Genomic DNA, 144,179 nt, shown 5'->3' with positions numbered 1-144,179 from the left:
TTTGTATTTGCTGGCCTTTATATTTCTAATTGTTGGAAATCAAAAATGACAACGTGGCAAGCAGGGATTTGAAGAATATAGGCCCTGCTCCCAGTGGGTGAGCTGTTAGCTGGTCTCTCACCCCCCTAAGCAGAACGGACCTCACTGTCATTCTCTGACAGTAGCAGGTGTTCTTCAGTATTCTCAGACAGGGCACTGAAGGTAGGAAATAAGAGGAATCTCCATTGGGTTTTTTCCTTCTGCCCTTCAAAGGTTACCTAAGTCCTAGATCCTATTTCTTTTGAGGCAAGCCCCAAACAGCTAATTCTCCCTATTGAAGCACCTGAGCCTTGAGTAACGCCCTGTCCTGTGAGTAAAGCAGCACTGTCTTTGCAGTCTCCAGACTGCCCATGCAGCTGCAGGGAATTTGCCTATCATTATCCCCAGGAAGATGCATACAATCTGGAAGTATATTCATACAGGCCACTGGATCTGTCTGGGAAAGGATTCAAGGATGACTATTCCCTGCAATCCCAGAATAGAAACAACATTTTATAAGAGCAAGTCACTTTGTGAAGAAGATTAAAAAAAAAAAAAAATAGACGGAAGGCCAGTTCACATACAATGTACTGCCGAGAGATAGCGGACCAACCATGGCGCATGCTCTCCATGGCAGGGAGGTAGACGAACTGGGATGGAACAGGCCTGATTATTTTTAAAACTTTGCTTTTCCAGCACAAAAATCACTGGCTACAGGAGGTGGTCCTGAGAGGAGCAGAAGCCTGTGGGAAGTCATAGTGAGCAAAAGAAACTGCAGTGGCCATGTAGCCCAAACCAGAGGCAAAGGGACCATGCGACAACAGTGGGATCACAGACCACACCTGCAAAGGCCATGCAGCAGATTCCTGCCCTATAACCTAATCAACTATAGAAAGACTTCCCGCTAATCGGGGGCGAAAACTGAAGGTCCTCATTAGCAGGCACAGGCAGTAGACTTCAACTCTGAAACTCTGCCCTTCTTTTTGTCTTCCTGAGAGGGTGTCACACTAAGTCTAAATACAGACTCACGTTGCAGTGTGATACCCAGTTGTATGAAAATAAAGGAGCTGGAAATGGGTTGACAAGAATGTTTTCCAGGAAAGAGGCCATTCTGGGCTTCTGAGAAATCACTCATGCGCAAGGAAGTCAGGACCACGAGGGGTGTGTCTACCCACTGAGACGGTGAGACTGATCTAATGGGAGCTCACCAAGGCCAGCTGGACTGGGAGTGATGGAGCATGTAATCAAACTGGACTCTCTGAATGTGGCTGACAATGAAGGTTGACTGAGAAGCCAAGGACAATGGCACTAGGTTTTGATTCTACTGCATGGACAGACTTTGTGGGAGCCTGGTTTGTTTGGATACTCACCTTTATAGACCTGGATGGAGTGGGGAGGACTTTGGACTTCCCGTGGGGCAGGGAACCCTGAGTACTCTTAGGACTAGAGAGGAAGGGGGAGGGGGGAGGGGGAGGGAAAAGGGAGGCGGGGAGGAGGTAGAAATTTTTAATAAATAAATAAATAAATAAATAAATAAATAAATATGTGTTCTAACTAAGAACTAGCCCAAAGGTCTGTAATGTCACTTGTGACTGTTTACTATAAAAACTAAGAGAAATCCAGGCTGCCTCAGAAGTCTGCAGGTAGGATCACGCCAGCGTGTATAGATTTGAGACAATAGGAAAGCACAAAGTTGAGCTGAGGAGATGGTCCTAGGTTGGTGCAGGGCTCGCCTTGCCAGTATGAGGAATTGAGTTTGATCCCCAGCATCCATGTAAGAAGAAAGCTGTGGGAACTTGTGACTCTAGCGCTGAAGAGGTGGAGGCGAGCAGGTCAATCTAGCCTTCTTAACTAACTCCAGGACAGCAAGAGACTCCACTCCAAAGAACAGTGGGTGGTACTTAAAGAACAGCCCCAAAAGTTGTCCTCTATCATCCACACATGCGTGTGCGTGTACACACACACACACACACACACACACACACAGTCACACACCTCAAAAGCACTCCCACATCTCTTCCCACTGTTCAAAAACAACTGCTCACATTCCAGGGGCTGTCATATCTCAGGATTCAAAGACAGAAAAGGTCAGGGGTCATCTTTCTTGCTTTTCATGACTAATGTGACCATCTCCCAGAAACTGCCTGAACCACCTTCGAGCGACAGAAACCATGCAGTAGGTTCAATATAGGACATTTGACAAGGTAGATAGTAACTATAATAAAAAAATATAGTCATAAGATACGGGTAAAGAACCCAGATTTTGTTGAAAAGGTTTTTGGGTTGTTTTTTGGGTACTAGACAGCAAAACTTTGTAAAGCTTAAGCTGACCTGTGCTGATTTGGAGTTTATGGAAAACACTAGCCCAAGTCCTGCTGATCCAGTACCAGGCAAAGGCCTTCAGGTGTATGGGAGGTCAGAAGCTGCTGCCAGAGCTGCTCCATGCAGCCCCGCAACCACCACCACCACATCCTTTACCTCACAGGCAGCTATGTTTAGATCAGTCAGATCACCACCAGACGAAGGCTGCAAAGTCAAAGGCAGATTGTGTCCTGGGTCTGTGGCTCAGAAAGTTCCACCTCCTGCCTCCAAGCCACAGAGCAGCTCCTCGGTTCTGGCTGCCACGGGAAGAAGCCTCTGCCTCTTTCTCCTCCTCCAGCAATGACTTTCTAGTGCCCTCTGCTGAGGAACTTTAACATAGGTCTCTCTGTCAAGAATTGTTTAGAGGAAACACTGTGTTGATCTTAGAGCCTTTGAAGAGCCAACAGAGATCAAGATGAATCTCTCTCATCTACCATAGGCTCAAAGTGCATGATATATGCATGCTCACAATAATAACAAGTGTATCCTAGGTATACACCTAAAGGAATATGGCAGCATACTGCTGAGTTGTCAACACATCCATGATTATAGCTACACTATTTGTAATAACCAGGGCATGTATCCCAGCCTCGATTTCTATGCATTAGCAAATAATGAAACTGAGGTACATATACACACAGTGCCGTTTTATTCAGCCAGGAAAAGCAATGAAGTGCTACCTGCAGTTAAATGGATGGAAAGAGAGAAACTGACAGACACCACTCTCAGAAACACACGGACATTTTCTCAGTCCTGAAGACAGTACCTACTTGCCTGTCTTGGATACATGTATCTTTATCTCCTCATCCCTGTTTGTTCACAGGATAGATGCACATTTGCCCCCCACACACATATACACTCGAAATAATACTGTATCCCCTGTGAAAATTGTATAATATATATATATATATATATATATATATATATATATATATATATATATATGTACAGCAGTATATTTAATAGTAAGTGTAGCAAGAAGCCACTAGGGTCTGTTGTAGGTTTTCAAGATTTTTTTTTAGGTATAAAACAGCAGTAAACACTCCCCACAACAAGTAAGGATGTTCAGGGTCGCAAATGTTATTTTGAAAACCATGCCTGTTTAATGTGAGACATTTGAAGACATTCTTTGGTGAATAGAGCTTTCTGGCCTACATAAAGAGTAAGAGTTTATAAACTAGACTTTGTGTTCTTTATACAATTTCATTTTTAAAATATTTTAATTTCATGTAAGGTATCTTTCACTTAGACAAAGTCAACCTTATATTTAAAAACTCCAAGTTGCTTTTCCTGCTAAAGACTTATCTCCTGCCAACTTAGTCAGTAGCCACCCCTAGAACATGATGCTTCTCCTGCTGGGAGCCATTCATTCCGAGGATGCCACAAGAGTGCACCGCTGAGAGTCATATTTCTAGGTAACATGTAGCAAAGCTTTGGGAGCGGTCCAGTGCTCCTTCCTTCAGGGTTGATGTGGGGTAATATTGCTGAGGAATGTTTGAAAGCTGCCAGTGCCTTCCTGAACCATACAACACCTACAGTGTGCAGAGCTTGCAGGGGTCCTGCCCGCCTCGGAGAGAGAGGGCTACCTTGCAATAGGTTTGGCTGTGAATATTGAGCTGGCCATGTGTGAAACTGCAAAACTCAGTGATAAAGTTGTATCTGGATGTGAGATGCAATCCTCAGACCTCCTGTAGCACAGTCAAAACGTATAGCAAGCTCAACTTGAAATGGAACTCAGAGACTTGATATACTGGAGCACATTAGAGATGTTAAACACATTCTAAAACTGACTGGAACTCAGTCTATCAATTGTCCTGCAATGGGAGAAGGTGAGGGCAAGACCTAGGCTAGGAAAGAAAAGAGAAGTTTAGTGCTCATCCCTCTGAACAATGACACCCTTGCCTCAAGTGTGCACACTTTCTCCGTTGTCTCTCGCCTGGAAAGTGACTCCAGCCCCATTCTTTCTCTTTCCTTTCACTCAAATACCCTACTCAATATATCCACTTTCAACCAAATGATGGGAAGACTCTAAAACCATGTGTGTGCTTGTGTGAGAGAAAGAGAGAAGAGAGCAGTTAAAAACACAAGGCACCCTGGAGCCCAAGCGCCGTGAGTGGGCATGCTGCGTTAGTCGTACAACCTTGACAACTTTATTTAGTTACATTATGCTTCAATTTCTTTCCTGGAAAAGCAAGTAAAATAATCATACCAACCTGTTCTGGTTAAATTTCACAAAATGCATGAAACCTTTGTAGTTTAAGGACTGGAACATAGTAAGTGTACATGACGTCAAAATACAACAGTTTTCAAAATTGGGATGCAGATTAATATTGTTTTAATGATAGAAACTACTTTTAAAAGGCCCCAAATTTGAAAAAAAGCAAAGAGGGGTATACAGGAGAATTTGGAAGAAGGAAAGAGAAGGGAGATACATTTTAATTATATTACACTCTCTAAAATTAAAAACTTTTAATAATTTGAGTGTAAATAATTGATGAATATAAAAATCTTTACTAATTTTGACTGGTAAGTCAAATAAACAAATAAGTAATTGAAACGCTGAATTGTATATTAAGCAAATTTTATTTTGTAGAGTCATGCATTGGATAGCAACAATTTCTTGACCAACATATGCAAATGGTTCTATAGGATGATAGTGGAGCTGCCAACTGCTTCTCCTGGGGCTTCGATACTCACAGCAGACATAACACAGCCTGTGTCCTGTGTCGGAGCAGATGGTCACCTGCACCTCTCCATGTGGTTACCCAGGCCTTCCCCAGAGCATGACCTTCTCCATTCTTAGATGTGTTGCCCAATGATTCAGACTCCAGGAGGCAATTCCAAGCAGACCAGATGGAAGCCAAAGGACTTTTATGGTTTATTCTCAGAAACGGCAAGCATCACTTCTGTCACATTCTATTGATTGCCAAGTCACTGAGTCCATCCCAGAATCGATGGAGAGCAACAGAAAGCCACATCTCAGTGGAAGAAGTGGAAAACAATTTGGGTCCCTTTAATCCACCTCCAAAATCAGCAAGGTGACTTTAGATACCTTCCAAGCTACTGCCCTTGGCAGTCAACCTTCTTCCAAGAGTGGTCTACCCAAACTGTCTCTATATGCTCCTTGATAATCTTTCATCTTGATTTGGCCTCATTTGTGCATTAAAATTCTTCTTGAAAATGATGATGATGATGATGATGATGATGATGATGATGATGATGATGATGATGGACGACTAGTAGTAATTAGATACTTCTATGCTAGAAAATGTGGTGGGAAATGCAGCACGTTTTTCCTCCTCCCTAAGAGTTCATTGAAGGAGTTGAATATCCCTGTAAGAACCTCTTCTGCTTAAGTCTCACACCAGATTTCCTGTCTCCCTGGAAGTTTCTTCATGACCTTCTTCACATCCTTTCTTGTTTCTACCCATGTACATCATTCCCAGTCCCACACCCACGTAAATTTTACTTCTGCCTTAACAAGTCCACACATGCAGTATCTTTATTTCTGCTGCTACTCAGCTAGTCAAAGCCAGAAAGGTACCTGATTTCCTGATGAGGCATTTCACTTGCTCACCAATGCACACTGCCATTCAGATCTATGTTTCAAAGCACACCCTTGTGGTTTGAAGGAGAACTATCCTTCACAGGCTCATGTATTTTAACTTTCTGCTTGGAGTGTTTATGGAACCTTCAGGAAATACACCCTTGATGGAGGGAAAGTGTCACCAAAGATGGGCTGAGAGTTTAGGGTCCTCTTTCTCTCTCCCCCACCCTCTCTCACACACATGCCCTCCCTCTCCCCTCCCCCCATGTCCCCTATCCCACTTCTTGCATGCAGGCGAATGAAAATGTGACCAGACAGTTTTCTATTTCTGCTGTCATTCCAAGCCATCACTGACATAAGGGACTCTTTTCCTCTGGAAACATAAACCACAATCAAGTGTTCTTCCTTAGAGAGCTTCTGGTTATGGTATTATAGCACAACAGGAGAAGAGTAAATAACATAACTCTGAATGACAATTGACAATTTTAGAAGAGTAAATGCTAAGATAGTGATCTCCCCCTTGTTCTTAAAATAGCATTTGAGTCCTACAAATCTGCCCTCCACCCCACAGCCCTTTCTCCTTCATTGCTTTACTCTAAATTCCTCAACTTACCCTGCTCACTCCACTTCAGAACATCCACCCTACTTAGGTAGGATTCATTCTCTCAACACAAAATCCTCTCCTGACCAATTCACTCCCCACCACTTCTCTGAAGGACTGCCACATACATCTAAGCCTAAACGGTATGTTCTAATAGCTGCCACAGAAAATTATCTTTCTTCCTAAAATACAAGACTCATTGCAATGGTGAATATATTTCTTTCTAATTTAAATGTTATCTCCAGAACAATATAAGTTGGATGCAGACAAGGGCACTACAAAACAATCTGTTTTTAGAACTGCACTAATAACTTTATCTCTAGAGACAGATGGCCTGGTGTGTATTCTGATCTAGAACTAGCTATAACCTGGAAAATTATTTCATTCCTAATCTTCAATCCTCTTATCATAAAATATTTTCTACTACTTGTTCTGTTATCACTATTACCTCAGCATAGTGTCTGGAACATAGGTGATGCTCAATAAGAATTTAATGATTGAATAACTGATATTTCTACATACTATCCCATAATTTATAAACATATATGCTGGATGTATTTTTAAAGGTACAATAGTATGTATGTTAGGAAACTTTTAAAAGTTTTTGTTTTATATGAGGTAAACATTTAATTTGTCTCAATGTCTGTACTATTTCAAAACATTAGTTATTTTGAACATTTCAATGATGGTTAACTCTAATATGCCCTACTTGAGTTTTTAAATCACAATTTAAAACATTCTGATGAGCAAAATTTAAACACTTTTAATAATTATTAAATTTTAATATAATTAAATGTTATATAATATAAAATTTTTATATATATAATTATAATTATGTATAAATCTATAATGGGCTGGAAAGAAGATTCAGTAGTTACAAGGGCCTACTACTCCTTCAGGGGAAAGTAAAGTTCCCAGTACCCACAGTAGGTGGCTCACAACCACCTGTAAGTCCAGCTCCAGGGTATCAGAATTCCTCTGCTGGTCACCGTAGGTGTGTGTGTGTGTGTGTGTGTGTGTGAGAGAGAGAGAGAGAGAGAGAGAGAGAGAGAGAGAGACAGAGACAGAGACAGAGAGACAGAGAGACAGACAGAGAGACAGAGAGAGACAGAGAGAGACAGAGAGAGAGACAGAGAGAGAAAGAGAGAGACAGAGAGAGAGACAGAGAGAGAGACAGAGAGAGAGAGACAGAGAGAGAGACAGAGAGAGAGAGAGAGAGAGAGAGAGAGAGAGAGAGAGAGAGAGAGAGAACCAAAAGGTAAGTGTTATCTCTTTGGTAATAAAGAGAGAAAAGAAAGGCTTTTTCTCCTCTTGCCATAATTAGTGTTGCTAACTGGTTATATGATTTGAGTTGGGCTTTAAGACTAGAGACAAGGATTCATAAATTATGATTAGGCTGATATTGTAGGAACAAGGATATAAGTGTTAAAATTTAAAATCATAGGAGGCTTTGAAAGTCAGCTTACAGGTAGAACATTTCCCTATCAGAAACATAGAAAAGAAAGAAGGAAGGAAGGAAGGAAGGAAGGAAGGAAGGAAGGAAGGAAGGAAGGAAGGAAGGAAAAGTGTTGACCAAGGTCTCTGTCCCATTAGGTCCCACATTCATTCAATCACACACACAAAAAACAAATACACAGAAGTCTATATTAATTTTAAACTGTTTGGCCTAGTAGCTCAGGTTTCTTACTAATTAATTTTTACATCTTACATTAACTCATTATTCTTGTCTGTGTTAGCCACATGGCTTGGTACCTTTTTAGGCGAGGCAGTCACATCTTGCGTCCTCTGCATCTGGGTGACAACTGCAGGCTGAGCTTTCCTCTTCCCAGAATTCTCCTGTTCTTATTGCCCTGCCTCTACTTCCTGCCTGGTTGCCCATCCTACACTTCCTGCCTGGCTACTGGTCAATCAACATTTTATTAAACAAGTACAAGAAACAAATCTTTACAGGGTTTAACCATTGTCCTGAAGTAGAAAAGTAAGGAAGAAAGGAACTGATGCTTATATAATATTCCTTAGCAATAGTAAATTTAATATCATTAAAATTTTGTTCTATAAGACAGTTAAATGTAATGAGCACTATTATTATCTAAATTAATGCTAATCTAATAATCCATAACTTTCTGACTTTTTTTTAGGTACGTTTGCCCCCTTGTTGCAGCAATAAATGTTTCATGAGAAAATAGAAATGTGAATTTGCTATTTCAGTCCAATATCTTCCAGTCAATTATTCAACCATTGTTAAGCAATGGGAAAGACAGCATCGTAGTTGGGGCTAAATTCAGAAACATTTTTGCTCATTTTCTTTTAATAATTCAATATTGCATTTTCTCTCATACTGGAGCAAACATTAAATTTCCAAAAAATGTATTCTTGGAATCAAATCGTTATTTGTTTATTTGAATGTTTCTTATATGGAATTTCATTCAATTACAGTGGCTTTTTTACCTAACTAACCATAGTATTCTCTAACTCTTTTGCAACAAAAGAGGAACTATGAGAGGTTTTTAATAACTTTCATTGGAACATGATGCACACTGGGGAAGTGCTATATAAATAAATTTTGCTAATGAAATCTTAGAAAATGCCCAGCACTTTTATTAAAAGATGTTTTATTAAAAAATCAACATGTTCTAGTTCATTGTTTTTCTCTTAAACTGCACAGCCTCATAGCAACCCAGAGTTTTATTATTATATTTCTCCCTGAAAAGATCTCAGAATAACAAATAATTTTATCTTACTACAATGTTAGCCAAAATCTGTATAATTTATCAACATCATGAGAATAGCTGTATAAATTATTGGTAAATTCATTTTCTTCATATTTATCAAAAGTGTCTCCATGCTCATTTTTCAAATTATGATCTTACATTCTGAAGGTTCAGACACAAGAGGGTCCTGAGTTCAAGGCCAGCATGAACTACATAGCGAGACGCTGCGGGAAAACAACCAAAACTTTCACAGTGAAATTTATTCTAGATCATTAAAGGATATGTTAACTTTTATTTAATCAGGACATTGTGGTTTTACAGGTAGAGTTTGTATGATTTAGAGAATGAGGAGACAGCTTACTAGATAAAGCACACAACTTCCGATTTCCAGAACCCACAGAAAGCTGGATAAAGTAGCAGACTCGTGAATGAGATGTAAGGGAGACAGAGAGGAAAAAACCCAAAGGTTGAATGATATATTCAGTGATGAATAGGAGAATTGGAAACAAAAAAGGTGGAAGGTAAAGACCTGTACCTGAGTTATTCTCTGACCTCCACACCTGGGGCATGCATACTCACATCCATACACAGAAACATACAAAACCAAAACATACACACACGTTTTAAAGGTTTGTGTGCTTTTATGCTGCCATTTGTGTTTTAGAATCAAATCTCAATGGGGTAACAGATTTCACACACTCCCAGTAGAAAGAACAATTCCTTTCTGGCTTTATTACCACATTACACTGTACTCAAGAGCTGTACAGGAGACACAAATTCTAAACCTTTAACCCCAACACTCTGTTTCATCCCCAAAGACTGTGAATATGATGTCACTGCTGCAGTGAGGCTCTGCCACATGGGCCAGTTTACCTGATGATGGGGATATATTGCCCAGGTAAACTTGACTGCCCAGAGAGTCCTGCGAAGCAGATAGCCTCCCAGCAGATGGCAGAAGATGTCCGGGAGACTCCCTCCCTGAGGACTCAATGACTGTGACTGTTTAGAGGATGAAGCATCAATGCAGAATACAGACGAGCTTCTGGCTATAAGGCCAACTACTAAAGGCCAAAAAACAAATGGCTGCCTGTCTATGACAAGTGCAAGGAACTACATTCTGCCAAAACTGGGAATCGTTGAGCGTAGTCCAGCTGCTGGTGGGAACAGTCAGCCAAGGTCTTGCAACAGTTTTTGGAGATCCTGAGCAGACAGCCCAGCTATGCTGTCCCAGACCTCTGACTTTCAGAAATATGAGACTTTGTAAAATGGATTTTAAGTGCTAATTTGTGTTTATTTATGAGCCAGGAATGGAAATCTAAGACAACAGAGAGCATTCCTAGTACCCATGAAGTCAATACACTAACAGATCTCAGACAGTTACTGGTGACCAGACACTGGAGTGCAAACCCCCTGGCATGCAATGTGCCTCTTATCAAAACCATGGGTGCTGCAAATCATCTTTTAAGCTTCATTATTTCTAACAAACACTGTTACAATATGTGAAAAAAATATACCTTTTCATTTTGTTTTAAGATTTGTGTTTTGCTGTTGTTTGTTGCTGGTGTGTTTGTGTGTGTGTGTGTGTATGTCCATATTGTATGGACACCTGAGGAAACCAATTTTTTGAGACAGGTTCCCAGAAAGCACGGACTGAGCCAACTTACTGTGTACCTGAGGATGACCTTGAACTTTGGATTCTCTGAGTGCTGGGACTATAAATATGGAACACCACACACAACTTTTGTAGTGTCAAGGACTAAACCCCGACTCAGTGCATCCTAGACAAGCAATCTACCACCTGAAAGGGAGTGGGAGACAGAGAAAGAGAGTTTTAAAATACCCATCACTGTTTTCTAATAAGTAAATAATTTGCCAATAGTATATCTGAAGGTTGAAGCAATGTTCTTTGAAGTTACTAGGTTTTGAAATAGGTTCATTTCCAGCCCGGACTCATACTTAGAATCACTGTTAAAATCTGATAACAGTGCTTGTCGGTAGCAGCATACATTCTTCTTCTAAAATGCACCATTATCATCCAATATGTTATTTGCAATTGCCTACATACGCCCACCACTCATCTGCTTTAGGTTTTCTCTCCCTCCTCCTGGATCCCACTGTAACTCACAAAAACACTGATTTCTCAAAATTCCATCAACCACAAATTAACCAGCCATTTTCCCATTTCCTTGTGATTATCCACACCTAAAGGCTTCTCTAACAATCCTAACATTTCTTTTTAACCTTTTACTAACAAACTTGTATATTAAAGTGGGTTAATAAATAATTCTTTATACAAATGACTTATTGGCATAATTGAAAGAAATTTTAAAAGGGCTTAAAGCTAGGCATGGTAACACATAGCCATGGTCCGAGCACTTGGCAAGCAGAGCAAGAAGATTGTAATTTTGAGGCCAGTCCTTGATACTGAGGGAGTTCCAGGCTAGCCTGAGCTACATGGAGAGACCCTGTCTCAAAGACAGAAAAACAAGCAAATGCTTTAATATGGCAGATGAATAGAGGAATAATTATTTTACTTAAAAACATTTTTCACCAGATGGTGGTGGCCTTTAATCCCAGGACCCAGAAAGCAGAGGCAGGTGAATCTCTATGAGTTTAAGGCAGCCTGTTCTACAGACATAGTCACAAGACAGCCAGAGCTACACAAAGAAGCTCTGCCTCCAAAAACAAAAACAAAAAAAAAATTCATGCAATATATTTTGACCGTGCTTTTTCATCCCTCACCCCCACTCCTCTCAGGTCCCCACACCTACACCTCCCACTCACACAACTCTATGTTCTTTCTCTCAGAGGGAGACATTTTAAAAGAAATTCCATGCTGAGTGACTCGAAAGACAAAAAGGCCAATAAGCAACAATAGTGAAAAATAATAATACAAAAAATGAATATGAAAAGAAATGAGTTTATTTTGATTATACTGAGGTGTTTATTTAAGCACAAAAAGGAAGGACATGAAAGGCTTTGGAAGGTAACCTCATGTCACAACTTCACACAATCCTCATCTCTCCAGTACTGTGGATTCGTCAACCCTTTATTGTGAAGTAAATTTGTTATTTTTTGCACCTTAAAACTTGTTTTCATTCGTATATAATATGGCTCTTCCTAACGCAAGCGTAAGCTTACTCTCCTCTCTATGAAGCCCTCCATTATGTTTCTCGTAGTAATTCAGGGAGTAAAAGCTACTTTAGGGAATATTCTTCCAAGCTTTATAGCTGGTTTACTATTATGACCAAGCAAGGAAATTTCACTTCCAAGAGTAACCACAAAGCCAGCTACTTTCCTCTGTAAACTATTGTTCCAACATAGTTCAGCCTGAAATTTTCCAGCTGTGCTGAGGGCTTCTCCCAGACACATGGAAACTATTTCTTGGGGCTTATTTTTAATTATAGCCTTTTACTCTCCTTTGGTTCTTCGGATATTTCTTCTCCCAAGGTTACACGATGCTCTAGAGACATAACATTTGTGACACCACCGCTGCATGATGGTCTACAATGATGAACATCACAGGATACATGGAAGCCTTACCGCAGAATGTGGGTTTGGTTTTTGTAGTTTATTCGAAAGGATGTCCACACTACCAGCAATGTATGTGCTTTGAACTCATCGCATGGTATTCATCCGGTTAGATGTCTACAAATACCACACAGCTAGGATCCCACAAAATGTCATGCTAAGCAAGATCCACACCCTTAATAATGGGAGGGGAAAGAGGTATCACACAGCTTGTAGCAGGAAGCCCGACTAAAGAATATTGTGTAACTTGACCGTCTTGAGAGGTGACCTCCTAGTGACCAAGGCATCTTCCTGGAAAATGCTTTTGAGTAAACTTTCCAACAAAAGTCATGTTCGTTTCTCAGAAATGGACAAAAAAGAAAGCAGAATGCCTGGTGAAGGTAGATGTAAATGCTCTAAACTGAATTCTGAGACAGTCATGCTGGATACATTCATAATTCTGCCTCAAATTATTAGACTCTCAAAAGTCTGACATAGTAAAAAGTAAATCCAGAATGTATGTATCCAAAAAGAGGTTTAAAAGACTTAAAACAAAATCCATGCAGCCAGCACAAAGGGCCTACCACCTTTCTTAGCTACGATTCCTAAGCTGACCAAGATGAGCAGAGCAGCTAGCCTGCTCCAGACACCATAGAAAAGGGTTCTCACATGCCTTTTGGTCTCATCTACTTGTAGGCTTTTTAGTCAAAAAGAATCCACTCTCTGCTACCAGAATAATTTTTTCTTCAAATTGTGAAGAAAAGATGAAGACCTGGGAAAATGGCTCAATAGGTACAGAATTTCCAAGAGAATGTGAGGACTGGAGTTTGAATCCCCAGAACCTAAAAAAGCCAGGTGAAATAGCCTGAATCTGAAATCCCAGGGCTCCCATGATGATACAGAAGGCAAAAACTGGATTGCAAAGGTCACCTAGCCCTGCACAGGAATCTGTAGACAACAAAAGACAGGCCTTGTCTCAATCAAGGTGTAAGATGAGGATCAACACCTGACTGCCATTGGGCAGGAGCAACTCCCTCACATGGGAATGCACTCACAGGTACACACACAGAGGGAAAAAAGGTGCAGTGGAGATGGTTGATAGTGTATAAAGTTAATTAACTTCAATATTACATATATAAAAAAGCTAATATAGCTACTGTTTTGCAAGCATGAATCTGAGCTCAGTGATGGGAAATGATTCTTAGGTGAGGGTTGGGTATGGCATGAACAAAGATGTTTTGTTTTACTTAGTATGTGTTTTAATTCTCGTGAGCACAAGTCTTTGACTAAGCCAAAAGGTCATGAAAAATTTATCATATTATTACCACAGCTTGTGCTTTAAAATTATTCTAACCAGGCCTACAGATCATAATGAGAGACTCTCAAGAAGTCCTTCCAGAAGCAACGGCAGCTACATCACTGAGGAAGCCTTAGAAACACACTGCCTTAAACCCCAGCCAGTTCGATGACTCAGTCTCAGGGGTGGGCCTTGGCAATCTGTTTCCCCAAAACTCCAGGCAATTCTAATACACCTTGAAGTGTGACGTCCAACACAGTCCTCCCTAGCATGTGTACTACCTGTATAACCTTTTAAACTTGCATGTACTTCACACACACACACACACACACACACACACACACATCTGTGTGATTATCACTTGCAAAAAAGAAGAAGAAGAAGAAGAAGAAGAAGAAGAAGAAGAAGAAGAAGAAGAAGAAGAAGAAGAAGAAGAAGAAGAAAGCCAAAGGTGACATTACTATGGAATTAGTGCGCTGGGTACTCTTTGTCAACTTGACACAAACTCAAGCCACTAAGGAAGAAGGAGCCTCAACAGTGGAATTACCTCCATCCGACTGGCCTTTAAGCATGTCTGTGAGGCATTTTCTTGATTGCTTATTAACTGGAGAGGCACTAGCCCACTGAGACTGGTACCATTCCTGGGGAGGGGGGCCCGGATTGTATAAGAAAGGTAGTTGAGTAAGCTAATAATTGGTGTTCTATGACGTCTGCTGCAGTTTCTGCCTCCAGGTTTCTCCCTTACATTCCTGCCCTTGCTTCCTTCAGGGATGGATTGTGCCCTGGGAGTTGTAAGATGAAATAACCCTTTCCTCCTTGGGTGGCTTTTGGTCAGTGTTTTTCACAGCATCGGAGAGGAAAACTGAGACAATTGGGAATTGAGTTGTTCAGCAAGGAACTTCATTTTTTCTTTTCATGTTTGGTCAACTTAAAGATAGATTGTGCTAGACTTTCTCATCTGGGGATGATTTTATCCTTAGGGCATTTGAAACCGTCTAGAACATTCTTAATTAGCACAAGTAGAACATCAAAAGCTAAGAAAACTGATAAATATTATACAGTGTGACTAAAAGCTGTGCTTTGCCCAGGTGGATCAGAGAATGGGATTTTCACCTGTTGGCCATTGACAGCAGGATATTTAAGCCTCCAAGGTGCTATTAAAGGGGGCTTTTTGGTACCAGTGATGGAAGGTCTGTGTGTCGGTCTGTCTCTGAGTGAGTATTCTCAACCTCCAGCCCCTTTCCCGAAGCTCGCGAACTGGGGTCTAGCGCATAGAGCACAGACCGGGGCAGCTGTCCACGCCAAATAAATATTTTAAAAAAATAATTCCTGAATGTCTAAACTCTTCACTAAAACACACAGCAATCTGATTCAGTTGAGTAAATATCCACTGTGATATCAGTTAATATGTAAGGCTTTTCAGACTGTATGGTCTCCAAATACCAAGCATGGTAGCTAAAGCCTGTAATCCAAATGCTCAGGAGGCTGAGGTTGGAGGCCAGCCAGAGATTTACGCTCACCTTGGGCTACCTAGTGAGTTCCATGAAAGCCTGGGCCACGGAGTGAAACTGCGTCACAAATGACAAGGAAACAAAACACATGGCCTCTGGTCCACATGCAGCTCTGGACTGTTGAATCACAAGGGCAGCACAGTCTGTGAGTGAGCATCCACGAAGTTCAGTCAAATGGTATTTACAAAACTTCACAGCCAGTGGAATTGAGCCTGTGGATCACAGTTTGAGCATCTCTGGAAAAGTTTAAAAGCAGCCTAGCAAGATGGCTCAGTCAGCAAAGGCACTTGCAGCTACTACATATGGTGACCTGGGATTGATCCCTTGGAGATACACAAACACACACACACACACACACACACACACACACACTGACTGAATGAGTGAATGAATAAATGAATGAAATTTTGAAATGTGTGTAAAAATATATCATTAGGATCTATGGTAGCCAGAGAAGGTGTTACAGTGGAAGAAACCGTTAAGCTGAGGCTTGAGTGATGTAGGAGAACACACAAACCATAGTAGAGAACTTTCCCTCATCTCACTTATTGCTTGATTCTTATAGCAACCCTGTGACATTCAAAGGACAATAACAGAATCTGTTTGGAAGATAAGACTGGATTAAAGTGACAGGACAAGACAGTGATACTTGCCATAAAGGTACTAGAAAACGCACTTTAGAACGTGAAATTTAAGCTCATAAATGCTTTGAATGTTGGAGACCAGCTTCAGCAAAAATACCACTTCCCAGGGTAGGGGGATGGGGATTAGAAAGGTTAGTAAAGAGAGTGAGACGTGAGTGAACATAATAAAACGGAAAACATAGGCCAGTACTGTGAGGGAGCTCCAGGGAATACTGAAATCGCCCGCATTTAATTCCATTTGCTTAAACACCCTAACAGCAATAGGTAAGAATAAGATTTTTTTTTTAAAAAAATTGCATTAATCTGATACCATTAAATGAACAGACCAGTTGAAACTGCAGGTTACATTTTTAGTTAAACATTCTGTTGCTAGAACAAGATGAGTAACACTCACACTCTAGACCAAAACATTCTGTAGGCAAACCACTCCCTGGGTAGAATCCATAGTTATCTTCGTAAGGGAGTAGGAACTTAGGATCTCAGACTTTTGAGGTAGAAATAGGTACACTTCTCTATACCTGAAATGTACGAGGTCTGGATATTAGCCACACCTGTTAACAATAACCTTGAGAGAACAGAACTCTCTGCTCTAAATCTAGGTGGGACATTTGCTTGAGGTAGAAACAGACAATATCCTTGAAGGAATAGAAGTTCCAACTCTCTAATCTTTGGTCAGGGCAGAATGGCAACAACTTTGAGTAAGCTGAAACTCTTGGACCTTCAGACAAAGAGGAAATTGGCTCGCAGTTTTGGGCCTCCACATATTGCTCCCTTTTATTAATTTTAATAATTTGTCCTGCAACAGGACAAATGATTGTGTCTGCTTCGGGTGAGCATTTTTCCATTTTCCAGACTTATCCATCTTTGGTATATGCATTCTAATCATACATGCCCATGTCTTAAGCATGGCATTTTAGGTAAAGAAATGTCCTATTGCTTGTTATGATTCAGAATACAACAGAAGGAACTCAAAAGAAATTGTAATATGTGGGGTATAACAAACATTCTAGCTCTATATTCACTCTTAGCCTAATCTCAAAGGGACTATGGCTGATGTGTGCCTTGCCGGGTCTGTATCCCAGTTCCCAATATCCAGAGAAACTGTAGCGATTGAAATATATATTTTGCTTCTGAAAATCTTGATCTCTTACGAGTATTGATCATCAGCTAAAGCTATTTCATGCCAAGTCTGGCAGCCAGGTTCCATCTCAGATCCTTTGGTGGAAGGAGAGAACCGATTTCCACAAGTTGTTCTCTGACCATCACATGCCTCCTGTAGCTCAGGTATTTGTGTACACAGGAATAGTACTTTAAAGAGGAATAAGAATCACAGAAGAGAATCAGCACCTCTCTAGACAGATAATAGATAGACAGACAGACAGAGAGAGAGATATAGAGACAGATACAGTGGTAGATATTGATATGGATATATCTCTCCCTCCTTCTTTCTTTTCCTCTATTTGGATCAAGTGAGGACACAGTACAGTTATCTATCCATCTGAAAACTAGAATGTAAGTTTCCTCTGAGCCAGCCCTGTCAGCTCTGTGATCTTGTGATTCCACGCTACAGAGATGTTGAAAAGTAAGCCTTTTGTTTAATAAACTCCATCTGTGGGATTTTATTGTGGTATCCAAAGTAAACTAGTGCCCTGAATATTCTATAGAGTATGCAGATAAGTCTGTCCTTTCTATTGGGGGTACAGTAGTCCTAGAGAATGTCTTCATTTACCCATCAGAAATAGCTTTAATGCTATATGTAAAAAAGGGGTCACAATTATTTTCTAGTGTCAACTGCCTGCCTGAAAAAGTAGAGAATTGGTTAAAGGAATATAACAAAAATCTATCACTCAACAATAAGAAATTTGCAAGATTTAACATGTAATAAGTAATTAATGGACATGTTAAAACAGTAAAATATAAATTTTAATCCCAAATCCATCAATCATTATAGAGTAATGAATGACAAAGGAGGTCTAAAAGACAAAGACTTTAAAAGAGCTATGAAAATATAAATAGATTTAGAATATAAAATAAAATATAAATACAATGATGAGATGAAATATATAAAAACACAAATAAGACTCTTGGAAATAGAAAATACATTATCTATAAATTAAAATTCACTGGGAGAATAGACTAAGGTCTTGGTAAGGAAGAATGAAAAGTAGACTGAAAGATACAGAAATAAAAACCACCAAAACAAACCACAAGGGAAACAATGATACAACAGTGTCAAGCAGCCTAAAGTGTGTGTTATTGGCTCTGTCTCAGATAAAATAAAAGGTGAAGGTAGAATGTGGAAGGAAACTAATTATAAAGATAACAGCAGACATTTTCCAAATTTGATAAAAAGTGATAAAGCCAAGCTGCTTAGTAAAGGAAAGAAAGGAGAAAGCAAGCAAAGGGAAGGAGGTAGGGTAGGGGAAAGGAAGGCAGGAAGGGAAGGAGAAAGTGAGGAAGGTGGAGAAGGAGCAAGAGGGGGAGGGAAACTCAGCCCTTTAATCTGCTCATCGTTTAAGCAAACACCAATGCATGCATTATGTTTTAAGTATGTGGTTATGTGTGGAGTGGAGCATGTCTCTAATACTGCCAGTGAGGCTGGAAAACAACACCAGCATGTTTTAAGCTTGACTGGGGAGGGGGAACATGTCTATGGCACTGTCAGTGAGGCTGGAAGACAGCACCAGTACCCACTGGACTTGGACTTGCCAGTAGTTGTGATACCTGACATAAGTAATGGGCACTGAACTCAGGTCCTCTGCAAGAACAATACGTGCTCTTATCCACTGAACCATCTCTCCAGCCTCCAATGCACTTATTTCTATAACCTTTCTACTATCTCTTCTGAGACATGATTGCATCTAATGGAGTCAATTTGAAGAATTAACTCTTTTGTATCCCCCATTCAGTATCTATCAGAACCTGATCTGCACCATTCTGTCTTTCCTCTTTAGAATTCAGGTCTATTACTGATGAATATGAGTATAGTTAGTTAATTTTTTAAATATAGGTGGTTTTCATCATCTTCAGTCACATCACCACAAAACAGTCCCTTTCTAGGACATGATGTGTGGTAAGGAAGATGCTGGCACTTCCAGAGCATGGCAAACAGGATGGCAAATAGTCTACAGAGTGCAGAAGCTTCTAGGTTGAGAAAGACCCAAGATATGCCACTGTGAGATATTAGGTTTAACTTAAAGAGCCTACATTGCTTCCAATTGCATATTAAATATGATATTTGATTAAAGAGTATTAGAAAAATATAATTCAACATCCTAATTTTTAAGAAATAAAAAATCACCTTCAACTATTACTTACATAAATTCATTATTGAATAAAGAATTATGTTAGAGGTGCGTGCAGTGGCACACACATGCCTTTAATTTCAGCAGTCAGGAGACAGAGGAAGGTGGATCTCTGTAAGTTCAAGACCAGCCTGGTCTGAAAGCAAGTTCCAGGACAGCCAGGACTGTTACACACAGAAACCTTGTCTCAAAAAAACCAAATGTGTGTTTGTTTGTGTGTGTGTGTGTGTGTGTGTGTGTGTGTGTGTGTGTTGAGATACACAGATTTGCTTTTATTAGTATTTGTGTGTTGGTGAGTAACTGTGGATGCCCTAAGTTCATTTTTAAGTTATTTAAAAAAAAAGTGAGTGTTTGAGAACAAAGGTATTTAATCTGATTTAAATATTATACAATGTATATGTATGTAACTTTTTATATTATCTCATCAATAGCTATACATTTTTCTTTTATCAGAAAAAATAAATTTTTGCATTTTCGAAAAGTTATTAGAACAACTTCTCTCTATATAAACTATATAAGCAATGGCAGCATCATTTCGCACAGTTTTTAGACTTTTTTATTGGTATTTATTGAGCTCTACATTTTTCTCTGCTCCCTTCCCTACCTTTCCCCTCCCCTTGAAACATCCCTCACAATTTACTCAGAAGATCTTGTCTTTTTCTACTTCCCATGTAGATTAGATTTATGTATGTCTCTCTTGGTGTCCTCTTTGTTGTCTTAGTTCTCTTGGATTGTGATTTGTAGGCTGGTTTTCTTTGCTTTATGTTTAAATCTTGTCATGTCCAGAGGACAGTGTTTGATTCTGTTCCTCCCTTACTTCTGATTCTTACAATCCGCACCTCTTCAATTGTCCCTGAGCCTTAGTGAGAGGTGTCATATAGATATGCCATCTGTGGTATCCCTAGATAGATCCACAGACACCTATTCTGTACAATTTAAGGAGCTGTGAAGTTCTTCATTGATCAGCATGAATTGCCCAACAAAACATTGTCTGAGAGCTACTCTAATCTATGGGTAGAAAGATCCAAATACAAGAGTAATTTGTTTTCTTCTTCCTCTTCCTTTTCTTCCTCTTCCTCTTCCATAGTTTCATTTTTCTTTCCAGAAGAACAAAACACCATTGTGCATGAGTACTGTGCTTTCATTATCCATTCTAGATTGTTTCCATGTCCCGGTCGCTAGCACTTCTCCCTGCTCTTGGCTTTACCACCTTCCCTTATCACTCAGAAGTTTCTGAAGTGCTGTTTTCCCTTTGTGGGAAACTCTTCAGCTGCCTTGCTTGCTATCCTCCTCTTCCTTCCTGTTTCCCCTTTTGAATCAGCTTATACTATTTCATATCTTCATGTAACTATGTATTTTCTAAGTAGGTAGTGTGCCTGCATGTGCATATATGCATAATACGTGTGCACTGCCTGCAAAAGCCAGAAGAAGAAATCAGGCCCCTTTGTACTGGAATTACAGATGCTATGAACCATGGTGTGGGTTTTGGGAATCAAACCCAGGTCTTCTGCAAGAGCACCCAGTGTTCTTAACCACGGAGCCATCTCTCAAGTCCCTAACAATGTGTTTCTAATGTCACGTAGGCAAACATCACGTCTGTTTGTCTCTGCATATGCAGGTGCTGTAACTGTGCACTGTGGACCGGAAGCAGGATTTGCACGGTAACTCTATTGGCTACTTACAAGGAGTACTGTTTACTAGGAGTGCGGTTTTATTCTCCAGCAAAGCCCAGGTACTGGGCTGATATTTGTCCTTATTTTAAATGCTGCATGATTCTTCAAATAGTGCTATACATTGAAATTGACTTATTTAGCTTTACTTGGGATGCTAGTTGCTACGTGGAGAATCAGTTAAAAAGCATTATGTTACGTTTAACATTTAGACGTAACATATACAATAAAAATCTAACGACCCTACCAAAGAAAGTGAGTTGACCTTATGCCAGGAAATGAAAATACTAGGTTATGATAAGATATTATAAAATGGGAAGGGAAATGAGTGCAGACCCAGAAAATCCAGGTTCATATGTGAACTCCAGCTTCCGTCCTCGGCAATAGGAATCTATGTCACAACATCGCCACCTTGTGGCCAGCTTCAGAATCGATTCGGCTCTCGTGTTTACACACGCTTTTCAGGTCTGTAAGTGCAATGCTTTGAAGCATTTACTTAATTCAGAAGAGAAGTAAAGCGAATAATCTTTTGAAAACTCAAAATTTTGTTAGATCCTTTAAACATCATGACTCAATACAGCATTGGAAATCTGTTGCTTTCCTTTTTAATGGTTCTCAATTCTTTCATTTCACACATATCCAAAATGTTATAAAAATCACATAATTATTAAGAAGAATAACAAAAAGTCAAAAGGGGACTGAATTACCTTTCTCTTCTCCAATTATACCTGTAGATTCTTTTAGTAATCATTATCCCCTTCCTCAGAAGTTTATCTTTCCTTCTATAATCTGAAATGCACACCCAAGTTATGCTTAAATGTAAGGAATAATGTGTATGTGTGCATGCACATGTGTGTACAATTATGTGTGTGTGTGTGTGCACATGCATGCACATGCAGGTGTGTAGCAGAGGTATGTATGTTTATATGTGATGTTGAAGATCAAGCCCAGGACCTTGTTAGACAAACATCTATGACTAAGGTATCGCCTCAACCCCTGACAATTATTGATATTAAAAACTCCTCATTGAATAGTCGGTCACATTACCATTCAAGGAAGAAAGTGCATTTTATTCATCAAAAGCCTCTCAATACTGACAAGTTCCTATGTTACAATCTGCAGATAGCACAGGGAAGGTATTGCCAGGCATGAGCCTCCAGGAGGGCAAGGACAGTGTGGTCCCCTGATGATTCTTCTGTCACTTCCTAATGTAGTTTCCCATCTGTCCAATGGCAACCCAATAGTATGTAGAATGACTGAAATGGGTTATCTATTTACATTTATTGTGTGTGTGTGTGTGTGTGTGTGTGTGTGTGTGTGTGTGTAGTAACATACTATGTGTTAATATGTCATATGAAGTATATAGTCTTCATTTTTCTGGCTTTATAATTCTGTAGGGGTCAAATGACAGATTTTTCTCTAATGCCTCTTCCAGATGGGAGATTGCAGGAGCTGATGCAGTCTACTTTTTATAGGGTGGTGGCATAGATCTTACCAGATGGCAGTGTATCTCTTATAGGGTGGTAAACGCCTTATAGGGTGATAGTTTTATGTAAGGCTCTTGGGTGGACCCTCAAATCATAATGAAATAAAAAGTGCAAAACCAGTACATTGTTTACCAGCATGGCAGATACAAGCCATGCATTTTGGAGGCAGAGGCAGGACTCTCTGGTATTCTAGCCCAACCTGAGTTACAGAGTGAGATGAGTGTGTGTGTGTGTGTGGCGGGGGGGGGGGGGTTGGCTTTCTATTATTTTGTATGTGGTTGCTACATACGGAATTCAGGGACTTTTTTTTTTTAAACAGAACTACTTTAAAGGGACAGCAGCCATGGGTTTTAAGAAAGAGAAAAGGCACCATGCACACGTTCTTGATAAAGAACTTCAGTACACCAAATGCCCAACTAATCTGGTTATTTGAGGGACCGGCTTTGTCATGTGCTTGATAGGCTGGTAACTACAGTTAGAGAGAAAGGCAAATTAATTCCATAAGTTCAAAAGAAGCAGCTGTCGGTAAACACAGCAGTCATTTCTATCAGTAAACTCACTGGAACAAGTCACTCTGGAAACTTCGGGGACTCTGAGGATGCCTCTGTTGATGAAGAGCAAATGAAGCTAAACTGTTTCACTACGCTTCGTTTCTCCTGGAACTATTTTGAGAAACTTTGGTTGGCAAATACCCAGGGTCTGAGAACGCCCCTCAAAGAATGACAAATAGGAAGGGAAGTTTAAAACTCTCAGCAGACTGTAACGAAATGTCACAATTAATTAAAATAGCGCTTAAACATGCATTTGTTTAAAACTAATTTACAAGCATACGTCATTATGGGTTTAACTAAAGCACTGCATGCTTGGATGTTCTAGTCAAACATTTTCAGTAGCCACAGTGGTGTATGAGTCGTCAGAGCCAGTTCTAAAGCCTCATAGTGCTTCAGAGTGAGGGGCTGGCCATCTCCTTAGTACCTTTCTTAGAACTGGCTGTACAACACTCTCTTTCAGCACTCCAAACATAGCCAGTCCAGAAGATTCATTGCTCACTAATATCTTTTATACTTGTGAGCTTGTTGTTGTTGTTGTTGGTTTTAGGTGGAGTCCTAACTGCATGGTTTTAGGAATCATCAATGAGGTTTATGGATCTCGGGAGACTGCTTGGTATCTCTGTAGGGAGTATGTCAAGTTCAGTGTGCCTCCAACTATATTCTTTATCTTCCTTGACAAGCATTTCGCACTGATATTGATTTCTCATATGCCATAAAACCTTAAACCTTGAAATTTCCCATCCCTCTTATAAACCTGCCACTGTTCTGCTCAGTTATACTCTGATCCTTCTCATTCTTACCTCAGCACCATCCTTTCCTGCCTAAATTTCCTTTCCCACTTCTTATGCCACTGTCCCAGAAACAGGGGCTCTGCCATCATCTCTTGTACAAAATACTGAAGTCATTTCCTAAGAACACCTCACATATGAGAGCTGTCAGCTCTCTATCAAGGTCCCACTTATTCTGTGCCAATATTATATCTTTTTAATAAAACAATTTGGGAGCATATCCGTTGTAAATGTGATAAGTTTCATAAAGATGTGTCCTACATGTGTATGTCTGTACACGTTCATATGTATGCAGGAGCACATGTATGCCCGTGTGTGTTCTTACGTGTGGACACTAAGGTTAACATTAGGTGTCCTTAACGTTTTCATCACATTGTTTGACTAAATCTGGGGCTAATAATTCAGCTAGACTGGAACTGTACAGCAGTTTCCCCTGAGACTGGAACATTCCACTTTGCTCACTAAGACAGTTTGCAACTCTCTCTGTTCAAGTGTTTCTGGGTGAGATTAGAAACTAAGTCTGTGGACCTCAGGTGATGGGCAGCCCTCCTGAGAGCAGGTGGGCACTCTGGGACCTGCTGGGCACCTGAATAGATTGAAAAACAGAGGGAGGAGGAATCTCCTCTTGTCCACTGCTCACCTTTAGAGCTGATGTCCTCTTTATTCTGCCCTCAGACTAAGTTACAGAACTGGCTCTCCTAGGTCTCATATGTGCCGGTGGCAGACCAAGAGGATCTCTGCACAGCAGTGTCATTTAATTTCTCCTAAGAAATTGTCCAGTCGTTCAGTTTCTCTGGAGACCTTTGACTTAAATCATGACTACGGTGCAACAGCAATTTCTGTCTTATTTTTTTAGAGTGGCTTAATAATCAGTAAGATCTCTTCAAATTTTATGCTGTATAATTACATGATGAAATGCACTATTTATATTAAATAGTTTAAAACATTTCAATGGCAAAGGTAAATTGTCGCTGAAATCACAAGTAGACTACAAACAAATACCTATTTGTGGTCCACATAAAGTATGAGTAGCACCATTAACCTACAAAATCTACTTATATATTATAATTGTATTAGAAATACAGTTTTAAGTTCTGAAGCCAAGTCTGAATGCAATCACAATAATCACACGGAGGATTCTCTGTACTACTAATCATCTGCCATTTAAAAGATGCATTAAGTAGTCCTACATTACAAACCATTGAAAGGTCCACCCCATACTGATGTAGCGTAACAAAATCCATAACTGGAATACTTGACCACATTACTAAATTATAATCTTGACATTCAAGCATATGGTCCCTTTGTAGCTGACACTAGCCTTGAACTTCTGATCCTTCTCACTGGTAGCCCCTTTGAAGAAAAGACCAAGAAGACTTTCCATGAAGCACAGAAGACTTCTTGACCTGGGGCAATGGTTGGATGCTCTGTCTCCTTCTAACACCAATTAATTAGAAATGGTACCCAGAAAACAAAGTCTTCATATTCAGTAATATGTGTTCTCTCTCCCTTCCTCTCTCTCTCTCTCTCTCTCTCTCTCTCTCTCTCTCTCTCTCTCTCTTTCTCTCTCTCTCTCCAACAGTGTGAAGATATCACTACAAGAATAAAAGTCAGAAGAGGTATTTGTATTTCAAACAAGTATTTGCAACCATAAACATTTATATGTCCTAAAACTTCCCTGCCCCACACCTATCTTCTCTAGTTATAATGTTATTCATATTTAAATTATTAGCAGCAAGGTTATTTTTGGTGTGGAAAAATCCTGGTTGTCCTTTTTGCATAACATAAAATGGCATTACAGAACTGCATTTCAGCAACATCTTCACTGTCACCAGCAACATATTTATGTGGAGGGACTGAGGCAAGGCCAGAGAAGAGTCATCAGAAAAGGGAAGTGCTACTGCAGGAGAGTGCTTGCTTGCCCGATTGCCTGAGAGTTTAGTTTCAATATTTAACAGGAGAAAGGGGATAGGGTGGAGCAGAGAGGGTAGGGGGGGAACTAGACACATATGGATAGAAAATGAATTGCCATTCAGTAATCCTTCCCCGTGCATCCCACAGGAATCCTTTGACTTCTACTTAGTGGTGATTAAAATACCCTTTCTAAGCCACAAGATCACCTATTAACTTTCACTGTGGGCATCACATGGGTCCTCCTTCCCAGTTTTCCTTTTGTAGTTGCCCCACACGGCTCCTCCCTCTTCTGTCCCAGAATGGAAGATTCATCACAACCATAGTTAACCCTTATCATGAACCTACCATTCAAAACAGACTGGGGTGGGGGAGTTGAGGTGAGTAGCAAGTAAAGACTTCTGCTGCCAGGTCTGAGGACCCAGGTTTGATCCCGGATACCATATTGGAAGGAGAGAAATCACTTATAAAAATCACTTATAAAAGTTGTTCTCTCTCTCTCTCTCTCTCTCTCTCTCTCTCTCTCTCTCACACACACACACACACACACACACACACACACACACATTATTAATTTTAAAACCATTAATAAAACAGAACTTGAGGTGTCTTGTGTTTTCTTTTGTGGTACGATGTTGGGGTTGAACCATGGGCCTTGCTATACCAGCAGCTCCTCTGCAGCTAAGTGGCAACCTGCTGAGACAGGACTTCAGAAACCATTACAGTCTTCAGGGAACTTTCAGGAATATGTATTTTCCCATTGGTTGACCACTAGGAAGCCAATCCTTTATCATGGACACAAAACACTCAGAGAACGCTCTTGGCCACAAGATGTCAGTAAATTTCCACATTCTACTGTAAAATGTTGCCAGAGGGGATCTTCCTTACAAAAGATCCTGAGAGGTATCAGGTTTTGAGCAAGCAAAGTAGAAAGGGCTTTTGTTCTTAATAATAAATTTTTAAAATGTGACCAACAAAGAAGGGATGCAAATGCAAAGGAGAAGCCGTTTGCAATATCATTTTGTGCTATCTGGACCTTTGCAAATTGCTTTCCAAGAAAATGAAGTCTAGTCATGTTTAAATGAGATTAAAATTAATAATTTAAAGTTTATACTTGAAAGTAGAAGAACTATAATTTTTATCAAAATCCTCAGAAAACGAATAACATATGAGTATGGATAAATTCATCAATTGTAGCCAATTTACTTTAGATAATAAAACATATTTGCTCATTCAAAAATGACTATGAAAGCTCTAATTGTTTTAGTCAATCTTTAAACTTACCTGAATATTTAGTCTTTAATTTTACCTATTGCTTAGTTCATTTATATTCATCTTAAATATTCATACTATATAATATGCATCCTGAAAAGCTATTTATTGGCATGATAAACTTCTTTGTGAAATTTAAATGTTTACAAATTAAAATGAGTAAAAATAACTGGAGTGTCTCCAAGTTTGAAATTGATAGCATATGCTGTATTATTTCCGTTAGATCTCATTGTGCTAACAGTACTTATTATTTCACTCTTTAGAACTTTTTTTAAAAGCACATTTGCGTGCATCTTAGTATTTATAAAACCATCAATAACTCTGGCACCTGGAGGCATAAATTAAAAGTAAACATACTATTTTGTTTGGATTCCTTTTAAAAGACAAGGTTGAAATAATGTGAGTGTCTATACATTTATCACAAAACTCCTGCTGTGAACTAGTTCAGAACACTTGCTTTATGATGCATCTCCCATAGATCCTCACTGATGCTATCAACAAGCCAATTGCAGATACTGGTAGATTTCTCTGTAAATACTTCTGCATGAAAACTATCAAAATAATTTCCTGGGGACAGTAGCCATATGTAGCTATTGCCCTAAATTCTTCAGAAGCAAAACAAATTCAACTCAACATAAGTGAATCTATGAGGAAAAAATTAATTAGTCTAATTGAATCAGAGACTGCCAAATGACTACTAACTGGGGACTGGGTGATCAGAAACTGCCAAACCTTCTGCAATTAGGAAATTTACCAACCAGAAAAGTCCCAACTAATTTTTCTAGTGACTTTAAAACTCCTAATATAGTTTAACCAGCCAAATATCAGATTTCATTCATACTTCTGTTTTCTTTTTGAGCCTTTTCAGTGGACTCCAAGCCATTTGTATAGTTAGTGCTCCCAGATCCACAGATCTGTGGCCCCAACTAAGTACTTTAAATTCTATGCTGTCCAACATCATCTCTTTCATAATTAACTAGAATTCAACACTCATGTAAAATTTATAGATGCTACTTTGTTAATCATTTTTCCATAACTATGACAAAATATATGATACAACTAACTTGGGGAAATGTTGCAGTTTCAGAAGTTAAAGTCACCATTTGGATCCCTAGTGCACTAGACATCGGTGAGGCAGAGCATTTATGATGGGAAGTAAATGACAAACCAAAGCTATCACACTGTGGACAGGGAAGAGAGAATTCATTTTTATAACAAAATCTTTCTTCTGAAACCCACTGAGAATCCATGTGAATCCATACATGGATTAGCCCATTCGTGAGATCAAAGCCTTCTGAGGCCTGAACTCTGGTCATTTTTTCATAGTAGATATTTCGAGATATTGACGATCTAAGCCATAATATTCTGCCCCAGTTTAAAAATGCAAGACACATTCAGTCCATTTCCAAGTGTTCTCATTGACTTAAAATTTCCAGTATTGATCAAATTTCTGAAAGGAAAGACTGGGCAAACTTTTCTTCCTTTATTGTTTTTAACTTAAAAAGTATTGCATTTTATTATAATATCTTCATACATGTATGTCATTTCACTATGTTCTGATTTAACCTTCTCCAATCCCCCATATTCTGAAACAATATAAATTAAGTAGTCTCTACCTCCCACTAAGTACTTTTCTCTCCTGTCATTTGCAATCCATTTATCTCCCTTCATCTTTTATTCCCCTTCATCTTTCCTCCAGATCTTGAGATTTCTTCCCCATCTCAAGGTCCCCTTTCTGCTGTTATGATATATAAACACAGTGAAGAATATGAATAAAGATAAAAATTAAATACAAATTGTGTATATGAGAGAAATTTTGGTATTTGTCTTCCTGAATACAGCTTACTTCACTTGACGTAATGATCTCCAGTTGCATCTATTTTCCTGCAAATGTCATGCATGATTTAACTTTTCTTTATGGCTGCATAACACTCCATTGTGTGTCTGTATACATGCTTTTTTCATCCATTTATCTGTTGATCAATATCAAAGCCTATTTTGTTTCCTTGGTACTGTGAATAATGCAGAAATAAACATAGATAGGTAATATATCTGTGGTATGATGACTTGGAGTTTTTTGGGGTATTTATACCTAGGAGTAGAGTAACTTGGTCATGTAGTCATTATATTTTTAGTATTTTGAGGAACCTACACACTGACTTCCCTAGTGACTTTACAAGTTTCCATCCCATAGTAACGTATGAGTTCCTCTTTCCTATTTGTTAGAGCAACTTAACTTAACTCTTAACTGTGGAAATGTATAAAATAAAATTTAAAAAAAAAGAGGTGGAGAAAAGGTTCAGAGGTTAAGAATACTGGCTGTTGTTTCAGAAGTCCTGAGATCAATTCCCAGCAATCAACCACATGGTGGCTCACAACCACCTACAAAGAGATCTGGTGTCCTCTTCTGGCCATGCAGGCAGAACACTGTTTACATAACAAATAAATAAATTTAAGATAAAATAAAACAATGCATTCAAGATATAATGGCACTGGATAAACATCTCTGTTGGTGGAGCCAGTTTGTTCGTTTCCAGCTGCTTAGATCTAAAATAACCACACAGAAACTATATTAATTTCGATACTCTTTGACCAATAACTTAAGCATATTTCTAGCTAGCTCTTCTATCCTAAACTAACCCATCTTCATTAATCTGTGCATCACCACAAGGTTGTGGACTACAGGCAAAGCTTCGGCCGGCTACAGCAGAAGTATCTGTCTCCTGTAGCAGCCACATGGCTTCTCACTGACTCTACCTACTGTCTCTCTACATCTCTGTTTGGATTTCCTGCCTGGATTTACACTGTTAGGCCATTGGCTGAAAGCAGATTCTTTATTCAATAACCAATAAAAGCAACACATATATAGAAGGACTTCCCACATCATCTCCCCTTTTCTGTCTAAATAAAAAGAAAGGTTTCAACTTTAACATAGTAAAATTACATATAACAAAACAGGTATCAAGCAAGAATCACAGTTAAAAAGTTTATATCTACTTTATGTTTTATCCATAACTAAGGAAAACTGTAACTATTAACGTGGGAGTCCCCATCTGTGTGTTGTGATTACCATTAATGAATAAAGAAACTGCTTTATAACTATAGCAAGTCAGAACTTCGGAAGGCAGTGAAAACTAAGCTGAATGCTTGGAGGAAGAAGGGTAGATCAGAGAGAAGCCATGGAGCTGACAGAGATACATGGCAATATACAGATTAATTGAAATGGGTTAAATTAATATAAGAATTAGTCAGGAAGAAGTTAGAGCTAATGGGCCAAGCAGTGATTTAATTTATACAGTTTCTGTATGATTATTTTGGTCAAAGTAGCCAGGAATCAACAAGCGGCTCTTGTCTTCCACTGCAACAAACTATAGCTATCTATTCTTCAACTCCATCAAAGACCCCAGAAGGATGTATTACCTAATTAAATAGGAAGTGTATTATAAGCTACATCCAAAACTCTAGAATAGACAGAGGCATCTCACTGCCTAGACAATCACCCAAAGTTCTTCTGTAACATTGCAGTCACCCATCTTCAGCCTGTTGGCCAGTAGTATTCAGCAGATCATTCCATAAAGCTGAAAATTTGAAAGACAGTTCTACCTATATTGGCAGTTTGTCACTCACTTTCTTCTGTCCTGCAGAATGTCAGGCAGACTCTTTCATGAAGCAGAAACCCCAAAGGACTGTCTCACCTTATTTAGGCAGCGTCAACAGTCATTTTTCTGTAGGTCCTGCAAGTCCAGTCAAGGAGTTTAGGCAACAGCAGTTTCTTGCACAAATGGCTAACAAATTCCATGAGGAGTCACTTCAATGCCCATCTTCCTCTTGAAGTGCATTGGTGCTTCCAGGAGCAGATGTGTCTCACTGTCATGAAAAGTCATAAGTACTTAAAACATTTTAATTGTCATATTGTGAAGGTCTCTGAAAGATTTGAAGAATACCTATCTAACTGAAATATATCTAGAAACTCTAATACGACTACAAGCTTGACTATTATAGATGATTATTAACCTATATTTCTTAACTATACATTATATTTTTAAATGAGCTGCACAAATATAATACTGTAATCAAGAGCAGAATATATATATATATAGATAGATCTTAAATTTGCATCAATAAACAAAGATCCATACCAATGCAAATTTCTATAGCATATTCCACTTTAAATGTAAACAAACATCTATAAGCAATATTTGGGAATTTAGGCATAGTTCTCTTTAAACTGTTTCTTGTTTTTTGTTGTGCAAAGTAATTTTGGGGGATGTTCATGGTGACCTTTTGGGGGTATTGGTCCATCAACCACATTAGTCTGGAAGGAATCCACAAGTTTTTATCATTTGTGAAAAGAAAAGAAGAACCTCTCTTCCAGAACAAAAAAAAATCCTTAGACCCAAATTTTGAAATCAAGATACATTTAAAACATTTATGTTGGTTTAGCTTACAAGCCTATACAATGAAATATCTCTTTGTATTTAGCTCCTTCACAGTCAAAACATTTAAAGAAAGCACAATAATATACATAATCCAGACTCTCCGTGCACATTCCATCTTTATGTGTCTTATCTTTTTTATTTTTTAATCTATGACTATCTGTACTCTGCCTCTTTAAAGACTTTGTTTCATTTTTAGCTATTTATTTTCATTTATAACTGTCTAAACTTTTTTACTTTCTCTCTTCAGCCTATACACATTTTTTAAACACATTGTGACACATTTAGAGGTTTATTTTTATTTCAATCTGTCTTATGGCATATTTATAATTATTTTCTTTTTATTATTATTTTATTTTATAACTTTGAAAAATATGAATCCAAATTCTCACTCCCTTCCCTCTTCCCACTCCCTCCACAAACCCTCCTGTCCCACCACCTTCCAATCCTAAGAGAGGACAAGGAACCTTGCCCTGTTGAAAGTCCAAAGCCCTCCCTACTACATCAGGTTGAGCAAGGTATATATCCAAAGAGAGTAGGATCCCAAAGGTCAGTACAAGCAGTAGAGACAAATCCCAGTGCCACTGTCAGTGGCCCTCAGTCTGCCCCTACTGTCAACCACATTCAGAGGGAATAGTTTGATCCCATGCTCATTCACTCCCAATCCAGTTGGAGATGGTGAGCTCCCATTAGCTCAGGCATCCTGTCTCAGTGAGTGAACCCTTCATGGTCTTCACTTTCTTGCTCATACTCTCACTCCTTTCACTCTTCAACTGGACCTTGGGAGCTCAGTTCCAGTATTCCGATGTTGGTCTCTGCCTCTGTTTCCATCTGTTATTGGACGAAGCTTCTATGGTGATATTTAAGATAGTCATCAGTCTGACTACAAGGCACAGCCAGTTCAGGCACCCTCACTTCTATTGCTTAGGGTCTTATCTGGGGGTCATCCTTGTGGATTCCAGGGAATTTTTATAGAGACAGGTTTCTTGCTAATCCCATAATGGCTCCCTCAATCAAGATATCTCTTTCCTTGGTGTCATATTTGTCCTTCCTTCATCTCAACTCTCCCATTCCCTCAAGTTCTCCTCAATCCTCCCCTTCTCCTCTTCATTCTACCCCCCTCACCCATGCTCCCAAACTTTGTCAGGCAATCTTATCTGTTTCTAATTTCAAGTTGGGTCTATATATGTTTTTCTTTGGGTTCACCTTATTACTTGGCTTCTCTAGGATCATGAACTATTGGTTCAATGTCCTTTGTTTATGGTTAGTATCCACTTATGAAAGAGTACATACCATATTCATTTTGGGGGAGCCTGGCTTATCTCACTCAGGAAAGTGTTTTCTAATTCCATCCATTTGCATGCAAAATTCAAGATATCATTGTTTTTTACTGCTGAGTAGTACTAATGTGTAAATGTGCCACATTTTCTTTATTCATTCTTCAGTTGAGGGAAATCTAGGTTGTTTCCAGGTTCTAGCTATTACAAGTAATGCTGCTATGAACATAGTTGAACAAATGCTTTTGTAGTATAATTGCACATCTTTGGAGTATATTCCCAAGAGTAGTATTGCTGTATCCTGAGGTAGGTTGATTCCCAATTTTCTGAGAAACAGTCATACTGATTTCCAAAACGTTTGCACAAGTTTGCATTCCCACCAGCAATGGATAAGTGTTCTTCTTACTCTACATCCTCTTCAGCATAAGCTATCATTAGTGTTTTTTATCTTAGCTATTCTGACAGGTATAAGATGGTATCTCAGAGTTGTTTTGATTTGCATTTTCCTGATAGCTAAGAAAGTAGAAAATGTCCCTAAGTATCTTTTGGTCGTTTGAAATTCTTCTGTTAAGAATTCTCTGTTTAGTCCAGTACATCATTTTTTAATTGGGTTATTGAGAATTTTAATGTCTAATTTCTTGAGTTCTTATATATTTTGGACATCAATCCTTTGTCTGATGTGGGGTTGGTAAAAACCCATTCAGTGGGCTGTCTTTTTGTCTTATTGACTGTTTCCTTTACTTTACAGAAGCTTCTCAGTTTCAAGAGGTCCCATTTATTTATTAATGCACTTATTGTCTGTGCTACTGGGGTTATATTTAGGACGTGGTCTCCTGTGCCCATGCATTGAAGGTTATTTCCCATTTTCTCTTCTATAAGATTCAGTATGGTCATATTTATATTGAGGTCTTTAATCCATTTGGACTTGAGTTTTGTGCATGGTGATAGATATGGATCTATTTTCATTCTTCTACAGGATGATATCCAGTTATGCCAGCACCATTTGTTGAAGATGCTTTCTTTTCTTTCCATTGTATAATTTTAGCTTCTTTGTCAAAAATCAGGTGTTCAAAGGTGTGTGGATTAACATCCAAATCTTCACTTCAAATCCATTGATCAACATCTCTGTTTTTATGCCAATACCAAGCTGTTTTTATTCCTGTAGCTCTGTAGTAGAGCTTGATGTCAGGGATAGAAATGCCACTGGAAGTTCCTTTATTGTATAGGATTCTTTTGGCTATCTTGGGCTTTTTGTTTTTCTATATGAAATTGATTTTTGTTCTTTTAAGGTTTGTGAATAATTGTGTTGGGATTTTGATGGGGATTGCATTGAATCTATAGATTGCTTTTGGTAGTATTGCCATTTTTACTTTGTTGATCCTTCCTATCTAAGAACATGGAAGATCTTTACATTTTCTGTTATCTTCTTCAATTTCTTTCTTCAAACACTTAAAGTTCTTATCAAATAAGTCTTTCACTTCCTTTGTTAGTGTTACCCCCAAGATATTTTATGTTATTTGTGGCTATTGTGAAAAATGATGTTTCTCTGATTTCCCTCTCAGCTTCTTTAACCTTTGTGTATAGTATGGCTACTGACTTTTTTGAGTTGATCTTGTATCCTGCCACATCACTGAAGGTATTTATCAGCTACCAGAGTTCTCTGGTAGAGTTGTTGGGGTCACTTATGTACACTATCATATCATCTGCAAATAACAAAAGTTTGACTTCTTTCTTTCCAACTTGAATCCTTTTTATCTCCTTATGTTGTCTTATTACTATTGCTAAATCTTCAAGAACTATGTTGAAGAGATATGGAGAGATTGAACAGCCTTATCTTATTCCTGATTTTAGTGGGATCACTTTGAGTTTCTCTCCATTTAATTTGATTTTAGCTATTGGCTTGATGTATATTGCTTTTTATTATATTTAGATATGATCCTTGTATCCCTAATCTCTCCAAGACATTTATTATGAAAAATAATTTTCATAATATTGTGAATTTATGTGTTCATAAATAGTGTTGAATTTTGTCAAATGCTTTTCAGCATCTAATGAAATGATCATATGGTTTTATTCTTTCAGTTTATTTATGTAATAGATTACATTGATAGATTTTCATATATTGAACCAGCCCTGCATTTCTAGGATGAAGCCTACTTGATTTTGATGGATAATTTTTTGATGTGTTATTGGATTCGATTTGCCAGTATTTTATTGAGAATTTTTTAATCCATGTTCATGAGAGAGATTGGTTTATAATTCTCTTTCTTGGTTGAGTTTTTGTGCGGTTTTGGTATCAGGGTAACTGAAGACTCAGAAAAAAAAGTTTGGCAATGTCACTTCTGTTTCCATTATGTGGAATACTTTGAGGAATATACGTATTTATTGTCTGAGGTTTTTGTCCTGCCTGGTTTCTGTCCTCCCACCAGGTGCCACAGCCATTTAGACCCAAAGAAATCACACAGAGGTCTATATTAATGATAAACTGATTGGCTCATTAGCTCAGGCTTCTTATTAACTCTTATAACTTATATTAACCCATTATTCTAGTATATGTTAGGCACATGGCTCGGTACCTTTTTCAGCGGGGCAGGTCACATCTTACTTTTTCTGTATTTTTCTGTGTCTGGGCAGGACTGGGGAGGAATGGGCTTCCTCCTTCCCAGAATTCTCCTGTTCTCATTGCCCTCTTCTACTTCCTGTCTAGTTGTCCAGCCTATATTTCCTGCCTGACTACTGGCCAATTATCATTTATTTAAAACATAATTGACAGAATATAGACAATTGTCCTGCACCAGGTATTAGCTCTTCTTGAAAGTTCTGGTCAAATTCTGCACTAAAACCATCTGGCCCTGGGCTTTTTTTTTTGGTTGGGACGTTTTTTATGAAAGCTTATAGGTTTATTTAAACTGCTCACCTGGCCTTGACGTAATTTTTGTATATGGTATCTATCTAAAAATTGTCCATTTCTTTTAAATTTTCCAATTTTGTGGAGTACAGGTTTTTGTTGTAAGACCTAATGATTCTCTGAATTTCCTCAGTATCTGTTGTTATGTCCCCCCTTTTCATTTCTGATTTTGTTACTTTAGATGTACTCTCTCTGCCTTTTGATTACTTTGGATAAGGATTTGTCAATGTTGTTGATCTTCTCAAAGAACCAGCTCTTTGTTTCATTGATTCTTTGTATTGTTTTCTGTGTTTCTATTTTGTCGATTTAAACCCTCAATTTGATTATTTCCTATCTTCTACTCCTCCTGGGTGAGTCTTCTTCTTTTTTTCTAGAGCTTTCATGTGTGCTGTTAAGTATCCAATATGTGCTTTCTCCGTTTTCTTTATGTGGGCACTAAGTGCTATGATCTTTCCGCTTAGCACTGCTTTCATTGTGTCCCATAGGTTTGGATATGTTGTGCCTTCATTTTCATTGAATTCAAGGAAGACTTTAATTTCTTTATTTCTTCCTTGACCCAGGGATGGTTTAGTAGTTGATTGTTCAGCTTCCTTGGGTTTGTAGGCTTTCTGGGAGTAGTATTGTTCTAACTTAATCCATGGTGATCCAATAAGACACAGGGGATTACTCCAATTTTTTTGTATCTGTGGATGTTTGATTTGTTACCAAGTATGTGATCAATTTTAGGGAAGGTGCCATGATGTGCTGAAAAGAAGGTATATTCTTTTGTGTTTGGGTGGAATGTTCTATAGATGTCTCTTAAGTCCATTTGATTCATTACATATGTTAGTTCTTTTATTTCTCTGTTAAGTTTCTCTCTGGTCTGGTTGACCTGTGCATTGGTGAGAGAGAAGTGCTGAAATCTCCTACTATTAGAGCATGGGATTTGATGTGTGATTTAAGTTTTAGTAATATTTCTTTTACATATGTGGGTGCTCTTATATTCGGAGCATAGATATTCAGTATTGAGTCTTCATCTTGATGAATTGTTCCTGTTATGAGTATAAAGTGTCCTCTATCTCTTTTGATGGATTTTAGTTTGAAATCAATTTTGTTAGATATTAGGATAGCCACACATTCTTGTTTCTTAGGTCCATTTGATTGGAATACCTTTTCCCAACCCTTTACTCTGAGGTAGTGTCTGTCTTTGAGGTTGAGGTGTGTTTCTTGTAAAGCAGAAGGCTGGATCCTGTTTTCGTATCCATTCTCTTAGCCTGTGTTTTTTTATAGGTGAATTGAGTCCATTGATATTAAGTGATATTAATGACCAGTGGTTGTTAACTCCGGTTATTTTACAGTAGTAGTGTTTGTGTGTTTCCCTTCTTTGGGTTATGCTGATGGGGGGTTATCAGGTGTTTGTGTTATTGTGGGTGTAGTTAGTTAGCTTCCTGGGGCTGAGGTTTTCCTTCTACTATTTTCTGTAATGCTGGGTTTGTGGATACGTATTGTTTAAATCTGTTTTTGTCATGGAATATCTTGTTTTTTCCACTGATGGCGAATAAAAGCTTTCCTGGATATAGTAGTCTGGGCTTGCATCCATGGTCTTTTAGTGTCTTCAGCATATCTGTCCAGGACTTCCTGGCTTTATTGGTTTCCATTGAGAAGTCAGGTGTATTTCTGATAGATTTAACTTTATATGTTACTTGACCTTTTTCCTTCGCAGCTCTTAATATTCTTTCTTTGTTCTGTATGTTTTGTTTTGATTATTATATGACAAGAGATTTTTTTTTAATCCAGTCTATTTGGTGTTCTGTAATATTCTTGTACCTTCACAGGGATATCCTTATTTATGTTGGGAAAGTTTTCTATAATTTTGTTGAATATATTTTCTGTGCCTTTGAGCTGGAGTTCATCTTCTTCTACTCCTATTATTCTTTGGTTTGGGCTTTTCATGGTGTCCCAGATTTCCTCAATGTTTTGTGTTAAGAATTTGTTGGATTTAATGTTTTCTTTGACCAATGAATCTATTTCCTTGAAAGTATCTTCAGTGCCTGAGATTCTTTCTTCTATCTCTTGTACTCTGTTGGTTATACTTGTCTCTGTAGTTCCTGTTCATTTACCCAGATTCCATATTCAGAGTTCCCTTAGTTTGTGTTTTCTTTATTACCTCTATTCAGCCTTCAAGTCTTGAATTGTTTCCTTCACCTGTTTGATTGCTTTTTCTTGGTTTTCTTGGGTTTCTTTGAGGTATTTATTAATTTCTCCCAACTTTTTGTTTGTCTTCTCTTCTATTTCTTTAACAGAGTTTTTCACTTCCTTTTTAAAGATCTCCATCTGTGGTAGCTATATAGCTTCTCCCTGACTCCACCTCCTCTCTCTTTACATCCCTGTTTGGATGTCCTGCCTGGTTTTACTCTGTTAAGTCACTGGCCAAAAGCAGCTTCTTATTCATTAACCAATAAAAGTAACACACATATAAAAGGACTTCCCACATCACATCTCCATTCTCAGAGGGATAAATATTGGAATAGATTAGACCCAAACCCAGGAGAGCAAATCCTGTCCTGTACTTCATTCAGGTCACACCAGAGTATGACTGTTTAAAGAAGACTCAAGCAACATTTTTGTGCATACTTGTGCTCCTGAGTCTTAATTTGTATCTGGCCTTTATTGATCTGGGAGGGCTTGACTCCAGCTATGGATCTGGAATGTTGGGAGCCACCTGGAGGCACAGGTAGTCCTGCAGTTTGGAGGTAGCCACGTGGGGCTGAGCAACCCTGCCTGCACCCTTGCCTGCACATGCTCAGACCAGCAGAATGGCATTAACCAATCAGGACAGCGTTCAAGCTGCTCCACCGTTTAAAAGCAGATGCCTCGGGACCCTACTTCCTCTCTCTAAGCTTTCTCTCGTCCCTGCTCTATCTTCCCTTCCCCCAATTTTCCTCAAGGGAATGCTCCAAATAAAGATGTGACCAGAGAAGGAATTCTCGTTTTTGGTGGCGTTCATTCCTGCGGGACAGGATGGCCCCCCGCAACTGGTGCTCGAAACTCCGGGACGCTGAGGGACCCTGACAACTACGCCGGGGGACCCTGAGAAAGCCCGGGAGAAAAAGCCAAGATCAGACACCAGCACAGAGAGCCTTGAATTTCAGAACTCTGAGAACATGGAGCGGTGAGTGACGTCGGTTAAAATCCCCAGAAAGGGGAGGAAAAGAAATGTAAAAAGGAATTTCAAAGGATAGGCCTAAATAGAAAAAGAAAATACAAAAAAAAATCAAAGTTAAGGTATCTGAAAGAAGGTACAGAAAGCAACGGGGAAGAAAAATCCCTTAAGTTCAGTGCAGGTGGAGCTGAGAAAAAGCGAGGTTTACGGTTGGGAGATCCGCGGCTTCCTCCGTGCGTACTCGCTGATAGAGACTGGAGGCAACAGTCTCGTAGGGAGGCAAACTTGATCACTGCCTTCCCTGTTCTTAAAGAGCCACAGAGCTTTTGGAGGTGATTTTCGCCTAATTTTGATAAGAGAGCTCAGTCTCTGGCTCTCACGTACAAAAAACTTTAATTTTTTGACTGAGAAAGACAAGCTGCTTGATCGTGCTGAGAGTGCTGGCGGCAGCCGGCCCGCCTTTGAGCGGTAATGCCTGATTAAAAACACGGAAGTGGGCCAGGCACGGTGGTGCACACCTGTAATCCCAGCTACTCAGGAGGGAGACGCAAAATTGCACTCTCCAGTGCTAGCTCGTTCGGGAGGCATGGCCATGCTAACCAGTTGCTGGCGGGAAATTTGCTGGAGTCCTCAGAGGCTTGCGAATAGCCAGGTCGCGGGCAGGCTAAAGTCCGTGTGTCATCAGAGGCTATATGTCCCGGCCTTCTGGCGGGGCTATGGTTTTTGGAGGACTTTTTCAGCACCTGAGCGGACTCGCCTGACTGAGGCGGAAGCTGCGTGGTGAGCAGCGGCGCCATAGAAAGCAGAGAGGAGCTGAATCGGCTCTGCGGAAAAACTGTGTTTCCATAGCAACATGGGCGAGCGGGGAGGTGAGTTCCCAGAGAACGGGGCTCTGCGCGCGGGCGGACCGGGCAGGAGAAGCCCCTCCACGGGTGGGCGGATGCCCCCCCTCGCCGGAGCTTGGAAAAGGCTCACAGCCGGCGGTGCGAGTTCATTGCCTGAGGTGAAACGGCGAGCCCGCGCACGGCCCGGGGCGGAGCCATGCCTTTGGGCCATGCGGAGCGCGCCATTATGGGCTTCAGAGGCGGAGCTGTGGCAGCCGCCGCTGTCCGCTGCTGCCGCCCTCAGTCAAGGTCGCCAAGAATTCAGTCAGATAAAAACATTTGTCGCCAAAAATTCAGTCAGATAAAAACATTTATCCCCCCAAACATCGCCCCTTTGTCAGCAGGAAGTAGCCAGATGATCGACGTCCATTCTCCCTCAAAGAACTGGTCCTAATTATCATAATAAAGGCGCGTCAACCTGGTTATCATTACCTATTGCCCCTGGCAACGGATGAAATAAACAATGTTACCTAGAGGTTTTTCCATCTAAATAGGGGAGCTGGAGAGATGGCTCAGCGGTTAAGGGCATTGCCTGCTCTTCCAAAGGTTATGAGTTCAATTCCCAATGACAACTGCTTTGGTTTTTAAACAATAGAGGGGGACTACACTACCAGTGACAGCTTCCCCCAGAGAAAGGATTTCTCTTGCATTCTATACATTTAATTTTTAATTCAAAATTTTGCTGGTACAGGCAAACAAGATTTGCTTTTTGAAGCAGAGACCTACAGATCTCTAAGTTCAAAACCAGCCTACTTCCAGTACTGATTGTGCTGAATTTTTACACTGAGAGTTTTTAATACTCTTAAATGTTAATTTGGGAGGAGAGTTTTGTTTATGTTTTTCTAGGAATGCTGACATACATCTGGATGCCAGCGAGACCGACCAGAGAGATAAAGAAGACGACCCAGTGGATGCTGAGTGTCCTGCTGTGGAAGATTCGTGCGGAGGCAGCAGAGATGACCTTCTGGGCGGTGCCAAGAGCAGCTGTTTCACACCATCGACTTGAGCAACACCCTGTGCAACCTCTTATCTCTTACTCTATTTTGCCTTTTCCTTCCTTAGGAATGGGTGGGAGCAGAGATATCCTTGGCATGCTGCGTCTAGGTGGGGACCAGATTGGAAAATAGTTTTGCCTTATTGCTCTTAAAGACAATAATTAGGGGGAGATGTTGGGAGCCACCTGGAGGCACAGGTAGTCCTGCAGTTTGGAGGTAGCCACGTGGGGCTGAGCAACCCTGCCTGCACCCTTGCCTGCACATGCTCAGACCAGCAGAATGGCATTAACCAATCAGGACAGCGTTCAAGCTGCTCCACCGTTTAAAAGCAGATGCCTCGGGACCCTACTTCCTCTCTCTAAGCTTTCTCTCGTCCCTGCTCTATCTTCCCTTCCCCCAATTTTCCTCAAGGGAATGCTCCAAATAAAGATGTGACCAGAGAAGGAATTCTCGTTTTTGGTGGCGTTCATTCCTGCGGGACAGGATGGCCCCCCGCACTGGAAGATAGTAAAAATGGAAGATATAGACTTTGAAAGAATGACAGATTCGATTTGATAACTGACTCATTGGAGGATGTTAGCATTTCCTTAGGCAATGTGGCATTAATCTTTCAGACAACAGTAGAAATGGCTCATCAACAACAAGGGAGAGGCTAGTGCACTGAGCTGCCACTAGAGGTAAAACCATTACCTATACTGTCATAAGAGATTTATCAGGTGTGCTGGGGAAAGACAGTGTATTATAATTTCCTCATACCCATAAATAGCAAAAGTAGTGATAATAAAATATAGATAAAATATCCTGAACCTGGAACCTCTGTGGGTCCAAGCATGAGTCTGGGACCTCTGAGGGGGTAAGCCTGAACCAGGTCCTCTGCAGTATTGGGTGCACCTGAGCCTGGAAACTCTGAGGCAGGAGACTGGAGCAAGAAACCTTTGCAGGTCGAACTCCAAGCCAGGGACTTCTGCAGGAGGGGATCCAGACCAGGATTTACAGAAACAGGTCAAAGCCAATAACCTAGGCCAAAGTAGACCTGAGGAAAGGAACTCCACCTTGGGCAACAAATTACACAGGAGTAGGACTGAACCAGCTACCTAGGACAGAGAGGGCCTGAGGAAGTAATCTCCACCAGGAACAGAAGCCAGGATCAAATCCAGTCCAGGGAGCAAACCCAATCCTGGGACACTGGCAGATCAAGACTGAGCCAGCAACCTGACTCAGAATCAGTGATCTCCACCTGAACAGGAGTGAGGATGAACCAGCTACCTAGGACAGAGAAGGCCTGAGGAAGCAAGCTCCACCGGGAGCAGAAGCCAGGAACAAATCCAGTCCTGGGAGCCAAGCCAGTCCTAGGACGCTGGTGGATCAGGACTGAGCAAGCGACCAGATCCAGAGTCAAAGATCTCCACCGAACAGGTCCAACTCCAAGCCAAGGACTTCTGCAGACCAGATCAGGATTTACAAAAACAGGACAAAGCTGGCAACCTAAACCAAAGTAGACCTGAGATAGCAAACTCCAAGGAAGCAGAGCTCCACAGAAGCACTGAACTATCTCCAGGAACACAGAGTAACCAACAGGGTAACTAGAACTGTGGCATTGACTGTACAATGAGGAACAATCATCTGAGCTTTGGATTCACTGGCACCTAGAAGATTATTCAACAGAATCTCAGCCAGCCCCAACCACACCTATTAGAGGAAAAGATGAATAGAAAAGATAAGAAAAAACATAACATCCCTCGCAGTACTGATTTCGTCTTTCATGTTCCTCCTCCTTCCGCTCCCCCTCCGGACCTCGGGGGGGCTCAATCCATTGCTCCAATGTGGGCCTCCGACTGCATAGCCGTCCTTCGCCAGAGGAAGGATCTATGGTGATAAGCAAAATATACATCAGTATGGTCATGGGCCACGGCCGATTCAGGCACCCTCTCCTCTGTCCAGAGAGCACTGATACAAGGGAACGGATCTGATGAGAATTTACCAGGGCCAGTCGGACTGGGACTGAACGAGGACGTGATCTAGCCAGATTCTCGGAATTTGGCCGGATTCTCTGACTGTGGCTGGCCCGGGGTCTTTCTGAAAAGCCATTGGCAATGTCACTGGGACCTGTTTCCTCTGCATATGCTGGATTTTGGGGATCCAGTCTGTTTGGACGCTCGCCTTCCTGGACCTGGAGGGAAGGGGAGGGAGCTGGAGCTTCCCACAGGGCAGGAAACCCTGACTGCCCTGGGGGACGGAGGGGAAGGAGGGGGGGAGTGGGGGGAGTAGGAGGGTGTTGGGAGGGGGGGCGGAAATGGAAACTTTTATAATTTAATAAAATTTACTAAAAAAAAAAAAAAAAAAAAAAAAAAAAACATAACACAACACCAGTAAAACCTAAAGACCCTACAACAGTAAGACCTGAACAACTAAATAGGGATGAAGCAGAAGAAAATTACCTAAAAAAAATAATTTCAAGGAAATGAAACTCTTGCAGAGAAAATGAGAATTGAAACTCTTAAAGAGTAAATGAGAAATTCCCTTAAAGAAATGGAGAAAGGGACAGAAAAAATTGGAAGACATCAACAAATCAGTTAAAAAAAAAAACCCAAGAAAAAGAAATCAAACATATGAAAGAAATTATTCAGGACTTGAAAACTGAAATAGACACAATAAAGAAAACACAAGATGAGGCAATTATAGAAAGAGAAATCATGAGAAAATGATCAGAAACTACAAATGCAAGGATGAACAGCAGAATACAAGAGATAAAAGAGAGAAATCTCAAGCGCTGAAGATACAATAGAGAAAATAGATTCATCAGTTAAAGAAAGCATTAAATCTAACAAAAGCTTAACCCAAAATATCCAGGAAATATGGGACACCATGAAAAGGCAAAATCTGAGAATAATAAGTATAAGACAAGGAGAAGTTCAACTCAAAAGCACAGAACATATATTTAACAAAATCATAGAAGAAAACTTTCCCAATCTAAAGAAAGATTTGCCTATGAAGATACAAGAAGCTTACAGAACACCAAATAGATTGGATCCAAAAAAAGTTCTATTGCCACATAATAATCAAAACACTAAACATACAGAGAAAAGAAAAAATATTAAGAGCTGCAAAGGAAAAAGGCCAAGTAACATATAAAGGTAGACCGATCAGAACTACACCTGACTTCTCATTGGAGGCAATGAAAGCCAGAAGGTTGTGGTCAAGCATTATTCAGACATTAAGAGACCACGGATGCCAGCCCAGACTAATGTACACAGAAAAACTTTCAATCACCATAGAAGGACAAAACAAGATATTCCATGACAAAACTATATTTCACCAATACCTAGCCACAAACCCAGCACAAAATACTAGAAGGAAAACTCCAACCCAAAGAAGTTGGCTACACCAACAAAAACACAGACAATTGATGGTCTCATAGCAGCAAATCCTAAAGAAGGGAAAAGCACACAAACATCATCAATAATAAAAACTAAATTAACAGGAGATAGGAATCACTGGTCATTGTTATCCCTTAATGTAAATGGACTCAACTCACCTATAAAAAGGCACAGGCTAACAGATTGGATATGAAAACAGAATCCATTCTTTTGCATACAAGAAACACATCTCAACCTCAAAGACAGACATCGTCTCAGAGTAAAGGGTTTTGGAAATGTTTTCAAATAAAATGGACCAAAGAAATAAGCAGGTGTAGCTATCCTAATCTTTAACAAAAAAGACTTCAAGCTAAAAATCAGTCAAAAGAGACAAAGAAGATCATTTCATATTTGTCACAGGAAAAATCCATCAAGAGGAAATCTCAATACTGAACATCTATGCCCCAAATACAAGGACATTCTCATATGTAAAAGAAACACTTCTAAAGCTTAAATCATACATTAAACCCCACACACTAATAGTGGGAGAGTTCAACACTCCAATCTCACCACTGGACAGTTCAGTCAGAAAAAAATGACCAGATAAATAAGAGAACTAACAGATGTTATGACTCAAATAGACTTAACAGACATCTATAAAATATTCCATCTGAATAGAAAAGAATATACCTTCTTCTCAGCACCTCATGGAACCTTCTCAAAAATTGACCCCATACTCAGTAACAAAACAAACCTCATCAAATATAAAAAAAATTGGAATAACCCAATGTACCTTATCAGATCACCATGGTTTCAAACTAGAAGTCAACAACAATAGTAATTCCAGAAAACCCACAAACACATGGAAATGAAACTATACTCAGCTGAAATATCAATGGGACAAAGAAGAAATAAAGGGAGAAATTAAAGACTTCCTAAAATTCAATTAAAATGACCACACAACATACCCAAATTTATGGGACACAATGAAATCAAAAAGCAGTGTTAAGAGGAAAGTTCATAGCACCAAACGCCTACATAAAGAAGCTGGAAAAATCCCACACTATTGAATTAACAGAATATTTGAAAACTGTAGAACAAAAAGAAGCAAACTCACTTAAGAGAACTAGACAGCAGGAATAATGAAATTGAGGGCTGGAATCAACAAAATAGAAACAAAGAAAACAATACAATGAATCAATGAGACAAAGAGTTGGTTTTTTTGAGAAAATCAACAAAACCGACAAACCTTTATCCAAACTAAAGACAGAGAGAGAATATCAAAATTAAAAAAAATCAGAAATGAAAGGGGGACATAACAACAAACATGAAGGAAATACAGAGAATCATCAGGTCATATTTCAAAAACTTGTATTCCACAATATTTGAAAACTTAAAGGAAATAGATAACTTTCTGGATAAATATCACTTATGAAAATTAAATCAAGACCAGATAAGCAAATTAAATAGACCTATAACTGCTGAAGAAATAGAAACAGTCATCAGGTCTCCCAAACAAACAAACAAACAAACAAAGTCCAGGACCAGATGGTTTCAGCTCAGAATTGTACAAGACTTTCAAAGAAGAACTAATACCAATACTCCTCAAATTATTCCACCCAATAGAAACAGAAGGAACATTGGCAAATTGTTTTTATGAGGCTACAATTACCCTGATACACAAATCATAGAAGACATTACTAAGAAAGAGAATTACAAACCAATCTTACTCATGAACACTGATGCAAAAATACTAAATAAAATACTGGCAAATCGAATCTAAAAACACATCAGAACCATCATCCACCATGATCAAGTCCGCTTCATCTGAGAGATGCAGAGATGGTATAACATACAAAAATCTTTCAACATAATCCACCATATAAACAAACTGAAGAATAAAAACCACATGATCATCTCATTAGATGCTGAAAAAGCTTTCAACAAAATATAATATCCCTTCATGATAAAGATCTTAGAGAGAGAAAAGATACAAGGAACATACCTAAACATAATAAAGGCAATATAAAGCAAGCCAACAGCCAACATCAAACTAAATGGAGAGAAACTCAAAGGAATCCCACAAAAAAATCAGGAACAAAACAAGGTTGTCCACTCTCTCCATATCTATTCAATATAGTTGTTGAGGTTCTAGCTAGAGCAATAAGACAACAAAAGAAGATCAAGAGGATACAAAATGGAAAAGAAGAAGTCAAACTCTCAGTATTTGCTGATGATACGATAATTTACATAAGCGATCCCAAAAATTCTACCAAGGAACATCTACAACTCATAATCACTTTCAGTGTTGTAGCAGGATACCAGATTAACTCAAAAAAAAAATCAGTAGCCCTTCTGTACACAGATGATAAAAGGGCTGGGAATGAAATCAAAGATACAACATCCTTCACAGTAGCCACAAATAGCATAAAATATCTCTGTGTAACTCTAACCAAACAAGTAAAAGATTTGTATGATAAGAACTTTAAATCTTTGAAGAAAAAACTTGAAAAAGATGCCACAAAGTGGAAAGATCTCCCATGCTCTTGGGTTGGCAGAATTAATATAGTAAAAAATGCAATTTTACCAAAAGCAATCTACAGATTCAATGCAATGCCCATCAAAATCCCAGCAAAATTCTTCATAGACCTCAAAAGAACAATACTCAACTTCATATGGAAAAGGAAAAAAAAAACCAGGATAGCCAAAACAATCCTGTACAATAAAGTAACTTCTGGAGGCATCACAAGCCCTGACTTCAAACTCTACTACAGAGCTACAGTACTGAAAACAGCCTGGTATTGGCATAAGAAGAAACATGAGGACCAATGCAACTGAATCGAAGACCTGGATATTAATCCATACTCCTTTGAACACCTGATTTTTGACAAAGAATCAAAAATATCAAATGGAAAAAAGAAAGCATATTTAACAAATGGTGCTGGTATAACTGGATATTAACATGTAGAAGAATGACCCATATCTATCACCATGCATAAAACTCAAATCCAAATGGATCAAAGACTTCAACATAAAGCCAGCCACACCGAATCTTACAGAAGAGAAATTAGGAAGTACACTTAAATGCATTGGCAAAGGAGACCACTTCCTAAATATAACCCCAGTAGAACAGAGAGAGAAACAATTAATAAATGGGACCTCCTGAAACTGAAAAGCCTCTGTAAAGCAAAGGACACAGTCAACAAGACAAAATGACAACTTACAGAATGGGAAAAGTTCTTCACTAACCCCATATCAGACAGAGGTCTGATCTCCAAAATATACAAAGAATTCAAGAAATTGGTCACCAAAAGAACAAATAAGCTGGGGCTGGAGAGATGGCTCAGAGGCTAAGAGCACTGATTGTTCTTCCAGAGGTCCTGAGTTCAATTCCCAGCAACCACATGGTGGCTCACAACCATCTGTAATGAAATCTGGTGCCCTCTTCTGGCCTGCAGGCATACATGCAGACAGAACACTGTAAACAAAATAAATAAATCTTAAAAAAAAAAGAACAAATAAGGCAATAAAGAAAATGTAGTACAGACCTAAACAGAAAACTCTCAACAGAGGAATCTAAAATGGCTGAAAGACATGTAAGGAAATGTTCAACAACTTTAGTCATCAGAGAAATGCAAATCAAAACAACTCTGAGATTCTGAAATCTTATACCTGTAAGAATGACCAAGATCAAAAACACTGATGACAACTTATACTGGAAAGGTTGTGGGGAAAAGGGAACACTCCTGCATTGCTGGTGGGAGAGCAAGCTGGTACAATTCCTTTGGATGTCAGTGGGGCGATTTCTCAGAAAATTAGGAAACAACCTTCCTCAAGACCCAGCAATGCCACTTTGGGGTATATATCCAAAGGATGCTCAATGGTCCCACAAGGACATGTGCTCAACTATGTGCATAGCAGCTTTGTTTGTCACAGCCAAAACTTAAAAATAACCTAAATGCCCCTCAACCAAAGAATGAATAAGGAAATGTGGTATATTTACACATTGGAGTACTACACAGCAGAAAAAAATAACATCTTGAATTTTGCAGGAAAATGGAGTTAGAAAACATCATTTTGAGTGAGATAACCCAGACACAGAAAGACAATTATCACATGTATTCACTCATAGGTGGTTTTAAAACATAAAGCAAAGAAAACCAGCCTACAATCCCAGAGAACTTAGATAACAATGAGGACTTACATAGATCTAATCTACTTGGGAAGTAGAAAAAGACAAGATCTCCTGAGTAAATTGGGAGCATAAGGACCTTGGGGGAGGACTGAAGAGGGGAGGGGAGAAGCAGGAAGAGGAGCAGAGAAAAATGTAGAGCTCAATAAAAAATATCTATAATCTATTTTTAGGGAATATGAGCATAATTTTCTAGGCTACTTCCAGATGCTTAGGTGTACTATAATCTTATGGGACCTAAAGAAAATTTAGGATTATGGTCAAGTCCTGACAAGAATAATCTGTGAGGCTTGATCTTCTAAACTATAAACTTTCTTGTTCAATAATCTTGTCACCTAAGTATAGGAAAAGAAACAAATCTGCCCACGAATGATCTCAGATGGGCTTGCAATCTGCCTTTCAGTCAACTCCAGAAAGAAAGGCTTTCATCGCAGCCACAGTATTTGGATGTGGTTTGAGCTAAGACCCACTCACCAGTTTCTGCAGTACGCAAAACACCAAGATGATGGTGAAGAGATAAGCAGTTCTGTAGAACTGAACCATCTGTACAGTGACATGACTTCACAATCTTAAAATAAGTAGCCCTTCAAGGCAATGCTTTGTGCCATATATGCAAGGTACCTAATAGTACATAAAAATCCTTCACTAAACAGACTATCTCAGAGAAAGGTTTTCTGATCCCAAACCCTCATGTGAACCCCTTCTCTCTATAAACAGGCTGTGTGGGACAGGAAAGTGTGACTTCCTTCCCATTCTTTTCTCCAGCATTATACCATAATTCAAGAAATCCAAATTTCCATCTATTTCCTTCAACAACGAGCCACCATGCTGACCTTACATATTCAGTTAGCAGTTTTCAGAAAGGACGTGTTGGCTAGTTTGTCTCTAGTGTCTTTACTTACCTGCTACTTTCAAGGTTGCTCAACTTTGCATTACGACATCACAGAAAATGGCATGGTCTAAGCATGATGGGCTACTTCAGTCTACACCAAACTTATTTCCTAGAATAGTCATTTTCTATATTTCTGGGTTTTCAGAGAAAAGTAGAACAGGAAATTAAGGCCTTTTTATTCATACATGTAATACACTACACAAATAATGTTTCATGTCATGAATTTTGTTTGAAAATTGAGTAACTTCAAAAACACAAGTAAGGACTGCTGTTTCACAGTCACTAAGTTTATTTTTATGTGTATGAATGCTTGTCTGCATGTATGTCTGTGTACCACATGCATGCCTTGTGCCCATGGAGACCATCAAATTCCCCCCAAACTAGGATAGATGGTGTGAATTATCACAAAAATAAAGTCTCAGTCACGAGAAAAGCGAGAACTCTAATGTTGAGTCACATTTAGCCTCAGCAATTTTCTTGCTGACAAAACATTTCCAATAGTTTCTGTTTCTCTCATATTTGAACTGTGTAAGCTTCTAGCAAGCACCTTATGATTTACTAAAATTTCTAACTGTTGTTTCATCTATATGGCATGGTGAACAAAGTATTATCTACCACAGGAAACAATTGTCTAATGAAATTCACTTACCAAAGTCAATATGCTTTAAACAAAATGTTACTGGAGGATGGGGAAGAATGATGTGAAATGTTGTCATCTAGACGTGACATGGCCAGTTTGCTCATGAACTCACTGCAGCTATGGCTGCCTGCACAAGATCAAGCCAACAAGATCAGTCAACATTTCAACAAACACTGCTAGCTGGACTATGACTTATAAAAACGGGGAGTAGAAGACATGGTGGGGGAAGGATATATATTGGGATTGTTTGGGGGGAGGCATAGCAGAGGAGCTTAGGGGAGGAGAGTTGGGGTAGACATCATGAAGATCCTTTGTTTACACATATGAAATTGCCAAAAAGATTCTATTAAAGAAAACGAAATGACAATATGAATTTCTGGTGACATAATATAGCCATTTGACATGTTTTATACTTTGAATCAATAATAAAAGAATTTCAGGCTGAATAATCATTTCAGATGGTAATCAATGTCCTCCTTTGCTTCAGTTGATTGAAAACACTTACTTAGGATCTCTGGCATGGCACACACATGGTTTTTCTGAATTCACACAATCTTTCCACCACTTACAGCATGCCACTTACAGGAATAAGTTACACAATGCAATGCTCCCAGCGTACATATGAATCTAGAGCAGTGGAAAAGAGACACTTCCGTGTATTGCTTTCACACTTCAAAAGATTCTAGATCAAACCAACAGAAGTAATTTCCTGCAACTGTTTTGCATTTGGTTTCTGTCAAACCACTTTGCACTTTTCTTGATTAAAAACACAGAAATATAAGCATATGCAAAAGCATGAAAAAAAGCTTAGCAAAACACTTTCAGCATTTACAATTAGAGAACATTTTACATATATATATATATATATATACATATATATTGTTTATAGACTGATGGAGGAGGGTCATCTGTCTATGTGTTACTTTCATTGGCTAATAAAGAGACTGTCTTGGCTTTTGATAGGGCAGGATTTAGATAGATGAAGCAGACTGAACAGAATGTTGGGAGAAAGAAGCAGAGTCAGGAGGAGTAAGAGAGCTGCCTATCATGAAGCCGCCAGGTCAGACATGCCGAATCTTTCCCGGTAAGCCACGACCTTGTGGTGACATATAGATTATTAGAAATGGGTTGAATCAATATGTGAGAGCTAGCCAATAAGAGGCTACAGATAACGGGCCAGGCAATGTTTAAAAGAATACAGTTTCCGTGTAATTATTTCGGGTAAAGCTAGCCAGACAGGCCGCCATTCCTTCAACAATAGACTTAATACATTTTTGTTAAATGTTAAAGACAACACTTTTTTTTGGTTCTAGTATAAAGCTTTTTATATTTTCTGGGTATTAGCCACCGCAAATAAAAATTCAAACACTATTTGGGCACAGACCTTTAGTCCCAGCTTGGGAGGTAGAGGTATATAGATCTGTGAGTTGAGGCCCCAGGCCATCCTGGTCTACAGAGCAAGTTCCAGGACAGCCAGAGCTACACAGGGAAACCTGGTCCTGGAAAATAACAACAAAACAAACAAACAGAAAAAGCCCAAATCAAAATAACAGCAACAATCATGTATACTCTGTAGGTACCCAGGTCTTTTTCCCTTTTGTTCCTGGTGATTTGCAGGGCCATTTGATCTCTGGCTCCCTGGTTTTTCTGCTTAGAAAGAACTTGGCTCTCTTTTGTTATGGTTATTCCACCTGTAAACAAGGTTCCAGCCGCGGGCCCTATACGCCTGCCACGCCTGCCTCCTGCAGCTGCTTCGGGTCTCAGGCACCTGGGGTGCTGGGCACCTGTCATCTTCTTCCACTGCTCCTGATGGGAGGGGGCCGTGCCCTTTTGCCCCCTTGCCCACTACTATATATACCCGACTTGAGTTTAATAAAGTTGCCATTTACTCCTTGGTGAATGAGCAGGCCTCTTGTGTCTTTGTGTTTCAACCCTTAGGACAATTGTCCATTCTCGTGGACTCCGTTCGGGAAAGCGCGCGCCTGAATCGGGTGTGGGAATTCACAGAAAAGTGCCGGGACAACAATACTCTTAATCACATTTAAGAGTATACATGATTTTTTTTTAAGATCTATTTTTATTTTTTACCTGTATGAGTTTTGCCTACATATATGCATACCATGTACATAGGCCAGAATATGGTATCAGAGCCCCTGGAACTATAGTTCCAGATGTTTGTGAGCTGCCATGTGGGTGCTGGGAATTGAATACAGGTCCTATGCAACAACAGGTGATGTTCTTCCGCCTCTGCACAAATGTGCTTCAAGAACCAATTCTGTTTTCTATAAATATAACTTGTGAGATGAGTATTGTTATATAACTTTTTTAAATCTTTTTTTTTTTCAAGATAGGGTCTCACTATGTAGATCTGGCTGTCCTGAAACTCACCATGTAGACCAGGCTAGCCTTGAACTCAGAGATCCATCCACCTGCCTGTCTCCTGAATGCTAGGATTAAAGATGTGTACCATTACACCCAATTCAGTTATTAAAATTATTAAAGTTCTAAACAGTAAAGTTTTATGGAAATCCTTTTCATTGAAAATTTGAAAAATATTAATTTCATGCAAAATCTGTAAACTAAATGTAAATGGGTTGGGAAGCATTCTTTGCATTTGTTCCTGGGGAATTTCCAAGCTAACAGACCAGAGGATCACCATTCCTCCAGCAGCACTGAAGGAGTCCTGGCTAGGACTCAACCCAGTTTCATATAAGTATAAAATATAGTTTAGGTAGTAAGAGTATCAAGGAGACTTCACAAGAAGCACTCTGTGGTAACATAAACTATTAATATAGCAAAAATGACCTTCCATAAGAAATTAGAAGAAAGCTTACATCTACCAAGTGCTCAACAAATACTTATCAAATTAAATCAAAAGGTTTAAGAGCGAACACTGGTGTGTTAAGATCAATGTTTTTCTTTTTCTTTCTTAGTATTTTCTTATTGAGACACAGTCTCTGTATATAGCCCTGGCTGTCCTGGGACTCACTATCCAGATGAGCTGGATTGAAACTCACAGAATTCCAACAGCCTGTGCTTCCCAAGTGCTGGGGTTGAAGGCATGCACCATCACACTTTGCCAATATTTTTTTTTTCCTAAACTCTTGTCCATTACAAGAGTTTTATTATAAACTTCTTCTTTAAAAGTATGGCATATACTACAATAAAACTGAATTCCTAGTATCAAATATTTTCAGGCTTTTCTCATCTTTATACATAAATAAATTACTACCCACACATATACTTAAAAATGTATACCTTAGTTTTTATTTGAAGAATTGTGTTTTCAATGAGCAGTATTTGTGAGAAAGTGAGGGAACTGAATTTCCACTCCTATGTGGTAACAGTACCAAGACCAAAAGTGGTCAAAAGCATGGGAAAGAGAAGCTGTTTCACCTTGTTTATCTTCCATGAGAAGAAGTTCCAGATTAGAGTTTAAATAAACTACATCAAACCAAGGGTTCAGTGAGATGGCTCTGTAGCTGTAGGTGCTTATTGTGCAGCCTTGACAACCCGATTCCAATCCCTAGAACCCAAGACAGAAGGAGAAGACCAAAAACTCTAAACTCTCACAGGTTTTCCTGTGACCTCCACACATACTGTGTCATGCACACGCATATGCATGAATATACACAATGAATTCACATACTTGTCACACACTAATAATAACAAAAATACAAACAAAATATTTCAAGATAAGGTAGTAGATTGAAAATGACAAATAAATAAGCATTTGCTTTATAGCTTGTAGTAAGAAGGGGCCTGCTTGTTGGGGTTTATGTCCTGCCCAGTTCCCCACAACCGGCAAGCCCCAAAGAAAATCACAGAGATCTCCGTAAGTTATAAAACTGATGGGTCCATTAGCTCAGGCTACTTATTAGTTCTTGTAGCTTATGTTAACCCATTATTCTTATCTATGTTAGCCACATGGCTTGGTACCTTTCTCAATGGGACAACTCACATCTTGCTTCTTCGGTGATCTGGGAAGAACTGCAGAGGGAGCTTCCTGCTTCCCAGAATACTCCTGTTCTCATTGTCCCGCCTCTACTTCCTGTCTGGTTGTCCTGCCTATACTTCCTGCCTGGTCAATCAGCGTTTATTTAAAACATGATTGACAGAATACAGACAATTCTCCCACACCACTATAATTTAAAACCAAAACTAAAATAATGGCCAAATAATGACCTTCATAACAATAATATGAAATGTAAATTTGAATGCGATTTAAATATTGAAGCTTTGATTTCTTAAGCCTTTTACAAAAGTGCAATTATGATCTTAACTATTCTAGCAATCAGAATATTGTTCCTTGGCTCCAGTGGCATACGTGTACATCATCATCACTGGGAAGAAACAGACTGGAAGACAAGGAGGCTAGCCTAGAATATGTGACAATTATTCTCAAAATAAACTAAGCAACTAATAAATTGAATAAGTATAGTTCACTGGATAACTTTGCCTTTATCCATTTAGCAAATATAAATACACGTGCGCACACACACTACACTAGGCCCTGTCTTGAACAGACAGGCAAAGTCTGGAAATGCAGTAGAGTCTAAATAAAACATAGTTTGAAATTACTTACTTTTAATTTTAACAAGTATCTGTTGTAACAAGCACTATGGTACAAACCATGTAAAACCCAAGAGGTTGAGGCAAGGTGGCCAGCCTCCAACCATCTCAAAATAAATTTTGAAATGGAGGTAGGTGCAGGGGGAGCTCGGTGGTGATATGTTTACCTAGTGTCCCTGAGACTCTGGGTTCAATCACCACTTCCAGGAATAAAAAAACAAAAATTGTTAAAATACTAATCTCTGTACAATTTAACAGAAACAGAACGTAAAAGAAACAACTGTAATCCTAACTTAACATCCTGTAGAAAGGATATTTCGAAAATTTACAACAAATAAAAGAATTGCTCATACTAAGCCAAAAAGACGTGCTGATGAGAGCCATTGGAGGACCTCCATGGAAGAAAGAAAACGCATCTAAGTACTCATAGACAAAAATGAACCAGCCACTCAAAACACCAGAGTGTTTCAATGTATCCATAACTCTTAAAACAAGTTTAAGAAATCTTTACAGGAAAAAAAAAAGAGCTGGAAAGATGGTTCAGCAGGTAAAAGCACAAGCAGAGAACTCATTTCCACAAGCTGCCTGATCTCTCTGCATGCCAACCAGGCTGCACAAACACCCACATATACACATACATAAAATGCACAAATACATGGATGCTGTAGAATAGTATCTTATGTGTTAAATTGGTTTACATTATGGAATGTTTGTTTAATGTTGCAAAGATGTGTTGCATTCTTTTATGTTGCATTTGTTTAACTCTGTAAAGCTGTGTTACTTTGCCTGTTAAAACATCTTATTGGTCTAATAAAAAGCTGAACAGCCCATTACATGGCAGGAGAAAGGACAGGTGGGGCTGGCAGGCAGAGAGAATAAAAGAGGAGGTGAAATCTGTGAAGAGAGCAAGGAAGAGATCAAGGAATGAAAAAGGGGCAAGCCACCCAGTCAGACACAGAATAAGAAAAAAGGATACACAGAAATAGAGAAAGGTAAAAGTCTAGAGACAAAAGGTAGACAAGATAATTTAAATTAAGAAAAAGTTGGCAAAAAGAAAAGGAAAAAAGAAACACACACACAAGCCAAGCTAAGGCCAGGCATTCATAAGAAAGAATAAGACACTGTGTGTTATTTATTTGGGAGCTAGATGGGCCCTTAAAGAGTAAGGAACAAAAAGAGTAAAAACAACCAACACATGGAAAACATTCTTTAAAATATAAAGGCATCTTTGCTTTTGAAATATGACAATAAGCAAATGGCAATATTCATTCTGAGGATGACTAGTCAAAAAGGGTTAAACATTAATCGTCTATACGCAATATAAAGATGCAATAGTTATTTTACAGCTCTTATCTTTGAATGTCTGAGTTTATATCCAGATTCCAGTCAGGTACAGTGGCACATACCTTTAATACCAGGACTCAGGAGGCAGAGGCAGGCAGATCTCTTAAAATGAGGCTAGCACAGTCTACACTGTGAGTTTCAGGACAGTCAGGGCCAAACAGATCATGACTCAAATAAAAAAAAAAAATCTAGGTTGTAAGATCATCTATTGCTACTACAATATTGGTGGTCAGCCAGAGTAAATTAATATTCAGTGTACACAGGAAGGTAAACTGTCAAATAATTAGTACTCTGAATTTCTCTAATGCTTATCTTGTACAAGAAACTGTGGGAAGAGGATTGATTGCAAAGTAAAACAAACAAAACAAAAAAACCCAGCTCTAGCAACGTACAACTTAGGGAGACAAAAGCAACTTAAGACTATAAATTATGTAAGAGTAATCATTAATAGAGATGAAGATAAGAGCTGGAGGAGAGCGTACGATTTATAAACTAAATGTTTCAGCAATAACCTTCCTCAGTAATTTTTCCTTGGGGAAGGGTGCCTCATGTATCCCAGGCTGGCATAAAACTCCTATATAGACCAAGATGACCGTGAGCGGTCTGGTCTTAGTACTGCCTTCCTGGTGCTGGCACGACAGGTGGACACAGCCATACAAGGTTAATGCTTGGTGGTGATCACCCTAGGCCTCCTGCATGTGAGGCAAGAACTCATTCAACTCAACTACACACCGAGCCTTCCCCAGTACACTGTGAAGAGAGCTGCTCACCAGACAGGTGGTGGACTTGGTAGTGGGCAATTTGTCTTTCAGTTTTGAAGCTTAACAAGTCAAATATAATTTCGGCCTTGTTTAGTGTCTATAAACTAAAGATGAAAATGACCAGCGCCTCACTGAATGTCTAAAAGGACAATAAGGGAGATACAATATTGATGGACAACTGAAAATTCTAGGGCAGTAATTTCATGATGTAACATACATACTGCTGAAATTCTGGCTTCAAAGATCACAGTAAACTTAAGATAAATATGACAATTTTAACATATAATTGAAGTACTAAAGGAATTGAACTACTGGAAAGGTTCACTAACAAAATGAGGCTAGCACATTTGACAAATTCTCATAATTAGGAAATTTTCCTTTAAAATCTAAACAATGTCAAATTAGCTTATTTCTGTATTTATATTTAATCTATATTGCATACGTCCTCATGACTATTCAAATTTTCAATTAATTTTTTCTTTAAGATTATAGAAAAGGGTCTATCAAAATCTTTCAACCTAAAGAAACCTAAGGGCAATCTAAACTTCAATAGTGAGATTTAAACTCAACATCCTTACCCAAACAAGCTATTGACATTTTACACTTGACCCAGTAACTGATAAATAATAGACAATTAATATATATTAAACTTACTTAAAGAGAACCCAGATCCAATTTTCCAGCACTGCAACTATGCTATCTCTATCCAAACTGAGTAGAAACTAAGGTTATGGGAAGGGTTGTAGAAGCAGAGGAAGGGAATAGTTTGAGTCCCATAAATAGACTACACAGAAAGAAATGCTAGTGTTCCTGGAAACCATTCATTAGATTTCCCAAAATATACTCACTAATAACCAACTTCATCTTAGGATGAGGCTAACAGATTGAGATTCTTATTCCAGAGCATGCTGTCAATCACTTCATCAGAGTGGTACAACTTGTAGATATTTTTATGGCCCACTTGACAGTATTTCTGTGGATCTAATCCTAACATCTTTTGAAAAAAAAAGTCTATAAGTTAAAATATATTTCCTAGAGATACACTTTCATTCATTAGGTTTGGTCCATTGACTTAAGAACTAGACAATGTCTGAAGTTTTAACATTGGGGAGCAATCAGGAAAACAGTAATTCTAGAAAAGTTTCCTAATGTGGAATACCTACAGACTCGCGCGTACTTTGGAAAGATTCATGAACACATCAAAACACTGGAAAAAATCCAGCTTTGGAAAAACTGCACCCTCCCCTTCTGCTACAAAAGGCTAATGTCAATCACTGCAAGGGCTGTTGCTGTGGTAGAGTCTGAGCTTAGTCCCTAGCACCAAAAAAGTGAAGAAAATGTCACTTACACTTATAAAAGACTAATATTATGGTATGGTTTTTATTCATTTTGATGACCTACTCAAGCCAAGAGCTCTTTTGTCAATGCACAGCTTCAAACTACTTAATTACTGTTATTATTTTATTTTAGTTTCTGGAGACAGGCTATCTCTACATAGTCCTGGCTGTCCTGGAACTAAGTAGACCAGGAACTCACAGATCCTCCTACCTCTGCCTTCCAACTGTGGGGATTAAATGCATCAGGCTATAATTGTATGTTAAAGCAGGCCTTTACATCCTCTTTCATAATTTAGTAAGGACAGGCAAACAGATCCTCTGGCAGAAAAACATCACCTCTGGGAAGACCACAGAATATCTCCAGACCTGCTATTGTTCACAAAGTAGCTTAATAAATTGCACATGTTTTTTTTCCTGTAGTTTGGCATTTTAGTTTTTAAGACACATGAAATATGAACTTTTAGACACTAATAGAATATCTTAATGTAACACTTAATGTAACAATTTAGTGGACTACTTGAACATTTTTATTTAGTCATTTTAACAAAAAGTTTTTAACCATACACCCTGCTATTACACTACAGCAAAATAGTCCACAGTTAAAAAAAAAAAAAAAAAAAAAAAAAAAAAAAGGCCAGAAGATCCCTGAACTAAAAGTCCAGTTGTCTTAGTCAGGGCTACTATTGTAATAAAAATCCCATGATCAAAGCAAATTGTGTCAGCCTGGCTGACACATCCACATCACTATTCATCATGAAAGAAAAGGAACTCAAACAGTACAGGAAGCTGGAGGCAGGACCTGATGCAGAGGCCATGGAGTGCTGCTACTGGCCTGCTCAACCTGCTTTCTTATAAAACCCATTACCACCAGCCCAGGGGTGGTTCCCTCACAATAGGTTAAGTCTTTCCCCATCAATCACTAATTAAGAAAATGCTCTACAGACTGGTCTATAACCCGATCTTATCAGGCATTTTCTCAATGGAGGTTCCTCCTCTTGGAAGACTGTAGCTGTGTCAACTTAATATAAAACTAGGCAGTATGCCAATCCATAGTCTATGAGAAGCACTGTATGTGCCAGATTTTCCAAGTATTAGGTAGAATATAGCAAAAAGGACGTATAGCTGGCTTCAACTGCGGCCATGGTGGTGGGACAAGGAAGTCAATGCTTGTACTTTCTTTTGGTTCCAAGCCTCTTCAACAAATTTCAGCTCTAGATTTCTCTGGACATTTTCTTCATATTAGTTCCCTATATATTTGTTACATTGTCTCAGTCACCAATATTCCACCAACCCGAATACAACTCTCTTAAATTTGAATAATAAGGAGGCCTACGTTTTTGCACATCTACGTATTAAATCAATGTGACAAAAAAAAAAAAAATCTTGGGGTGGAAGGCCAAACTTGAAGTCTTCCCACCTAGTGTTTTGCTCATTTATTACTTCCCTGCAATATGAAGACCTACTTTGAGCCCAGATGCAGAGATAACCCCCAAAAGTAGCCAATCCTCTCAATCAAGAATACATCAAATTTTTTAAGTTGACCTAAAACTATGTGTAGGAATCTGAGTCTTTCTTAGTGTTTTTATACATTCAAAGGTTCAATAGTGAAGATAAATAAAGATTTCCACAGTACTGACACAAATAGAACAAGGAGAGCTTTTCATCTCATGCTTTTCTCGGGATATTTATCTGGATCCTTAAAACCTACGTGAGTATAAAATCAAACTAAGTATTCAAACCCGAGGAGAGGCAGAGTGACCTAGTTGCCTTACCTTGTGAACACAAAGTAACCGTTCTGTAGGCTGCTGTTTCTTTATAATATGCTGACAATATACATGAAGGAAAAGCAGCTTAGTGGTGTTAAACTGCCTAAAGCTCTCCTTAAGAACTGTGGGCTGGAACCAAACAGTTTACTATTCTAATACAGACAAAAAGGATTTCCCATCTTTATTAACTTATATTAGAACACACTGATTTGTATTCTTCATAGAGACATGCCACTAAAACAAAAGGGGAGGTGTGAATGAATGCTCACCTCTTACTTCCAATATTCATAACCAATCACCCTAAATTATCAGAGTTCAATATAAAAATTAACAAGTATAATAAACCATTACATTGTCCAGATATTTTTCCAAATAGTAATTTAAAAACTAAAATTCTTAACCAAATCCAGGAGCAGCAAATAGTTACCAGGTGATGAGAAATTTAAACTCTAACCTGGCAAATCAATTTTGATCTCAAATCTAATAACACAGAGGTGAAAACCTTTGTTAAGCTACATGTATGCATATTTCCACAGCCATGTAGTAAGTTCTAAAGGTGCTCTGTTTCTATTTTGTGGAGAATCAACCTCTGCCACAATCAGTCGGGAAGAACAGTAATTTGATTCCTAGGAATGGTGCATACCTTTAAATGTTCAAAACACAGTTTCCATCTTTAGGGTATCATAGTCAATGTTCTATAAAACTGTTGGCTGAAGCCTAACTAGTAATAAGGTCTGTGTTGAAAAGAACATCTATTGCCCAAAATAGTTGAGCAAAGTAGATTTTGAGATAATTTGCGGACTGGAACAGATAATTTGAAAGAGACGCTTCAAAAAGGAGTATAAGCTTTTCTTCCCAGGATAAATTATTGGACTCTTTGCACAAGTATATTATTCATATTTTACATAATTAGTAACACTTTTGAGTTTATACTAAATATCTCTAAAATGTTACTTTTTGGTTTGTTTTTATTTTTCAGATAGCACTTTAGCATGACGCATTTTTAAGATATCCAATAAGCCATGACTACTACTAATTGCTGCCACTTGGAGGTTCAGAGATTGTGAGCTTTCACTAAATAAATGAAAATAATACCTATGGTTTTTAAGGCACACAGTTATCTACATCTCAAGTAGGATTTATTTGATGGACCGCGATAAGTTCTCAGAACATTTGCTGTAACTCGGGTAGAAATAGCAAATATTCACATTAGTCTGGAGTCCAAAAAGGTATTTCAGCTAAAATATGTCAGTCCTCACATCGGCAATCACTTAGAAACGATCAGTGTTGTGCTGGGAAGGGTTTCTGCAGCGACTTCCAGCTGATGCATAGTGCTCAGTGCTTCAGAGGGTTAGGCAAATTCAGTTCCCTTTTGTTCAACAAGGCCTCATTTCCACTACCTAAAACCTGGTCTCCAGTTCCACTATCCAATGTCTGCTTTACATTAGGTCTTCCTTCAGTGCTATTACACAAGGTGACTGCATTATAAAAGGCCTCCAGATCACTCTGCTCAAATGTAACAGTTGGTTTCAGTGATGTTCCGGGAGCAAGGGAACCTCCTCCAATAATTCTCAGGTTGATAAATTTGATTTTCCAAGTATTTTCCACAAAAGGGCTACGGATAAGTCCAAAAATTTGCTCGAATATGCCCAAACAAGTATTTCCTCTGTGGACAGTCCCTGCAACTCCGACCATAACTAATCCATGAGGAGAAGAAGCACATTTTAGTCCTTGAGAATCGAGGTTGGGACTTAGAAAAAGGAATTCTTCTTTCACTAAAGACAGTAAACGAAGGCTCACGATTTCTGCTCCATGGTAGTCTATCACGTTTTGTTCTGAGGTGCTATAATAAAACCTAAGCTTGACATCATGCCAGAAGTGCTGCGGGCCCCAATCGTCCTGAGGTGGTCCCATAAACGGATTCTGAGAATTAAGAAGTTCAAAGAACCAGTGACAGAATTCTTCTCCTAAGCGACGAAAATCAATCTTTTCAGATTTTTTGTCTTCTTTTGCCTGCTGGTTAAGACAAACACAAAGTGAAGTGTAAGTTTACCTCTCACAGCCAAGTCTCTACAAACCTAACTGAGAGCATCCTGGTGAGGGCAAAGGGGACTGGGTAAGACAAGCACAAGACGTGAAGGTTTACCTTTCACACCAAGGCTCTACAAACCCGTGTCCTAACTAAATGAGAGCATACCAGCTAGACCAAAGGGATCTGAACTTATCATACACAGAAAAATTTCTTTCAAAAAGGAAGAAAATATTTTAAATTTAAATTTCAGCTTAGCAAAATTTAACAAGGCCACTGCTGGGTTCAGTGGCACACTGCTAAGATGCCAGCTACTCAGGAAGCTGAGATAGAAGACTGGCTTGAACACAGGAGTCCAAGACCAGTCACAGCATTCCCTCATTCATTCATCCTCACTCTCTCCCTCTCCTTTCCCCTCCCTCCCCACCCCTCTCATTTCCTTATCTCCCATATGTTGGGAGCAAACCTGACAGATACCCTAGATCTTTTGTATTTTCCCTCCTTCTAAGCAAGGGTCTTACTCTGTATCCAACACTGTCCTGGAGCTTGCAGCCTCCCTCCCGAGGTTACAGGCACATGACAGTCCTCCTATTCTCATATCCTGTCTCCTCAAAACCAATTATAACACAGTAAGATAGGAATCTTATAAGTGGTTTCCATGATTTGGTCTTAGAAAAAGTTTTTAAAAAAATCAAAAATGAACAAAACCCTCTAAAATATCAATGTCAGCATGAACAGTCAATGATAATGGTTTGTTTGTGTATAATTTTCACTTGACTGTACACATCTCTCAAAATGTAAAACAAATTGCTTCAAACGGATCCTTTACTGACTGTAAATTAAATGTCAATAAAGGTGATTATGAAAATAAGACATTGCAATAATTATTAAAACTCACAAGGAATTTGCATTTTCATAACTATTGAAAAGTAAGCTCTTGGTATCTGCTCTAACATAAAATGGCATTTTTTTTTTTAATCAGAAGAGGTCTGCCACAACATCTTTTTAAAAAAACCCCCTCTATCTTCTTTAAAGAGATAATTCTAAAGGTGATTGAAATGGGTAATTTTGCATGACTGGAATTAATACTATTATGTTTTTAATTAAAAGTAAATATTACTATAAAACAGACCATATAAACTCGACCTCATACATCTATGTATTCCAGAACATAGTACTCACTAAGAATAAGATATGTCTTATTCTATACTATATGGAGTACCTGCTATTCAATACATTTAACAAAGAATATGATATTTAAGTACATTTTCCCAGTCTTCACAATAAGCTTGATAACATACTGCTATGAGCATTTTTTTCTCTTTTTTGTATATTAAGCAAATGAGACCTTATCACATCATTTTCTAAGCTGTACTATGAAAGCATAGTAACTACCCAGAGTTCAATCTATCAACATTAAGCACTCAGTATCTAACACATGCACACAACTAGAGCAGCCAGGATCAACTGAAGAAAAGTGGAAATCATTTTTTGACACTTCTTAAATAAAATTTTGAAATGACTACCAGTCATGTCCTACAATATGGCAAAGGAAATTGATGACTATACTCCCCCCACCCCCCACACCCAATTCAATAGATTCCATGCACACCCCATCTGAGAAGGATCCGGCGTCTAAGAGGCTTCAGTGGTCTTAAAGAACATAAAGGAGGTAAAGACTAGATAACACAAGTACTAAGAACCACTCGCCTCAGCTCTATGATTATTTGCACAGTTTCAGACAGAACAGGGATTCAGAACAGAAGTACAAACCTGTTGAAAGAGCTGGATATCCTCTGTCTTTGTAACTGGTTCTGCTGTCTCCTTCAGTTTCGGTGACTGTTTTTCCCAGTAATCTTTTGCATACTGAATAAGATTGTGTTTTTCAGTAGTTGGAGGTACAACCACCCCTTCTGCTGCCAAATACCTAAATATGATTTCTCGGTGGACTTTTTTGCGCCTCAGAAGTTCTTCTACATTTTGACTATAAACTAATATTGCATGAATAGCATCTAGAAAAAAATAACAGTAATCAATAGACAATCTATTTGTAAATTTGCCCAACATCAGCAAAAATTCTACTAAAAATATTTAAGGTCTTGTGATACTTGCTATTGCATAAGACAGCTATGGCTTTGAAAAGAGAGACGTGGCTTATCCATTTGTTTGCTTTTCAAATCGTTCACACTTTAAACCTCCTTTATCTTACAGGTGGTGGTGGTGGTCATGGTGGCACAGACGTTAGTCCCAGCACTAAGAGACAGAGGCAGGCAGTTCTCTGAGTTCCAGGCTAGGCTGGTCTACAAAGCCAACTCCAGGACAGTCAGGGCTATACAATGAAACCCTGCCCCCCAAAACCAAAATAATAAAATAAGAGTTGTCTTAATAAAAATATTTGACCCCGAAAAGATTATTTCTATGCCCCAAACACCTAAAATCTATGAACCTTGAAAAAGTGATTAAAATGACAATATTTGAGATGCCAAGGAATGTTGCCAAACTCCTGATTCTACAGATAATCAAAGTTGGTAAGTGGCAGAATCTGGAAGTTGTTTTTAAATTAAAAAGTTGTGCTGAAAACACAGGCTAAAAATCTATCTTTCAGACACACGGCAGGTTCAAACAGCAAATATTAATTTTTAAAAATGCACATAAACCTTCCAAAGATCTTATTCCACGGAAGACACATCTTTGAAGCCCCAAGTTCAAACTTCCCTAATGCTATCCTCTTTTTCTACCTAGCTCAGGTTACACTCGATTGTTTCGGTGTGTTCTTTTTTTTTTTTTATTTTTTATTTTTTTGGGGGGAGGGGAGCTATTGCTATCCCTTTCTTTACAGCAGCATATATATCAACAGCCTGTATTTAGTAAGGATTTTTTTAAATGTTTTATAAATTCAACGTACATATATATATATCTTTTATGTATTACATACAACTTTTTTTTAATTAAAAAAAAAAACTTGTGGTTTTGCCACTGGTCAACTTTATCTGTAGGACGAAGAGATTTAGCATTCCATGACATATATGGATTAAAGCCACCACCCTTTTGTTGGCTGCAACAGGTTATTTCCCTAAGATACCCACAAGAGGTGTTTATGTGTTTTCGGTGGAAAGTAAACAGCCAGAGCAGCAACCGCTCATTCCCCGGATGATAGAAACTTAAAACTAAAATCCACTCTGGGGCTTTCTGGAACTCATGAGAAACGGCGGACTCGTATTCGGGTCATCGTGTCACCTGAACTGTACCCGGTCGGCCCCGGACACGGGGAGCTGCTCCACCGTGCGACGCGCCGGCTCCCCGGGACCGGACTCCGCGGGCTCCGGAAGCTGCAGAGCCGCGCAGCCGCGGCTGGAGCGGCGTCCCCGCGAGTTCGGGCCCCGGGCAGCCCAGCAGCGTCTCCGGCCCGGCCCGGCCCCTCCGCCGGCGCGCCTACCTTGGCGGTCCACAGGCTGCACCAGGCGGTTGGTGACGGTGTCGCACAGGGCCATGATCTCGTCATTGTCAAGCAGGCCGAGCAGGTTCCGGCAGCCCTCCGTCTCGAAGTGGCTGAGCCCAGACATCTCGCCCCCGGAAAAGGGGGCAGAGGGCGACGCCGCTAAAGTCGCCCTCTCGGCCCGCGGGCGGGCCGGCGCCCTGGCAACAGACACCGGAAGTGTCTTTTCAGTCGCTCTCCCCGGAACGGTATCGGATATTCCAGTCCCCGTCCCGGGGGGGTGGGGGGGAGTGCTTCCTCAGAAAGTCCTCGAGGAAACGCTAGGCATCCCGACATATGGTTCCGGGCTGCCTGGAAGTAGCATTCCACCGATCGCGCTTAAAAGAGGCATCGTGACCATTCACCTTCCACTCGCGGGTTGGTTAGAAACGAACCTTTAAAGTCACCAGCCCAACTCCTCCGGAATCGCGACTTTAAGTGCAGCTCATGCGCGGGCTGCGTGGGGCGGAGAGCGCAAGCGCGCTCCCGTCATACCGCGGGGCTTGCAGGTGAACTCGCTCCTCCCTTTCTCCCTTCCCGTGGCCCGGGAGCGTTTGAATGTATGTCGTGTGTGGCCGATTTTGAGTTAGGTGAGCTTCGATATTCTTAGCGCCACAAGTGAAAATACACTTTTAAACACTATGCTTACAAAGAATTATAACTTGCTTATCCGTGATCCCACGCTTTTCCACCTTGTGGATGACTTTATAATCGAGTTCATGGAGGAGGTAGTGGAACCTGAGTTTGCAGCTGGTTGATGACAGGTACAGCTGAAACAACCTGAGGCTTCAGATTTGCATCTAAAGTGCCGCTGAAGGGGCGAGGTGCCACACAGTCTTGGGACTGTGCCTCTAGCTGCATATCCTAAGGCCTTAGATTTGAATTAGTGGCTGGTATTTCCCACTGCAGTAAAAGTTACTTGGTTGATGTGGGAGAAATAGGCACAGACATACTCACCCCGGGCAGAAAGTGATTTGTGTTGTGAGTATAAGCAAGAGGAACTGGATTTTGGTTAGACTTTTTTTAAAATACAAAATTATTGATATTTGGAGCAGGATAATTTATTGTTATTGAGGTTGAGTTCTGCATTGCAGGATGCTTAGTACCTTCCTACATTTCTACAAGTAGTAGTGTGTCCTTCTCTAGCTTGATGCACGTGAGCATACCTCCAGACTACCAAATGTTCTCCAAGAAAGAAAATCATCCCCAGGTGAACCACTGATTCACTTTCCATAGCGGTTTCTGAGATAATGAAAAATATTTTTGCATTGCACAGGACTAACCACTGTCCACTTCTGGGTTTTGAAATTTTGCAGTGTAGTAGTAAAACTGAGAATTTCAAGTTTTTCTTGACTTAGAGTCAAGTTTTAATATTCATGTGTGGCTAGTGGCTACTGAATTGGATCATACACATCTAGAGATTTGTAGGCCATTCCGTAGACCTGTATCTTTTATGTTTGACTTCTGACTTCAATTCTTTTTATTTTTTAAATCCATTCGTGATAAGTCACAAGGGTTGCTTTCTTGGACTTGTATCCCAGGTTTCTGCTTCAAAGCCTTTGTTCTCACTGTTACCTGAGATGGCCTTCCCTTAAGATATCTCAACTGCTCATTTCCCCAACTATTTATTCAGGTCCCTGCTTCAAAATATTGCTAGGGACGCCTCACTGCATTAGCCTATTCGAAGTCACCATCAACACCCTACTTATGTTTCCTACCCATTTTGCTTGTCTCCAAAGTGTTTATATAATTTAGTATACTATATTGTTTATTGCTCTCATTCCACCCCTATCCCATTATCGGTGAGCTCTGTGAGGCAAGCAATTTTTGTTTCATTACTTTTACAAAGCCTGGAACATAATAGATTAGATATTTTTAATAACAATTTTTTAATAAATACACCATGAAGCCTGGGTGGTTTTACATGGGGATGGAATGATCCAGCTTGTTTCAAACAGGATGACTTTGAGTCATGGTATGAAGGGTAGGCTGAAGCAAGGAAAGAGGAAAGAGAGCCCAATTAGGAGGCTACTACTATTAGTCTGTGCGACAGAATATGGCAAATTGAGGTTGAGTGGAAGAGCTGATAGTCTTGGATAGGTGCAGGCTCTGGTTTGGCCACCAGAGTTGCCAGTTACTGAGAAAAAGAACACTTGGTAAAGTAGGTTTTACTGGAGAATATAAGAGGCAAGAGCTCAGACTTTCTAGAGCAAGTGAGGATACCTAAAAAAGTGTAAGTCAAAGAAGGTTGGAACAGAGAGACAGTTCTGAATTAATTGTGATCCAATAGAATAGTATGAAGGCAGGTAAAATTTTCAATATGATTATAAAGCCAGAGACAGAATAGTAATCCTAACTAATTTAGCAAGAGCACAACAAGAAGTGCTTGGTGTCAGGGCCTTCAATGACTAAATTCCTATAACCTTGCATCAATAATTGTCCCATTTTACAGAAATATAAAATCAGTTGGATATTCTTTTTTAAAATAGTTTATTAGTTCTTTGAGTATTTTGTATTTTGACCACATTAACTCCCTTCCTGATACTTTCCCCAGATCCACCCTTACTTCCCTACCCACCCAACCTTGTGTCCTCTTATTTTTGAGACCTGTCAAGTATCCTTGGACATATGATTTTCAACTGGAACCTGGTCAACTTACCAGGGGCTAATTAAAGTCTTAGAGAAAACTAACTTGCTTTCTCTGGGGGCTAACAATTGCTGTTTCTCAGCTAGAGCAGGAACGTGTGCCCAGCTTTCCTGTCCATGTTGTATTTGGCCTGGCTTGGCCTTACACATGTCTTATGCATGTTGGGATTTCATATTTGCTGCTGCCTAGCTGTGTCCAGAAGACAGTTTTCTTGTTTCCTACTGCCTCTAGCACTTGCAGTCTTTCCATCTCCTATTCTGAAGTGATCCCTGAGTCTTTGGTGAGAGAATACTCTGTGTGTTTGTGTGTGTGTGTGTGTGTGTGTGCGCGCACGCGCGCTGATGATTCAGTTTTTTTATTCTCTACACCTTGGACAGTTTGGTGTCTCTGTGTTATTAATCATCTACTATAGAGATAGAATCGTCTCTGATGATGGTTGGGAGATGCATTAATCCATGGGTATAATGATAAGTCATTATGTCCGCTTAGTGGTATATTATTACTTAGATTTCCAGAATAAAACTACCATTCTAGAATTTGAGCACAATCTTACTTATTTACATACCCTTTTAACTGTTTTTAATAACTATGAACTGAATACTTTTTGTAAAAGGTGAAAGACATACACATTGTAAAGAGACATCAGAATATACTCAATATATTTTTTGAGGAGAAAATAAAAATTTTTCAGGGGTTAAGCCATTTCAGGTATCAGTTCTTACTATCTATTCACTAAGTTGTGGGAGAGTTTTCGAGGAGTTAAGAGGAGTTTACCATATAGGGATATATGATACACTGTGTTGATTTTATTAGTTCCAAACCTTAGCTTGTGTAAGAGTTCCCCGAGATTTGTGATAGATATAATGGGTACTAGCTCAGATAAGCACGAAGGAAACCAGGAATAGTAACCACACAGGCTTATCTCGTCAGTGGCAGGGATGTATACCTGTTTTATCCCCACCTGGAAGGCTGGAAGTGGTTAATAACCTGGTGACCTTTGCTATCTGTAGGGCTAGGCCTCACCCAAATCTCCCAAATGCTTATTTCAGATTCTTCCTCCCTAGACTTGTATCGTTAGCTTTGTTTCTCAGTCAGTAGGACCCATCCTTATGAGAGACGTCCCATGTACTTCATAGCATGAGGACCTCTACACTATCTCAGAGACCACACCAGATCCTAGGCCAGTAAGCTATAGAACCTACCTTCATGTACTTTGCAGAAGTTTCACTGTTGTCATGAATTGTTTTATTATACACATTACATTGAGATAATTGTTACCAGGAAACCTTTTTTTTCCCAAAAATTAAACTGTACTTAAATGTGTCTACAATAAACTGCATGGTGTCAGACTCTAGAAGTTTGAACCAGCCTGGCTAAGTTGTGCTGAACCAAGTTTCCTTCTTAAATCTTGTGGTTTCTCTCTGCTAGCTGTAGAGCTTGAAGGGACCCTCACCCCCCACACATAATAAAAATGAATTGTTATTTAACCTAATATTTAACAAGCTTCCACGTGATATTGTTGTTCTGCTACAGGGACCACACTTTTTAAAAATCATTAGAAGATATTAAATTGTCAACTATGTCCATTGGACTACATCTTGTCCTTTAAATTGCTTATTCTCAGATAAGGTTGTCTCTGTTTGAATGTATCTTCATTCATGTTTGTAGGGACCATAGCAGACTGGAAAAATTTGATTATTCAATTGGGTAACCCTTTTAACTCTTAGGCATCTGACAGTGCTCACCCTTGAGTTATTAGAGGTGGTGGGCACATGGTAAGACAGTAAAATGAGAAGCCATTGTATGTAGTACTCAATGAAATGAACTTTTTTTTTTTAGGAAAATAACATTGAATGCCCATTTTAAAACGTGATATATATGTCCTAGTTAAACACTGATTCTTCAAATTAATATGGATTTTTTGCTGTTTGAATATAGCATGTTTGATTTGAGCATGTACACAAGTTCATAGTAAGATATCACGAAGAACATTAATTATCAGATGATTAAATCATCCTTGACAGTATTAACTTTTGAAAGACTATGCTGGCTCCTGTAAGCTGGTGCCAGAACAGTATGACTCCTCCTCACTCCTGCTTCTTGGCACATACCTTTTCTGCATGCTGTGTCTGCTTTTCTAACCGGGCCGTGATATAGACAGAGTTGGTAGTGTGCTTTCTCAGCTTTCCAGCACCCAACCTTGGGTTGAGTAAACTATGCTTATACGTTATCTAGTGTTGAGTGTAATGGCAACACCAAAAGATGGAAAAACTAAGAACACAACTTAACTTGAGAACTTAGTACTATCTCCCCTGGATTCTTCCAGTTCCAGGAGAGGAAAATGGAAAGTTACCTAAAGAACAACTTGTTTAAATATCATAATAGATTCATTGTTCTGAAAACAGATTACGTTTAGTCCAAGATCATAAGTCCTTCAGTCAGAAAATTATGCACTTCAGTGCTAGACTATTTCATGAACATTTTCATGTGTCAAACTGTTGTTTGTAATGTATGCAAATCCCTTTAACTCATCTATTCATTCATTTGCAGTGCTACCTCATTACTTTAAAAGATTTTCTACTTATACACCATTTTCCAAATTTTTAAGTTATAGCTAATTGGACAGGGTTATTTTGGGATTTTTGTTGTTGTTTTGTTCCTGTTACTGAACTAAAAGAAGAGCCCTTATGTTCAAGATCACTTTTGGAATCAAATAGTAACTTTCATGATTTTTTTTTTAAAATATTGGCATTAAAACCAGGGCCTCAAGCATGCCAAACATGCTTTCCACTGTTTCCACCCCTAATCCTTTTTAAAATAAGGATGAAAATCCTGAGCATGATGGGAATAAGGTGTATCCCAGGGAATAAGCTGTACCCCGACACCCAGTGACTCCCTCATTTAAGTTACAGGAAGCACTTCATCCTTGAAGGCACAAATGTTGGCATATGACATTGCCTGGCATCTGCAGAGCACTGATACTTCCTTTTGCCCCAAGTCTGCAGTCTTTAGTTATCCTTTACTAAAGTCTACTGAAGTAACTTCAGTAGCCATCATTTTATGTGTGTCATGTTTGTGTGTGAATATGTGTACGTGCACTGGAGCCCATAGAAGACACAAAAGGGTTTTAAGCCCCTCGAACTGTTGTGGGCTGCCATGTGATGCTATGAACTGACCCAGGTCCCTCTGAACCACCTTTTCAGCTTCCTCTATGAACCGTTACCCCCATCCAGACTTTAAATATAAACAAAACCCTACTTCCATCATTTTCTATGAGGTTTCGAAATTTTTTTCAATAACTTGAATGTGATACATTAACTGAAATATTTCACTTTTAGGAGGCATAAAAATTTCTTTCATATAGGCTGAAAGTGTACTACATAAAACTGAACACTTGCATTATCAACAAGGACAATGTTTTATTGAACAAATCTATGTACAATACAAAAAGTTTCTTGAAATGAGACACTATTGTTGATTTATTGCAGTTCAATGGCTCAGTTTTAATTTTACTTTTATAAAATGCAAAGTAAAATAATTTAATATTCAACAAGGAAGCACAAATTTCCCTTCTTGCTGAATCTGTAATATCTTCCACATACTAACAATCCCAAAATGCATATGCAGCATTTGCTCATTCTGAAAGGTGTTTGACAGTACCAAATAAATTAAAAAATAAACACTATCATCCCTTTTAGGCTTTTCATTCATACAACATTAAACCAAACATGGAATTACAGCTAAAAGTTAAGTGTGATTTGAAAAGAATCACAAGATCAATGATATAAATTATGTATTCATTATATATTGGTGGTTTTAAAAAAATGAATATGGCTAGTGCCCAAAGTACCAGTGTCCTTGTCCATGGAGATTCCCTCCTGTGCATCTTCTCAGTCTAGCAGCAAGGATTCAGGTATGCACTTTTCCTGACCTCACTGACACATAGAAGAATTTTAAAACAAAGATTTGAAACTTGGTCCATGTATCCTCAACACAAAAGTAGAAAAAAAAGAAAGAAGATGGAAAAGAGTGTAAGACAAAAGCTTCCTTTCTAAATCCCAAACCAGATCTGCGGGAAGTTCACACAAAAGCAAAATGTTTTGGAGTAAAATCATAAAATGCACACATTCTTTCAAGAGGTAAAAGTGAGAAGTATATAAAGAGGTAAGAAAAATGTGGTCAAACAGAATGTTACATGACATTTTGATTTGATTAAATATGAACCATTTTTATCTATATGAAAAATTCTTCCAGCAACACAAGAGAAAACCTTCAAATTAAGCTTAAAGTCAAAGTAGCAGGTGGAATTTGTTTAAGACATCTTCACACAAACTTCAAAATTCACGAAAATAACATTTTATGTATTTATATTTATCAGTGGTTACAGTTTGTAAAAAGAAATGGTAAAATGTTAAGTGGAAAATGTACAAAGCAGAAATTATGTTTCCAAAAAAAACTTCATTGTGCAAATGAACCAGTTTCCAAACAATTTTTATTACAAGATATACTTTTAAGATGAACTAAAAGTCAATTATTACATTTTTTTTAGTGTCAGGAAATATGGAAAACAGTTTGAGTTTAATTTAATGGATTTAGAACTTTTGAGTTGTACTTATCTAATTTCTGCATGAAAATTCCACAGCCTAATGTAGGCTAAATAACAAAACTAAAACAAACTTAAATCTGATTGGAATGGACTAACGACCATCATTGCATAGTTGCAAATGCCCATGGTAAATAATAAAATACATAACTTTTTTTAAAAAAAAAATCCTCTGGTATAGCATTCCTGGAAAAAAAAAATTTTAACATCTGGATGCCACCCTAAAAGTAATGTCTCATTTTTATAACCTCATTCAAGTAACCATAATGTCCTAAAATCTATAATATGTGTGATGGGATTGTCTGATTTACATAAAACCATGCTAGAATAACTGGAACACACTCAGTTGTCAGTGATATAAAGTGTGTCTAAAGAATTCACCTGTTTGTATTCTCTTTATCGCACTTCTGAGTAATATAGGAATAGGTAGATAAGTGTAAAATATCTAGAGGATTTTTTAACCTGTAAAACATTTGTTTTAATAACTTAATAAGTTAAAATCTTTCTTAGGAAAATTAATGGTAACCAAAGACAATAATGCATTAATATATCTTATGTGTTCCTGTTGTGCAAATTTTGGTAAATACTTTCTTAAGTACAAAAATTATTTTGCAGGCCAAATTCATCACTGTTGAAGAAAGTACATTAGTATGGCTCACTTTGGAATTAATTAACCTAACTCAATAAAGTAAACTCTTCATCTGATTCTTACCAAACATACTTTTAAGCCAATTATTTTCATAGGATCATACTTAGATAACTCACACTAATGTCTAAAGGACTTTACTATGAATCATCAAGCAATGTCCTAATACTATGTACAGATAGAAATATCCCAGTGTGCTTTTACCATTATTCACATTGAAGAATTTTCAATTCAGTGTTTTTCCTTCAATTGTCTACCATGCGATGGACTTAGATTCTTCTTGCATCCTCCCAAAGAAACTGATACTTTTCTTACTTTTCTACTTAACACTGCTGCATTTTAAATATAACGAACTGAGTTTACAGAAGTGGGATGCTGAATGTTCTTATCAAGAGCTTATTAACCAACCACTGTTTCTGTTTGGATTTTTATTTTTCAATGGTGGCATGCCATTCACTCAACTCTGACCTGTATACTTAGTCATCTGAAAACAAGTTACAATCCTTAGTAGATAGCATGGTGATAAATCAAGCTTCATTTCTATATATCAGCTTCTAAATTATATCACAAACTAAAGAGCAATGAATGGTTCTTTAAAATATGTTTGACCAGAGGGAAGACATAATATGCATGACAAGAAAACAAATCAAATCCCATTTTCAGAATGTTTTACATTGTTTATTGTAAACCAGCTCCCCCTTCACCTTATTATAATGAATCAACTTTTTCCTTTCTTCAGTAAGGCCATAGCTGGTTTTTATTTCTCACTAGTTACCCAAATGTGTTTTCACATAAGCAAAACTGAACATGCTGCCATTAATCACCATAAACTTTTAAAAAGTGTGGTTTCATGGATAACTGGTACTTTGGGAGTTTTATAACCCTTTTGGAGTCTTAGCCGGCACATCTCCACTGCAAGTTCATTCCAGAAAATGTGCTTTGTCTTTTCTTTAGTAATCCGAGACCACTCTAAAATTAAGGCCATCAGGGAAATAGCAAACTGGATGATGCATTTTCTTGTAGTGTTTTTTGTTTGTTTGTTTTACACTACAGCATGATCAAAAGATCTTTCTGAGACATTATCAGGCACCTGTAAAATAAAATATGTGTTAATGCAAGTTTTATGGATTATAGTAGAAAAGCAAGGCTTATATTTCTTGTATCCATGTGTGCATATGTTTTGTGTTGTACATGTATGTGTACGCATGCCAGTGCGTGAGCACATGTGTACATACATGTGGAGATCGGAGGCTGATGTTGGGTTATCTTTCTTGATCATTTTCTACCTTATTTAAGCAGGTTCTCTCACTGGAATCCAAAGCTCACAGTTCTGCTAGTCTAGCTAGCCAGCTTGCTTGGTGATCTTATCTGAGCCTCCTACATGTTAGAATTAGAGGCAAGGCACTAGGCCAGCCCAGCATGAGTGCTAGCAATCTGAAGTCTAGTCCTCAGCACTGCACACGAAATATTTTATTTGCTGAGCCATCTCACCAGGCTCTTCTATTTTTGACACCAATTTAATTTCACTTGCTTCCTATTCTACCATGCTGATGAAATTTACTGTCTCTATTATATGAAACTTAGAATGAAGAAAAGCCACTGGTAATAGAAAGAGTACAGAACAGTAAGAAAAGCAGGAGAAAAGAGTGAAAAATCTTGAGTCCCAGCTTCCAAGGTTCACAAGCCTATGCAAACTACTTGTGAGGTTGTTGCTTAATCTAAAACAAGGATATTAATTTCATAAAATCATACTGGTTGTGGATTGAAAGGAAATATGTGAAATAGTGCTTTATCATCTGAAATACATAAATGTTAGATGTTAATGGTCCTAGCAGTACAAAGATACATTATGGCTACATTAATCGTGTCTTTTTATCTCTATAGATATAGTTACTGAAAAGAGAAGACTTACTTTCATCATCTGAATCAAATCCAAAGAGTGTCTGACATTTCTTTTGTGCAAGGTGAGCCTCAAGTGCTTCTGCATTACAGTAGGTGGTCAGGCATTTGCCACATCGTAATCTTTCCACTGGTTTTTTACATATGTTATCTTGATCAGAACAGGCATCTACTCGATCAGTCAGAAATTTTCTGCGTTTTGGCATACTAAGGTATCGTTCATCAAGGTAACTGGGAGGCAAAGGTCTAACATATGGCTTTGTTAAAATTAAGCCATATGAAGTATGTTCACTTGTAAGATTTGGTTTAGATGGTGCCTGAGATACTGACAGGGCACTGTGTTCTTGTGACACAACATTGGTTAAAACAGAACCATTTTCTGTCCTGTTTCTGTTTATATCTGATTTCAGAGAAGGGTCTGACGCAACTAACAGTGTTTGCTCTATTTCACCATGTCCATTGACTAAATCACTGCTACTATGACTATTTTCAGGATTTGGCTCTATGGCAGGCATCTTTTGGTCTATCAAGCTTATATTTGAAACAGTATCATCAGAATGTTCATTTCCATTCTGAAATAAACTGTCCGTTTTCTTTTCCATAGTGTCTATATATGTCTTTGGTTCTGTAGAATCTTTCCTTGATTTACTAGTAGAAACTGGCTGATAAACCGTTTGGTTCTCATCACTAGAAGGGTCTATTTCCTGATGATTAAGAACTGCTTCACTCAGTTGTGCAGATGATTCTGGTGTTTTGCTTAAGTAATGCTGGGCTTCGTGTTCATATAACAGAGGAAGATCTTCAAAAAGCTCATGGCATTCTGGAAAACTACACTGAGCTTGAAATATCTGGTGACTTTTTGTATGCTGGGCAAGCTGGAATGGCAGCTTAAATGACTCATTGCAATTAAAATGCAAACAAAAGTACACATTTGGATAGCTGTGTCTATTAAGGTGATCTATAAAATGTTGAGAATCTTCAAACTGCCGTTGGCAAAATTTGCATTTTCCTTTGCTCCACTTCATTACTGTTTGCCGCACATTTAAATCAGTTGGATGTACAGTCCTCGCATGCATATTTAGAAATCCAATTCTTTTAAATATCCTTACACAGCCAAGAGCAGGGCACTTGAAATTACCTTCTTGGTCTGTAGCATATACATCTTTTGGATGGCAAACAGTTCCATTGATTTTATGAAGTACTGATGTTTCTTGATTTAGGTCATAATCATCTTCACAATCAGCTTCATTCTCTTCCTCTTCATAGTCATCATCACACTGAGGTAAAAACTCTGAGATATTATTGAAAGAAGTGTCTGGTTTGCCATTTTCAATAGCATTCTCTGCTATACCAATGGGAATTTTAATAAATTCAGCCATGTGTTCACGGGTGACCTCTTTGTTTCCATCAGTGGAAGCAGTCAATGTCTCTATTTCCAAACCCTTAGTATTTGAATTCCCATTTTCAAAAGAAATGGAAGTTTTAGAACAATTTATTTCTTCCAGAGTGATGGCTTCTGGATCATCCTGTTGTGCTGTAGCAATCTGCTGCCTCTGGATCTTCTTAACATGGTTCTTTAAATGCTTCTGCATAAGTCCTCTGTTCCTAAATTTCCTACCACAGATCACACATGAAAAACTGCCTTTTTTCTGATGAGCCTGAGCATGTCTTACAATGTGGCCACCAAGGAATTCCTTGTTACATAACATGCACCGATGCCTTGGGACACTGTGATCCGCTTTGGAAGTATTAAGAGCACTGAGGTTTCTCTTTGCATTAACATGACCTTTAGACGGCACTCCAGACACATCATCAAGATCAGTCTCTCCAGTGCTCTGATCGGTGAGTGTGTCAAGCCCTTCATCCACACTCTGCTGTCCCACTGTCTTTTTTAGACTACCTGCAGAATTTTCCAGTGTATTTTCATTCAGAAGTCTCACTGCTGATTTATCACGCAGTAATGCCACACAGTTTTTCTTAATCATTACAAAGTTCCAAAACTCAGGATCAAAAAATAATCCTTTTTTCAAAATTGGAAGTAATTCAAAACGAACACGATTTTGAACAGTACTTGTACCTTCACTGTACTCCTCATCAGGACGTCTGTAAAGCTCCTCAACAGTGTGGTAGGCCTCTAAGGAACGCTCAAGAAAAAATACTGACAGAGCACAAACCCTGACGATTTCTAGATCATTTGGCAAAAAATGTGCAATGGTCTTATAAATAAGACATTTAGTTTCAGGATCATCATGAAGATCAAGCTGAAGGGCACAACCACATATTTCAACACAAATTTGTAAGCCTTCTTCTTCAACCTAAAAAAACAAAAATAATTCCACTAAATATGACTTTAAAAAATCATTATTCTAACTGCTTTCATGTTTAAATACAACTCCAAAAGGAAAACTTTATGAAACAATGTTCCAAAGTATGGGAAAGATTTCTAGTGTACATCTCTTCAATAATTATGTTTTTTACCCTTATATAGCACATAACTTTTATTAAATGGTAATAACCTGATAGGGTTTTATATTTAATTTTCAAGAGTGACAAGACCAATAACCACAATATAAAATACTTACAAACTTTGTTTAGACTTTCTTTCAATTCTGGGCTCACTTGGAGGATCATTCTCATTCTCTGACAGAAAGGTCAATGCATACTATTTCAAATAGATGCCGAGAAGTAATTAAATTATTTTTTAATACCTGTGCAAATTTTGTCTACTAAATAGTACTTATAATATTGGTATTATATTATTGTTATTATTATACAGACTAGGCATTTTCTTCATATTTTGCAAATATGAAAGGGGCATCATACAAATCTAATAAAGTAGAATAATAAGCCTACTAGAAATTGTATGAAAATAAGTCAACCTTTACGTCTGTTAATGATAATTATATTAGCTTTAACTACAGAATATTTTATTGATCTACTGCAGTCAACTTTATTCCTGTAATGGCTAAAATAATCAATACTTATTTGAATAGGACAAGAAATCACAATGTATTTATGTTATAAGGTATCTGTGTATGTTGCATGTCATACTGCCTACATATGGTTATGGATTAAAGGAAAGAGTAACCATTTGTAAATCCTCTTAGTTTCTTATATTCTTGTAATCCCACTTAACTACATATAGTTTTACCATCAACTAAGATTTTTCTGAGACAGTGATAATGGATATTATCAGATTATTTGTAAATTAATGTTCAAAAAAGAACTTATTATGGTAAAAATGATAATTTTGCTTAAGTCATAAGAAAAGCATTTCACATGGAAGCAATTGTTCTCAAATTAAGTAACAATAAACTGGCTTTCCCCTTTTATTTCATGTACCATGCTGAATGTTTGAAGCTGGATAGAAAAGATTGTGGCATACAGAGAATGCAGCCTTAAAATCTAAAAACTAAAAGGATAAATATCATATGTACCTCATCTTTAATGATTTTCATGAAAGGAAATATGACTCTCACATTAGTTGCTGTTCTTAAAAGTTGGTAACATTGATCTACAAACACTTGTTTTGAAGGATTAGATTTAAGCTGTAGTTTACTCCATATGAAAATCAACTCCCTGTAAATGAGAAAAAGACATACATCAAAAAATAGTTTATTCAAGGACAGACATTAGTTCCTTTCCCCGATTCTAGACTGTCCTAGTTAGAATATATGTAAAGTAGTTATAAAAGTGTATGCTATATGTCCTACCTTTGAGATTAACAGAAGTTAAAAGAGAAAAATAAAAAATTATAATTTTGAATTGATAGTAATGATTTCCAACAGTATGCTGGCATGCCTAAGTAATATATAGTATTGAGTCAATGCAGTTCTAATTTTAATGTACTAATACTGATGTTATAACTTTAAAATACACACTTTTACCTTTAGTATGCTACTGTCAGAACACCACCCAAGAATGGAGTCTTGTGACCTCAGTTTCTTTAAAAACATGGAATTGTTCTGGGAATGTCTTTTTTTTGTCCCTCCCATGTGTAGTGAATAGGAATGAGTTTACTTCAGATCTACTGTTATTTGCTTATATGCTTCTATGGAAAAACATGTTTTTGACACGTGTGACTTGCCCCTGTGATTGTAATCTTATTCATTTGATGCTTCTTAACCCTCAGATCATACAATGTCGGATGTTTTGAATAAAATTGGGTATTGCTTGAAGCTTTAGTCCAACTCATTTAATGGCTTCATTCTCCCAGGTTCCATTGCCAACTAGAGCAATAATTCTGTTAAAATACTAAAAGTAATTTTAAAATTTAAGCATATTATAGTACAAAATTGTATCTTTTACATCATCTTTAGATTATGTACTTTTCTGCAATATTTTTGAACAGACAAAGTATAGAGCACTTAAATCATTTCACAGAAATGATTTTCTAATACATAGCCAAGGATGAACAAAAGACAGATAGGCAGGAGAATTTGAAGTAAAGGCAATGCATAAGGATTTAGCTCATATTAGCATTCTTTAAAATGCCCTAATAGTTATACAAAGCACTGTAATTTGAAACTACTAAACTAGTTGGTGGAGAATTTTCCTGTTTTCAAATGTTATTTACTGTGTAAGTCTTGTGAGCCCAGATCATGCAAGCAGACTTGGACTCACTGGGCACAGCGCTCCTTTTTATATAAGAGGGTGTTATCCTGTAAGACCACATAAAAGTAATTCTAGTAGAAAAATGTAACAAATCTGGTATCAAAAAGTTCTTTGGTCAAGACAGAATAACAAACATTTTTCAGTTAAAAATTCATTACTTCATTATTCTGTATTATGAATTTTTAAAAATGACTACTACTGCTCTAGGAAGGAAGTAACATTGTGTTTGCTACTCAGAGACTTTGGTTTCAAATCTCCTGAAGCACCGACTTCTGAGATGCTGGATGGGCTTGTTTATGAATCATATTTCCCAGCTACTAATGCATGTAAATCTCCTCAGTAACAATGTATGATGAAGATAATAACTGATGTTTAAAAAAATAAAAATATCCAATGTACACTTACCTTTATTATTTAAAGATATCCCTAGTGAACTGCCTGGTATGTATTGAAGTTTCATAAGTTACTAGCTTCCTACATACATTCAATATAACCTTCAAGATACCAAGAAATAACATTTGTTCAATAAATTTTTATTAGCTGATAATCTGGGGTATTTTATTTTCTTTTTATTCTGTTACTACTGTTTCTCAGATGCCAAGCAACTAACTATAATTAAGCTATTGCCTCATCCAGATAATCTGGCAACTATTATATTCCTAAATGCTGAAACTTCTTGAGGAATTTAGTAAGATAAAGTATATACATGAAGTGAGATTAAAGATGATGGTAAACATTTTTTAAAAAGTGTTTTAATAAAATGGAGATGGATAAAGAAAGCACGCAGATTAGTTTGAATTATATTTAAGAGTATATATGGCTTAACTCTGCAACAGATTTTTAAGACAAAATGATAGCTAGAAACCATAAGATAAATAATCCATTTAGTATTTTACAAAAGAACATATTACAAATATATACAGTTATTTCCCAACTTATTCCAAAATAATATGAGATTTTTAAATGGACATTCATTGAACACAAAAGATTTGTTTTGTTTTTTAATTCTTAGGTGATAAAAGTTTAATTGCCCTTTTGTCTTTATTAAATAAGGAGACGGGTGGTCAGACTTGGTAAACAAAATATCTGCCCTGCCCTCCCACTCCGAACAGGCCTAGAGAGATGGTTTGGTAGTTAAGAGCTTGTACTGCTGTTGTAGAAGACTCTAATTTAGTTCCTAGCACCCATGGTTGATGGCTCACAAACACTAGTCAACTCCAGCTCCAGAGGATATGATGCCATCTTCTGGTCTCCACGGGCATCTGCACTCACATGTACATGCCCATATACATACACACACAGTTAAAATATAATAAAACTAAACCTTTTTTATTTTAAATAGTTAAATACTTTCACACAACCGTAAGGAAAATATAAAGTGCAACCTCCACTAATCAATCCTTCTGTTTATCACTTCCTCATTTCATCTTCTGCATCAGAAACACTTACCATATGTAGTACATGTCCCCATTCTGGAGCTGTGGAATAAGAAAGGATTCACAGAGTTGCAAGGCTAGCAAAGTCTTTCCTTCCTTTTCAGTGTTACAGATGATATCAATCCCACTCTTGCAGTCAGTTTTCAATAAATGCTATAAGAAGAAAGTAAGACTCAGTTCCGGACATTAACAATGTATAAAAATCTAGTTGCAGTTATTGTTCAAATACTTGCAAGTACTGGTAGATTTCTAGTTTCTTTTAGAATTATATACTATAGAAATTTCATGGTCTCACATTTTAGAGTATAGCACATGTGTTTCACGAGTACTTGTAATGGGTAAGATTCAGATTAGGAAATAATTCCTTCTTTTATTGTGAAAAGCAAAATAAACATAAGCATTTAGTTTCTTAGCACTTTAAAGGAAAAAAACCATGTTTCTTAGTTTCTATCTGTATCATACCAAAAATTTAGTAAGTATAATGTACTAATTCAATCATTTGTTATTATCAGATTCTGACTAATTCACATGAGCTTGAAGAATGGTCACCAGAGAACACATTTAGATAATGTGATCTCTAAATCTTTGGTATTACTGCACATGAAATGCAATAACAATGGCTTTTGTTTTAATTTTAGTAAGATTAATAAAATGTAATATGGAAAAAAAAATACCTCCCGGAACAGCTGATCTTCTACAGGTGACATAAACAGACAGGTGAAGAGTGCTTGATGGAAGTACAAGTCTTTACCAATGTCTGGGTGATTTATACAGGATTTAATCAGAGCCATGGCTTCAGGGATGCGCTCACAGGCAATTAGGTATCTGGCACGCAGCTCAAAGAACAGTGGATTTTCAGAACTTAAGTATTTGTTCACTATATTAAAAAAGGAAACAATATTACTCTCAGAAAGTATTCAGACTGCCTTGTTTAAAACTTTACAACTAAAACATCCTATCTAAATTAACTGTTTAAGTAACATGTTCCATAGTAAAACTTTTATTTTTGAATAGTCACTTAACATAGCTGATCAAATGAGAATAAAGCATCAAAACAGTACTCAAGAAATAGTAGTTGATTTCTTCTTAGTCTAAAAAAGGGAGTAAAAACAGAATTAAAACTGTATAAAAGGGGAAAATCAAATGTTCTTCTTTAGACAGTTCATCAATACATTATAATGTTTAAGTGTAAAATGCTCCACTGGCCTAAGATTACACAGTTTATTCTTGTATTCCCATATTCTCATTATAAATAAAGACTGAATGCTAAATTAGTACATTAAAACCACATTAAATCAGGTTAACTGTAGAGAAATGTAAGCTAAGTTTATGAAAAATCTAATTCATGAATAATTAAATATTAAATAAAATTAATGCAAAGCTGTACCAAAGAGGTCTATTAATGTGTTCATGTATCCCCAAGGATAACTACTAACTTATGCTTACTTTCATTTTATAAATACAAACACACTTAACTGTGTAAGTTATTCAAGCCTACCAACAACCTTAGGACAAGTACTGTGCTATTCATTTTAGAGATTAAATGACTTTTCCAATGACAAAGAAATTGTAAGTGGCAGAGACTTAAGTGGAACCATATTTTATGATTTTTAAATCTAAACATTTCACAATTATTTAAGTTTCATTAAAAACTACTAAAGTGTTTATGGACTATATTTCATTTTGACTTAAACATTTTACTTATACTTCAGTTTTAAATGTATAAGTAAATGCTGACTTGGAATTAATGCAAAAATAAATTAGTGTCTGAACTTCACCACAAGGATTACAACCGAAAGAGGAGTCATCTATATCAATGAGGCGGTAGTGAACCTTTGCCCAAAATGAGGAATGCTAGTTAGTCATAAAAGGAATGTTCATTATTTTAATGTGATTCCCACCTGAAGACCCGCAAGCCTTCACACCAGCTAACCACAGGTCTAGCGCTTCCTCAAAGAAGCCTTAAAGCTCCCTTAAAAGCCTAATAAACTTTCTTCTCTCCTGCACTCTTCAAAAAATTATATAAAAAATAAAAAAAATACTGTTTTGTGTGTATTGTACTCAGGTTAAGAAGCTAGTTAACGGGGATTATACTCAGATTAACAAGCATGTGATAGCAAGTTCCTTTCCCTTCTGAGCCATCAAGCTAGCTCCTGCTTTCTCCATTTGTGGTTTCTTGTTGCTATCCTCTATTTCTCTGGCCACAGTTTTCTCATTATGCCCCTTATCCTTTTCTATATTTTACTTTTTATATCTTTCCTCAGTAAGCAAGCCTTTCTCCCCAGTTCCAACTGTCTCCCTCTGATTTTCTCTAAGTGCTTGCCAAGATCCAAACATCAAGCAGCAGCTTCCCTTGTTCCCCATGGGTTCTTCACACTTAGCATTAAGCCCAGCATTATTGTCCCTTCGCCACACACTCCACCTCATAATCTGGTACAAATATCCCAACATGTTCAACACATGCTGGTGTAAACTATTCCCAAGTTGGAGAGCTTGTCTGTTCTCTTGGGCTTTCTTATAACTGTACTTCATAAACTTCATGATTTCAAAATATTTTCTACATTTTTGTCCTTATGCATTATGGTTTACTCATACATCTTAAATTTTGGTGATCCAATGTATCTTAGAACTCACATTTTAATATTATGGAAACTAAAAAATTAACAAGTAGGAGTAGAGAAGTGAACCTCTTGCTTCAGTAAGAAACTTTGGCTCACAAGAGCACACTGTGGATCTGTATGACAGGAACTGATGGCTAAGAAGGATGTAAGTAATGAGAGAATAAGACAAAATTTTATTAGTTTAAGAAATACTATCTTATTTGAAATTTAATTGATTGGTTCATTCATCATGTGATCATTCAACCAATATGTGTCAGTATTAAGTAATTGCTGTGCACTGGGTACTTGACTAACTATAGAATAAGATACAAGAATGTGTTACCACAGTAACAGGGATAATAAATTTAAAGTTCCAAGCTTTACAAGAGAACTCCTATGCAATGAATATTCGGTATGCTATTTTTATGAAAGAAAGTTTAGGCTTTGGGCTTTAAGCAACAACAACAAAAAGCATTCCTACTTAAACGGATTTTTAAAATGTAACTGAAAAAAAAAAACACCCTGTATTACCCAGTAAATATGTCAACAGTCTTAGTACCATTACTAGAAAGAAATGTAACAAAGCTGGTGTCAAGAAGCACTTTAGGCCAAGTTAGAAAAGAAATGGTTTTGGTTTTGACTCTCCTCAAGTACCTATCTCCTGAGATGCCGGTTGGCCTTTAAGAATAGCTTGCAACACTGGATCCTCCCATGGGCCACCATCTCTAATGATTCGAGTCACCAGTTCCAGATTCACATTTCCATATCTGCGGAGGTGATTCTGGCATTCCTACGAGAGAAAAGTCATTTTGGCTTTGTGAATTTAAAGGGGTTAAAAAACTACTTGAATATCATTGTCCATAAAATGGCTGATGGACACATGACAGCTACTAAATTATAAGAGAAAATGGTACCATTGCAATTAGTAACAAATAGGCTTAATGCCAAAGGTTACACAGATAAACATAATCAGACCTAGAAAACTCCCATTAAAAGAGGGATAAAATGTAATAAAGGGGGAAAACTTACAGGTGAATCACTTGTAGTGAAAGAGCCAGGTTGCAAAAAGCTGAAAATTAAATGCTGTTACACTTCCATATGGATTCAGAAAGTTCCTGCTGACAAAGGCAGGCAAGAGCCTAAGGGGAGGTGGTGCTAAGTACTTAAACTCTATGCAAAAGAAACACAGGGCCCTTGCTGTGACCTGAACTAATGCCAAATCTTCCATTTCCCTTTGTTTGGAAATTAGATTTGTGATTAGCAGATGAATAAACAACAGGCTGAGGAAAGAAATCAAACCTGTAATAGAAGCAGTTTACATCAGGTTTTAGATAAAGGTAAGTTAATATAATGTGTAGTATTAAGTACTCTCTATCTTCTATATTTTTTTTAAAAGGGGTGAACAAGTGTCTCCTTAGGATGTATACATTCTTTTATTTATTTATTTTTAATTGATGTGCATTGGTGTTTTGCTGTGGTGTCAAGTCCCCTGGAACTGAAATTCCAGACAGTTGTGAGCTGAGAATTGAACTCGGGTCCTCTGGAAGAGCAGTCAATGCTCTTAACCACTGAGCCAACTCTCCAGCCCCTATCTTCTATATTTTTTAGATATGCACAATGCTTTTAAATATCTATCAACATATTGTGAAATCTGTAAAGGAGATTAACTTGGTTTACTTAATCTTACTGAATTTGATGCACTGTCTTTAAATATAGATCCTTTTTCTTTACTTGTACTGTTCTTTATGAATATTAAAAGTTGTTCAGGAAACTTAGAATTTTGAAAAATGGACTAAATATGAGTAAATTTAGTTTTAAAAACTAAGCTGAGCTTCAGCCTTTAAGAAGAAAAAGATGACAATGCAGCCAGCAGTCTATGAATACAGTTGACTACGATCTGCACAGCACCTAAGCACAGCTGCAGGGAGCTCTTCCTGTACTTACGACTACCTCAGGCACATACTTAGCAGTAAATGAATATTGCTTCAGTATTTTTTAAAAGGTGTTAAAATTTATTAACAGATTCATGGTGGCAGATACTTTATTTGTACTAAACTACCATGTTTTAACATTATTTGAACGTTACATTTTAAGCTAAACGTTATTAAAAGCTAAAAATACTGTTTTCACTTTCTGGAAAGGAAAAAGGAGGTTTTATTTATTTTATTAAAGAACAAGATGGGAAAAATTGAAAAACAAAAGTTTCAAATGGGTAACCCTATTCTCTGGGTTGGGTTCAGGCTGCTGGGCTCAATCTGTCCCCCCCACTTCAGGCTTTCAGGTAGTAGGAACTAGAGGAGAGGACCAAAATATAGAACTCAAAGATTTTAAGTTTTGGTTTGTTTGGTATTTTTTATAACAAAAAAATGTATATCATTAAGTAGGTCGAAAGATAATTAAGTTCAGACATTAGGAAATAAGTTAACTCCTAAATGTTATTTAAGGGTGTTCCCAAATTAATACAAGTAAAAAGGAAAATACTAGAGTCAGCAAATTAATGAACCTCACTGTGCTCTATCAATTCATCTGTCTACTAAAAAAACCAAAACCAAAAAAAAAACAAAAACAAAAAACACCCATTTCATAAGATTGTTGTGAGGATTAAATAATACTATACAATATTGAATGGTTTGGGGGATATTATCTCACACACAGTAAGTACTCACTATAGCTTTCATTTCTTACAGCATTTAATCATTTTGAAAAAAAGTGTGTACATGTGTAAAATATATTTTAGGATACCTACTTGCCTGAGCATTAAAAACACTGCATTTTCTCATCCGCATGTTAAAACATTTATTATTAAGAGCTATGTCAGGGGAGGTGGAGTTTGTGTAATGGCAGATGAATGAATTACCAGCTTTGATGTCAACTATGCTGAGGTATTTAGAACTGGACTGAAGTCTGTTAGTGTATATGTCAGTTTCCTAAGAAACAAGTGAAGGTTTAGTTTAAACCCTACCAAAAAAAAAAAAAAAATTCCAAAGCCTCCTATTTAGACCACTGAAAGTTCTTCAGAAAAAGCTGTAACAATCTTTATATATCTTACAGCTATCACCCCCCAAAAAATTTAGGAGTGAGACAGGTAGCTATAGTTCTGTGGTGTGTGTGTGTGTGTGTGTGTGTGTGTGTGTGTGTGTGTGTCTGTAAGGGATGAGGAAACTTTGTTTCCAAGACTTCTCTCAAACTCCTATGCCAAACAAAGCTATCTCAGCTTCCGTTCTGACTAGAATCACAATACTTTTGTAAACAGATCCAAAGAGTTTTATAGACACATGCAGACTTTAAAATGGCAACCAGTTTAGGATGGAAAAAAAATCATACTTCAGAACATTAATCCCATTTTACAATCGATTCTGAAGGAAAAGTGCATCTGTAAGACACCTTTTTAAACTACCCATTCTCATGTAATGTGTGATCTCTCAGTGTTATTCTCCTGGTACGTTTGTGTGTATGTGATTCTTTGGTCAGTGTGCTACACTCTGGAGAGCATTCCTATGGTCAATAAACAAAGATGAAACATTACAGTGTAGTCTACTTTTTAAAAGACAGAATGAAAGAGAACAAATAAATATGACAATAGTTCCCTTCTTTAAGTACTACTAACGGCGTTTTGCATGATATTCAATCCAACCTATTCAGAGTTGCTAAGAAAGCACGTATAGCACCATAGAATTGCTTTCTCCCCTAAAGCAGGTATATTTTTATATATACCTCATTTCTGAAATAACACATAGGTGTACATTAACACCCTCCTCTCCCATAACTATTTACTATTGATACTTAATGCAGCAGGTTTATTATAATTCCTTTAGATATTTTCTTTCAATCTTGTGCCTTTGCCAGGTAAAGGAAGAAAATACAACTCTTCATTTTTCTTTGAGAATCGATTGTAAAATGGGATTAATGTTGTTCTGAAGTAAGATTTTTATTTTCCATCCAAAAGTCCACATGTGTGTAGAAAACTGTATTTCAGTGTCTGGGTCTGTTTACAAACTGGTTTGACCCCTTCATCAGCTTATAATTAAAAAATGTAAGGCCCACCTGCATCCTCTTCTCCATTCCTTGTCTGCAATAAATTCCAAGCTCACCTTGTATTTTCCTGTACCTTTTTCTCATGTCATTACTCAACAAATTCTACAATGCTATCTAAAACTAACCTATTAAGTCAAATATTTCCACTTTTAAGAAGTCTTTATTATCTACTATCCATACTTTATTACTATTTATTATTATTATCTATTAAATACTATTTATTTATCTATTAATTACTATTACTATTAATTACTATTATTTATCTATTAAATACTATTTATTATTATTTATCTACTATCCATACTTTATTATCTACTTCAATCCATAATGATGTAAGTATTGTCTTTTCAGTATTAAAAATCTATTCTAATCCACTTTTAATTATCATATTAAGAAGAGGGTCTTGAGTGTTAATATCTTACTTTTTAAAGGTAATTAGGAGTTTATTCAGGTCTGGGGCAATGACTCATTGGGTTACAGCACTTGCTATGTAAATAAGAGAACCTGGGTTTGAATACCAAGCACTGCCATAAAAAAACCTGGCATGACTGTAACCACATTGTTGAACGCAGAGATGGGCAGCTTCAAGAAACTCACTGACTAGGCATCTGAGCTGACATGGTCAACTGAGATTAAATCAAAGACCTTGTCTCAAACAATAAGATGGAGAGTAATAAAGGATACCTAATATCCTCTCTGTCCTTTGCATATGACCACATGAGTGTGAGCACCAATGCACTCATTTGTGCATATACCACACAACATGCTTGCACAAACACACACAAACTTTTTGTTTTTAAAGCTTTTTGGGCCAGGTGGTGATGGCACATGCCTTTAATCCCAGCACTCAGGAGACAGAGACAGGTGGATCTCTGTGAGTTCAAGACCAGCCTGGTCTACAGAGTAAGTTCCAGGACAGTCAGGACTGTTACACAGAGAGACCCTGTCTTGAAGAACCAAAACCTTTTTCATCAGGAAATGTATGCCAAATAAGTTGCTTGGTTTTTTGTTTGTTTGGTTTTTTTTTATTTTTGATGTTTTACCTGCATGTACATTTATATACTGTGTGTACAGTGCCTATGGAAGTCAGTAAATGATATCAGATTCCCTGGAACTGGAATCACAGATGGTTGTGAGCTGTCATGTAGGTACTAGGAATCAAACCTTGGTCTTCTGAAAGGGCAAGTGCTCTTAACAGCTGAGTCATCTCTCCAAACCCAGATGTAGTAGGGAGGCTGCTTGTTTGTTCCCAACTGCTCGGCCCCAAAATAATAATCACACAGAAACTATTAATTAAATCACTGCTTGGTCCATTGGTTCTAGCTTCTTATTGGCTAACTCTTACATCTTAATTTAACCCATTTCTAGTAATCTGTGTATGGCCATGTGGCTGTGGCTTACCGGCTAAAGTTCCAGCATCTGTCTCTGGAAGAGCAACTCTCTCTCCACCTTCTTTCTCCCAGCATTTAGTCCAGTTTTCCCCACCTTCCTAAGTTCTCCCCTATCAACAGGCCAAGGCAGTTTCTTTATTAACCAATAAAAGCAACACATAGACAGAAGGACCTCCTACACCATTTTCCCTTTTCTGTTTAAATAAAAGAGGAAGGTTTTAACTTTAACATAGTAATATTACATATAACAAAACAGGTATCAAGCAAGAATTATAGTTACAATATTTATATCTACTTTATCTTTTATCATAACTGAGGAAAACTATAACTATAAATTCTTCAACTCCATCAAAGACTCCAGAAGGATGCAATATTACCTAAGTTAACAGGAAGTGCATTGTAAGCAACCTCCAAAACTCTAGAAATGACAGAGACATCTCGCTACCTGGACAATCACCCAAAGTTCTTCTGTACTACTGGGGCATCCATCTTCAGACTACAGGCCCATAGTATCCAGCAGACTTTTCCACGAAGCAGGAAGTTTCAAAGGCAGTTCCGCCTATACTGGCAGTTTGTCCGTCACATTTTTCTGTGTCCTGCAGAATGCCTAGCAGACTCTTTCATGAAGCAGGAACCCCAAAGGATCGTCTCACCTTTAGGCAAGTTCAGCAGTCATTTTTCTGTGGGTCCTGCATGTCCAGTCAAGCAGTCCAGGCAAGAGCAGTTTCTTGCCCAAATGGCTAACCAACTCCATAAGGAGGCTCTTCAATGCCCATCATCCTCTTGAAGTAGTTTGGTGCTGCCAGGAGCAGATGTGTCTCACTGTCATGAAAAGTCTTAAGTTCTTAAACATTTTAAATGCCATATTCTGAAGGTCTCTGAAAGATTTGAAGAATACCTATCTAACTGAAACATATCTTTATATGTCTAGAAAATCTAACTAACATGATTACAAGCTTGACTATTATAGATGATTATCTATTATCCTATATTTCTTAATTATAATTACATTTACAAATGAACTGTACAAACAAAATACCTTAGTCAAGAGCAGACATATACATATAACAAAATTGACCTAAAACTTGTATTAATAAACCAAGATCCATACCAATACAAAGTATCCATCTCTATAGCATATTCTTCTTTAAATGTAAAGAAACATTTACAACAATCTTTGGGAATATGGGCATAGTTCTGTCCAAACTTCTTCCTGCTGTTTGGAGTCACTGTTAATCAGGTCTTTCATGTTGTATCCTGTGTGCCAGGTTCATCTCAGTCAGCAGTTGGGCAAAGTAATTTTGGGGGTTGTTCACGGCGACCTTTCAAGGAATTTTGGTCTATCAAACCATATTATTCTGGAAGCAATCCACAGGTTCTCATCCTCTGTGGAAACAAAAGAACCTCTTTTCCAAAGCAATATATCCTTAGACTCAAATTTTAAAGTCAAGACACCTTTATGTTGGTTTAGCTTAGCAGCCTGTACAATAAAATGTCTCTCTGTACTTAGCTCCTTCACAGTCAAAAAATTTAAAGAAAACACAATAGTATACATAACCCAGACTCTCTGTGTATATTCCATCTTTACATGGCTCATTCTTTTTTTTAACTCCTTTTAATCTATGACTATCTGTACTCTGTCTCTTTAAAGACTTTACCTTTTCTTTTTAAAACATTAACTTCCTTTTATGACTCTCTATATTCTTTTTCTTCTCTCTCCTGAGCCTATGTACACTTATCCAACACTGTGACTCGTTTAGAGTTCTTTTATGTCTGAATCTGTCCTATTGTGAATCTGTAATTCTTTACTGTCCAGAAGCACTTCTTAAAACGTAAAGCTGCGGCATTACTGTGGTATATACGGTACTTCCTGCTTGCTCCACACAGTCCAGCATGGCAGAGCTGTTTGTGCCTCTGAGCTGTGTGCACTGCCCCACTTCCAGGCACACAGCCAGTCCATGCTGCCATTAAGCAAGGTGCAGCAGTCTGCTCACAAACCCCACTCAAATGCTCTGTAGCTGGACCTGCCTGAGTTAGGGTTTGCTCTGGCAGCACAGCCCAGAAAGACAGCATTTCAAAACAGCACAGCTTTTTCCTGCTACACTGAATCAGGAAAGACTGTCTTAAAGGAGCTGTGGCAAGCCACCAGCTGAAAAAAAATGTGGGTAAACTTTTTTTGTGTGTTTCTAGAGTTCTTTTCCAAGTCCTCTCAGGTTTTTCATGGATTTAGCCCATCATTGTTGGTGCCAGTTTGTTGAAGAAGGTTGCTTGGGCGCCAATTTGTAGTAGGGAGGCCACTTCTTCGTTCCTGACAGCTCAGCCCCGAAATAATCACACAGAAACTGTATTAATTAAATCACTGCTTGGCCCATTGGTTCTAGCTTCTTTATTAGCTAACTCCTACATCTTAATTTAACCCATTTCTAGTAATCTGTGTATGGCCACATGGCTGTGGCTTACTGGTCCAGTGTCTGTCCCCGGCAGGGCTACATGGAATCTCTCTCTTCACCTTTCTTCTCCCAGCATTCAGTCCAGTTTTCCCCACCTACCTAAGTTCTTCCCTATTGATGTGGGAGTCCCTTCTGTGTGTTGCTTATATTGGTTAATGAATAAGAAACTGCCTCGGCCTGAAAGGGCAGAACATAGGTAAGCAGAGAAGACAAAACTGAATTCTGGGAAGAAGAAAGCAGAGTGGGAGAGAGGTATCATGGATCTGCTGGAGACAGACACTGGGAATTTTACCTGGGAAGTCATGGCCATGTGACGATACACAGATTAATAGAAATGAGTTAAATTAATGTAAGAGTTAGCCAATAAGAAACTAGAGGTAATGGACCAAGCAGTGATTTAATTAATACAGTTTCTGTGTGGTTATTTTGGGGTTAAGCTAGCCAGGTAGCTGGGCAGCTGAGATGAAAAAGCAGGCCTCTCCTTGCAACATCCTATGAATAGGCCAAGGAAGTTTTTTTATTCATTAACCAATAAAAGCAACACATAGACAGAAGGACTTCCCACAACACCCAGAGATACATTCTTTTTTTTGTTGTTATTTTCAGTTTTTCGAGATAGGGTTTCACAGTTTAGCTCTGGCTGTACTGAAACTCACTTTGTAGACCAGACTGGCCTTGAACTCACAGAGATCTACCTGCCTCTGCTTCCTGAGTGCTGGGATTAAAGCGTGCATTACCACCGCCCAGCAAGATGTACATTCCAAATGTTAACATTTTGATCGAAATAGAGTTTTATGGGCATTTGTCTTATTTATAATAATACCATGTATCAAATTCTTTGTATTACCATATTAAATAGAAGAAAAAATATAAATGGTCTTCAGTATGGTTATTTACAAAAAAACACATATCAGTAAACTCAAGACTTGGTATGTTTGTCCAGCATGCTCAAGGCCTTGGGTTTAATCCTTAGCACCACATAAAACTGGTGCCTACAACAGAAGCACTGGGAATGCAACAGGAGGATCTGAAGTTCACCGTCATCTCGGTCTACTTAAAGAGGTAGAGGCTAGGCTGGCATACTAAAACCATTTTCAAAAACAAAACAATCAAACAATTAAAATCTTTACAGTACTTTGGAATAAAAGTTTTTAAAAGATCATTTATTTACCACTGATTTTATTTTTATAATTTCATTTGCTATTATGTGGCAAAAATGTAAAATTTATGGTTGTTACATATTTTTAAAATAAATTAATTTGTTCCTCTTCTCCATGAGTTTGAAAATAATTAAATTATTATGCTTTCTCATATAAAGAAATGTTCATAATAATTAAAACATTATCATTTTAGAAAAAGTATTTTTAATGGAAAAATGATTATTAGTTTATATGTATTTTCATCCTATGGTGCTTGTTATTATTAGTGACATGCTACCTTATAAAATTTTAAGGCAGAATTTATGGTTGAAAAGCCTTTAACTTGGAGCATTTTAATGAGTTTTGACCCATTTGTTAGGCCCTGAGCATATCTCCTACAGAAAACATAGGTAGTGGAATAGTTCAGATATAACAGAAACTAGGGCTGGGAAAATGGCTTGATCCATTGAAATGCTTACTATGCACAAGGAACTGAGTTGGGATCTCTATTGAAGCCAGATGTTTGGTTACATTCCCTGACCTACACCCTGTTCTTCCAGCCTTACACAACACAGTCCCATGGTAATGACAGCAGAGTCAGGGCCCAGAGACAGATATGCTGAGACAAAGAAGCCAAAAGAGATAAAGAGAGCACCTGAAGAGTCAGTCATTATGAGACAAGAGAATCCCTAAAGCTTAGTAATCAGCCAACCTAGTCAATTAATACCTAGTCAAATTAATGAGTGTCGGACTTAGAGATACTACTTCAAGGAATTAGAGGAAAACATGAGGGAACTGGATGGTTAAGATAGGGTAAGGACAGAGAGAGAGACAGCAAGGAACAAGATATCTTGATTGAGGGAGTCATTATGAGGTTAGCAAGAAACTGAACGAGCATGTGATCAAACCAGACTCTCTGAATGTGGCTGACAATGAGGGCAGACTGAGAAGCCAATGATAATGGCACTGGGTTTTGATTCTACTGCATGTACTGGCTTTTTAGAAGCCTAGTCTGTTTGGATCCATACCTTCCTAGGCCTGGATGGAGGAGGAAGGGCCTTGGACTTCCAACAGGGCAGGGCACCCTGATTTCTCTTAGGACTGAAGAGGGTTGGGGAGAGAGGGGCGTGAGAGGGAAATGAGAGGATGGAAGGAGGTGGAAATTTTTAATAAAAAAATTAATTTTACTTAGATGTTACAATGTTTAATAGAGCATTTCTAGAGTGAAAGTAACATCTTCCTTCATTCTGTTCTTCACTCAATCTTAACTGCTCACAGAAAAGAAAGGACACTGTGCAGTTGCTTCAATCTTAGATTCTGCAGAACACTGATTCTTCCATTTCTCCATCCCAGTGCATTCAATAATATAACCCAAGCTTTTACCTCTACACTATTGGATGTGTTTTACTTTTCCAGACTCATTTGACATTACAGAATATACACATTCACTATAAACAAGTGTTTAAATTTTATAGGACTTATATCTGCTAATTCTATGTTATAGCATGTAATGAGTCTATCTGCAAATTATTTGTCTTGGTCATTATGCACAAATGACATGTAGTTAGTTTTCCAAGTATTTGGCTTATATACTTTTGTTGCCCTTTCTCAAGAATCTTCACCTCCTTATGTTCTTCAGGGTTGTCTCTTCTATGCAGTTCACATACTTTAAAAACAACCTCGGCAAAAATATAATCAGGTGAGACTCTATATCATCTTACATTGAAGTAAAGAAAAATTACTGGGATTCAAAGCTAAGGCTGAAATTCTTATGTGCTCTATTTGGCTATAAAAAATGAAGGTTCCTACAAAAACAGCAGACCTTTCAGGTATCTCTAGTGATGCAGTAGTAGCACTTTTATCTTGGGGTAACCAAAACCCACCTAATTGGGTTTAAGGCCCACTCAACAGAAAGGACATCCTATAAATGTCCTGTAACTAGAGAGATCACAGATCCTAGAGAGGCATGTACTAGTGCCACCTTCCTAAACCAATATAATTTCTAACTGTCGTATAAACATTTATGCTCCTGCACATAAATGAATTAGTTCTCACCCTATCAAAAAAGCATCTTTTTGCAGTAGAGACTATTACAGAAACCCACAACTAGTTAAAAGACAAAAACAAGTGACTGCAGGATGCCCAAACTCACTTGGGACATCTATAACTTATCTCCTACACCTAAGGCTTGGAGACCACTGCAGAAAAAGGAGGTGGAAAGCCTATAAGAGCCCTAGGACCAGGAGGTCTGCTGTGAGATACTTTCACTTAGACATGTCAGGGAAGCTGTTCCCATGATATCTCAACAATGATGATTGAATAAACAAGATGTGCATAATGACACCACCAAGTGGTTAGTCCCAAACACATGTACATTTGAGCAACACTAAACAAACTGTGTAGGTCTGTTTGTTTCTGGAATGTACATAACAATAACAAAGAAGAGGTCATGAATTTGGAAGGGAATTGGGGTTACTTAGTATGACTTAGACGAGATATGGAAATGATATATGTATCATTTTTGAAACTCATGAAATTCTCAAAAAATTAAAACTTAAAAAATAAAGATCCTCCTTAAAATTATGCAGGAAATTATGTGCAGAGCTTAAAATTTCTATTTCATAAACTCTGATTTTAGATGATCAGAAATTCATGGAAGAACTGAATAAACTTAAGAATTTGGTTTGAGTCTAAACAACTGCTGGGGAGAGGAGACATCAGTAGAACTGCCTGTACATTGCACAGTGAACTCTAGTGAAGTGAACTCTAGTGCCCCCCAAATAACAACTACAAAAAAAAAAAAACAGCTATGCCTGAGTGAAGTAACTTCTTTGGTCTGTAGTCTATACCCTATCTTGGTGCATTGATATTTGCTCATCATGTAACAGGGGAGGATAAAGTTTACTCAAGTCCAGATATAGGGATTAGTATCATCAACATAACCTAGGAGCTTGTTAGAAAGCAGACCATCAGGTCCCACTTTACACAACGGAAATATAATCTGAATTTTAACAAGCTCCCCGGATACTTTAACATATATTAAAATGCTAGCAGCATTGAGTTTGTCCCAGTTAATGAGAATGAGAAAGAATACAACCTTAAGCCTTTCATATGACTCTACAGATGATGGACAGAGGTAAGATGCTCAGAGACATATTTTTACTGATAGTATATTAAAAGCAGTTCAAAAGTCTATATTAGATTATAACTGTAATATATCAATAATCACTCAAAACCTTGGAAACTTTCCAAGCTTTGCGAATGCAAACTTTTAGGGAAATGTACAGGATAAGACTGCATGTTGACCTTTGCTAGATCCTAAAGGTAAGAAGCTTTGAAAATAACCAACAGCAGTAACTCTCAGATCAAAAAATAGGAACAGATTTCCCAGGTAAAGCAAAAATGGAAGCCAAAAGTTTTAAAGCTTCTATGAGTTAAAAAGCTCAAGTAAACTGTGCAGTGACCCATACCTGTAATCCCAATATTTGGGAGACTGGGGCAAGGGGGTTATCCCAAAGTCAAGGTCAGCTTGGACTACATAGTAAATTCTAAGCTACCCAGTCCTACACACGGCAAAACTACACAAAGAAGGCTCAGACTAGAAAGAAGCTGGTGCGGGAGAATTATCTGTATTCTGTCAATCATATTTTAATAAAACGCTGATTGGCCAGACAGGCAGTATAGGCAGAAAAGCCAGACAGGAAGTAGAGGTGGAGCAAAGAGACTGGGAGTATTCTAGGAAGCTCCCTCCGCATTCCTGTGCAGACCACCGAAGAGGCAGCATGTAACTTGCCCTGCTGAGAAAGGTACGGAGCCATGTGCTAACATAGATAAGGATAATGGGGTAATAAATGTTATAAGAGCTAATAAGTAGCCTGACCTAATGGGCCAATCAGTTTATAATCTTATGGAGTCCTGTGTGTGATTTTCTTTGGGCTTGCCAGCTGTGGGGTACTGGGCGGGACAGAAATCCCAACAAGCCAGCCCTCATGTTACAAGAAGCCATAATCACAGAAGTACAAGGAAAGAGTTTTAAGTTGTGGAGGTTAAGAGGATGGGCTTTGTAATTCAGCCAAAATTAGAGATATTGAAGAGATTATAGAAGATCACACCAACACCCACACCCCCCCAACTCCCCCCTCACACAACCCTTACATAAAAAGGCATAAAGCCAAACTTTCCATTAAGGGTTTTTTTTTGTGTGTGTGGGGGGGGTAGGAGTGAATTGTGGAGGATTTTCAATCTGAAAAGCCATTGACAATGACACTGGGACTTGTTTCCTCTGCATATACTGGATTTTTGGGATCCAGTCTGTTTGGATATTCACCTTCCTGTGCCTGGAGGGAGGGGGGAGGAAATTGAACTTCCCACAGGGCAGGAAACCCTGACTGCTCTTAGGGATGGAGAGGGAGGAGGAGAGGGAGTGGGGGGAGTGGGCGGGTGTTGGGAGGAGGGGCGGAAATGGAAACTTTTATAATTTAATAAACTTTGAAAAAAAAATGATTATGTTCTGCTCACAAGAGAATAAAATACAGGATATGCTTTTTCACAGATATGTTTATATATATTTTAAGTAGAAAATAACCTTAGCTGGAACTGGAAAACTATGCATGCAGACAAAAATATCCATATACATAAAAAAATTTTATGCATGTATATGTCTGTATATAAAAAAGAAATAAAAACTTTTCAATGTCTCCAGACACTTAGATGGTTCCCAGTATCAATGCACAGCATGACGTATTTGCTGAGCCCCTCATTTAACACTGAAATGTCCTTCTCCAAAATCATTGTGCAGATATTTTCTAGTTCCTATCTGGCTTAACTGTAGTGTATCTGCTGCTTTCCAAAATACTCACACTTTGAAAGTTTTGATTTATTGTCTTTCTGCCACAATTACAGGAGTTCACTGTTCTGCTTAATGTTGCTTTTTTATGGAGCTTAGTGTCGAGAACAGTGTATAGACTCAATAAATAAACATCTGCCGAGCAAAGACGTGTAAAGTACATTACCAAGAACAAGTGTCAAACACAAAGTGAAATGGAAAAATTAATAAATATTAAAAGCTTAAATATATAATCTAAGTAGATTATGATTATCATGAAAACAGTTTCACTTTGATTTTTGTTATTTTCTATTTGTGTATTTCTGAGACAGGGTTTCACTATGTAGCTTTGGCTGACCTGGAAATGACTATGAAGACAAAGCTGCTCTTGAACTCACAGAGATCTGCCTGCTTCTGCCTACCAAGGACTGATATTACGAAAACAAGTATTTTGATCTATTTTGTTGAATTAAGAATAGATACAGTAAGATGCCAAATATATTTTTTCATATATACATCAAATTCCTGATTGGCCATAAGCCTTTAACACCATAGTAATATTATATATGATGGGTTCCAGCCCCTGGAGGTACTTCAATTATGCTGTGTTTTATTCCAACCCCAGAGAAGTGCTGATAAGATAATAGTGAAAACACATGGATGCACAGAGTACTATGTGTTTGTGGTGTGGTTTGAAAAAACAATGACACCCAAAGGGAGTGATACTCTCAGGAGGGGAAGGGGGGCTTGTTGGAGTAGCTGTGGTCTTGTTAGAAGAGGTGTGTCACTGCTGTGCAGGCAGGCTTTGAGGTCTCATATATGCTCAAGATACTGCCCAGTATCTCGATCTATTTTCTGTTCCTTGCATATCAACATGTAGCAGCTCCTTCTCTAGCACCTTGTCTGCCTGCATGTCCCTATGCTCCTCACCATGATGATAATGAAATAAACCTCTAAAACTGTAAGCCCCACACCTCAATTAAGTGTTTTCCTTTATAAGAGTTGCTGTGGTCATGTCTCTTTACAGTAATAGAAACACTAACTTTTAGGCAGATATTTAATCTGTCTTAACCAAGTTAACTAAGTTGGTACCAGGAGTGCAGTATTAATATGCTAGGCATGACTATGCTTTTGTTTGAAGGAATGTGGACCTTGGTACTGCAAATAAGAAAAGCAGTTCAACACTTTAAATGCTACTTAATGGGACATACTAATAGGAGTATGGTAAACAGTGTTGCTAGTTATTTGAACTGTGGGGGCTAGCTCAAGAGGTTTTTAGGGGAGAAAAAATTTAGTATGTTGCCTACAAATTGTTCTTGTGATATTTTTGGTGAAGAAACTGGCTGCCTTTGCCATTGTTCAGAGTCTGCCTTAGGTTAAGTGAAGTTTTGAGTTAATTCTGTTGGCAGAGGAAATTTCAAACAGCCTAGTATAAACTCTGCCATGTGGATTATTAGTGTTAACTCTATGAAAGATATATAATAAAAAGAAAAAGTTGACCAGAGTAGATTACAAAATATAAAATTTAAAGAGAAAAGGAGCACCTGGAAGTAGAATGGAGCTAAATTCTGTTTTCAGGGAGATTAACAGAATAAGAAATGGAATAGAGGAAGTGATGATCTGCTCAGAGAAAGATTACAACCACTTAAATTTCCAATTTGTGAAAAGGAATTAAAGAAAAGCTTAGATTAGGCTGTGGTGATGAACAACCTTTAATCTCAGTACTGGGAAGGTAGAAAGTGGTAGATCTCTGAGCTAACTTGGTCTACAGAGCAAGCTCCAGAACAGTTAAGCTTAGGCAGTGAAGGAAACCATCAAAAACAGAAAGCTGGTAAAGATGTAATTTGAAAGATCTCTGAGTTCAAGGTCAGCCTGGTCTACAAAACAAGTTTCAGGATAGCCAATTTTAAGTAGTGAAGGGAACTATCAGAAGCAGAAAGCTAGAGAAGATGTTCCAGCCCCAGAAAGCAGAATTTGGCAGCTTCAGCCAAGTGGTTGTGGCTTCAAAGCTAGAAGAAAGGTATTATGAAACCTGTTTCTGTGATTAACGAATGCTGCTGAGGCTAGGCATATGCCACGGGTATCCCTGCGTGAAGGCTTAAAGAGGCCATTGCATGAAGTTGTGAAGGGCAAGACTGGATTGCCTTGGAGATCCAAAGATGGAGATTCCAAAGCTGTGGGATACCTGCCAAGAAGAGCTGCTAATAGGGAGTGGAATCAGCCCAAGAGAAAGAAGTGTGTTGCAGTCCACAAAGCTGAAAATAATTGGAAATCTGAAGAGTATTTTGACATCACACATGGACATGCAAGTTTTGGAGTTTGCCCACAGCTGGTTTTCTGTCCTACATTGGTCCAGAAATTCCTCACTATGCTCCCTTCCCTATGTTTGGGAATGGTAATGCATGTCTTGAGCCATTATATGTTGGAAATACATGATCTGCTGTTTGATTTTAATTTTACAGGTGATTACAGTTAAAAGACTATATGAATCTCAGAAGAAACTTTGAACTTTAGACTTTTAAGTAAGTTTGGGATTGTTATAAACTATGAAGAATTTTGAAGTTCGACTGAATGATATGGCTACAAGCCTTTGGGGACCAAGGAGTAGAATGTGTTGATTTGAAAGAAAAAAATCCCCAAAGGAAGTGGTACTATTAGGAGGTGTGGCCAAAGTGTGTCACTGTGGAGGCAGGGTTTGTGAGTCTCATATATTTTTAAGATATTGCCCAGTATCTCAGTTTAGTTCCTGTTGCTTGCATATCAACATGTAGCAGTACCTCTCGAGCTCCATGTCTGCCTGCACACCACCATGCTCCCCGCAATGATGATAATGGACTAAAGCTCTGAAACTGTAAGCCCCCGCCTGAATTATAGGTTTTACTTTATGCTGGGTGGCGGTGGCACACGCCTTTAATGCCAGCACTCGAGAGGCAGAGGCAGGCAGATTTCTGAATTCGAGGCCAGAGCTAGTTCCAGGATAGGCTCCAAAGCTACAGAGAAACCCTGTCTTGAAAAACAAAACAAAACAAAAAAAGGTTTTCCTTTATAAGTTTCCATGGGTCATGATCTCTTCACAGCAACAGAAACCTTAACTGAGACTGCTGTTTCCTAAATACATGGCTAAAAGAACCAAAATATTTTAGGTGTATAGAAATGGTCTTGAAATAGTTTGTCAGTTTATGTTTGTGCACTGTGTGTAGAGGCCAGAGAATGATGGTAGATGTCTTCCTCAATTGCTCTCCACCTTATTCTGAGAGAGTCAACTGAACCTGGAGCTTCTGAGTTCAACTAGACTGAATAGCCAGTGAGCTACTAGTACCTGCACTGTGATTGCAGAAATTTACAGCTATTTCATGCACTTTTTCAACAATATTCTGTGTACATGGGTGGACACCGGCATGCCAAACCACATGAGACATTAAGAGAGCAAACCCTTGGGAGTCTGTTCTCCTTCCACCACATGAGATCCAGGAATTGAACTCAAGTCATTCAGTTTGGCAGCAATCACCTTTACTCATAAGTCATCTATCCAGTCCCTAACTTTTTTTATGGGTGTTGGAAGCCAAACTCCTGACATTTTTGAGGGCAAGCATTTTACCAAATGAGCCATCTCACTTCATTGGTCATTCTTGTCTAGATTTGTTTCTTTCCTTCTTATACATTAGATGCCAAAAAACAACCTGCAGAGGTTACTATGTGATAAAATATCAGCTAGGCAAAGGAAAACAACATAGGGCAAGTAGTTTACATCTGGCATCAGCAAGACTGCTTCTTCATCAGGGAAAAGTTCTAGACAGGGGGAAATATCACTATATTCCCAAATGTGCTTAGTTTCTTTAAGCATGGTAACCACTTTGGCCTACTAAATGTAGAATTAATGACCTGGATATAAGCTACCTGGGAATACAGTTAAAATTGATTTCATGATTTTTCTTCACTTGCCAGTAGAAACAAATCTTTAAAACTGTCACTGTAGTGACTATAAACTTTTAAACAAAAATTTAATATAAAAAGTATTTTTAGGGAATAAAACTGATGTATGTGTATATAAAATGTAAAAGAGTAAACTGTCTTACCTGGAATGAGCCAAGAATATCCTTTAAGGGTTCTTCATAAAACTCATCTCTTCCAAAGAACAGGAGCAACTCAAAGAAACTCCTGGAAAAAAAAATGTAATTTTCATTGCTTTGTGGGTTTGTTCTAGTTTAAAAGACTACCAAGTCGTAACATCTATCGAGTAGCAAATAATTTACTTATAAATACTTAGTTTTAAAAAACGTATTAAAGGGCTTTTGTTAGCATACACAATGCTCCTACTTCAATCCGCAGGATAGCATATAAAGAAGTGTATTGGTACACGTCTTTAGTATCAGCACTTGGCAAATGAAAACAACATCAGAAGTTCAAAGTCATCCTCAGTCACACACTGTTGGGAGCCACCTGGAGGCACAGGTTGGTCCTGCAGTTTGGAGGTATACCTGGCTTAGCCATGTGGGGCTGAGCACCCTTGCCTGCACCCTTGCCTGCACATGCTCAGAACAGCAGAATGGCATTAACCAATCAGGACAGCGTTCAAGCCTCTCCACCGTTTAAAAGCAGCTGCCTCGGGGCCCAACGCTCTCTCTCTAAGCTTTCTCTTGTCCCTGCTCTATCTTCCCTTCCCCCAATTTTCCTCAATCAAAGGGCTCCGAATAAAGATGTGACCAGGGAAGGAATTCTCGTTTTGGTGGCGTTCATTCCTGCTGGTCAGGATGCGCCCCCCGCAACACACCAAGTTTGAAATCATCCGAGAATACATAAAATACTGTTACAAAATAAAAAATTTAAAAAACCTCTACCAAGCACAAAACTAACAATGAACAAAAAGCAAGAAGACATAAAACATTAAGTCAGAATAGGTTTGGCACTATGTGATAATATGTAGAAGAAAAAGTTGAATGTGGAATTGCTTACTACCTGAGGTTTTAGACATCTACTGGGAATCCTAGAATGTACCCTTCAAACATCAAGGAAGAACTACTGTGCATTGCCTTTGTACATACACCAATATATAATATAATGGTATATTATTTGTGTTTTAATAAATAAAGCTTGCCTTAGGATCAGAGTGCTAAGCAGCCATACTAGTCAGCCGTACACACCAAGGAGTAGTGGTACATACCTTTAATCCCAAGACTCGAGAAGACAGAGATAGATGGATCTCTGCGAATTCAAGGCCACCCTGGGGTATGCAAGATTGAATCTTTCTAAAAGAGAAATACAGCTTATGCAAAGGTGATCCCAGCACTTGGAATCACATGCCATTATTCCCAGCACTAGGGAGGTGGAGACAGAAGGGATATGGCTGGGAAGAGAGAGGAATATAAAGGGGGAAGAGACAGGAACTCAGTGTAGTGTGGAGTTTGAGAATTCATGGAGACAGGATCTCTCTCACCCCTTCTGTCTGAAGATTTGATAGAGGTAAAAGGTCTCTCTAGTGGCTGGCTGCTTTGCTTTTATGATCTTCAGGTTGAATCCAAGTATCTATCTCTGAGTTTTTAAGGTCTCTCTAGTGGCTGGCTGCTTTGCTTTTCTGATCTTCAAGTTAGACCCCAGTATCTATCTCTGGGTTTTTATTATTCATGCTACAATACAATATTTATATTTTCGTAGATTGCCTAGGGAGACCAGAAACTAATAAAAGCAGTTATCTCTCTTGAAGGCAGAAGGCAAAAATGAACCAGAAAAGGAAAGGGTACTATTGGGAAAAAGAAGGGTGAACAAGTATATTGGTAGTATGAATATAGTCAAAGCTTATTATAATTGTGTATAAAAATCTCATAATAAAACCCATTATTTTGTATAATGAATATACCCTAATAATGAAAAAATAGGAGAGAAAATAAGACAATAATGAAGTTGCTACATCATTTGGTTCTTCTTTTCACAAAGACTTGTTTGTAATGTGATTAAGACAGCATTATGTGTATCAGGACTGAGCCAGCGACCTAGGCTAGAGCAGACCTGAGGCAGCAAACTCCACAGAAGCAGGACTGAGTCAGTGACCTAGGCCAGCGCAGGCCTGAGCAGTGAACTCCACTTGAGGAGGAGCAGATCCAGAACAGGGACATTTGCAGAAACAGGACTGGACCAGCACGGAGGCTGGAACATACCTGAGTTGGTGAGCTCTATGGGATAAGGACTGAACCAGCAACCTAGACTGCAGAGGGCCTGAGGCAGCAAGCTCCACAGGAGCAGGTACAGGCGCGCAACTGATAAGTACTACACAGCAGAAAAGATAATGACATCTTGAACTTTTCAGGAAAATGGATGGAGCTAGAAAACATTATTTTGAGTGATGTAGCTCAGACACAGAAAGACAATTATCACATGTACTCACTCATAGGTGGCTTTTAAACATAAAGCAAAGAAAGCCAGTCTACAAACCACAATCTCAGAGATCTTAGACAACAATGGACACTAAGAGAGACTTACATAGATATAATCTACATGGGAAGTAGAAAGTAGAAAAAGACAAGATCTTCTGAGCAAACTGGGAGCATGGGGACCTTGGGGGGAGGATTGAAGAGGGTAGGGGAGATGCAGGGAGGGGAGCAGAGAAAAATGCAGAGCTCAGTAAATATTAATAAAATAAAATAAAAAAAATAGAAACTAAAGTCACCACAATAGAGACTATAGTATTACTTATGTCTGGAAGCATTCTTGTCTTATCTTGCATTGGGCATTTACTGTGGAGCATTTGACTTACACCAGTTAGACATAGGAATGTGGGGGTGGATGGGAAAGGATTTAAGGACAGGCTTGGGGATGAACTGATTGGGATTTCCCTCTGTATGCTGTGATTACCACTGATAAATAATGGAACTGCTTTGGGCCTATAACAGAGCTATAGGGGAACAGAGCTAGGCAGGGAAAAACGAACCTTAATGCTGGGAGAAAGGAGGCAGAGTGAGGAGAAGCCATTTGGCCCCCACTAGAGACAGATGCTGGACAGAACTTTACCCAGTAAGCCACAGCCACATGGCGATACACAGATTAATACAGATGTGTTAGTTTAAGATATGAGTTAGACAGAAATACACTTATGCTATTGGCCAAACAGTATTACAAATAATATGGTTTCTGTGTCATTATTTTGGGGCTGAGGGGCCAGGAACTAACTAGTGGCCTCATTACAACAATGAACATGATCAAAATACATTGTATGAAATTTTCAAGTAAGTAAGAATTTTTTAAAATAAAGCTAAGGTGAGCATTAGTTCTGTTCTCCCTTCTTAACCATTAGTTGTGGGAAGAGGTATTTTGTTACTTGTCACTTCACCGATCTACTAACACAAATCTTAACAATGAATTATAGACCTCTAATCTTTATTTTGGCTACAAAATGTCTATAATCTCAATATCTTGGCAAAATACACAAAATATTAAATAAATGTCAAAATTACAGATATAAAAATGCCAGTCATACTTGCACCAAATGAAATACTCAATTTCTACATGAACAAGATAATATGTACAGGTTTGTTTAATATTGTCTTTAGGTACAACAAATACTGAAAAGAAAATATTCTAATGTAATAGTAAATAAAGTGGTATCGGGATTTCTTCTGTTTGTGTTTTGCTTTCTTTGGTTAATGAATAAAGAAACTGCCTTGGCCTTTTGATAGGGCAGAACTTAGGTAGGCGGGGAAAACAGAACTGAATTCTGGGAGGAAGAAAGGAGAGTGAGAGAAAAGCCATGGATCTTCTGCCTGAGATGGACACCAGTTAGAATCTCCAGTAAGCCTCTACCATGTGGCGATACATATATTAATGGAGATGGTTTAAACTAATATATAATAGTTAGCCAAAAAGAAATTAGAGCTAATAGCCAAGCAGTGTTTTAGTTAATACAGTTTCTGTGTGGTTATTTTGGGTGTAAGCTGGGCAGTGGGGACAAACAAGCAGCCCTTTCCCTACAACAATAAAGAACAATGTAGAGGGCTAGGGATATAGCTCAATGTTTGATCACTTATCTGGAAAATACAAGGCCCTGTGTTTAATCCCTAGTACTAAAAATATGATTATGGAAGAAAATACACGCAGAACTGGAAATGGTACTAAAGAAGAGTTGATAGATATAATTAAAAGTTGAGACACAGTTAAGAGTGCTATTGGTGAAGAAAAGGAATTCAGATTAGAACCTTTCCCTCTTCCTTAATAGCAAAATAAACATAGGGGGCCCACAAGATGGTTCAGTGCGTAAAAGGCTTACCACGAAACCTGATGACCTGAGTTCAATCCCTGGGACCCACATGGTAGGAGAGAACAGACTACCTCAGGTGTCCTCTGACCCCAAATAAGCAAGCACACATATACTCACAAACACAATATATTTTAAAAGGAAGCCAAATGTCATAATTATTCTTTTTTCTTTTGATTTCTAAATAATTATTCTTTCTTCCTTTGATCTCCAAATTGGTTGATACTTGTATCTACATTACTGTATATTATCAATGAATCAAATGAAACTTGGTTGCGATACAGTAGAAAATCAAGTTTGAAATAAAGTACAATAAAGTAAGATAATCAAAAAAGTTAGTAATCTACCATTATAAATGTGGTACAGCCCCAAATATCTACTGTTCTGAATAAGAAGCTAATCATACATGCTACAACTTGACATATTAAGATATACGTAAGCATATGCTTTTTTGTCCACTGCACATATGAATGCTACTAGTCTAACAAGTCCACGGCTCTGGTAATATCTGGGAAGCTGATGTCTTTCAGACAAATACTTAGTTTCCTATTTGTTCATCTCAGTCTGGTATGCTAAAATCCATGAACACTGTTTCCTTGTTGAAAAAAAAGGCTGGTAAAGTAACAGTAATATCTGAATTCATATAAAATTGATAGCTATCTTGGTTTCCAGTTTCATATGCCATTGTTTTTTACCTATGAAAGCTAGAAATTACTGATACACTCATAGATCTGTGTCTTGTCTCGTCATCATCAAAGAGGCTTCCTCTGACAGCAAATGGGGAGTGGGTGCAGAGACTCAGAACTACAATTATGTAGAGAAAGTCTAAATTGGGTCCCTACCATCGAAGATCAGGGAAGAGGAAGAGAAATGACTGTAAGAGTGGGGATAGACAGCACCAGGAGAACATGGCTCAAAGAGAGTAAAGCAGTAAGCTTGGGGCCTGCGTGGATCTGCACCACGTTCACTACATATATGTTATGGTTGTTGGCTTAGTGGTTTTTGTGGGACTCCTAACAGTAGGAGTAGGTGTATATTTGACTCTTTTTGCCTGCTCTTGAAACTTTTCCTCCTATTGGGTTGCCATGTCCAGCCTCAATATGTGGGCTTTCACCTTATTTTATTGTATCTTGTTTTGTACTGTTTGGCTGTTGTCTTTTGGAGGCCTGCTCTTTTCTAAAGGGAAATAAAGGGGAAGTAGACTGAGGGAGAAGGGAGGTGGGGAGGGGGCTAGGAGGAGTGTAGCAAGGGGAAACTGTGGTTGGGATATACTGTATAAGTGAAGAATCTATTTTCAGTAAAGAAAGGAAAAAGGGAGGGAGGGAGGGAAAGAGGGAGGAAGTAAAGAAGGAAGGATGAGAGTGTTTATTAATTTACAGGAGAAGAGAAAAAAACTAGCTACCTGAAATTTTCAAGTCTCCAAACTTCTCAATCCTCAGTTTCCTTATCTTCAAGAATGAATATTTGAAAGGTATACTTTAATTCAAATATATGTACACACACACACACACACACACACACACACACAGAGAGAAAACTTTTATTTCTGTATTAAATATAGTTTACAAAGGAAGTAAACCCCAGGAAAGATAGATATATTGTGGTTAGTGATTTAAAATATGTTCCTACATGGCTCTTCATTTCTAAAACATTTGAAAAACTCCTCAGATGAATAAAAACAGAATTCATTTTCATTCTCTGAAAAGATCCCCTCAATAGCCATAGTTCAACTGTCCAGCCTGGAGATGGCCTGTCTTCCTCCATAATTACATTAGTATAGAATTTTGTAAAGAGGGACATATATAAATTACATTAGCTTATGTTTACATACAGCATATATATGCATATAATTACATGAATATAAAACAGACCCTTAAAACACATAGCTCAGACATATGTATGTTTTTTCAACTGAATAAAGTTACCCATACATGATATAAACTATGAAAAAAAAGTCTCCAAACAGAAGCTAAACATTTTATAATGACTTTTGTGAATATTCTGACTTCTTGTATAGGTACCTTCATGTGCTGCTTCACTTAAGTTATTCCTCGCATTTTTTTCAGAAGTCAGTGAATGCTAACTCAACCAGAAGATTTGCCGTAGCATCCAAGGCCAGGTAAAGCCTTTGCTATGCCCCCTCATTATACACTGCAATTATCTCAAAATTGCAATTACATAAAGGTGTAACTGGTGGTTTAGTATCTCTAAACTCTGCAAGAATTTTAAGAGTAAGACTCATTTGTTTCCTACTTTGACCAAAGAACAAAACACAGAGCTTTACAGAAAATAAAGAATAGTTACGTACTTCTATAATTTTCTTTTTAGTTTAGAAAAATAAAATACCATCATCACAAACTTATTACTATTTTTATGGAACAATCATTTTGCTGTTTCTCTATTTTTCTTCTAGAATGGAAAATACAATTCTCTTTTTTATTATAGTAAATTCCAGTAATAAACTTTTCCTTTTAAAAAACAGCAATACTTAATAAGCAGTTCTAATAACTAATTCTTTGACCTAGCACTCTTACATAACATTTGATTCATATTTTTGAGAGAGGGTTTCACGTAACCATGTTGGCCTCAAATTCCCTATAAAGGCAGGGATGACCCTCAACTTCTGATTCTTCTGCCTCCAAAGATATATACATGCTGGAATTTCAGACTAGTGTAATCATACCCAGGGCACATAGTGATTCTTAAACTATTGTATTTTATATGAGCAGCAGTACATAGGCTATCAAACAAAAAAAAAACAAAAACCATTATATGACATTTTAAATAATGGGAATGGAGGCCCTAAGTAGGGAGTGGGATAAATACAGGAGGGAAGATATAATAACAATAAGGATGCTTAAAAGAAATCATACTATTAACTATCTGAGAAAAACTATAATATGCCTAAGTCTGTGCATAAATGTACATAGTTTAAATGAAATTTTCTTATCTGGGCTAACACTTCCTCCTTGAGCCAAAAAAAATCACCTAATACCAGGAAATGAGAATATATAACTATTCTAGTTAGGAAAGTTAAAGATGACCGACTCCTTTTCTATATATGAGTATGAATTGTTGGCATGGGTTGTCCAAGAGACTCCCAAAATATTAGAAACTATTGCTATTGTCCTTGGTTGCCCCAGCAGTAGAGGGTAAGTTTTTACTTCTGAAGACCAACATGGACTTCAGACACGTGGCCCAAAGGCTTCCCAAGCTTGAAATTATTTGACTGTTTCTTCCCTGACGACCAGTTTTCATAGTAATAGAAGGTGACATGCAAGCTTTCAAATTGGTATAGGAGGTTCTTCTGTCTATGTGTTGTTTTCATTGGTTGAATAAAGAAGCTGCCTTGGCCTTTTGATAGGGCAGCACTTAGGTAGGCAGAGTAGACAGAACTGGATGCTGGGAAGAAGGGTAGACAGAGAGCCGCCATGGAGATGCCAGGTCAGACATGCTGAATGTTTCCTGGTAAGCCACAACCTCATAGTGACATACAGATTATTAGAAATGGGTTGAATCAAGATGTGAGAGTTAGCCAATAAGAGACTAGAACTAATGAGCCAGGCAGTGTTTAAATGAATACAGTTTCTGTGTAGTTATTTTGGGGGTTAAGCTAGCCGGGCGGGACGGAACAAGGGGCCCTGCTCCCTTCAACATCAAATGAGGCAACTCAACCAACAATCCTAACCCAGCTATGATGCTTATGAACCACATCAATGACCAGCATGGCATAACTCTGGGGTGCAGTAGCAGCACACATACCTCAGTGGTAACTAACAGTTCTCTAATTGGTCTTATGACCAACTCAACAAGAGGGAAATCATGCCTAGTAATGAACACCTATCCACAAGTCAGGGTAAGTGAAATCATGGATCTTGAAGAACCTTGAACTACTACTATATTAAAGCAGCTAATTCTAAGGAAAAAGCCCAGCGTATAATTTTAACTCAATTCTACCTACAAGTGATTTTTAAAATTGGGAGTTTCTGGACCTCTTTCTAGAAGGTTTTAAGATCCCTCTCTGATTATTACCATGGCCCCAATGACCATATGCTGAGACTTACCCTTAGAATTTTCCAAGGTCACCTGGAAAGTTAAAATCCAATGCAGTGACCAGAAAATGTGTATACCACAAATCCATTTTACCCCAGTAACAGTAAAACTGTTCTTAAATGTTGCAAATTAAAACAAAATAACTGAAGTAAAGAAATAACAATTTCTTTTTGAGGTAAGAAATTAGGAAAGGTTTTATCCTCAGAAGAAAGACCAAAAGCTATTATATCAAAGCAAAAAAATAAATGTGTTGTTGATAAGAAAAAAAGGATACTTACACAGCAAGACTACTCAAAACATACTGTACGTGCTCACATTCATCTGGGAACGATGAGCTGGCTGACGTGAAACAGCAAAGTGCAGTCTGAAGAACCTGAAGCTGTGGCAAAGGGACCTGCCATCGTCCAGCATAATCTTCAACCACCTTATAGAGAAGTGAGTTAAAAAGAACATTACTATGGAAAATGTTACCAACTTTACATTTTAAAAGGCAGATGAAACTTAAAGGATATGTGAAAACATTAGCTCTGTATGAATGCACATGACTGACTTAAGAAAAAGCATCCTATACTGTTTTATCAGGGTAGACATCTGATATGGGATTCCCCTTTGTTTGCTGTGAATATCATTGATTAATAAAGAAATAAGCTTGGTCTGATAGGGCAGAGCAGAGCTAGGTGGGGAAAACTAAACTGAGTGCTGAGAGAAAGGAGGCAGAGTCAGAAAGAAGCCATATAGCCCCACTGGAGACAGACGCCAGAAGGTTACCAGGTAAGCCACAGCCTCATGGCAATACACGGATGAATAGAAATGGGTTAAATTAAGATGTAAGAGATAGCCAAAAAGAAGCTAGGGCTAATAGGACAATCAGTGATTTAATTAATACACTTTCTGAGTGATTATTTTGGAAGGCTGGGAGGCTGAGAAATGAACAAACAGCATCTTACAACAAATTGGCACCCGACATGAAGTACTACAGCCACATAAAAACCTGGGAGAGCTTAAAAAGGAATTCTAGACATAAAACCCAGTTCAACACAGCTTCTTACTGTTGGCTGGCAGCATGTTGAAGCTCCTTTAAGAGAGGTTTTCCTGATTCAGCTGTAGCAGAAAAAAGCCGCGCAGTTTTGAAATGGCGGCTTTCTGGGCCTTGCTGAACTCTGGCTCTTTCAGGAGGCTGAGCATTTAAATAGGGTTTCAGGGCAGTGTGCTGCAAGTTACTTGGTGGAACCATAGGCCAATTGGGTATCAGAGTTGAGGTAGTGAGGACGATTCCCACCCAGCAGTTTCAGAGGCAATGAACAGAACTCCTAAGACATGTTGAACTGAGAGAGCCGAAAGGTAAAGCAGCCTTAGTAATAATAAAGCCGCTTAGCTTTTTAGAAAGCACTTCTGGTCAGAAAAGAATTAAAGATATGCAATAAAGACAAATTCAGATGAAAAAGACCTCTAAATGGGTCACAGTGTTAGATAAATGTACATAGGCTTGAGAGAGAGAAGGGAAAGAGTATAAAGAGTTAGAAAATGAAATAAATCGTTTTTTAAAAAGTAAAAGTCTTTAAAGAGACAGAGAACAGACAGTCATAGATTAAAAGGAATTAAAAAAAATAAGTCATGTAAAGATGGAATTTACACAGAGAGTCTGGATTATGTATACTATTGTGTTTTCTTTGAAATTTTTTGACTGGATAGAGACATTTGATACTAGGGACTGCTAAGCTAAGCCAACATATATACTTTAAAGGTATTCTGATTTCAAAATATGGGTCTAATAATTTGTTGCGTTGGAAAAAAGGTTCTTATTTTGTTTCCACAGAAGATAAGAACCTGCAGAAACCTTCCAGTCTAATGTGGTTAAATGGACCAAAACCCCCGAAAAGGTCACTGTGAATACCCCCAGAATTACTTTACCCATCAAAAAGCAGGAAGAAGTTTGGCAAGAACTACACCCAAATTCCCTAAATATAAATGATTGTTTACATTTAAATGGGGATATGCTATAGAGACTTGCATTGGTATGGATGTTGGTTTATTGATATAAATTTAAGGTCAATTTTGTTATATGTATATTTCTGCTCTTGATTAAAGTATTGTGTTTGTACAGCTCATTTAAAAATGTCAAATATAATTAAAAAATAGAGGTTAATAATCATCTACAATAGCCAAGCTTGTAGTCCTATTAGTTAGGTTTTCTAGATACATAGAGATATATTTCAATTAGATAGGTATTCTTCAAATCTTTCAGAGACCTTCATTTAAAATGTTTTAAGACCTTAAGACTTTTCATGACAGTGAGACACATCTGCTCCTGGCAACATCAATTACTTCAAGGGGATGATAGGCACTGAAGAGGCTGCTTATGGAGTTGGTTAGCCATTTGGACAAAAAACTGCTCTTGCCTGGACTACTTGATGTATAAACTGGACATGCAAGACCCACAAAGAAATGACTGCTGAACTTGCCTAAAGGTGAGACGATCCTTTGGGGTTCCTGCTACATGAAAGAGTCTGCCAGACATTCTGCAAAGACACATAAAAATGTGGCTGACAAACTGCCAATATAGGCAGAACTATCTTTGAAATTTTTGCTTCATGGAAAAGTCTGCCAGATACCATGGGCCTATAGGCTGAAGATGGATACCCCAATGATACAGAAGAACTTTGACTGTCAGGCAGCAAGATATCTCTGTCAATTCTAGAGTTTTGGAAGTTATTTAAAATGCACTTCCTGTTACCTCAGGTAATATTATATCCTTCTGGAATCTTTGATGGAAATGAAGAATAGATAGTTTTCCTTAGTTATGATAAAAGATAAAGTAAATATAAATATTGTAAATGTAATTCTTGCTTAATACCTGTTTTTCTATATGTAAATTTACTACGTTAAAGTTAAAAACTTCCTTTTTATTTAAATAGAAAATGGGAGGTGATATGGGATTCACTCCTGTATGCTATGAATACTATTGGTTAGTAAAGAAAGTGGTTTGGCCTGATAGGGCAGAGTAGAGCTAGGTAGGGAAAACTAAACTGAATGCTGGGAGAAAGGAGGCAAAATCAGAGAGAAGCCATGTAGCCCCACCGGAGATAAATGCCAGAAGTTTATCCAGTAAGCCACAGCCTTGTAGTGATACACAGATTAACAAAAATGGGTTAAATTAAGATGTAAGAGTTAGTCAATAAGAAGCTAGGGCTAATAGGCCAATCAGTGATTTAATTAATACAGTTTCTGGGTGATTATTTCAGGAATCTGGGTGGCCGAGAAATGAACAAGCAGCCTCTTACAACATAATCTGAAAATAATATTACTATCTTTGAAAGTAGAAAATAAATATGCTAAATAAATATGTTCAACAGGCAATTCACTGCCAATTTTTCTTAATAAATTTCACACTCCATATACAACTTTTGTCTAAATGTCAAAAGTATGAAAAGATACCTAAGCAGAGAAAATTAGACATGTACACGCATATTACTGTCATTATTTATACATCACTGAGCGTTCTATCAACAAATGTTTCCTAAGAACAGTAGCATGACATTCTGACTATGAATATATGTGTACAATATTACAGGGAACATTCCAAAATACCTCATGCCTGAACAGATAGAACCTGAGGATTCAATAGTTTTATAATCTTGAATGACAAATAAAAGTAACTGAAAAGTCATAGTGCTGGAAATCACTTATTGCATAAACATAAAGACTAGAGTTCAAATCCCTAGAGCCCACTTAAAAAGCTGGGCATGATTGAGTGCATGCCTATCACCTCAGAGCTGGAGGGAGAGAACTATGATTCACAGGCCTTGCTGGCAGCCACCTCAGTTTCAGACTCAGTGAGAAGCCCTGATACAACAGAACAAACCAATAGATAAGAGTTTGACATGACCTCCTCCTCTGGCCTCCATATATGCACACATGTATGTCCACCCCTCATCCTAGACACATACAACAATCAAACACTCATATTCACATATAAAAAGGGAGCCAGTCATTATTTTGAGCTTTCCTAAATAGAATAATTTTGTAGGAAAAAAACTAATTAAAGTTACATTTTTTAAAAAGCTAAAATGATTTAAAAGTAGGTTCTAATAAGTAAAAAGCTATTTGAAATCTGTAACTATCTTAAAGCTCAATATTTTTGGATGCTTTAGTAAAGCATGTCCCTTGCTCAACTCACTGCTACTGAAGTTGATATTTATATAATATGAAGGTCTCTTAAGAGCTCCCAGTATGATCCAAAATGGAAGTTGGAATAGGTGCTTCTACATCTTCACATTTCATGCTGTCTTAAAGACTATCTATTCTACATGTACCTACCATCCAGAAGCTTAAGCAAATCCAAATACAGCTATTGATAGATAATTCACTACATCTAAAGACAGTTTTTGCTGGTGTAAATAGCTCAGTGGTAGACAGCTAGAACAAATTTAATCTCTGGTAGCAGCAAAATAAAAAGATGATTTACTTTACAGACTCGCTTATTAGAATATCATTATGAAACAAAAAATGACATCTACCCACAAGTTTTACTTTGATTTGAAACTATATAAACAAAATATGCCATAGTTTGTCAAATGTACCTGGCAGCTGTCATAAACTTCTTTATACAGTCTCTTGTCGGAATTAGATATCTGTCTGACATCTCTCATTTTAACTATTTTCCCAATTGTATCCAAAATTTCTACTTCCCTCAAGAGCATATCCTGTTTATAGCTCAAATTAAGATCCATGTTCCTCTTAAACATGGTCCGAATGAATCATAGGAGTATAGGATGAGGCTGGATGGTGGTGGCACATGCCTTTTATCCCAGGACTTGGAAGGCAGAGGCAGGCTAATCTCTGTGAGCTGAAGACCAGCCTGGTCTACAAGAGCTAGTTCCAAGACTCCAAAGCTACAGAGAAACCCCGTCTCAAAAACAAACAAACAAACAAAAAAAACTATAGTACAAATAGTCACGTCTCTGTTTCTATAATTAAAATTAGTACAGTAGTACTTTGAGGATAGTCAGCAAAAATGTTACTTTTTCTTTTCTGCACATAGATTGCTCTTAAGCAGTCCTAATTTCACAGCTTTCACTCTTCCCACTCACAGTGCCAACCCAAATAATCAGGTATGCAAAACTGGTACATCAGCATTTACTTCCTGTTCATGTCACCTGAAAACATGCACGCTTTTTTCATGTCATCATCAAGGCCATATCCAAAAAATAACTCAGACACAGACATGTAACAAGAACACATTCAGATCCCCTAGTTACATACTAAAGATCAACATCTTTTTGGCAAGGCTATTAAATCAGCTACTAAATCTCTCCTATTTCTCTACCTGAGAAAATTTGTTTAGTAAAAGGAAAATAGACTGAAATCTACATATGCTGAGTCTGTCACATATCCCATAACTATTATCAATAATCCTAATTTTAAGCAGGAACCATTTAAATTATCTGGTGGCACAGAGATACAGATAATCTTCTCTTCCTACTGTCAACCATTTTTTCAATAAACAAGTCATCAAATTTACTCACTAAACAACTGTCATGCTCAGTGGTTCCCATAATTCACCTATTTGAAAACACTATACTTGTCCATATCTATCTAAATTAACAGCAACTCTTCAGTTCTGGTCTATAAATATAATTGTTTGCAGAACGTCCCCAAATATCCATCAGAATGTGATTTGGGAAATTTCAGTTTACTTAAGGCCTCCTGTACCAGCTTTTGTTTGTAAGCTTTGGTTCTTTTAGCTACAAACAGATTCTAACATGGAAAAAAAAATCATTTGCCTTAGATGACATGCTTTATAATGAAGTAGTTGTCTTTTCTCTACCCAAACCTTTGACATCCCCTTCATTTATATTCATTTACTTAACAAAAGATAATAAATTTGCACAAGAAAGAAAATTAAGCAAAATCATAGGAATGTATTCCACTCAAAAGGAAAGAAAAGACATCAATCCTAGTTTCTCACAGAAATCAACCAACTATACATAAAAGTTTGAAACAAACTCCAGATTCTATCATTATCAGATATACTTCTTAAAACCTAAAAAATAATTTTCATATGAAAATATTCAACTAAAATCTAATATATGAAATAAATGCACTTTGGTGAATCATGAAATAATAAAATAAACTTAAAATACTGATTAGATATTAGCCTGTTTCACAGGAAGGATGTTTATGCCTGGTACTGTAAACCTGGTCAAAAACCCGTGACTGAGAAGAGCATAGACCTTAGGGGGAAAAAGCTACTGCTTTTTTTTTTTTTTTGGTGGGGGAAGGTAGGGTTTTAAATACTTATGTGTATACCCACAAAACAGAAGCACAAAAGTGGTTGAGACTTAGCTATGGATGGGTTGTCTATATCAGCCTCCCCAGTCCACAGCTCAGGACCCTGAAAGAAGAGAGGGAAGAAAGTAATGAAATGATGATTTCTGGAGATGACATGGATGTTACACACAGCAGCTATGGCTTCCAACATAAGACCTATGCATGACCCAGCATGGATAGGAGAGGGGCTCCCAAGGTCCCGAGTAGAAGACCTATTGGCAACTGATGGTTGCTGAGGGATGGGGAGTCACCCTTCTTGGGTACTCGGGTACCGAGAGGTTGTCAAAGCCCCAGTGATGATCCCATTATCATAATACAGGTATCACTAATTGGACGCAGGGTGTTACTAATAATGATTTTTAAAGATGACGCAAAGGTGAGAGGGACACTGGGTGGTATGCACTAGAAGAAGCTGGAAGTGGAGAGTTGTATCACATTGTATAAATATATGAACTTCTCAAAACACAAAAAAGCTTTTTAAAAAAGTTAAAACAAAGTAGTGTGGTGATGGTATATACCTTTAAACCCAGCTCCTGGGAGGCAGAGGCAGGCAGCTCTCTATGAGTTCAAAGCCAGTCTGGCCTACAGAGTAGTTCCAGGACAATCAGGGCTATACAGAGAAACTCTGTCTCAAAAAAAAAAAAAAAAAAAAAAAAAAAAAACAAGGGAAAGAAAAGAAAGAGGAGAAAGAGAAGAAAGAAAAAGTAAAAACCAAGAAGACTGCACAACATTATCTCCATCCTAAAAGTCAACCTTGGCTTGAGTCAAATGCCATTAAAACACTGTAAATAACTCTTTGAACTAAGATATATGCAATATTTAGAATCAGTTGTGACTTTATATTTTATATATTGTTAAACGGCATTCTGTTAGTTTATACAAATATGCAGCATTTTCCACTTTGTTTTTTTTGTATTTTTAAAAGGTAACTTTATCCAGATGCAATCTATTTTTTCTTATACTCCCATAATATAAAAAGTATTATAATTTTATCTATATTTTGTATAAAAATAAGGACCAATTTTCTTCTTTCCCACTTCTACAGCTAATACTTTCTATATACTCAGGAAACAGGCAAAAGGCTTATACTGAAAGCCAAATACTAGAAAGATAATGAAAAGAAAAAGGTAGACACCAAAACATCACTCAGGATTCTCTTACTCTATTTTTACCCTCTTTCTAAACTCTAGACAGTATGACTCTTTTCTACTACAGTCTTACCTATAAAATATGAACTTAGTCCTCCTCAAAATCCACCATAGTAAAGACAAATTCCACCCTCACAAAAAAAAAAAATCACTTAGTCCATGGGTTGATGTTTGCAATGATTAGTGAGAGCCTACCAGCTGTAGGCCAAGGTTATTTGAACAGGATTGTTCTATACTCCTCAAGTTCTCTACATTTATTGTATGTGAGGAAGGTCAGAGCACCTTGGCATGGAGGCAAGCCTAAAGATCTGGCTTTCCTATTATAAATAGTAAAGGTTTTACATCAATTGTGATGTCAATTTTCATTTGTTACCAAAAGGTAAGGAGAGAGTAACTACTTTACCAAGGGAGAGACGGTTTGCTTCATAAATTCTCAAATTGGTGCCTGAAATACAATTATATGCACAATATAAGATTAAATTAAAATGAAAGCTAAAATAAATCCTCTCAATACCAGGTTTTCTCAGTTTCCAAATGAATTAAATTTTACAAGAGACAATTCACTTATATTCATAGTAAAAGAACTAAAGAAAAGAAGGCATGCTGAATAAGATGAAGAAAAATCTAGACTTCCTTACAGAGTATATTTTGAAAATCCGGGGGAGAAAGGGAGAAATGGAGAAAGAGAGAGAGAGAGAGAGAGAGAGAGAGAGAGAGAGAATAAGGATATATTCTTATCGCACACACACACACCATTCCAGAACGTTCTCAAAGATGGAATTAGGGAGGAAAAAAACACTAGTTGCTACCTAATAGAAAGATGATTTGAAAGGAACGTAATGATTCAGTGATGATTTCATTGATTATTCACGGATGTTTTCAAAGGTACCCAGCCGAGGGATAGAAGCTAACTATAGAACAGAAATCTCAAAACTGAACCAGTGTGGAAATCCAACTATGATAAAGTGGTGTTTTTAAAATTGATGGAAATTTGATGATAAAAAATATAGAAAACATCTTCTTGAACACTGAGAACTCTATTCGAAGTATCATGAAATTTGTATAGATCTTAAAGGTAGCAAAAAAAAGAGAGAGATTATTTTAAATCACTGAAGCATTTCAGGCACATTTTGAGTTAATAGCTAATACAGATGGCAATTATATAAAGGAAAGGCCTAGGGAAAAGAGAAGCAACAATGAAGAGACAATAGGAGAGCTGCTTTAAGTCAATAAGATTTTCATAATTGAAGAAGGAAGAGTGGGTAAATTTTGTTTGATACTGAAGATGTTTTGATTCATACTCCTTGACAATTTTATTTTAGTCTCTTGGCATCATAGAAATGAAGCATCCTATACCCTACTACCGTTCACAAAAATGTGACAAGACAGATGTTTATCCTACTAATAAAGGTTAATTGTGTATGACTTGGAACAATTAAAAGAAAAGTAAGCAAAAGATTGAAAGGAACATAGAATAGACAAAGTCAGCATACTGTTCTTGTAAGGACCCACTTTGGGTAGCTCACAACCTGTAACTTCAGTTCTAGGAGATCCTACAGCCTCCTCTGGCTTCTGTGGGCTCTTGCACTCACATGCACATACCAACAAACAGAAACACAATTAAAAGTAGAACATTTTGTTGTTTGTTTCTTAAAGAGGTACTCCTTCACTGGGTTCCAAAGAGAACATATTTCAAAAACTTCTAAAAGAACTTCCTTTTTCGTTATTATGTAAGTGATGTGAACATAGAGCAGGAGTGATTTTATGATTTCGTTCAGTAAGTTTTAAAATGTCAGGAGGCAGCAACAGCCCAGGTATCAAAGTGCTAAAAGTATCTTAGCACAAGGCTGAAAACAGAAAGCAAGAACACACACTGGACTGTGAAGGCTGGAGGACAGCAGCTGCACTTGGACTTCTTCAGACAGAACATGCTGTCCTCCGCGCAGACTCCAACTTACTCTAGCAAAAAGTACCAGGACCTCACAGAAAAAAATATGATCAAAAGTCCTTAGTATGCCCTACTGCTAATGTAGGAAACATCAATTAAGATCTCATACCTGTGGTTGTAAAACATTGAGTTCATGAAATTTATAAATGAAAAATTCAAACCACTTGCAAGAATGTGAAAATGTTTGGAGTTAAGAAATCTCTGCCCAAAAGGAATATATATTTCCTTGTTGGGCAGAGATTTCTTATCCCCAAACATTTGCATATATATGCATATATACATTTTAGATACATACATATGCATGCGTTACATAAATATATATAAACGTGTATATTTATATTCTATATTGTATTATATTTGTTTTATATTATATATATATATACACACATACATACATGCACACATATATAAAGTCACAGAGGCACAAACCACTTGGTGATGCTTTCCAGTAAAATTTAAACGCAGGTAGAGGAGAGAGAGAGAGAGAGAGAGAGAGAGAGAGAGAGAGAGAGCGCTTAAATCAGTAAAAAGCCTACCACACAACCAGGAGGCCCTGAGTTCATATCCCTAAACTCACATGAAAGTTGGGCAAGGCAGCATGAGTCTGTAGCCCTAGTGGGTGACAAATGTGTTTCCAGTGCTCTCTACCCAGCTAGCCTGAGCCCCAGGTTCAATAAGATCCCGTTTCAAAAATTAAGGTATCTGGGCACAATGGTGCACACCTTTAATCCCAGCACTCAGGAGGGAGACATAGTCTAATTTCTGTGAGTTCTGAGGCCAGTCTGATCTACAGAGTTCTATAGGCTACAGGGCAGAGCTACATAAAGAGACCTTGTCTTTTAAAAGAAAAGAAAAATTAAAGGGGAGAGAGATAAAGACAGCTAAAGTTGACCTCTGCCTTCCTTCCCACATGTATGTGCACATACATGCAGTAAGTAAATAAACACTATGGATTCAAATGGTTGATAATAATGACTGCTAAAGCTGGAAACAATCATACGGTTTCATATATTACTTCATATAGTTTTTGATATGTTATGAATTGAATATAAGGTTATCTCGAAAAACCTCCTGTGCTGATATTATGAGAGTCTTGACCTAATAAATGGATTAATTCACTAATAGTTTCATAATTTGATGGCATCATTAGAGGTGATCAATTTTTTCAGGGGTGGGACCTAGGTAGGGAAAATAAGTCACTGGAGGCATGTTGTTAATGACTGTAGCTTGTCATTGGCTTCTCCCTGGTATGGGAGGTCCTTCTGTCTATGTGTTGCTTTTATTGGCTAATGAATAAAGAACTGGCTTGGTCTATAGCATGGTGGTATAGGAGGTCCCTTCTGTTTGTGTGTTGCTTTCATTGGTTAATGAATAAAGAAACTGCATTGGCCTAGATGATAGGGCGGAACTTAGGTAGGCGGAAAAAAAAAACTGAATGCTGGGAGGAAGAAAGTAGAGTCAGAGAGACACCATGGAGTCGCTAGAGACAGACTTGCTGAATCTTTCCTGGTAGGCCACAGCCATGTGGCGATACATAGATAATAGAAATAGGTTAAACTCATATGTAAGAATTAGACAATAAGAAGTTAGAGCTAATGGCCAAGCAGTGTTTTAATTAATACAGTTTCTGTGTGATTATTTCAGGTGTTAGTTAGTTAGTTTAGTTAGTTAGTTAGTTAGTTAGTTAGTTAGTTAGTTAGTTAGTTCAAGGCCAGCCTGGTCTACAGAGTTAAGTTAGGGACAGTCGGAGTTGCTATACAGAGAAACCCTCTCTCAAAACAAACACATGGATGCACACAGACACACACACACACACACACAGAGAGAGAGAGAGAGAAAACCTAAAAGAAAATTTTAAATTTTAAAAATGATCATAGTGGACAGTGATTAGCTTAGTGGTAGAACTTAAAAGCCCAGTAAACACAGGGCCTGTGTTTAATCCTTAGTGCCATAAAGGTACAAAGACAGCATTCAAAAGTAAAATGCAACAAATTTTTTTGTTGTTGTTGTTTTTGCCTACTACTCTACGCGGACCTACGGTGGACGGTGGGAGACTGTGTGCGCTGACTGATGGTATACGAAACTACGAATGCAACAAATTTTTTTTTTATAAAAGTTTATTCATTTATAAAAGTTTCCATTTCCGCCCCTCCTCCCAACACCCTCCCACTCCCCCCACTCCCTCTCCTCCTCCCTCTCCATCCCTAAGAGCAGTCAGGGTTTCCTGCCCTGTGGGAAGTTCAAGTTCCTCCCCCCTCCCTCCAAGTCCAGGAAGGTGAGTATCCAAATAGACTGGATCCCAAAAATCCAGTATATGCAGAGGAAACATGTCCCAGTGACATTGTCAATGGCTTTTCACAAAGATCCCGAGCCAACCATTCAGAGAATCCGGCCACATTCAGAGAATCTGGTTGGATCACATGATGGATATGTGTTAACTTCCATATAGCCTCTACTAAGATTTAGCCTGAAGCACTAGTAAAAGAAAGAAAACAAGTTCTATTCTTCAACAAACACATCAGCTACTTTAAAATTCATGTTCTTACACCAGGAAGAACATCCTCAAATTAATATACATGATACATCCTCACTAGATGATAAACAATTTGTTTGTTCTTTTAAAAAATAATATACTAATAGTTGAAACATGAATATGTTAACTCTTTGAGCCAGCAAATCATTCCGTTCATTAGATTCCTTAATTGTTTCTTCTACCGTTTATTAACAGCACATCCCCAGATTATTCAGATTAGAACCTGATGGAATATCAAGAAATTGTTCTGGGCATTTTCTCTTCATTCACACAATGCCTTACATCCTTAACATTTCTAGCAATTGACCTCTCCATTCTCTCTCACGAATCTGTCAGGGTTTCAATCATTCATTTTCTAGCTACTCAACAAAGGCATTCTTTTTAGTGTGGTCTTTCATACTTTATCTTCCCTGATATATCTTAAAACATTTAGGATTTACAAAAATACAACTTTCCTTTAATATCTACACATACTGTTCCTTAAAATTCAAACCCCTAAGCCAAGATCTAGATGAATCCATCTTTTGCTGTAAGTCTTAGAGTCCATTGAGGACAGACTCCTCCCTCAAAGTAAGCTTTGCATTGTACTTCCAGTTTCCCTGGTAACTCTACAAAGGTAAACATATCAGCTTTGCCACTCTTGGGCCTTCTGGTCAAAAGAATAAAATACCTCTGGCCCTGGGTGGAGACCATGGCATTCTGATCTGTTCTAAAGATTAGAACATTATATAGTATTGTCTCCTTTTAGAGGCAATCCAGCTAAGCCTGTCAATCACCTGGCCAGGAGTCCATGCCACAGGAAATTTGATTTATTGGAAAAAAGAAGGCTAAGAAGAGGGGAGGAAAAAGCATATCTATTCCCTTTTCTTCTCTTTTTCTTTCAGATAGTGATCAAACCTTAGATGTGTTAACCCTAAATCTCTGGGCTTTTTCACTGTCTCTGAAGTTTCTCCCTTCTGCCAGGTAGCTGCTTACCAACCTTTATGGCTGAACATTCCAGCTTTCAGAATCTTTAACTCAAGCAACATGGCGTTCTTCTTCCTCTTCTCCATCTCCAATTTCCAGAAACTGCTGGGATTTACAGCTTGTCTGTGTTAGGTATTACCCTAGTCTAAACTGCTAAATTGTTCTTAAGATTTTTTAGTCCATAACTGAATTCTTTGACTATTAAGACTTAGTTCACAGTAATACCAACATAGGAATATGGACATCTTATCATAAAAAGCATGGGTGTCTAGACTCTGGTTCAAGTTTCAAGTTAGGTACTGAAATATAAAGTGAGGAATGTATATCTACTCTTTTTAGAAACACAGTATAGCACATACAATTATTACCAAAGTAATAATTTTAAAGAATAACTTTTAATATTTCATAATTCTGGTCTAATTCTTAGACCTTGCTCCTATATTGATTATAAGTTATACATATTGCTTTAATTAATTTGAACAACATTTGAGAAAAAAATTATTCAGCATTAATTTACCTACCTATAACCGCTACTAACACCTTGCTATACTTCTATATAGCTTCTTAAGATACCTGCGTATCTTAAGGCTAAGTGTTTACTCAGGCATGGTGTAGCACACCCTAATCTCAGCACTCAAAAAGCAGAAGCAGGCAGATCTCTCTGAATTTGAGGGCAGCCTGGTCTACACAGTGAGCTATATAATAAAATCGTGCTTAATATTGTTGCAAATAGTAACTAAGAATCTAGGACAGAGAGTGACACAATTTAAAAACAAACAAACAAACAACAACCAAAAAAAAACCAGTGGCCTAAAGCCTGCATTCATTCTCCATCCTAGTTCCTCACCCTTGCTATCTCATGAAGACAATGAGAGAAATGAGATAAACGCATGAGGAAATGGATGGCACCAATGCTGTTTCAAACAGGCAGTGTTGCTGTGCCACGCCACCTGCAGCAGAGGTTCACAACTGTGGGCGTCTGGATTATAGCTGGGATATATTTGTAAGACAAGCTATGAAGTTCTCAAAGAACTTCAAAAGAATCTCATTTTAAAACTTCAAAGTAGCTCATAAAGAAAATGGAATTATAACATTCAAATTCCAAAAAGCTCAGGCTTCAAGATATCCTCTTTCTAGTGAAATGTCATCTCAATATTGTTCCAAATACTCCCTTTGTCCCTAAATTCCAGATGTAAGTACAATAGGGATGAGTTGACTTACAGTGAAACTGTGAAATCCCACTGCAAATGAATTTATTTTACTTGATTTTTTTTCAGTTATGGTATTTTCTAGGTTGCTATGTATTAATTAAAACATTGTTTGCTGGATAAAAACATTTGTTGGTTTTGCTGTTATTTTCTTTCTCCCCCACCTCCTTTTTGCTTCCCTTTCCCTTTTTTTCTCATCCACATCTAAGTGGTTGGAATGAAAATGTCTCCCATTGGTTCAGATATTTGAACACTTGGTCCCCAATTAGTGGTGCTGTCGGGGAGGTTTAGGAGCATGGCCTGCTGAAGGAAGAATGTCATTGCAAGAGGTCTCTGAGAGTTAAAAGCCTTGTGTCATTTCCAGTTAGCTTGTTTTCTGCTCCTACTTGGGTCTGAAGATATGATCTCTCAGCTTCCTGCTTTTGTCCTCATGTGTGTTGCTTGCTGCCATACCTCCCAGCCATGATGGAGTCTTATCCCTCTGTAACTGTAAGCCAAAATAAACTTTCTTCCATGAATTGCTTCGGGTCATGTTTTTTCCCCCTCACAACAACAGGTAAGTAATACACATGCTGATGAACATCTGTAGTTTTCTTTTCTTGCATTATTTTTAAAATTGGTGTCTATGACACTACTGCTATTCAACAATGAATTTTACATGCCATAACATATATCACATGCTTGTCTCAGATAGAATACAGTTTATATGTCTACCATAGTAGCTAAAATATACAGGCTGGTTCTTAGGAGTAAGACTAGCCAGGCTACAGTCTTATTATCACATATTAGAACATAACTTAGCCAAATCATCTGTTCTCTCAACCTTAGTTCTATCATCTATAAAATGAAAATAGTGGCACGTACCATGAAGGGTAGCAAATTAAATGCATTACCATAGGCAAAGCAATTATCCAAGCTCTGATACGTGGATAACACTGAAAATAGGAGTAATATGTATACATACATAGAGTACAGTCTAAAAAAATTGTTCTGGATATTTAAAACTGTTATAATACATCTTCTAAAGTTTGTCTTCTTGAAACTTAATTTACTTTCTGATGGTGTTTGGAACTGAGGTTTTTTTCAAGAAATACACTTTGGACTAGATCGCATCACAAGATTGAGGCAATCATGATAGCATTAGTGGTTTTACCACAAAGAGAGAAACCTAGTATAGGTGCTCCCTTGCTCTTGACACATGATGATTTTCACTAAGTTTTGGTTCAGTAAGAAGGCCCTAACCAGATGCTGCAGCTACGAGTCTTGTAATTCTTAGCTTCCAAAACTGTAAGAAATCTTTTGTCTTTATAAATTACTTAAGTCAATGATATTCTACTTTAGCAACAGAAAATATACTAAAATATTAAGCTTTTGTTATCATAGGTATTTTTTTAAAAATATCATTGTCCATGCCAATCAATACAATATTAAATAGAGACTATTTAAAATATTTAAACTTTCTAATAGTGAAAATACCCTGGTAACATCAACTTTAGTAGTAGAAATATATATTAGCAAACAGAGTATTGGGATAGTGTTGATCATCAGTTTCCTCATAATTAAAGATTTCTTCCTAGGCTCAGGAAGTAAACAAACCTCCTAAACTCAGCAAAGCTGAAGCTTACAATATTCACAAGCTAATACAGTTACCAACTTCTGCAAGAGTAGACCCTGCTAATGACTGAGCTATCTCCAAGTTACACAGGGGTCTCTAAGGATGCAGCCTTCATGAATCATCACCTTTAGGGGCTAAGGACTCAGGAATAAGGGATCCATGCTCTGGCACAAAACCCCTTATTCATACTCTGCTAAATAATCTTAATAAATTCATTGGTTCAGCAAGTTTGACTTTGGTACAATCATTACTTTGGTCTGTCACTGGTTTCCTACCTCGAATGAACAGATACTTTTTCATGGCTCTTCAGAAAAAGTTGACAGAACAGATAATGAATATAAACTATCCCAGATTTCCAGAGTACACAGAGCAATGCTCTGCACCTAAATACAAATATCTACTGACATGATCACTTCTGCAGTATTCTCTAACTTCTCTATGTTGTTTTGTCCGTAATGAAGCCAGAAAACTAGCTTGTCCACTTTTTTCTTAATGATTAAGTGATCAATTATACAGTATGTCCCCCAGTCCTGAATTGGGGAGTTATGTCCTCCTTGCCTTTATTGGGACTGAAGAACATTGATAGTGTAAAGTATAAACTAGTGTGTACTCTATATCCCATATCAATAAACTCAAATGGTCCTCTGTATATCAATTCAAAACACCTCCTCACCTAGTTATATCACTTTTGGCTTGAAGGGGAGGGGAGAAGCAGGAAGGAAAGCAGAGAAAAATGTAGAGCTCAATATATATCCTAAGGATGCTTAATCGTGCCACAAGGACATGTGCTCAACTATGTTCATAGCAGCATTGTTTGTCATAGCCAGAACCTGGAAACAACCTAAATGCCCCTTGACCGAAGAATGGATAAGGAAAATGTGGTGCATTTACACAATGGAGTACTACACAGCAGAAAAAAATAATGACATCTTGAATTTGGAAATTCAAATTCCAAATTTGAAGCAGGAAAATGGACAGAGCCAGCAAACTTCATTTTGAGTAAGGTAACCTAGACCCAGAAAGACAATTATCACATGTACTCATAAGTGTTTTTTAAACATAAAGCAAAGAAAACCAGCCCACAAATCACAATCTCAGAGAACCTAGACAAGAATGAGGACCCTAAGAGAGACATACATAGATCTAATCTACATGGGTAGTAGAAAAAAACAAGTATCTCCTGAGTAAATTGGGAGCATGGGGATCTTAGGAGAGGGTTGAAGGGGAGAGGAGAGGCAGGGAGGAGAGCAGAGAAAAATGTAGAGCTCAATAAAAAAGAACAATAAAAAATAAAAGCCTCCTCACACAGCTGCCATTTTAGACCTCTGTTCTCTATCTCCAGGCACTCCTACCCCTCAACAAATCAAGTTTTCTGCTTCTTCCTGAAGCTTACCTAGTTTGCCTTCTGTCCCCTCGTTTTTACCAATAATTAACTTCTCAGACTTCATTTAAAGAATATCCTTTCTTCATGGACCATTTGATTTTGGAGTTCCTCTAGCTTCAGTTCTAATTTCTCTTCTTATGAACCTAGTTTGCATTTTCTCCCTATGTGACCTCATATCTGGCATCAAATACTATCCACATAGAAATCACATTGCTAAGCTGTGATTTCTAGAAGCCCAACTATCTTTCAACTTAATTTAAATGTGGCATTATATCTTAAATTGCATGCTTAAGCAAAAAACTTCAGCAGAGCTTAGCTTGTGCAAGAATCCAAGAACAGATAAGTCTATTAGCCCATTTATATAACTGCATACCTTCTCATGGAGCCTTTAGAAACAAGTATCAACATTTGCATCAATAGTTTGTCTACCGCATAAAGGAAGAGTTCTCCATTCTCTTCTGAGCCGCTGCTGGTTTGCAGTTGATGGTATAGAGTATTAATGCAGTCAACTTTAGAATCTTATACAATACATTCTATTTTTCTATTGAAAAATCATATTTTTCATATTTATGTTGCTATTACTTACTACTTAATCATCTACTCAGTCCCTTACCATTACATATTAATGTGTACCTAAATGTTATTCAATAAACTAAATTGTATTGGCGACTAATTCACTCCACACTACTTTCACTGGATCTTGGGTTTTTCTTTATCTTTTTTTTTTTTTTTTTTTTTTTGCAATACTGGGAATCTGTCAGTTCTCTACAGCTAAGCTATAGTTAGAGCCTTTTTTTTTTTCCTTTCTCACTTTTTATTTTTAGACAAGGTCTCACTAAATTGCCTGCGCTGGCTTTTCAACTCCTTCTGTAGTACAAATAGGCCTTGAACTTGCAATCCATCTACTTTAGTTGCTAGTGTCTATATTATCAGACTTAGCTACACAGATTTCTTAAACTTGATTTAAAGTGTGTGTGTGTGTGTGTGTGTGTGTGTGTGTGTTTTCTTAATGGTTATGGTATAATTTAGCACATTTTGGCAATAAAAAATTATGCCAAAAACAAGAGTACAACTAATAACCTTCTATTGAGAGGACTACAAAAATCATCTTAAAACATAAAGCAATAAACTTCCTTAAAAGCATTTTTTGTACCATATTATTTACAAAATAAAAATTGGGGTTCAAACCAAGGACTACAAGTATTCTAGACAAAGGTTGTATCTCACAGCTACAACCCCAGTCGGAGATAGCTTTTCAAGGCAAAGAAAGTAGTGATTATTTAGAAAACAATGGTAAATACATGAAAAACTGTCAATAAATTACATACATATAGGATTTCACTGGTAAATGTAAAAAATAACCTTTACTAAATTCACTTAATCAAATTAGCATTTCTCCACACCCACTCCGAAGTGAGGGTATTTCAGTCATCTTTGGGGATAAGAAAAAAATTCATTATGCAAAATGACTGTACTTGAAAATAATTTAAGCAAGAAAATAAATTTTATCCTGTATTTTTCTGTCATTAAAAAAAATAGGTTTTAAAAGCTGGGCATAGCAATGCAGACCTTTAATCCCAGCATTCAGGAGGCAGAGGCAGGTGGATCTCTGAGCTCAAGGCCAGCTTGGTCTCAGAGTGAGTTTCAGGACAGCTAGAGCTGCTATATAGAGAAACCCTCTCTCCAAAAATACTACTACTACTACTACTACTACTACTACTACTACTACTACTATTAATAATAATAATAATAATAATTAAGCCATAAACATAGCACCAAGAGATTTCACACTTGTCTGCATGTAAGGGTGCAAAGAGAAACTGCTATTACACATTCTGAAAAATGACATGCAGCTGCCTTCAGCTTATGAATAAGGTGTATGGGGAAAAAATGGATTTGGGGTTTGGATCTAGGTCTCATCCACAGTGTATCTTCCTGAGTGTATGCAATATCCTCTAAAATCTGGAGAGTGGGAGGGACAAACTAAATTGGACTGAATGTGATAGTGTGAGTCTTTAGCTCTAGCAACCAGGAGGTATAGACAGGCAGATCTTTAAATTCAAAACACAACTTGTTCTACATAGTTTCAGGCCAACCCAGGCTACATGTTGAGACCCTATCTCTAATAAAATAAAAGTGAAATCCTAAATGAAAAACACTTGTCTGGTCTTAAACATCTTGGATAAGAGATAGTCAGCAGGCTAAAACAGTTTTACATGTGAATAAATGTTCCTCATAAGATGACTTGGAGAAGGGGACATGGATTGTCATGCCATTTATCACTGAAGGTGGTGTTCTCAGTAATTTGCTGTTATACCATTAGCAACAATTAGCCTTCACTGTGAAAGTCAACCTTAAAAAGGTATTAAAGAACAATATGAGACTAATTGATTTTATTTTGTGCTCCGTAGTTATTAAGTAAATAGCCTTTCATAAAATTCACATTCTATGAACACTGGAAATGTCTCTAACACCAGATTTTTGAAAACCATTTTTTATAGTTCACTGTCTTAAAAAGACTAAAAAGTACATATGCATCATATAAAGTGATACAATAAATTGATTTGTAGCTCTGACTATTCTACTTGCAGAAGTAAGTAAATCAGTGCAAATTATCATCAATACTTGCCTTCATCTTTTATGTTTATTCTTTTGTTTGCCTTCATCTTTTATGTTTATTCTTTTGTTTTTACTGTTTGTTTCGGGTTTTTGGTTTTTTTTTTTGAGACAGGGTTTCTCTGTGTCACTCATTCTGTATATCAGGCTGGCCTTCAACTCAGAGATCTGATTGCCTCTGCCTCCCAAGTGCTGGGGTTAAAGGTGGGAACCACCATGCTCAACCTTATATTTATTCTTTATTGAGCCAATTTTCAACATTTACTGAGATGTGGCAGAATAAACACACATTTACTTCTGATTTCACTTGCAAACTCAACTACTTCCTTTAAAAGCCTTAATGCACACAAAGATGTCAAAATGGAGTATTTATGACTACATTTTGGGAGCTAGGAAGTAGCTGGATGAAGCTGTTCCTAGCTTGAGACCTGGGGAGCTAAAATCCAAACCATCAGTGGAGGAGGTTCAGGGTTCAGAACAAACTAATCTGTGCTTTAAGGATTTCAGAATCTTGAGGGGAGGGGTTGTAGGGGAGTGAAGAAGGAGATGGGGGGATTACAGGAACTACATACATTTTTGTAAAAGTGGAACTGAAAAAAAAATCACAAAAATGGGAGAAAATTTTGCCCCAGGTCTTCTTCTCCAAAATGAACCCTAACCCTTAGTTGTTTCTCTGAAGAGAACTGTAAGAGATTGAAAATAATCAGAGAAAAGTTTTCCTAGGGACATGTGAAGAAAATGAGTATACACAAGAGCCCATGCTGGATGGACTCAATAACAAGAAGATGAGGAGGTCCCTCGTCCCTACTTTCTCCCTCAACTAGGCCAACTGATCACACCAAAAATTAAAGGGGGAAAGTCACAAGTAGGTAAGTGGGGAGTGTGTGTGTGTGTGTGTGTGTGTGTGTGTGTGTGTGTATAAGTTGGAAGTGACTGTCTCTGGGGAAAAGAAAGAAAATGTTTTTTAAAAAGTTACATGCCTCCCCCAAATGAAAAGCTAAATGCTTCTATAACTCAAAAGTTCTTTTCTCCCTTCCTTACTGAACAGAATCATAAGCATGAATTAGTCATTTTTAATAAGTTCTAATATTCTTTGTGGATGGGGATGACTAAACAAATTGGAATAGCCAGTGAACAAGATTTAAGGCAAGATATTTTTCAACTACCCCACAAAAATACCCTTGTCTTGTCATATAAAAGTTAGATGTGATAGTTGGAATCCTAACATAAACCAGGGAAAGAGCAGATTAACTAAGAGAACAGTAACTGTACAACTGTAAACGCCTACACGCCTTCCTTGTACCATCTAGTCAAGACTTTGAACATGAGTGGTCCACATCTACATAGTTTAAGTCACTGAAATCAGGTCTGAACTTGGAGCACAAAGGAATTCCTCATACTTAGGCCTCACATATGAATTTTGAAATATGTAAATTGATTAAGGACAAAAAGGTTATCCTAATTAATAGTAAGAATTAACCAAAAAACAAAAATAACAACAGTACATTATACATCCTCAGAAATCTTTCACAAAAGTGCAAGTATTGTATACATTTTGCAACAAGACCAATGTATTAGGGCTGTTTTCTAAGACAATTTGAATTTCTTTGAAGAGAAATTAAATACATATTTTTTTAAAAAGAAAAATGAGACAAACAAGCCCTTTTTCTGTTAAGACCATCTCTTTAGGTGTCTTACATTGGCGATAATTACTGTGAAACTTACTGCAAAATTATTAGTACCTTTTGCTAAGAACCACCCAAATAAAAAACTACTTAGCTATGAAGTCAAAATTAAGGGTATGACAGGTTTCTCCCACTGACAGTAAACCCCATGTTTACTGTTGGGCTGTCCTACCCTATGCAATGGGAGGCTGAACAGCATTTCTAGCCCCATCCCACTGGTTTGCCCGCCAGGACAATCTATTCTGAATCTGCCAAATCTCCTTGCAGGAAAAAAAAATTCCTGAAAACCCACCAGAGAGAAAATACAGTTGCTTTGCAATCACTGGGCTTTACTCATCCCGAGCATTTAGCTATGACAATATTTACAAACACTAAAATTTAAAGACAGTAACATTTTAAAATGGTGCCTGAAGTTCATTATGGGATAGAAGCTATCAACTCCAAAGAAAAGATTATCTGTAATTCCCCTCTTAAACCCACAGAGGATTTTGCATCACAGAAATATTAACAGCTTCTATCTATTTACTCCTACTTATGTGCTAGGTACAAACCTAAAAGCTTTATGTTCATGATGTCCATTCTCTAATTTATACGCTTGTCATCTTCCTTAGGTGGCTACCAAGCCCACTGTAGTACAAAATAATTTTACAGTCTACTTTAACATCAGATTTCCAGATATGTGTCTCATTATAATCATTCTGGTATTAAAATTAAGAATGAGGCATTTTAACTTGTTTACTTTACAATGTATGACCAAAGTTAAATCATTTTAGGTTTTAGAAACTGAGTGTTTTCTACACCTAACAAATCAAGGGAAGCAACAATGGTGCTACTTGAAATTAATTTTACTACAATGTCATGATAAAGCATCCTTTTTAAACCTTTTTTTTTAAATTTTAAGTGGGTTTTGTTTTGGAGTTTTTTTTGTTTGTTTGTTTTTAGAGACAGAGTCTGTCTACATAGCCCTGACTATCCTGGAACTCACTATGTAAACAGACTGGCCTCTAACTCAGAGAGATCCATCTTCCTAGGCATCCTGGATGCAGGAATCATAGGCCTGCACCACCACACCACACCACACCACACCTGGCTCTCTTTTAAACTTTGTATCTGTGCTTCCTTGAGTACTTGCAGGATGTACTGTTACTAACTGCCTGTACTGTTATAACTGTACTGTTATCCCCTGCCTGTTACTAACTTTCCACCACTGTATCCCATTCACAACACACAATTCAAGGTATGTGTCTGATTTTTGCCTTTCAGCAGACACTGAAGTCTGAATTCAAATCCCAGCTTGCCCTTCCTTTGGAACCCAAGGAAAGTTAACTTGTTTAGGCTTCACAGTCTGCTATGTAACTCCATATCTGAAGGTTAAGCTTTAATAGGCTCTTAGTAAAAGTTGCCTTCCCCTCCCTTTCATATCAAAGCAAATTAAGTAAGAGTTAAGTGCCCATTCTCCTGAAGCATTTCTTGTGCAGATAACTTAACATAGCTCAAGGGTAATTAGAGACAATTAGTTCAATGAATCTTTTGTTTTACTTTTCCTGAAAAGAACTGTTCCATTCCTTTCTCCTATAACCCTAGCACCTACTGCCAGGAAATTTGATTCCTATTTCCCTCCAAAAAGGAGATAATTTATAGATTTTCTTCTCAATATCACTAAGCTGTATATTTAAGTCATATATTCAGTTTACTGTCAGTACTTAAGAGTAAATTATCTATTTTAAGAATTACTAATGATTAGGTAATTTGCTAATAAATTAAAGTTATTTAATATCACTACTAGTAAATAGTAGAACCTTAGTTGTTTAAAAGAATTGATCTTTGGGAATACAATTATATAAGCTACTGTTTTCCTTACTGGAAAATTAAACAAATTAATATACTCCTATCTTATTAAGTAGTAGATGAAATGTAATTTATTAAATGTGATTCTTTCATTACATTTAAAATATGTAAAATTAACATACATAAATATAAATATCACTTGCAAAATAAAGCAGTACAGGAACTCAGAAAAAGATCTATTAGTGATCTATAAAATAGGTAATGAATTTTCAGAAAAAACTTGGCATTCTGAAAGTATGTTTATATAACATTCATAATTTAGCTATATAAAAGTTCATTGCATTTTTCCTGTTCAGTTTTAGTCTTGGTTATTCATAATTTTAAAAAATAGTCAACCTAATCTGTTCTTAAAACATTTTAAAGACAATTATCCGCATCTGACACTGTTGTTTATTGACGAGGGTCTCACTATATAGACCAGGTAACCCTTGAGCTTGCGGCCCTGGCGTCCTACTCCAGGCGTAGTCATGGTTTTCATGAGCTAAATCTGCTCATTTGCTCTTAAGAGGAAATTTAAAGGTGGGCAAAAGTTCTCCAAAAATGCTTGGCACTCAAAATTTTCAGCAATGAGGAGCCACTGGACAAGTAAATTAACACCACCAAGCTGGGGGTGGAACACATTGGGAGATCTAGTCTTGGTTTCAATGCTCAGTGTGTAAGTACACACACACACACACACACAGGCACATACACACACACACACACACGCACACACAGGCACACACACACACACACGACACGAGGGGGAGGGGCAGAAATGCAGAGAAAAATTGTTCTTTTAAAAAGTAAAAAAGAGAAAAGTGCAATGCCATTTGTCTCATAATATATTTAAAATAGCAAATGCATGCCAATTTGCCTATGTTCAAGTTCCTAGGTACATAGTCTACAAACCTAACGGTTGCTAAACAAGAAACGCATAGTTATAAGACAGAGGCTCTAAAGACACTGAACTTCAGTGAACATCAATTGTCAAGATGAAAAGACATTTTCAAGAAACTCATTAAATACAGAAACAATGTTAAAGATATACATTGTCTATACCCAGACTGTTTCGACCTTCAAATCAATTTATCTATGACATTGGCATAAAGTAGCCAAAAGAAAATTTATATTCAATCATTAGCAACTTATTGAAAATATCAACTTTATCCCTTTTTTTTTTAACTTAAATGCTTGGCAGGACATAAAATGAAATGCTAACCAATATAATGCCCACTCACTGTTCGCTTTATTTGGCACCTGTGACCTGAGGGAAATTAAGGGCTAACTGATGCAAACCGTTCATGTATTTACACAGCTAGCAACTATCCCACTTGACAAAAAAGGAAACTGAGGCACAGAGGTGAAGTAACTTGTACAGGTACACATGGATGATAGAGCCAGGACCTGAACCCCATGTGCACAATAAGAAGCATTTTTTAATGGTAATATGATAAAGTATCTCTTTTATAAAGAAGCAAGCGTTGCGAATGCAAAAAAGGCTACATTACAAATGTATGCGGATGAGAATGCAGATTATACTAACTTTATTCCTAAACACGTTGGTTGTTTCTATATTTGCTTACAATTCAATACAAAACTACATTCAATCCTAACAGCAGTCCGCAGAGTGAAAGAAATAATTTACCGTCACTTTCCCGAAGCTGAAATTAACAGACGAACCAAAAAAAAAAAAAAAGAAAAGAAAAGAAAAAGGTGTAACTTAAAGGATGGGGGAGGGATGGTGTAACCAGGGCAATAGTTTCAAGAAAACGACTTTCTCTGTGTGCAGTTAATTAGGAAACAGTGTCTGTCAGAGAAGGGGGTCAAAAGAGGGGAAAGATGACAATCACTCCATCAACGTCCCACGCCCAAAGCGCCCCCCACCCGGGAGGGAAAAGTAGCTAACGGTGGGTCAGTGCCAGTGCCAACTGAAGAACTGGCCCACGGGGACCTATGAGGGAATGACAGGAGACCCTAGCAGAGGGGGAGGGGTGGCGATGACAGGAGGGCAGGCAGTGGGGATGAGCGCCTGCCTGGCGACTCCAAAAACGAGAACGCCGGGGATGTGGGTCTTAGAGAAAGGCAGGGGAGCTCAGCAGAAGTGAGGGGGGCCGGGCAGGGAACGTGCGTGAGAACGACGGGACCCTCCGGCACCGAAGGGGTCTCCGGGAGGCAGAGCCAGGTCAGGACGCAGTTCTCTCCAGCTGACCGTCCTGCTCCCAGCCCCTCCACCACGACAAACTCACTTTCTCTTCACCCCGAAGTCCGCAAGTCACCCCCAACCTGCTCCCCGTGCCCCCTCGCCAAGCCGGAAAGCTCCCGAGAGGGAACCGGGGCTTTCCGGACTCCCTCCGCGTCCGGCTGGCGGTTGAGTCCCGGACACAGCCCAGAGAGGTGGCCCAGAAGGCCAGGAGCGGAGCCGAGGCCCAGGAGCCGGGTGACAAGTCGGAGCGGCCGACGGGCGCCTCACCTGACAGAAGCGTCGGCAGTAATCCCGGCTGCTGATCCCGACGCCGCCGCCACAGCCGCCGCCGCCGGCGCCCCCTCTGCCGTCGTCCGCAGCCCGGAACCCCACAGGGCCCGGCGGGGACTCCACAATGGCCACGAGCTCTTCTCCGAGGCGTTCGGCCTCTTGATCGCTCTCTTCCTCCGCCATGAGGCTCTCGCCGCCCAGCGCGTACCCAACCCCTGCGCCGCCGCCGCCGCCGCCGCTGCCTTGGTTAACCTCCTCCTCCTCCTCTAGTTCCCTCCTCCTTTCCCTCCGCCCCAGCCGGACAGGGGCCACTCGGCTGGGCTCTACTTCCGGCTCCGCCCACCCACGCCCCCAGTTTTCACTGGAGGAAGGCGGCCGCCAATCATTGGCATACCCGCCCTACACCCCTATTGGTTCAGCGAGCCGTCCGTTTGCCAGGCCGGCCATCTGTTGGTCGCCGCCGCTCGGCGGTTGCTGAGCACCGCCTACGAGCTCTGCCATAGGGCGCGCCCGAGGACGGGGCGCGGCGGGGGACACGGCGGCCGCGGCGGGGTTCGCTCGGGCGGCGGCGGCGGCAGCAGCAGCAGCAGCGGCGGAGGCGGCGGCCGCAACGGGACCTCCTTCATCCCGTTGCTCTGCCTTTCCCTCCTCCTCTGTTCCTTCCCGCCGAGGGCTCGTGCACTTCCCCTAACGGCGGCCGGATCGTACGGTCCCGAAGAGCTGGGGAGACGGAAGGTGGGCTTGGCCGTTGGAGCGGGCGGCGGGCCGGGGCCTTGGGCCCGTGAGAGGGAGCCGGGGGCGGGGCCGGCGGCCGCCGGGGGAGGTGAAAGGAGGAGACGGGCGACCTGACAGCCGCGGCCTGGGCCGCCGCCCGCCGCCCCCTCCCCGGGGACAGCCACCGAGTCGGCTGCCGACTCCGCGGACCCTCGGACGGTGATTGGGACGCGGCCCGGGGCGGCAGGCGGGGTCGGGGTATTGGGGCGCCGCCTCGGCCGGCGCGGCGGGAGGAGGCTGTCTAGACGTCGGCCGGCCCGCGCCCGCCTTCCCCGCCCCCACCGGGGCCTCGGGCCTGCGGAGCGCGCGGGACGCAGGGGCACCCGCCCGAGCCGTGCGGACCGAGCCGCCTTCGAGGTCTGTGCTCGCTGATCGCGCAGCGAGGGCGGAAACACCGGTGCTGTGCGTGCCCTAGACGCTCCGCCGCCGGCCTGCGGTCTGCCTTTCCCGCCCCTCCACCATCTTTGCTTTCTGTTTGTTTTTGTGTCTTACAGTAAAGGCATGACTTCCCGGCGCCTCAGGGAGAATAGGGTGCAAGCCCAGAAACTCTTTCCCCACCACCACCTGTTGAAAAACTGATTTTCGAAGGCGTCTCCGGGTCCGAACAAACGGAAAGTTGCTAGGATTGGATGCGTCCCTAGTTCTGCAGTTTTGCACCGGAAAACCCTTACTACTTAATATCAAGGAAAAAAAAAAAACTGGAAATTAAGCCGGTAAACATTTCTACTTGAAAACGTCTGAGTTTAGTTTTGCTTTAATAAATTGCTGCTTCGCTTTTGTTAGCTAGTTCTTGCGTTTAACTCCTCAACTTCCTCATTTGTTTAAAATATTTCTGACTTCGGAAACTACTTTTGCTTGTAACGAAGATCCTCGCCTCTCTACGAGGTGGATATTTGCATCGGCAATATCAGGAGCAAACATTTCAACTTGAAAGACTGGAGAAGCTCAGGCCTCACATTAGTACAAAAATTACAGATTGGCACTTCACTTCTGTGGTGCTGGTAGTCTGTGTTCCTGCTTATGCTCTGGCACTTCTCGTCACAATTTGCAAAATTAATAGGTGCCATAAAGATATTTTCTGCCAGGGGAGAAAAAAGAATTACACATTTGTCCGGCAGGGGTTGCCCAGGTCTTTAATCCCAGCACCCAGGAAGCAGAGGCAGGTGGATCTCTGAGTTCAAGGCCAGCCTGGTCTACAGGGCGAGTTCATGACAACCTCCAAAGCTATACAGAGAAACCCTGTCTAGAAAAACCAAAAAAAAATTACAGATTCATTTTTTTCAATGTTTGCAGTCCATGTACTTAAATATAATTCCATAGAGAAAAAAAAATTTAAGCGGTATCTCAGAACAAGAATTCAGGGTTTTTCATGACTGTCTTACAGCTATTAATTATTACATTATATCAGAGATATAGACTACATGTAGAAATTTCAAATATTTGCACTGGCAATTCACTGAATATTAGGTAGGATTCATTGACCTCTCTTTTCTGCCATGGAAAACCTATAACCTAACACAGTATCTGACAGGACTTGTGTCAAAGATGTAATGGGGCAGAAATCTACAAAAATTAAGCATATTCTAGATTTGTTGTGCCTTACAAAATTTTCATGAATTGCTAACTCCTCTAACTTAGATTTTTGCTAACATATTGACAGAAATTGAAAGAACTTTGATGTTACCCAGCAAGTAGATTAACACAGTGGGATACTCCGTGGTTTGTAATTATACTTATAAAAACTAATTCTTTAGAACATATCTGGTCATATTTCTCCAACGTGTTTTTAACAGAAAATTATTCTATGTGAATTTTTATCATTCATTTTAGTGTATTTAATTTTTGATTATTATGAAATTAGCTCAGAGGCATGGTCCCAGGGGAGTAAATCTTACGAATCATTTGTTGCCAAAGTGTATCCATTGCCTTGAGTTTTCAGTACTGTAATTTTACAAAGCTCATAGTCAGATGATCATTTTAAGAAGTTTGTGGGACTGGTAAAATGACTCAGAGTACAGATGCTTGCTGACATGACAGCCTTGAGTTCAATCCCTGGAAGCACTGGGTGTAAAGGGAGATCCAGCTCCCTCTAGTTGTCCTCTGAACTGCACACATGCCGTGCATAGGGGCTCACACACATTCATACACACATGTAAACATAAGAAGTAAAAAGCTGCCAGGTATGGTGGCACATACCTGTAATCCCAATGAGGCAGGAGGATTTCACATTGAAAACCAGCCTGGACCACAGTTTTTCTTGTTTCCTTTTTTTTTTTCGGGGGAGAGGTGTTTTAGATTTTTAAAGTTTGATATCTGGGTAAAGTGAGTTATTAAGCTGCTTCTAAGTTGTATATTTGTATAAATGGTTACTCGAGTTTTTTGTTCATTTGGTTTGGGCATTTTTCTGTTTGTGTTTCAGTTTTTGTTTTATTTTGGTTTGTTTTTTGTTTCTTTGTTTGCTTAATTGCTGGAATCAAACCCAGGATTTAGCTCATGCTGCACAATTGCTCTGCCACTGCCACTGCCACTGAATTGTACACTGACATTCATTTACTTTTTCAAACATCAAGATTTGATTGACTCCCTGTCACATATTGATCACCATATTAAGAGAAATAAAAATTAGTCTTCAATGGAAATGAAGCCAAGAGCATGTTGACTTAACTTTATTATCACCCTTTAAAAATACTTAGAGATGTGCATGTATTAAAAATAACTTACTTTTCCAGGCATAATGTCATATACTTACAATCTTAAACAGGAGGAGGCATAGATAGGTCCATCTCTATGTCTATAGAGTAAGTCTTTTGTTGTTGTTACTGCTGCTGTTGTTGTTTTCTTGAAACAGGACTTCTCTTTGTAGCCCTGGCTGGACCTCTTTATCTGTAGACCAGGCTGACCGACCTCAAATTCAGAGATCCGCCTGCCTCTGCCTCCCCAGTGCTGGGATTAAAGGCGTGGGCCACCACTGCCCAGCAATAAGACCCTGCCTTAAATAGATACATACTTATTTTTTGCTATATAAGTGTCAAGGTTTAGTGCCATTTGCCATTGTATATAGTTGTACTTGCTTTATGTTCTTTGTTGTTACTTGTTCTCTTTAAACAAGTTTTACTATCAAGTTTGTACACACTTGAGTTCTCAAAATCAGTTTCCAGCAAGAAACTAACTTGAACATGTCTAACTTGGGCAAGATTAATATTATTGTTCTGAATGTTTATTGTGTTTGGGATTTTCTACCAGATAGAAATATCTAGAGTAATTTGAGTTATTCATAAATCTAATTTATTCGTCATAAAAGTCATTGTATTGGAAAGTTGGCTTAGTCGGTGTAGTGCTTCTTGTGCAAGCATGTGGACTTGAGTTCAAATCCCCATCATCTGTGAAAAAGCTGGTCTCTGCAGTGTCTGTAATCCCAGTTCTGGGTTCAGCTAGAGAAGTAATTCAAAAACTAAGGTATCCTCATGGGCATATACCACATACACAAATGGCAAGGAATGGGCCTAGCTGTCTGCTGCTAATTGGTTTAGTTTTGCTGTTCTTGAATATTTCAGATAAAGATTTATAACACAACCTACCAAATTAAGTTTGAGGTTTTTGGGTGGGAAAGGGGTTGGTTTTCTTAAATCTTTATTTACTCTTAAAGAAGCACTTTAACCCTATTATTGTTAAATCACTTCTAGAAGGAACTATTGTCATGATACTTATGTCTTTCTCTTGTCTTAGAAGAACCTTACTCAGTCAAAATGGAACGGTTTGTAGTAACAGCACCACCTGCTCGGAACCGTTCTAAGACTGCTTTGTATGTGACCCCTCTGGATCGAGTCACTGAATTTGGAGGTGAACTTCATGAAGATGGAGGAAAACTCTTCTGCACTTCTTGCAATGTGGTTCTGAATCATGTTCGCAAGTCTGCCATTAGTGACCACCTCAAGTCAAAGACACACACCAAGAGGAAGGCAGAATTTGAAGAGCAGAATGTGAGAAAGAAGCAGAGGCCCCTGACTGCATCTCTTCAGTGCAACAGTACTGCGCAAACAGAGAAAGTCAGTGTTATCCAGGACTTTGTGAAAATGTGCCTGGAAGCCAACATCCCCCTGGAGAAGGCTGATCATCCAGCAGTCCGAGCATTCCTATCTCGACATGTGAAAAACGGAGGGTCCATACCTAAGTCAGACCAGCTGAGGAGAGCGTATCTGCCTGATGGATATGAGAATGAAAATCAGCTCCTCAACTCACAAGATTGCTGACAAGGCAGTTATGACCATTGTGATCAAGATTAATAATGTGGAGTATTAAAGTTAATGTGTTGATTGTGTGCTTCATTTTTATATTTATTTCATTTCAGATCATGTGATACAGAATAGTTTTGCAATGTGTATATAGTTGCAGGCAAAAGGAAAAAAACCTCACTGCAAAACTTATGCTAATGTTAGTCACCAATGGTATAAAGCAAAACTTAGCTATAGAGTGTATTAGGAAATCTGAAACCTGGTGGTTATCTTTGAAACTGATGGGTTTTCTTCTGAAATGTTTGTGCATGGAAGAACTGCCCTGCGTTGTAGCCCTGTTGCCATGTATGATTATTTCTTGTGAGGTGACTTAATTATTTGGATTGAGAACTAGCCTAGAAAATTGAAGCTGCTGCCAGACTATGCCACTCACAGGAACTTGAAGAAGTTTGAGTATTTTTGAAATAGAATGGTAGGCAGAAAATGTTCTTAGAGCTTGAGATCTCTAGAAGAAATGGCTGTTCAAACTCCATTTTGTTTATATGTGAAATAATTGCCTACCCTTCATTTCCTCACTGTCTTCACCTTTTTAGAGATTTGTACACAGTAGCAGCTTCAAGTGACCAAAAGACTAAAATCTCTCTTATGTCTGCCAAAAGCCTTGGGAGATTTTGCAGTGATGAGATTTTAGTCTTGAACTATGAACACAAATTTTTGAACCATAATTTTCATGTTAAACATCTTGGATTTGCAAACTTCTTATGTCTTGGTATTAAAGGACTATGGGACTGGTTTTATTCATTTAAATACACTGTGGTTCACAGTTTCCTTTTTTTTTAACAAGAAATTAGTTACTTTTTGGCTCACAGCAAATAAACTTGCTTTCTATACAGTAATTTTTCCATAAGATTTTATAAGTTTATTTAGGTAAATAGGCTAGGAATGAGTTTTAGTTTGACTTTTACTGCTTTGCCTCTGGTGACATAAGGTTTTAAACTTGGATGCTAAACAGTTGTCTAATAAATGAGGCACAAATTTTATAGTAGAGATAAGCAGGATGCTGCTTAGCTGTTTTTGAGTCAGAAAATCAGTTCTGTTAAAGGTCAACCATGTTTAGGTTCTCTGAACCTCACTGTTCTGTAAGCATTTTAGAAGTAATTTAGCTCAGATAAGTCCTCTTCATCAGATCCAAATTATATTTTTTAAAAGTTTAGTAACCGAAGACTTAGTTAGAGCTTTAATATAAAAATTTTAAAAAAATCAAATAGTTGAAAACATTGAAGTTATATTTCTATTGTAAATCAGTGGCAGGATGCCCTGTGTGACTTGGAGTTATCTTTCAGGTCATTGTGCCGCAAATTTCCATTAAACAAAAAGCCAAAGTTAGTAAATAATAATATAATTTGGGGATTGGTTTATGTTTTGGGGGCTTTTGTTTTCTTTTGGCTTTGGTATTCATTTTTTGGTTTTTGGTTTTGACTTGTTCTTGGTTTTTTGAGACAGGGTCTTTCTACATAGACCTGGCTGTCCTGGAGCTCACTGTGCAGACCAGGATAGCCTTGAACTCACAGAGATCCTCCTGCACCTGCCTATTTCCCTCCTGAGTGCTGGGATTAAAGGCGTGCACCACCACGCCCAGCAATAATTTGTGTTTTTAAGAACAACTTGTCTTAAGGGTCTTTTGTAGATTTAACGTTCCCAATTCAGGTTGTCAAAGTGACCAGTTGCTTCTTTTAAAAGCCTGCTGTGAAAAGAAAAATCAGTTCTAAAATTTGTAGTTTCCATTTTCTCATGTTTGGCTATATTCACGTAGAACATAAATGTCTAGACTAGTTGTTTACTAACTGCAGTTGGTAAAGCACACAGATCATCAGCAAAGTGTAAACAGTATATTCTACTCTCAAAGAATTTGCAGGCAACCATGTTTAAATTGTCTTAAGATGGTAGGATGTCTAAGCAACTAAAATAATTGAATTTTGTACCACTATTTTCAGAATAAAAACAATCATTTTAATTTTTTCAGGATTCCATGTGATTTGGACTATTCCCTGTTGTCTGGGACTATGCACTATCGGTAAACATGGCAGAACAGCTTCTAGTAATCCCCTAACATGTTTGATGTTGCACTAGGAAAACAATTCACCTTTGCCTTTCTTGCAGTTATTATTACTGACTTCACAGTCACTTAGTTCCTATAGAAATGTTTTTCCAGGCTTGCAACTATTCTTACGTTTTTGCATCTCTAGGGGCATAGTTCATTCTCTTAGGCTTGTATCATGTCCTTAGAATGAGTTTTTCATTCCCTTGGGGGAAAGTTAATATTAATGTTGCTTCACTGATTATGAAAGTTTGTTTCTTGGAACTGGTTAAATTTGTCTCATAAATAATAAGAGTGGTTATAGTAGCCTTCTCAAACTGGTAGATTTGTAAAACTATGATTGGCATGTTAGATAATAAAGGAGACTAAGGCATGTGCTACTTGGGAGGCAAAGTGAATATGTACAGAAGCTTTCAATCTTAGTTATATAGTGGTAGTATGATGCTATACTATTGGACCAATAGCAGCTCTTTTTTATAAGTTGGATGCATTATATTTCATTTATAAACTGCCTTCAACACATACTTACCTGTTATGTTTTCTCTGAGTGTCATAGTATGTCTTCCAGAACCTCGCTGTATCCTGACAGTAAATAGTCCTAGCTTGTTGAATTTTCTGTTGGTTTCTTTTTCATTATCTGTGGCATATAGCAAGCCTGAAAGATATTGTAATCATATTTTACAGAGTGAGAAGTTAGAGATTGTGTATGAGAGCCTATATAGTTATTTTATCTATTATCTTTGATTAAGGCTTTCTAATATTATTTAGTAAGTGCTACTTCCAGTTTATGCCTGTGGCCCTCTGAATTTTAAGGGGCCAGAAAACAGCAAATTTTACATCTTACTCTTTAAACAGTTAAGTGTCTGCTTGGAAATGGTCTGAAGTTGGACATACATTTGGCAAAATTTCCAAGCTGAAATTTGGCCTCAAAGAATTTGTGCATGAAGGATAGCAAATACATAATAGCAAATTAAACTTAAGGTGACCTAAAACAAAGGCTAGAAGCAAGTTTTCATTTGGTTCTTAGTCTTTGTAAGGGCTTACTTGTTGGACTTACCTCAACTGCCATTCAATGAGGACAGATCACCTTAAAATAATTGATTTACATGGAAGGTTAGTCCTATAGTTTCCATAATGATTGCTTTGGCTTTTGGCCAGCACTGATGAGAATGTGAAGTGGCTATCCTAAACCTTGGATGATCTCAGCCCGTACTCAGATCGCTAAGGTAACTATGGTCCTTACCTAGTGCTATTCTACTTGTATCCAGAAAACTGTATTAAAACTTTACTATGTTAATTTTCGTATTCCTGTGCTTATTTTTTACTTTTGCTCATGCACGTATTTTAGTATGACTGTGTTGCTTTTTAAAAGTTTGTGACATTTAGAAATAAATTTCAAAAAGTTTCTAATGTTTTTGAAAGCATATTTTTTTATGAGCCAATGACAAACGTTTTGTGATTTCAACTGAATTTTGATTTTTCTATCAGTCTTTCTCCTGTTTGTAGTGTTAGTCTGTTTGCCTTAGGTGAAAGTTCTCTGTTGTACCAAAGTGGCATCATAACATCAAA

The 144,179-nt window shown here is 38.1% G+C and overlaps 3 protein-coding genes and 1 pseudogene across 9 annotated transcripts; 2 read left to right on the top strand and 2 right to left on the bottom strand.

Annotated features, from left to right (window-relative positions):
* Positions 1-39,767: 39,767 nt before the first annotated feature.
* Positions 39,768-39,957, top strand: LOC148122924 (Nuclear RNase P; annotated as a pseudogene).
* A 19,885-nt stretch (positions 39,958-59,842) lies between these two features.
* On the bottom strand, positions 59,843-65,643 carry C2H3orf38 (chromosome 2 C3orf38 homolog). 2 transcript variants are annotated; one of them, XM_085685666.2, is made up of 3 exons: positions 65,152-65,643; positions 63,489-63,727; positions 59,843-61,699 (listed from the first exon to the last, which is right to left on the bottom strand). In XM_085685666.2, exons 1-3 carry the CDS (start codon positions 65,276-65,278, stop codon positions 61,022-61,024), a joined length of 1,044 nt encoding a protein of 347 aa, XP_085541792.2. In that variant the 5' UTR covers positions 65,279-65,643; the 3' UTR covers positions 59,843-61,021. The 2 variants fall into 2 exon arrangements, with proteins under 2 accessions (XP_085541792.2, XP_085541791.2); XM_085685665.2 differs by having other exon boundaries at positions 59,843-61,702; positions 65,152-65,639.
* A 5,593-nt stretch (positions 65,644-71,236) lies between these two features.
* Znf654 (zinc finger protein 654) lies at positions 71,237-135,752 on the bottom strand. 4 transcript variants are annotated; one of them, XM_048422314.3, is made up of 9 exons: positions 135,504-135,752; positions 110,049-110,194; positions 101,552-101,633; positions 84,290-84,425; positions 81,710-81,912; positions 81,049-81,188; positions 78,423-78,564; positions 74,999-77,300; positions 71,237-74,176 (listed from the first exon to the last, which is right to left on the bottom strand). In XM_048422314.3, the coding sequence occupies exons 1-9, from the start codon at positions 135,687-135,689 to the stop codon at positions 74,169-74,171; spliced, it is 3,345 nt and encodes a 1,114-aa protein (XP_048278271.3). In that variant the 5' UTR covers positions 135,690-135,752; the 3' UTR covers positions 71,237-74,168. The 4 variants fall into 4 exon arrangements, with proteins under 4 accessions (XP_048278271.3, XP_085541793.2, XP_048278272.3 ...); XM_085685667.2 differs by having other exon boundaries at positions 78,465-78,564; XM_048422315.3 differs by lacking the exons at positions 101,552-101,633; positions 110,049-110,194; positions 135,504-135,752 and adding an exon at positions 89,715-89,883.
* A 292-nt stretch (positions 135,753-136,044) lies between these two features.
* On the top strand, positions 136,045-143,907 carry Cggbp1 (CGG triplet repeat binding protein 1). Of its 3 annotated transcripts, none has more exons than XM_085685671.2 (3): positions 136,045-136,241; positions 136,775-136,993; positions 140,010-143,907. In XM_085685671.2, the coding sequence occupies exon 3, from the start codon at positions 140,027-140,029 to the stop codon at positions 140,528-140,530; it is 504 nt and encodes a 167-aa protein (XP_085541797.1). In that variant the 5' UTR covers positions 136,045-136,241; positions 136,775-136,993; positions 140,010-140,026; the 3' UTR covers positions 140,531-143,907. The 3 variants fall into 3 exon arrangements, with proteins under 3 accessions (XP_085541797.1, XP_085541795.1, XP_085541796.1); XM_085685669.2 differs by having other exon boundaries at positions 136,048-136,241; positions 140,007-143,907; XM_085685670.2 differs by lacking the exon at positions 136,045-136,241 and adding an exon at positions 136,415-136,439 and having other exon boundaries at positions 140,007-143,907.
* The last annotated feature ends 272 nt before the right edge of the window (positions 143,908-144,179 follow it).

This window comes from Myodes glareolus, chromosome 2, assembly GCF_982192425.1.
Source record: "Myodes glareolus chromosome 2, mMyoGla1.1, whole genome shotgun sequence".
Taxonomy (NCBI): Eukaryota; Metazoa; Chordata; class Mammalia; order Rodentia; family Cricetidae; genus Myodes; species Myodes glareolus.
This window is presented reverse-complemented; position numbering and strand designations above follow the sequence as displayed.

Excerpts from the sequence above, each read along its gene's own strand:
- Znf654 (XM_048422314.3), bottom strand. The coding sequence starts at position 135,689 with ATGGCGGAGGAAGAGAGCGATCAAGAGGCCGAACGCCTCGGAGAAGAG. Across the intron at positions 84,426-101,551 it reads ATATTCTTGGCTCATTCCAG|GAATGCCAGAATCACCTCCG; the intron begins GTAAGACAGTTT and ends TTTCTCTCGTAG. Across the intron at positions 81,189-81,709 it reads AAGATCAGCTGTTCCGGGAG|CATTTATTGAAAACTGACTG; the intron begins GTATTTTTTTTT and ends TTCTTCTTATAG.
- C2H3orf38 (XM_085685665.2), bottom strand. The coding sequence starts at position 65,278 with ATGTCTGGGCTCAGCCACTTCGAGACGGAGGGCTGCCGGAACCTGCTC. Across the intron at positions 63,728-65,151 it reads GCAGCCTGTGGACCGCCAAG|ATGCTATTCATGCAATATTA; the intron begins GTAGGCGCGCCG and ends ATTTTTTTCTAG. Across the intron at positions 61,703-63,488 it reads ATATCCAGCTCTTTCAACAG|CAGGCAAAAGAAGACAAAAA; the intron begins GTTTGTACTTCT and ends TGTCTTAACCAG.
- Cggbp1 (XM_085685671.2), top strand. The coding sequence starts at position 140,027 with ATGGAACGGTTTGTAGTAACAGCACCACCTGCTCGGAACCGTTCTAAG.